Source organism: Aquarana catesbeiana, linkage group LG02, assembly GCF_042186555.1.
Source record: "Aquarana catesbeiana isolate 2022-GZ linkage group LG02, ASM4218655v1, whole genome shotgun sequence".
Classification (NCBI taxonomy): Eukaryota; Metazoa; Chordata; class Amphibia; order Anura; family Ranidae; genus Aquarana; species Aquarana catesbeiana.
The window spans coordinates 695,529,262-695,673,440 of record NC_133325.1 but is presented as its reverse complement, the minus strand read 5'-3'; the positions used below and the strand labels follow the sequence as shown (position 1 = coordinate 695,673,440).

Sequence of the window (144,179 nt, the reverse complement as noted above, 5' to 3'; positions counted from 1 at the left end):
TCAGGAACGGGTGAGAGATCAAAGGGGAACATATCTGGGACTCTTTGTAAATATTTGCCAGCGGAAGAGTTGAGAGACTTGGAGATAGATTCTATGTCAAATCTCTCCGGTGATGATGATTTGTTTGAGACAATGTCACAGGAACTATTGTGGGCCCAGGATGAAGATGTTGCTTCTGCCCTAACTTTCTCAGAATGGACAGCCCTGGATTCTGGGAAGACATCGCCTTGTGTGGAGCTGCACAGTACTACTAAAGAGACATTGTCTAAAGTTGCTAGATTGCTTGAGTTTGAGCCGACACCCGTCGGACATATGGTGCGTAAATCACCGAATTCTTGTGTGCCTCCTGGTTTGGGGAAAAATAGAACTTTGCCTAGACTTGCCCGTTTACAGAGAGTGCTCACCAAACGAGTTGCCACAGAATATGGTCTGGAATTTCCTTACGTTACTCAGGAAATTATGCATGAAATTGAGGCCAACCGGGAACAGTGGTACCATGAAGCTGTTTGGGACTATTTGTCTGTACCAAAACCTTTCCGGAAAGCTGGATATTCTGCTGCTATGGATGAACGCTTCAATGGATGTTTGCTGCATTGGAACTATGGTCGGTACATCTATGATGACATGGTGATCATTTGCAGACCCGGTAAAGATGACATTGTCTATTTTATCACCATCGTGGATAAACAAGGGAGGAAACTGACATTGCCAGATCCCCGGTTTTATTGGTGATTAAAAAAAAAAAAGAAGAGACTGTTGTCTTCTGTTCTTCTAAAAAGGAAAAGAGAACTTTGGGGTGTATAGTCAGATAGTGTTAGTATTTAGAGATCTCCGTGGTCAAGTGATGTTATTCACCTCAGCACTTGTATATTCAAAGAATTCTGTGATAACCAAAGATTTCGTTACTGGAAAGTTATTTCAGTTCATTTTCATTAGAAGAAAATATGTGGGAAGAGAGTGTCATTCTTTTGTGGAATGAGGCTTTGCTCCTGAATTGTTAGTGATGCTACTGTACATATTTTGTGTGTGTTTAACTTTGTTTCTTTCAGGAATAACTGGATCTCCTATCAAGCTGTTAGGCTTTTCAGCTAGGTAGATAGTGGGGTTTTGTAACGTGACTAATGTGATTTCTTTTGCTGATATGAATATGTTATTGTACAGATGTTTGAAACTGTAACCTTTCTATACTGTCTTTTCTTCTTTCTCATCCAAGTTTTAAGTTCAAATACCTACTCTCAGGCTTGAGAGTCATATTTTGCCAGACGTTGAGGACAACGTCTATTGTAGTGGGGGGAGTATGTAGCGCTGGCAGATTTTCCAATCTACCGCTTCTAGGTAAATTTAGTGGATTATCTGTGCTGTACATAGTTCAGATCTAATTTACAGTTAGATTAGCCTCTGTTCCAGTTTGGCTGTGTTGTGTGCAGTTCCACATTCGGCCTGTGGGTGTCATTGTCACTCTGGGTTGGTGTTGGAAAGCAACAGGCTGAAACATATGATTGCTCTTCTGTCCCAGAGTTAACTCGGCAGAGGTGGTCCCCTGGGTTGCATTCTGGGAGAGGGTATTCATGGGGCAGACGCCATATTTCTGAGAGCTTTACCTCGTGGCCCTCCTGGCCTAGAGGCATGTGTTAGTGAGTTCTAGCTCACAGCCCTCTGGCCTGGAGGGTTGCGTTGCGGCAGCCGAGCGGGTAGACCCAGAAGTCTGTCTGGGGCCTGCTATTGCTGGGATGGTCCTGTGCTGTCTGTCCTGCGGGAAGAAGGCGGACAATCGGGAAGATCCAGGGGAGGACCCATCTTGGAAGGGACCATGCAAGGCTGGTCTAAAGAAGGGCCTGGTGACTGCATTGGAGGACGCATCCTAAACTACTCTACCACACAAGTACTGCTGGGTCGGCTTAAAGGTTCTGGTACTGTGTTTGCTGTTCATCGAAAACTACTACATCCTGTGGCAGAGGATCGTAGTTTTGTTTCATCCAAGTCTGTGGCAGAGACTTTTTGTTCGTGCTGCGTTCCGGCTGCTAGGTTGGTGAGCGAGACCTATCCGGGCGGGCAAAGATTTAATCCTGAGCTGAGGATATATTCATCCCAAAGATTCCAATTCCTTAGTGCTACGCCAAGAAAAGATATTTGAACTTCACTGCAACTTTTCTTCTACCTCTTTCCTGCTACTTCTTCCAGTTATCTCCCATTAAAGCATTGGAAAAGTACTCAAGTGACTGGTGTCTACATTGTCTGATAATAAGCTCAACGGGACCCTAGACCCGGTACTGGTGAAATTACAGGAAAAAAAGCCCGCTAAAAATCAGCAGCTCCACCGTGAGTTAGTGCTACATAATTATATATATAATACACACACACACACACTATCAAAAGTGAGTACACCCCTCACATTTTTGGAATATTTTATTATATCTTTTCATGTGACAACACTAAAGAAATTGCACCAAATTGGGCCTAACTAGCCATTTTCCTTTCCCGGTGTCATGTGACTTGTTAGTTTTACAAAATCTCAGGTGTCAATGAGTAGCAGGTGTGAAAGTTGGTGTTATCGCTCTCACTCTCTCATACCGGTCACTGGCACCTCATGGCAAAGAACTCCCTGAGGATCTGAAAAAAAGAATTGTTGCTTTACATAAAGATGGCCTAGGCTATAAAAAGATTGCCAAGACCCTGAAAATGAGCTGCAGCACGATGGCCAAGACCATACAGTGGTTTAACAGGACAGGTTCCACTCACTGGACCAAAGAAGTTGAATGTCATATCCAGAGGTTGTCTTTGGGAAATAAACTTATGACAGCATTATATAAAATGATATAATAAAATATTTACAAAAATGTGAGGGGTGTAGTCACTTTTGTGAGATACTGTGTAAATATCGTATTTATTGGCGTGTGTGTGTTATACGCCGATATACACAGGAGATTCGGCTCTGTCTATTTTGGCAAGGCTGCAGATGGACACTGATAAGCCTGCAGATGGACACTGATCAGGCTGCAGTGAGGAGCAAGGCTGCAGATGGGCACAGATTGGGCTGCAGATGGGCACTGATTAGACTGCAGTGAGGAGCAAGGCTGCAGATGGGCACTGATTAGACTGCAGTGAGGAGCAAGGCTGCAGATGGGCACTGATTAGACTGCATTGAGGAGCAAGGCTGCAGATGGGCACTGATTGGGCTGCAGATGGGCACTGATTAGACTGCAGTGAGGAGCAAGGCTGCAGATGGGCACTGATTAGGCTGCAGATGGGTACTGATCAGGCTGCAGTGGGGAGCAAGGCTGCAGATAGGCACAGATCAGGCTGCATTGAGGCTGCAGATGGGCACTAATCAGGCTGCATTGATGCTCACTGACCATTATTTTGCTTCAAAGTGGTTTATTTATAAAAAAAAAAAAAAAAAAAACGTTTTTTTTCCTGAAACTTCCCTCTTAAATTGGGGTGAGTGTTATACGCCGATAAATACGGTATATACACACATATACGTACCAAAATTATATTAATATACAGTGGAAGGTTTTTATATACCTGGAACATCTCATATTACTACTAGCATATGCACAAGAGGAGAGTCATGTGCAGTCACTGACTGCTATAAACCTTGGAATGTTCTGTACATTTAAACCAATAAAGTTAATGTTTACATTTTTTTTTAAAAGGCTGAATGTCCATGTCACATTTCTCACATGTTAATGTTACTAGTTCTAATAACAGAAAGTACACATAACTTAGACTTTGTTCTTTTTTAATGCAATTTTTAAGAACATTTTACAAGTGATAAAGTGCAAAGAACAGAAAGCTGATATTACATTATATGTATCATTGCCTTAATTCCTGTAATATGTCCAGTGCTTAATCACAGTGATATCAGCTGCAGTATTGATAGGAGGGAGTTCTGGAAGACAGAGGGCAGGGACTGTCCAGTACAGTAAGTGAAAAGGGGAAAAAAAATAAAAACCATTAGCATTTGTTGTTGCTCCATAGACCATGAGTTTCCATAGATCAGGGTCAGATTTTACATTTTTACAGTTTATGGATGGGAAAACAAAATGATAAAAAGTTGGAGTGGAAATGGGAATACAATTAAAGACTCAAGGTGAATATTATATATACTTTTTTACTTTACATGTTCTTTAAGTTCATGTTTCATATCTTTTTTTGTTTTTGTTTTGTTACTATACATATACAATCTTTATTTTTCAAACATTTAAAGGATGAGTCTCTGGTCTGACATATTGACTTGGGATTGCAAGCATGTAAAATTGAGCTTAGAGCTCCACCTACAGTACCTACCAGCAAAGAAAAAAAATATAATATAGGCTAAAAACATAAACCTGACAAATAACTTTTTAAATTGTATTCTTAATGCATTCTTTAGCTGTAGAAAAGGAAGAATAGGGAGCTGGATTATAATGAAAAGGGGTGGCATAAAACTTAAGGTAATTATAAAGGCAGTGTTACAGTGGGAGTAAACTCCCTTTGTTGATTTTTATCTATAGGTAAGCCTATATTAAGGCTTACCTGTAGGTACAGTAAATATTTCCTAAACTTGCACCGTTTAGGAGATATTGACTTTGGAAGCGGCTGGTGACTTCACTGGCGCATGCGCACTGGGCTCTGAATGGACTGTGCTGTCCATTCACAACTCTGTGCCATGCCCGTGGCTCTCGCGTGCATGCTTGGGAGTGAAGCCCGCGAACCCAGAAGGAAGACCGGGTGAAGATAGAAGCGCCTACAGTGGTAATAGCAGGCCGCTGGAGGGCTTCGTGTTCAGGTAAGCCTGTCATAATGTGCTAGTATGCGGTACATACTAGCATATTATTATTTAAATTGCCAGAGGCCCACATTGTTTTTATGCTGCAGTTTACTACTGCTTTAATAGAGAAAAAATGGGAGGCAGTGGGTAAAACCAAAGAGTAAAGTGAAATAAGGAAAATGATGTAAGGTAGAGAGAAGGGGTAAAGAGGCATAATTCACGATGGACTGATCAACTCAACTTAAGGTACTGGACTGACAGATATAACAATCTGACCCTCAAGCTGATCTTCTGGTTTACGTTGGGGAACATCAAAATGGTCCTACAGCTACCTCATTAAAAGGCAGATATAACAATCATACTACCATATTTTTATTCTACAGGCATGCTTGAGTGGATTTCAGTTGGGCAAGAGAGTTGGCTCTGTCAAAATACACAAGTGAATTATTCTTGTTCTTTTTTTTTTTTCACAAGAAAAAAATATTCTTGTTCTAAAACAGTTTTTGTTCTACTATCATACACAACTAAACAACAGATCATAGTTCAGGAAATAAAGCACATAAAAGCAAGCAACCTTTCTAAAATATTGTAGTACTAAATACTTTCAAATATTACTGTGTCATTTATTTTAATGCACTTTGATCCCAGTTGTCTCAAAAAAAGAGATTCCAGGAACAGCTGCAAGGACGGAGGCTTTGCCTTTGGCTATTAAATATCTTGTTAGCTGAGCGATTAAACACAGTCCTGCCAAGATCTACTGGTGAAATATTCCACTTACATACAGCAATCAGAGGGTGTTATTTTGATGAGACTTCTGTAATGAGAAGTAATTAGAGTTTACACACGAATTATTATTATATTATGGATGGAAAAGATAGGACATTGCACCATAATTTCACATGTGGGGCTTCTCTTTAAAGAAATCCTGTCACAACCTCTGACTTTCTGCAACCAATTGCAGCGGGGAAAAGTGCCATACCTGTACTTACAAATCATTCCTTTCCTTCACCAAGATGCTGTCTTGATGCAGTTTCATTGTGACTCAAATCAATACTTCTGAAAGTGTCGGGATGTCCAGGCTGCCTTTGCCCAAGTCCTCTACCCAATGTCTCCCAGCAAAGCATTGCATTATTTGTGTTGGCTGCCTTTGCCCAAGTCCTCTACCCAATGTCCCCCATCAAAGCATTGCATTATTTGTGTTGGCAGGTGCCATGAATATGCATTCTGTCAAATTATGCCATGCATGAACGTGGATCCCAGTGGAACTTCAGCTGATAGATAGTGGCTGCAGAGAACATTGATATAAAAGACAAGATGGCAGCACCCAGCAGTATACTGACAGTGATTTTACAGTAAGGGCAGGGCACATTTGAAGAATATAAAATGACAAGGGATATTTTAAAGGGTAATACTAAGTAAAGGATTAAATCCCAACTAAATTTAGGTTGAGATCAACTTAATGCATTCCAGGTGCTTTAAAACAAAAGGTGTACATGGTCTTACAATTTGTTTGCTTTGAAACATAGCCACAGCATCAGTAGAATAGCTTGTCCCCTGCCAGCATGCTGCTAAGAAAGACCTTTGCTCTCTGTGTGGAAGCAGTGGTCTTTCTGCAGAGGTCTGACATGCCCCTTGATGAGCCAGAACTGGCGTTCTTCAATTAATAGGAAGCATGAGCTTTACTGATTATAGAGCTTTAGGTCTGACTCAGCAGGAACATAATGGGATCTGCAGTAAAACAAGTTTTGGCGGTTTACTTTTATTGTATTTTTTTCATTTTACACATATTACACATATCATGTAAATAAAAGCTGCCAAAGGAGATGTTTGGTTTATGATAAATATATGCTATAAATGTTTCTCCATTAGGCTCTGATAGTGTAATCTAACACAGTGTTTGTACATGCTGCAATTTTCTTAGTCTTCTCTTTCATGACCTTTCCTTGCTTATGGCACACAGTAGCAGATGTGACCTCTGATAATCAAAAGTGTGAAAATATAGTAATATATTTTTTTTATAGGGCATAATACCAGGCTATACAGTTTTCTTCCATTGTTTTAATATATAACCAATTGGTTATTAAGTGGAATACAATAATTCTGCTACATGCACATTTTACATTTAGCTAACAGAGTGATCATTACCCCAGCATGAGAAAGTACATTCGATCATGTGCGCTCGATCTGCTGAATAAAGAGAGAGTGGGTAATTAGAACTCTCTTTCACATCGAGTTCATGTGGAGGGGTACATTTGTGGCACAAGGACAGTTGAAGTGTTCTTAGATAAGCTGACTGTGGATGGCTGCCAGCTCATGACAAGCTAGAAGTAACTCTGTGGAAGGCAAAGACAGAAGGATAGCAGCGCCATCTAAGTGCAGCATTAAGACATTTTATTCCATAAAAGACAATTGGTAACTCACAAGATGTATGAGATGTCAGCGCATGTGGGATTAATAATGTGGTTCATCTGCTCGTGGAGAAGACGATCTTCTCACTGGTGAAGAGGCAGCTGATGGGTCCAGGGATACCAGTGGTTCCCAGCGCTTCTGGACACTCAGGCCGGCTCACAGACAGAAGTGCGCGTTCGGAGCACGCGTGCTCCTTCATCAGGCAACCGGATGAAGGAGCACGCATGCTCCGAACGCACGCTTCTCCCCACACTCTCTCCAACCGGAAGTGACATACACCGCTGTCTGTGAGCCGTCCTGAGTGTCTGGAAGTGCTGGGAACCACCGGCGTCCCTGGACCCATCAGCTGCCTCTTCATCAGTGAGAAGATTGTCTTCCCCACGAGCGGATGAACCACATTATTAATCCCACATGCGCTGACATCTTTTTGCACATTCCACATCTAATTACATCATTTTCTCTTTTGCAGTGTATGAAAAACAAACATAACACAGCAATGTAGGTGATGTTACATTGACCTGAACAGATAGTCTTCCAGCATACTACCAGGTGATGGAAACTCGTCCAAAGCGCACAGCCAAATATTTTCACATGGGCTCTTTGTCTTTCTTTACTTATAGTCATTACTGTTAAACTCTTCAAATGTCTTCTAATGTTTATTAAACCTTCCAACAAAGACTGGCTGGATGAACCAAGGAGTGACTTCCTGTCTGATCTGTAGAAATTACTTTACAACATAATCTTGAATGCAGAGCACCCTGGGTATGGAACTTGTACCTGGTATATGGCCACTCAACCATCTCTGAAGATGACTTATCGAAATCATTCCAAAACCTTCCGTGTGGCCTTAATTATGATTGCTATTAACATGTGAGCTGCAAATAAACATATAATATCTTGGATAAGATCTAAGCAGCTTAATTTTCTTTTTTAAAAAAACAATTTCATATTGGGATGTAAAAGTTCGACAGGGATGTGTAAGTTCCACCAAGAGATCTCAAACTATATGGTTAAGCCAGTACTATACTTTGTACTGCACATAATAATATACGTGCAATTTAAAATATAAGTCAGAGTTGAGGGATTGGGAGCTGACATATTAGTTTCCAGCTAGAGAATACAGTCAATTGGCAGTGATCATATGACAACATAGCGTAGGAGTGAGCTAATTGGTTGCTAGGAGAGGAAAAGAAACAGTTCTTCAGTCAGATACCTCACGTATACCTTGAAATTATGCACTGTACACTTTTCTACCATTACTTTAGACTAAGTATCATATTTACAACTGATTCTTTTTTTAAGCAGTGCAATCCTTGTATTTATATGTATGCAACCTTTCCTTTTATTGCTATAATTTATTTTACCATTAATACCCTGGATGTACCAGTTGTGGACATTAAAGTATAGGAAGTGTAACTCAGAGATCAAAGTTAAGAATATTCTAAACAAATCGCTGTTTTCCTGGCATATTTTAATTGTCAAATTGTGTGTACTAAAGCATGAAAAGGAATCATTGAGTAGTAATTAGTCACAGTCAACAGGGCTTATCCTGTAATGTGGAAGACATTTCGTAGCTTATCCAAGCAACTTCAATACTAATGAGTGTCGGGTACATACCCCAGCAATTATTGTATATTCAGACAGGTAACATAGACACCTTCACCAGCCCACCATAGTATGCGTCAAGGCAGGTGTTAAATGTCTAAGGACAGGCTGGGATGTGTGAAAGTGGAACCACCATTTTCTAGATACATAATCCCATCTTTGGTACTATGAAGCCTGCATAGCTGTTAATCATCCAGTTTACTGTACATGGCTGAAGATGTGAATTGTCATATCACCGCGGTAGACTGGTTAACCGGTTCCTGCCTGCGCTATAGCTGAAAGATGGTTACAGCGCAGCTCTCCATTTCTGGGAGGACGTCCATGGATGTCCTCCCATGTACGTGCCTCCCACACACCCCCTGGGACACAGCTGATCACAGATCGTGGTAAAGGGCCAATCACAGCGACCCTTTACCATGTAATCAACTGTGTTCAATCACAGCTGGTCACATGTAAACAGACTTGCAAGTTATCGGCATTCCCTTCCTCACACGCTGTCTCTGTGTGAAGAAAGGAGAGATGATAACCAACAAGTCTCAGTGGGTACATTGTTTACACTGATATTTAGGCCACTGATCACCAGTACAGCTCCATCATTACCCATCAGTTCAGCCTCTTCAGTGCCCATCAGTGCCTCCTCATCAGTGCTGCTTATCAGTGCCCATCAGTGCAGCCTCAACAGTGAAGAAGAAAAATTACTTATTTGCAACATTTTATAACAGAAACTAAGAAGTTTTTTATTTACAATTTTCAGTCTTTTTTCGTTTGTTTAGCAAAAACTAAAGAAAAAAAAACCCAGTGATGATTAAACACCTCAATACAGGGCACTTTCACCCCCTTCCTGCCCAGGCTATTTTTCAGCTTTCAGCGCTGTTGCACTTTGAATGACAATTGCACGGTCATGTTACACTGCACGTTGATGACATTTTTATCATTTTGCTTTCTTTTGGTGGTATTTGATCACCTCTGCGGTTTTTATTTATTGCACTATAAACAAAAGAAGAGGGACAAGTTTAAAAAACCACAATATTTTTTACTTTTTGCTATAATAAATATCCAATTTAAAAAAAAATAAAAAAATAAATTTTCCTCAGTTTAGGCCGAAACGTATTCTTCTACATATTTTTGGTAAAAAAATATCGCAATAAGCGTATATTGATTGGTTTGCTCAAAAGTTATAGCGTCTCCAAATAGGGGATAGATTTATAGCATTTTTATTATTATTTTTTTTTTACTTGTAATGGCGGCGATCTGCGATTTTTATTGTGACTGCGATATTGCAGCGGACATATCAGACACTTTTGACACATTTTTGAGACCATTCACATTTATACATTGATTACTGTGTAAATGTGACTGGCAGGGAAGGGGTTAACACTAGGGGGTGATCGAGGGGTTAATGTGTGTCCTGGGGAGGTGATTCTAACTGTGGGGGGAGGGGACTGACTGGGGGAGGTGACCAATCGGTCTCCTCTCCTCTCTGACAGGATGTGGCTCTGTGTGTTTACATACACAGATCCACGGTCCTGCTCGGTTGCTGGGCAATCGCGGGTGCCCGGCGGACATCGCGGCCACCGGGCACGCGCATCGGGTCCCCAGTGACGCGGCCGGCGCGCGCACCCCCCAGTGGCTCGGGAAGGCGGTCATGTCATATGATGTCCGCCCAGAATGAGAGCTGCCTCGTCCCGCAGTCATATGACAGTGGGCGGGCAGCTAGTGGGTAAATACCACCAAAAAAATTTTCATTTGGGTACAGTGCTACATGACCGCACAACTGTCATTCAAAATGTGACAGCGCTCAAAGCTAAAAACTGGCCTGGACAGGGAGGGGGTGAAAGTGCCTGGTATTAAAGTGGTTAAAACAAAATTATACGTGGAAGACACCTGAGGGTTGATTTACTGAAGACAAATTTTCTCCAGAGCTTAGTCAATATGGTGAAATTACATGTTGCAAAGAATTTGCAAGTTTAACATAGATGGCGTCTTTCAAGTCTCTTGCGAACCAGTTGTCCTCTCTGTCCAAAATGTGCACCTCACTATCCTCGGAAGAATGGCCCAATAATAACAGCAGCTGATCACAGAGCCCTGTCAGCTTTGTGTGTGTAATTTGGTTTGACCCCTCCCTCTGCTGTATGACAATGCTCGTCTACAGCATGCTAGACATAACACAGTCAAACAGTCCTCATTATGTATTCATCTCCTTGCATGCAGCGTGGTCCCCTTGTGGGGATTAAAATCTAAATTTTTAAACTGCTTTTAAGTATAGGCTGCACTGAATGGACAGTTTGTATAAGCCTTTGCCTCAGGGAAGTTGTACAAAGGATTATAATGCAGTCAATGCTGTTGACTGAATCAGTTTAGTTAGTGTAACTTCCCCAAGGCACCTCAAGGAAACTGAGGACACTGCAGGGGAAGCATCGACTGTGGCAGAAGTTCACCAAGGCGCAGCCACACAACAGAAGATGGCGAATGTTTTTTAAGCAGTGGCTGATCATACAGCTCTGTCAGAGTTGACTGCGGCAGTATATCTGCATCTTTGGTTGCCTGGACACACCTCCATGAGGCTTTAAATAGACAATAGAAAAGAGGCACACCACATCGGCACAGGAGAGGGAGTGGTGGTGGCTACTGTGTTAGCTGTAGCTTCCTGTAGAAATATCCCCAAAATGGGCTTCAGTTTGGGGTAGAGCTATAGCCAGCATAGACAGAATAAAAATGAGCTTTTTAACCCACAACAAGGCCACTGATCTAAACATGACCAAGTGTTACATGCACTTTCTTCCTTGAGGGATTCACATCAGATTTTTAGAAGGCAGTAATTCTTCTTTAACCTCCCTGGTGGTATGATTATCTCCGATTTTTGATGCTCAAAGCGGTACATTGTTTCACATGGAAATTAGGCATTTTATATTGTAGGCCTGTAATTCTTAGGAATAACACACTTAAATCTGTTCAAACAAGAGTCTGGTAGACAACCCGGGTATGATAAAGCTTGAAATACTAAATCATAACTTACAATATAATGAATAACTATAAATAATTATAACAAATAATAATATAATATTAATAACATTTATTCAATAATTCAAAAATTCACCGAGCCACACTTGGGATTACCGCTAGGGAGGTTAAAGGGGTTATAAAGCTTTTTTTTTTTTTTTTTTTAAACTTACCTGCTCTGTGCAATGGTATTGCACAGAGTAACCATGAACCTGTTCTTCTCAAAACCCCTGCTGGTGTTCTTGGATCCTCTTCTCACCAGGTGCACCACGAAGCAGCTTCCTATGGTGATGCACCTGTGGGCTTGCTCCCGCGCTGGTCTGTGTGTGACTATTGACTCATAAAATGTGGCTCGGTCCCACCCCACTCTCCCTCTTCAGGACTTGATTGACAGCAGCAGAAACCAATGGCTGCCATTGCTGCCTCTGTGTCCTGTGAGGAGAGGAAGAGAGCAGCACAGCGATAGATTGAGATAGGACTCAGGTAAGCATTTAGGGAGACGAGGGAGTGACTGAACCAATGGGACATTTTTTAACTTATTGCACCGAATGCTTTAAGGTATGAAATGTCCTGCCTTTAGAACCACTTTAAAACATGTAGGAAAACGAGTCTTGACCTGTAGAATTTGCCCTCCTATGTTGGGCCATTTGGTTGTTTTGTACAGGTTACTTCACAGTCATTCATGAACAAGGGTGGGGGCTTCAGCACTATCTGTCTTCTACATATAATGCCGTTTTAACATTTCTGCACCAGCAATTTGACAATTCACCATCTAGCCATGTAAATGTAGCAATTTGGACTACAATTGCAACGAACAGTTATTCCCGGCCCTATCTGTATATTATATTATCCCTCTAGTGCCCAGTGTTACCAAACTGACATCATATTTGTGAGCCCAACCAAAGGGATTGTGGGATTAGTAGTTCCACCAGATGTCTATTCCCCTGCATGGCTATCCGCCCGGACCACATATCCCAGGGATCTTTGCTACCATTGGGGAGACTGCTGGGAAGGTCTATTAAAAAAAAAAAAAAAAAACAGAGACCTGCCACATGGTCTCTTCTTCCCGGGCCTCATGTGTGATAGATCTCTCCATGCAGGGAGAGTGAGATCCCGGCCTACCACGCGGATGTACAACAATCCTGCCTGAGCGAGAAGGGGTTCAGCACTGCCTGCTGTTCATCGGACATCTGACCAGCACCAACTTGACCATACAGCAACCCACGCTTTGTGTTCCAGATTCAGGTGATCATCACAAGCGGGTCCGAAGTCAGGACGTCTATTCGGGAGTCATTGTCTGGAAGGCGCTCAAATTGGCCTGGTCGTTGGTGAGAGAGCAGTTGCCCACCTTTGCAAGTCTTTCTTTGGTTGTTTTACTGGGACACTGTGTACAGACAGCTTTACTTTGGGAACACTTCAATGCACTTCTATTTGAACACTGTACATAGGCATCTTTAGCTGCAGTAAGCAAAAGATATACTACCCTTCTGTTACTACACCTTATTGGATACAGTTAATGAGCTCCGACTGCCGGTGAAGACCATCAGATCTGTGACGGGGACATTCTGTCATTGCTACTTAAAGTTTCTGTACTATCTCTGTGGATTAAAATGATAGTGTTTTCCGGACACCAGGAATTATCACCATTATAATCTGTATTGCGCAAAATTATCACTCTGCCATTTACTGGGGTGCTTCATGTTAGATGACACCCATATAACCTCCACCACTAAATTTTACAGTACAAACAAAAACTTTATGCATAATTTTACATACATATATCCATTACGTTTTTTAACTTTGTTTTTTTTAAGATTTACCATCAATCACCACAACTGAAGGGCCCTTTTATCACTTTTTAAATCATATATATTTTCTTTGGATCCACATTGACAAAGTTTTTGTCATATTTTTATGTATTTCATACAGTGTACTGTACACCCTTTCCTGTAAAATACCAACCTTCGTAAAAGAATCCACTTGGAAGCACTTTTTTTAATTAAAGTGGAGTTCCAACCCCCCCCAAAAAAAATTAGTAATGTGTTTAAAAAAAAAAAAAACATTTGGAGAAAATTTTTTTTTTTACTCACCTCTAAATGCCTGTTGCTAGGGGGTCCCTCATAGTCTGCCTCTTTCGGTGCCTGGGCTGGTGACATCACTTCCCTTGGCGCAGGAAGGGAGATCGCCTCTCTCCCCTCCCTCTTGTCAATCATATGGGACACGTGACCGGTCCCAGATGATTGCGGGGCCAGTGAAAGCGCGCGGCGCGGCTCGCGCATTGGGCGCCCACAGTTAGAATGCTGGCGCCGCTGAGCGGAGGGGGGGACGAGCGGGGCTTCGATCCCCCGCATCGCTGGACCCTGGGACAGGTAAGTGGCCAATTAAAAGTCAGCAGCTGCAGTATTTGTAGCTGCTGACTTTTAATTTTTTTATTTTTTTTTTAAATGGGAACCCCGCTTTAAATCAACGCCTCTGTTGACTACACACTAGTTCCATTTTGGGGCTTTATTCTATGTAGCATTAAAACGGTTTCTTGTTAGAGCTACAAAAGTCTTCAACAATACAGAACAAGTCCAGTTGAATGTGATTAAACTAACTTTTTAATGTGATTTTCATGCTCTGAAGACGAGATACTTAAAGGAGAAGTATAGCCAAAGCTCTGACAGGAACCATCTCTCTGCTCAGGGAGCTCTGAGAACTGAGCGATCAGTGGTGTTTGATCGCTCGGTTCTCAGTCTTAGAGCAGGCGGGGAACCAATGCTGCATCAAGCTAGGTAAGTGTGATTAACCGTTTCCCAACCGACCGCCACAGTTATACTGCGGCAGGTTGGCTCCCCTGCGCGAGCCATCATAGCTATACGTCAGCTCAAGGGGTCGGGATAGCAGGCCCTCGCCCGCTGCACAGCGGGGGTGCCGGTGCTCCTGAGCAGAAGAGACAGAACAGGGACGATGTCGTGTAAACACACACTTCCCTGTTCTGACAGTAGTGACAGATGGTGTGTTCCTATTAGCTGAGAACCACGATCCGTCACTTCCTCTAGTCAGTCCCCTCCCCCTTCGGTTAGAATCACCTCCCAGGGAACACAGTTAACCCCTCGAGCGCCCCTTCACTGCCAGTGACATTTTTACAGTAAATAATGCAATTTTATAGCATTGATCGCTGTATTAATGCAGATGGTCCCAAAAATGTGTCAAAATTGTCCGATGTGTCCGCCATAATGTCGCAGTCAGGATAAAAATCGCAGATCACTGCCATTACTAGTAAAAAAAATAATATAATAATAAAAATGCTATAAATCTATCCCTTATTTTGTAGACGCTATAACTTTTGCGTAAACCAATCAATATACGCTTATTGCAATTTTTTTTACCAAAAATATGTAGAAGAATACACATCTAAACTGAGGGAAAAATTGTTTTTTTTATATATTTTTGGGGGATATTTATTATAGCAAAAAATAATGCGTTTTTTTCAAAATTGTTGCTCTTTTTTGTTTATAGCGCAAAAAATAAAAAACGCATAAAAATACCACCAAAAGAAAGCTCTATTTGTGGGAAAAAAAAGGACGTCAATTTTGTTTGGGTACAACGTCGCACGACTGCACAATTGTCAGTTAAAGCGACGCAGTGCCGTTTCGCAAACCGTTCTCTGGTCAGGAAGGGGGTAAATTCTTCCGGGGCTGAAGTGGTTAAAAAAAAAAAAAAAAAAAAAAACACATTCACATACTTTTCTTTTAACAACATGAAGATGTGGAGCTGTACCTAGTACAATAAATTCACATTACAGAAGTTTGCCTATACATGAAAATGTCCTTACTTTCAGAAACTACGTGCTTGCTGTCATTTTTTTTTATCTGCTATAGAAAAACTATAGATCCAGGTTTTTGTAGGAAACAACTGTGCTCTCATCTAGACTTATGCTGGCCATACACTATACGAAAAATCGGCCGAAAAATCGTTCGTATAGACACTTTGTTCGTTTTTCGGCAAGTTAATGGGCACAAATCGATAATCGTTTGTGACGTTTTTGTGGGAAAAAAACAAACGGGAAGTTTGGAAAATTTCTGCCGAACGTACGATAAATTGCAAGGTTAATGTGTTTCCCGTCCGAACTGTCTGCACTAGGTATATGTAAAAAAACGAACAAAAAATTATTTATTCATGTCCACTGAACAATTTATCGGTCATTATATGATGGCACGATCGTTTGCGGTCACGGTCGAACGTTCGTTTTTCGAAAATGGGTTCGGCCGATTTTCTGTATAGTGTATGGCCAGCATTACACACAGTAAAAACTTTTCTGACCTCAATAAAAAAAAAAAAAAAAAAAAAATTAATAATAATAGTAAGTCTTATAAAAATGCTGAACCCAGGCTTCGTCCAGAGCTAGCCAAGTAATTGAAAGCCTAACATTTGGTCACGTTTCTCTGCTAAAGGGAAATTTTGCAAATCTGAACAAGCTCTTGCTGTGTGATCAGCTGTAGATGAAACTCAGAACAGCCTTTTTTTGGATAGGTGAGCCCTTTCTCTTTCATTTTTTAATCTCAGGAACCTTCTTAACATATTTGTTTAGGGGCCTGTATTAAGTTGGTCATAGACATTCACATTTTCTTCAGATTTATTCCCTCAAATCTATGAGCAGCTATTTAATTATGAGGGCATACCAATACAAATCTATTAAAGTAATTGTAAATGATCATCTTGTAAAACAATCCATTAGTTTAACCACTTCAGCCCCGGAAGATTTGGCTGCTCAATGACCAGGCCATTTTTTGCAATACGGCACTGCGTCACTTTAACTGGCAATTGCACGGTTGTGCGACGTTGCACCCAAACAAAATTGATGTCCTTTTTTTTCCCCCACAAATACAGCTTTCTTTTGGTGGTATTTGATCACCTCTGCGGTTTTTATTTTTTGCGCTATAAACAAAAGAAGAGCGACAATTTTGAAAAAAAAACACAATAACTTTGTATGTTTGCTATAATGAATATCCCACATTTAGAAAAAACAAACAAAAAAAAACTGATTTTTTCCCCACTTTAGGCCTATACAGTATGTATTCTTCTACATATTTTTGGTAAAAAAAAACAAAACGCAATAAGCGTATATTGGTTTGCGCAAAAGTTATAGCGTCTACAAAATAGGGATAGATGTATGGCATTTTTTTTATTTTATTTTTTTTTTTTTTACTAGTAATGGTGGCGATCTGTGATTTTTATCAGGGCTGCGATTTTGCGGTGGACAAATTGGACACATTTTTGGGACCATTGACAATTATACAGCGATCAGTGCTATAAAAATGCACTGATTACTGTGTAAATGTCACTGTCGGGGAAGGGGTTAACACTAGGGGGTGATCAAGGGGTTAACTGTGTTCCCTAGGTGTGTTCTAACTGTGGGGGGAGGGGACTGACTAGGGAAAGAGATAGATCGGTGTTCATACTTAGTATGAACACACGATCTGTTTCCTCTCCCCTGAAAGAACCGCAATTTCTGTGTTTACACACACAGATCCCGGTTCTCGCTCTGTCACGATCGATCGCAGGTGCCCGGCGGTCACCGCAGCCGCCGGGCACTCGCATCGGCTGCGGGCACGTGCGCCCCTAATGGCCAAAAGACGAAGCGATGTAAGGTAACATCGTTTCGCCCAGCCGAGCCATTCATAAAACTGCGACGACTGGTCAGCAAGCAGTTAAAACGGATATGAAAGGCAAAACATTTGTGTATAGGTATAAAAAAAAAACTTTTTAAATACCATTTTTTTTAATAAAGTGATCACATTCCCTCTCTTCTCAGCTGCATAGGAGCTGGGGGAGGAGAAGTAACAGGACACTGAGCTTCCCAGTGAATGGTTGTGCAGAGGGGGCGTGTCAGGACAAGTCTGATCATTGGAGGACAGCAGGTTGAGTTCCCAGCATAGCTAGAGAACTGACCATGGTGTGTTCTCCTGCATAGTGCGGTCAGTTTTTAATAAGAAAAGCAGAGAGGAAGGAACACCAGGGATTTCACTCAAAGGAAGCAATACAAAGAGAACAGGATACTTTCTCATACAAGTAAATGGTACAGCAGGCACATACCAGGAATATGAAATGCTGGGGTAACAAACACTAACATTTTACCCAATGAGGTATACCATAACCCTACACAACAGCTGGAACACCTAGCCATAGATATACACAGGTAGATTGGACTGTCCAGCATTTGGCCATTTCGGATACCAACATGTCACTCATTTTTTTTTATCCCTGGTCCAGTTGATCTGAGAAGACATCTGTTGGCCTGAAATGTCAAGCAAAATTATTAAATCAACCTTAATTTATAATCACTCCATGTCTGAGCATTGTATGCTTTCCTCCAACACTTTTACTTCTCTACAAAATCTTAGCGTTTTTTTTTTTTTCATAAAGATAAGATTGATGTTGAAAAACAGCAGAATGGTTGTATGTTTATCACGTCCTTTTATGCCTACCCATTGTAAAAGTTCATCTTGTGTTAATAAAGTGCAAATTATTTTCAATGTCTCCATGTATACAGTGCAATTAATCACAATGACAGATTTGCTGTCTGGAAAAACAGCTGTTCTGTGTTGAAGTTAATTGAAACTACTGGTGTGAATAGATTTCTAGAAAATGAAAGCAGATTATCTTTTCCAGAAGGACATCTTCCTCATGTTGACCAAACGCTTATTTCAGTAGTTTTCTACGTTTGTCATTTAATATAATGCACATCACTTCAGACACTAGGACAAATACATACACTATGGGGGTTATTTACTAAAGGCAAATCCACTTTGCACTACAAAGTGCAAAGTGGATTTGCTAAGTGCACTTGGAAGTGCAGTCGCTGTAGATCCGAGGGGGACATGCAAGGAAGATAAAAAACAGCATTTTAGCTTGCACATGATTGGATGATGAAATCAGCAGAGCTTCCCCTCATTTCAGATCTACCCCTCAGATTTACAGCGACTGCACTTCAAAGTGCACTTTCAGTGCAATTTCAAGTGCACTTTCCACTTTTAGTTTGCACTTGTAGTGCAAAGTGGATTTGCCTTTCATAAATAACCCCCACAATTACCAAAAGTATTGGGTCGCCTAACTTTACATGCACATGAACTTTAATGGCATCCCAGTCTTGGTCCGAAGGGTTCAATATTGAGCTGGCCCACCCTTTGCAGCTATAACAGCTTAAACTCTTCTGGGAAGGCTGTCTACAAGGTTTAGGAGTGTGTCTATGGGAATGGTTGACCATTCTTCCAGAAGTGCATTTGTGAGGTCAGGCACTGATGTTTGACGAGAAGGCCTGGCTCACAGTCTCCGCTCTAATTCATTCCCAAGGTGTTCTGTTGGGTTGAGGTCAGGACAGTCAAGTTCCTTCAGCCCAAACTCACTCTTTCATGTCTTTATGGACCTTGTTTGTGCACTGGTGCGCAGTCATATTGGAACAGGAAGGGGCCATCCCTAAACTGTTCCCACAAAGTTGGAAGCATGAAATTGTCCAAAATGTCTTGCTATGCTGACACCTTAATAGTTCCCTTCACTGGAATTTAGGGGCCAAGCCCAATCCCTGAAAAACAACCCCACACCATAATCCACATCCACCAAATGATTTGGACCAGTACACAAGGTCCATAAAGACATGGATGAGTGGTCGTGGAGTGGAGGAACTTGACTGGCCTGCACAGAGCCAACCCGATAGAACACCTTTGGGATGAATTAGAGCAGTGACTGCGAGCCAGGCCTTCTCATCCAACATCAGCGTCTGATCTCACAAATGCACTTCTGGAAGAATGGTCAAACCCATAGACACACTCCTAAACCTTGTGGACAGCCTTCCCAGAAGAGTTGAAGCTGTTATAGCTGCAAAGGTGTCAGGGCTGGGCTCAGCCCTTCCTTCTCAGAGCTGGCTGCTCAGTTATCGGCTAATTGCCAGCTCCCATCTCTCTCCACGGTTACTCAACTGTTGATGATCCTGCTCGTCAGTCCTGCCTACTTAAGCCGTCCAGTCCAGAGGAGCTCTGCCTTTGCCTTGGTCACATCACAAGAAACTATCTCCTGCGTTCCTGTTTAAAGACTGGCTTTGCTGACATCCCTTCTGGCTCCAGATCCTGCTTGCTGTTCCACTACATTGACCCCTGACTTCTGGCTTGGCTGACTATCCGTTCCGGTTACTGAACTTTGGCTATGTTTTGACTACGTTTGTTCTTTTTACTTTTATTATTAAACGAGTGTGATTTAACTATACTTCTGTCTCAGCCTGATTTCATGGTTTCTGACAAAAGGGTAGGACAACTCAATAATGAGTCCTACAGACTAAGACTGGAATGCCATTAAAGATCAATTGTGCACAATTGGTGGCTTGAAAGTAAGCCATCCATTATTTACAACTGTCATGTGACCTGCTGTGATTGATTACAGTGGTCACATGGTACCGTCAGCGGGGCTGGTACAGTGATCAGTCATCTGCTGTGTCCGGGGGACACAGTCGTAGATAGATCGCAATAGATCGCGATAGATTGCAACACAGCCACGATCCGTAAGGACGTCATATGAAGTCCACCTGGAGGGACGAGAGGCCGGCCCAAACGTCATCCTGCCATAGGCTGGGCAGCAACCGGTTAATCTGCAAAAGTAATCCATACACATCCACTACTTAATGGCTCTTATTTAATTTAATTATTTCTTACTATGTTGTTCTGCTCCCTTGTAAAATCCTCTGTGAGCTCCCAAACCGCTTTCCTTGCCCCCAGCACATTCATTTGTTTGGAACAAACAGTGAAAATTTGTTATTAGTTGTGATGATTTGTACTGCTCTGTGCACATTATATGTTCCATATTATATGTTCCATATTCCATGTCAGGAGCAAGCAAGAGAGGGAGGCTTTGTTTACAAAAAGGAGTAGTACCATAGAGAACAGCAGAAAAAAAAAGAAAATAAGATAGATAGATAGATAGATAGATAGATAGATAGATAGATAGATAGATAGATAGATAGATAGATAGATAGATAGATAGATAGCATAAATGCGTAAACCCCTTTTGAAAAGTAAGATTTTAATCAATATCTCAATGAACACAAGAGATTTGTTTAGCTCATTACATGAAAGTCTTCAGTTTTACTCAAATCAGTTGATGCAAAAATGAACACACCCCACAGTAAAAACTACTACATCGAGTATTTTTTATAACCTCCATGATATGCAAGGACAGCACCAAGTCTTCTAGGCATGGAATGAACAAGTTGGCGACATATTGCAACATCTTTTTCCATTCTTCAAGAATGACCACTTTTAGAGCCTGGATGCTGGATGGAGAGTGATGCTTAACTTGTCTCTCCAGAATTCCCCATAGGTGTTCAATTGGGTTCAGATCAGGAGACATACTTGGCCACTGAATCACTACTGTTCAGAAATGCAACAGTGGCCTTAAATGTGTTTTGGATCATTGTCATGTTGGAAAAATGCACGACGACCAAGGGCACGGAGTGATGGTAGCATCCTCTCTTTCAATATAGAGCAGTACATCTGTGAGTTCATGATAGTATCAATGAAATGCAGCTCCCTGACACCATCCGCCACCATGTTTCACTGTAGGCACCATGCATTTTTAATTTGTACAACCCACCTTTGCGATGCCATACAGTTTTGAAGCCATCAGTTCCAAAAACATCTTGGTCTCATCACTCCAGAGTACAGAGTCCCAGTAGTCTTCTTTTTCAGCATGGGCCCTGGCAAATTCTAGGCAGGCTTTTTTTGTGCATGGGCTTTAGGAGAGGCTTCCTTCATGGAGGACACCCATGCATGCCATTCCTCTGCAGTGTATGCCAGATTATGTCATGGGAAACAATCACTCCAGTTTGGCTTTCTACTTTAGCTAACCGAAGTGAACTTGCATGGTGATTAGAATTCGGAGGAGTCTGAGAGCAATAGGAGATTCATAAATATTACATAATTATATAAATATAATTTTTTTTTTAAACCAGAGTTTAATGTCGCTTTAAGGGAAAGTCCTGGGAGACTTGTATCAGACCGATTGCCAAGATGTGGAAGTTGTAAAATCACATATATAATACCATGTTTATAAATTCACAGTCTGTGATGGTTGGAACAGGGAACATGTTCCAAAGGTGAACTTATCTTTTAAGATCAGATTCTGGTGAGGTCCCGATTGTAGAAAGGCCAGACTGCAAGTCTGCCAGTGCTAGAGGATCCTTGGTCCTGACCACAAAGGTAAGTTCCTGTTGAACCTAAAGACCATGATATCCATGTCTGGAGTCCTTTATGACTTCCCCATTGCCTAGGCTAGACTGGAAATCCACCAAGCTAATTCATTGCTTGTTTGGATAGAAGCATAGGGTGGTTAAGAGGGAGTCTCATGGAGAATCTCACAGAGGGATGTCTCTGACCATAAGGCCCAATCATGAATTCAGTTTGTGTTCTGGAAGCAAGATTTAACTAAATATTGTACCCCTTTAAAACCACAGATTAAACCCACGGGTCCGAAATGCCTGTGAAGGCAAACATACACCCCCCCACTTTTAGCATGACAGAGTCCCTAAATTGGGAAGAGGGCTTTCGGGTAGACTTAGTGGATTTTGTGTTTCAAGTCTTGAGCCGGAAGGAAGGGTTAAAATTTGGAATAGACGTTGAGGTTCTCTTTGTTTTAAAGAGGTAGAAGCACCAGAGGATGGGGAATCTGGAACCTTCCTCTGTGGGAGAAAAATCATTGCCCCCCATGACATGACATCTTTGAAGAATTTATCAGGCACCCCAATGTTAAGTCTTTCCTGTAAGGGCATATATGTGAAGAATCTTTTACTGGAAACGTTAGCTGTCCAGGTTATTTCTGCACATATGGACAGAAATCAGAGCCATTCTGGAGATGTGTCATAACTTGTTCTATGGCATTAACATGAAAGAGCAAGTCTCTTCATACTCAAAGGGGCATGGCGAAGTGGAGGCTAACCAAGTGCAACAATGCCAAGGCTTCTGTGCACAGCAGAAGTGAGCATATCAGCATTGGCAAGCATATTGTGTAACGCTATAGCAGGTGTGTTGGAAAGTCTGAGTGCGCAAAATCTTTGGGGCCTCTAACTACTCCTGGGTCTTCTTCATTCCCCTCAATGTTTTCATCCATTAGAGGAGGCTTTTCATTTCAGACTCTGGTAGAGACATGGGCGTGGAGCATGTGCCTAGCACTTTTGAGCCCTGGACAATGATGGCTGTATTAAAGTCGTTCATGGTCTGAGAAATCATGACATGGTTGAAGAAAAGTCTGCCTAGGTAGGCCACTTTTTGCACACCTAACAGAGTTAGCGTTGGATCCAGAGTCCAGTGTTAAGAGGATCCTGGCTCCATGCAAAACATTGCTCATAAATTTAGCCCCAGATTCACCCTTTTTTATTCTATAGCATAATAAAATCCCTATTAAAAAAAAAAAAAAAAAAAAAATCATATGTCATCTACTCCATGTCACCCATTCCTATATTATAGCAAAGTGGATAACTCTCGTCCAACCATACAATGGTCCCAGAGTTGAGAGCATTAGGCATATGGAGACACAAACATGCTCAAAGGGCAGAGAAGAGCAAGGTGCAACGATTGGTTTTATTGGAAAGAATATTCTTTCACAAAAGAATACAAATGACTCCTAGCAGATTCACCTGGACTCAGTCTAATCCTACTTTTTGAGCCATCCTAATTCTTAGGGTGGGCGATGATGCAGCCCTTCTACCTGGTACATTTTCCATTCACCAAATCGTTCCCTTCCTGTTCTCTGGTCCTTTCTAAACTTCCCTTGCCTTAGAGCCAGTTCACACCAGCAGTTCCGTGTGCTTTTTTTCTGCACTAAAAATGCATGCACAGTGTTTTCCATGTATTCCAATGGTTCTATTTCACACCAATGCAGTTTCTTCACATGGAACTGACTTGCCTGGTGTGAACTAGAGCAATTGAAATACATGGAAAACGCTGTGCATGCATTTTTAGGGCCAGTTTACGCCACAAAAATGCACTCTGGATAAGCTCTGGATCAATTTTTGCTTACAGTTCACACCACATGCAGTTCCAGTGCATTTTTAATACAACTTGCTAGGATCCAGTACAGTTCTGCACCGGAAACGGACTGCACTGGTGTGAACTAGAGCCATTGGAATACATGGAAAACACTGCATGCATTTTTAGTGCAGAAAAATGCGCACAGAACTGCATCTGGCGTGAACTAGTGTGAGAACTTCAATTCACACCCAATTTAAACCCCTAATTGCCACACGACTGTGTCAAAATTGTGTGCATTGCACGGCAACCATGGGTTTAAATCAGATGGTAAGGAGGCAACATACCGCCTCCTCACCAACTGTCGAACACTCAGATTGCTTTTCAACGGCAGTCGTGCCTACTGCACTTGTGAATGAACCCTTAGTTGCATTCCACAGCGGCACCCTTAAGGCTCGTTCACACGTAAAGTTGGGGGGTGGTAAAAACCCTGCAGTTCAGTTTACTGCCCCCAATCCCTGCCCCCTTGGTCTTGCCACAATAGGAGATAAACCCTGTTGCTATTGGTGGGTACTACCGCCTGCCAATTGTGACCCATTCAAGTAAATGGGGCCACTCTGCAACTGCATGCTTCAGTGGGATCCAAGGGGTTAAAGCAGGTGGTAAGAAAGCAACACAAGGCTGCCTGCTTTAACCCTTTGTTTGCTGTACTGCACAAGGTTGCAGGGCACTTGCAGAGTGGCCTCATTCACTTGAATGGGTCATGCTTGGCAGGTGCTACACCCACCAATCATGACAGGGCATACAACTCCTGCTGTGGCTGCAACATGTGTACACACCTGGCCACTGCAGGTAAAAGGGGTGCAGTTGGGGCGGGGTGGTAAAACACATCTTAACTATGGAGTTTTACCAACCTCCAAACTGCAAATGTAAACAACTACGGTTTTGAACCCCCTATAAGGTTGCTTTTACACTGAAGTGCTGCGCTTTACCTGCATCATGGGTACAGCATAGTGCATCTGCACCTTTCCTGGGTAAGCTGCGCTTTGCGATAGACTACAATATTCTGCAGGTGTGGTGCACCTTCTGAAAGCATTCAGGAGTTTTGGTGCGCTTTCAGAAGGTGCACCAAACCCACAGGATATAATAAAAGTCTATGGCTAAGTGCAGCAAACCGACAGTGTGGGTTGACCCGCAGCACATTAGTGTGAAAACAGCCCTATACTATTATTCCCAGTGTATTGCTTCACACTGAGTTGGAAATCTCTTCTTTCCTGCTGCTGGCACCATTCTGGAGACGGCTAGCCAGGATAATAGGTGGAGTGCAGTTGGTATCATTCTGCATGGAACAGGAGCCAGTACTACGGAGGAGGCATCAACTTATGTGGCTCTTGCTCCCTACTACAACTCCAACTTTACAAGTAGTGTCTTTGCATTGCACTCTGATGCTCTGGGATGGCGGGTCAGCAAGCCCAGACATTGATCTACCAGTCACCTGCCCACGATCTACAGGTTGCCGACCCCCAGTTTATACTGTAGTATTTGCTTGACTCTGGAATGTTACATGTTTGCAGGGTGCATTCTTGACATTCATATAAATTTTATTCCACCGTGGATACCACATTTGGTATTCAATTCTTCTTTAATGCTATCTGTTGTTGGCGAATTTGAGTACTCTACCAGAATAACCGTTTACCCTTATTTCCAGAAAGGTTTTATTGTACCCATGTACTCTTTGTTATATCTAAAAAAATCAGTGTGGTAAAAAAAAAAAAAAAAAAAGCCACAAGAAAAGAAAAGCAAGGGAAGCATCACCGAGTGGCTTGAGTGCTTTGCAGGCCTTTGGCAGAGTAAATGTTTGGCTGTGGTTACCTTGGGCCTGGCTTTGCTATCAGGGAGGGTATTCCCCTGTGGAAACTGACAGAGTAGGGTGTGAAAATGGGGTAAGTGTCTCCGTGATGGAATACACAGCTCCTTGTGTGTCAACCATTCTGAAGCAAAGTCCTCGTGGAAAGAGGGCAGGAGGAAGCTCCTGAGAACCCGCATAAAAGGTTCTAGGCAGCAATAGCTTTTAAAGTGTGCAACCTGTGGTGTGATGTAAAACCCTAGTCATCCACCTGAGACTACACTCTAAATGGTGGAATTTTTATGTACAATTAAGATATAAAGGTCTAATACTCTGCCAGACAGGGCGGCACTGTGTAAAGCCCAGGACTAGATAGACAGAAATTAAAATTCTTTGGAAAGTAAAAGAGCTCTCTGCATTTCCTCTGTATTTAGATGTTTGTGTGAACAGCAACACATTCTTAATCGCGTCCCAATGTAAACATACAGTTCATGCCAATTCACCTACTCTACAGCACACTAAATCACACACACTGTGTGATCGATCAATCAGCTTGGGAACATTCAGCCTGCTCATACATCCCTGCTGAACTGGTTAAGATTCAAACAGTCAATGGTCGGCTTAAATGTGATCTCCAAGTTCCATGACCTGTAGAAAAGTAATATGCCATCTGTGAACAATCTGACAGTGGCTGACAATTTCCAAGAACAATTGTTTTATAACGGCACACAATGCCTTCTCTAGAGATTAATGGGTAATTGTGCCAGCAGGTGTAGTTTTAGTTTGTAGTTTTTGGATAACTGCGATTCCAAGTGATTTTTGGTTTTGCAGTTGCAATTCACCAGAATTCCCCCTTGCAGTTTGGGCCAATGACCTGTACTATGCCTTACAGTACACATATTTTATGTCCAGTATGTCAGCTACATAGCTTAAAACTTCTTCAAAATACTAACTACAGATTTAGGCAAAAGTAAAAAAAATTGGTTTACGTTATCTTCGAGAATATGGCAAATGTGGTATTGGGAACACTAAAAGACCCACAACCAAGGATGCACCGATACCAGTTTAAGACTGAGTACCGATACTTTTCCTTAGGTACTTGCCGATACCAATTACAGATACCTATTTTTACTGTCATGTGATACATTAAATGAGCGAATATATAAAACTAATACTAACATTTTCTGAGGTTCTGTTTATTTTATTATTAAATTATTATATTATATATTGCCTTTTGAACTGCATCCGATTCACATGACATGTGAACCAAACCAGCTTTCTATGAAGCTGGTTCACCTACGTGCAGGCCGGCCGCAGTGCCTGCCAGGTAGGATTTTCAGTCTGGGTCAGGTGAGCTTTCCAGCGTTATACACTTTAAAAATTTGCGAGGCTACAAGTGAAATCTGGCTGAAGTTCAAAGAAAATCTGACAGCTGTTAAAGGGAGCCTTTTTGCCAAATTAAAAACAATTAATGAGAATTCCCCTTCTCCTAAAAAGCCCCTTTAGACATTTTGAACATTAATTTAACGTACACATAAACCAGACAATTAGTATTTTTGTTTATTCAGGTTTAATATTCACAATGTAAACAATAAAATTTCCTCAACCACAGTATTTTTTGTAAAAGACCAAAGAACAGCGTTTTGTACAAAAATGCCCTTAAAAAAAACATTGTTTTACATTTTACAAAATAAAACTTGTCGAAGAGTGAGCTGCTGTTAAGAGTCTCTGTATGGGCGCTCCCCTCTCTGCAGAGGCCATAACGGGTTACACTTACAAGTTGCTCAACTGGAGATCTGGTCACAGATGAGGCAGCCAATGAGATCATACATAAGCCTGTGCGTCAACACTGTCTCCATTAATTTGCATTTATTCAAGTCTGCTGCTTATGAGGATGTTCTCTCTACCCATTTGGAAAGGTTAACCACAGCTTCAACAAACACATTAATAAGAACATGTAAATAAGTACAACTGATTTGACAATCCTGATGGAACTTCACACAACTTGGCAGGCACATTTTGCAGCAACAAATGAATTATGTAAAGGGGAGACGATAGCTATGGATCTCTTGACTTTTACTTAACTACAACTCCCAGACTACTTTGCATGCTACTGAAGTATAACTGAATGATAGCTGAAGAGTCTGGTGTAAGTGCTGCGCACTATGCCTTGGCCTTCAGTCCACAGTGAGACTTGACTTCGTGGAGGAGCAGGGACGGAATATGAGTATGTCTCAGAGACCTGTTGACTGGTTCCAGAAGATGTTCTACAGGAACTAAACCTGAAATGCAAGAGGCTCTAAAATGAAGAAGCATGCAACATGTGCACTTTTAGCAACTGGTGTTTGTACTTATCCAGTATATATAAATCCTGAAAACAGCCCATGGCATGTAATGCACAAGTGTAGAAAACAGATTACAGGGATTCGAAAAGAAACAGCAAAATAGTGCCTCAAAATTATGAGCTAATTTTCCATTATAAATACAATAAATGGACCCTATAGACTTTGCCAATATTCTTAATTTCAAGTATTCACAGGCTTTTTTGCTTGTGGGTGCAAACTACATGGACACAGTTCTCTTTTATCTGTAACCTACCATGTGCACATAAGAAATTTAAATAAGCAACACACTAAGCTTGTTAGGACTGCCATAGATTAAGCAACTTTCTTTCCTGCAACCACAGGTTGCAGAAAAAAAAAAAAAAAAAAAAAAAAAAAAAAAAAAAAAAATCGCTCAGTTCCCCCAACACAATCAGTGTTGATGGAGCAATCTCTCCCGCTGAGCCACTGTTTTCTATAAAAGCCGCTAGCAATAGTCACATGTAAAATCCATCAGGCTGGTTTTACCCAAGTTGAGCCATCAACTTGGGTACATTCAGCCTGTCCATACATGGTTTGAATCTGATTCCAACTATCTATGTCCGGCTTTACTATACGTGTGTTGCCAAAGCAGTGCAAAGCAACAGGTCCACTTTGAAGAGACCCAGTCACTTTGTCCATTCCAAGCAATGAGACAGTATCTAGGAAAAGTCTCCAAATCCACCGACACTAGCAAATACAGCAGGATCAGTGAAAGCCCCCCACTTTTTCATGCGACAGTGCTCAGGCCCAGTAGCCAATCCCTAAACTTAAGCATTGTCACACTGGTATTTTTGAGAGGCTGAGTTGAGAAAAGAGAAGCAGGGGAGCACTATAAGAATATTTATCAGTGGGTTTAAAGTGACAATGTCTCCTTCACCAATTTTAGCTGCCAGAAGAGAAAGCAAAAGCCAAGTGCAAGCCCAGAGTCACACCTCACACAAGGCTATGGACTTGCGATGAGACCACTCTGAATGGGAAAAGCACAGGTTTGCTATGAACACACTACAACTTGGATGGGTAGAGTGTATCAAAAAGGCCAACAGCATTGTGTTCTAGGTTCTCCAACCAGTTTTGCTTACATAATCAAAACCATCAAATCAGTGTTACCAGACTTTCCTCTTCAACAAAGATAAGATGGTCAAAGACCTAGGCTTGGGATTTAACCAGCAGTGAACAGAGAAGAATTTTCTGTAAAGACGGTACAATTTTCAGCCCTTCAAAATTTATACTATGCCAGCAAGAAGGTCACAAGCGTCAAGTACAGGTCCACTTTAATGTTCAGAAGCACTATAGGCGCGAAAATATTTTTGCCTAATGACAAATATTTTATAGTTAACCGATTTTGGAAAACACAGGACTGAGGTTACAGAATAGCCCTAAAAAGTAGAATTTTCCTTTCATGCTTGTGAACAAACACAAAACCTATGCTAGACCTAACATTTTCAGATTTAAAATAAAAGCATCAACAGATTAAAGACACTTTCTTTGTATCTTTTGGAATCCTTGTATTCTGTTTTTAAAGGTTTGTGTGCGTTTTCGGGTTTTCATTTTAAGTTTAGTTGCCTTTCAGGAACCATGTTCTGCAAAGTAGAGCAGCAAATTAAAACAACTGCTAAAAACAGGAAATGATCATTAAAACATCACTAAGTTGAGTATTCCAGTTGCAGCAAAATATTGCCAAATAAAACCCCAGTCAGTAAAAGTTCAATATAGAACATAATAAACATTATATATATGTATGAGTGTGATAAAGTATAAACTCGTACACAGATACACACTCAAACATATATACTGTACTTCAATACAAGCAAACATTGACATAACAGTTCTAGGAAGGCCAAATATTTGATAGCTTTGCACTGAATATCAAACACACTCACTACATAACATTTACAGGTCATTATCATACACACAGATAGGCAGCACTAAGAATCACTAGATTTATGGTAAGTGAAGGTGGAAATCGAGGGAAAGTGGGATAATAGAGGGGTGTATCAAATTAAAAACAAAGGTGAAAAGGCAAAACAAATATGGCCATAAATGCTGAAGATCCACGGCACTATTTCAAGTAATGAAGGGTTAATTCCCGTATTGTAGACCAACAAATAAGAGCACATTCCAATTCAGATCAGATGTTTGCCTGGTCACATGGTATCCTTTTAACAAGTCAAAGCCTTCAGTGCTTAAAAGGCCATTCTGTCAAGACAGATGCTGCAACCTCTGGACAGACGTCAGTGAGGAATCCATGGGTGAGATCTCCATACCAAAGTTCCCAGCTCCACCTCCCTCAGGGAGCCAATAAAAAGGGTCTTGTTCCCCCGAAGGATTTAATTATATGCTCCATTTTGAATAACCATGAGGGATTGTTACTTAGGAACTAAAGTATGAAGATATCAACACCGGCACCCTTAAGAGGGTTAGGTGATTATTCAATCCATCAGTTTTTTGGGTGGGCTAACCCTTTAAATATAATGAACCACCCTGAAAAGTATGGTGTTTTATATAGACTTGCTAGTAAAAATGTAGGCTGTGTTCAGTCAGTCTGTGGCATCATCCAACCTCACTAATAGAATAAAATTCTGCACATAACGATGTACTGCCAGGGGTTGTAGAAGTGTAGATACCGTGGCTGTTTAGCTGTCCGCACAGCAGTAAAACATCTGAAATGTCATGATCTAGACCTGCCATAAAAATAGGCTTCGTCTTGTTCAGTAAGGTTTATATTAAGAGTGGAAAGTCAACAGCCAAGTGGCACTATGAACCCTAGACCTGCCATGGCATCTTCTGACACATGGCAAAACTGTTGACCCCAAAAAGGCATTTGGTATAGAATGCAGGGAAAGACAGTGACAAAAAAAAAAAAAAAAAAAAAAAGGGAAGGAAATTCTACAATAACTTAAGATTTGGGAAAAGCATAAAAAGCAACTGAAGACGGCAATTTCAGAACACTGCAAAACCAGTAGACTAATAAACTCTGCTCTTCAAACCTTTTTCACATTTGCTGAGGACATAGAGAAGTCACCAATCCTCAGACAAGAACACTGATTTGAAGTGCTGAAAAAAGCCGAAACATGTTGCATCTGAAAGTGCGCCTTGTTCCTACAGCATTGGTAGACACTGTCCATCAGGCAACACAGCCTGAAGACTTAACTTGGAACAGTTACCTGCTATTAAGCTCCTAAAACAAACATCTGAGGTTCTCAAGAGTTAAAAAAGAAAAAAAAAAAAAAATTATATATATTTATATATGTACACTGACTAACATGTGCAGTCAGGAATTACTTACAAAATGGGAGGAGAAGGGGAAGCCCATACCATACATGCATCAGGAACAGTAAAACAAAACAATATGCCAAAATATATAAAATTAACCAATAAAGTGCACGTTCCTCACATATTACACCTGCCCCTTTAAAAGATCAAAAAACAAACACTAAAAAGTTCCAGGATTACATTGTGTTGTATAATGGATTAGTTGTCCTCTTCTTCTCGTTGGTCTTTTTTAGCCTTCTCAAAGGATGAGTTCTACCATGCTCATGCCTGGGTGTTATAGTTACCAGTGGGACTGTGGGTTCTAGCTCCATCGATTGGTGAAGGTGCTCCTGGGAAACTGTTAATTCAGACTCTGAACTTAGAAGTAAACCCTGTTGAGTTGTACCAAACTCTTTGGCATACTGCACAAGAGGCTTTTCCACTGGTTTGCTTTTCACAACACATTCTGCAGTCTTTATCTGCTCAACAAAATGTTGGGTGGGTTCCAATCCTGTAGAAGGTTGTACAGAAAGGATGCAAAGCTTTCCTGGTGGGTCTTCAGATTTTGAATCCAAATCTGATTCACAATTTCCTGGCACAATCCGGAGGGAACTCTGAAGCAGATCAGAGTAAGTTTGGTTGTTGTCAGATGAGACAGATTCCCTCTCAGACAAGTCATCTTTAGAAAGCTCTAAGCAGCCCAGTTTGGCCAGAGATGCAGAACGTTTCATTTGGGACGGAGTGGTGAGACCAGCTTGCCGAATCCGTGCCTCAATTTCTTTTGCTCTTTGTTTGACCACACCAGAATTGCTACCAAAGTCTTTGATGCTGTCACTACTGGCGCTATGAGGAAGGCCAAAAGATAAAGCGGAGATGTCCAATACTTCATGTAGTTCCCGTATATTCTCAGTAAGTTTATTGATTAAGTAAAGATCTTCATGGCTCAATTGTGACAAGGCACTGTCTGCTTCCCTTTGCATCAACTCGCTCACACCCATGCAGACATCACTGCTGTATTTTTCTGTGCAATTTGAAAGGTTCCCATAATCCTCTTCTGTACTGGTGCACTCTTCAGTGGCACCTTCTAAAACAATGGAGAATGGGTGACACAAATAACCAGGGGAACTAGGGGAACTGGGGAAATCTGAATGTACTCCAGGACTAGTTGCAGAAGGATCTTTCAAGTCTATTACACTGAACTCTTCCTTTGGGCTACCTATAGTAAAGGAGATGTTTGGAGGCCCCGATTTTGGTGCACTGAGCACAGGCAGGTTTTCTGTATGTGCCGAAGAACTGTCTGACGTGCTTGACCAGACGTTCAAGGGTGATTCTAAGGGCAGATGAGGACACCTTTTTGAGTCCACAGCTACATCCCCAGTATATATTATAGAATCTTGGAGAGAAATGTTGTTGTCATTACTATCATAGGACTTGCTGCTATGATCTAATTCTATCCTGTTTGGAAGATGTACTAACTCATCATTTGTTCTCTCCAAGATTTCAGTTGTAGTAGCTGACTGGTGCTCTTTCCCTGTGACGTTATGTTTAACTGCAAGCTCTGAATGGTTAGTGTCCTGCTTTACTTGCTCAGAAGGAAGCTCAAACAGCAGAGATGATTGTGAATCTGTAGATGGCTCAGATCTGGGGGATTCTGCAGCCTCAAACCCTGTAATTTTTGTTTTGACCCTTCTATCCTTTTCATGATCTGCGATATCAAGTGAAGAATCTTCAAACCTACACTTGGTGGAAGTATCAGAAACAGCGGCATCATTCTTAGAATTCTTTCGTACTGGCACCGCAGTGGTGTGTTGTTGTTCTTGCTCTTGCCTTAGACGTTCCTCAAACTCCATTGTGGCTCTTCGGACAGAGCCTGCACACCACTTAGGAGCCTGGCCAGAAAGATCAAGTTGGTCACTTGTCTCATTTGAGTTTTCACTATCCTCCTCAGAACTTTGCTTGCCCTCCTGACACTTCTGATCTTTAGGCTTATCATTTAGCAGTGATGTTCCACTCTCACACGCTGGATGCTTGTTGCTATTTTCTGGCTCCCAAACAGCTTCAAGTGACAAATCATGGATTGTGTTTCTCTTTGGTGCTTGTACTTGGCTAGACAGATTGTCTGATTTTTGTTGGCACGGGCCTGCTCCCTGGTTGAAGGACTCTATCTCTGTAATAATCTCTTTTACAGATATTCCATTTTCTGAGTGAGATTTGGAGAGATGGTCTTTTTGCTCAGAGATCTCCTGAGAGAAAAAATATAGCGAAACGAAAAGACAAAAGGTTAGTACATCTGTGTTGCCACACTTATTTCTTTGCAAATAGAAGTCTAGCATATAGTGTAGATACTCAATAAATTTAGGTTTGCTTTACGTTTGAATATTTTGTTTCATCTAAAATAGATGACAATTTTGCTAAAGCAAACTTGGTCAGTAAAGCTAGTCAACCTTTCTTCAACAAAAGGTCATCAGAACTAGAAGCCACTCCAAGCTTCTTGTACATTAGTTTTTGTTTGAGTAAACTGCATTCCAATTGATCGCTGGTGTTTCTAAATCACAAACGTTTTATAAAAAAAAACAAAAACCTTCTGACCAGTAAGTTGGAGCTCTAAATAATTTGCGGGGACTGTGAGCTAAACTATACTGTCCACCACTTATGAATACATGGAGGCCTTTAAAGGAGAAGAAGTATAACCAAAGCTTTTTTTTTTTTTGGCTGTACTTCTATGGGATCAAATGAGTGCAGTTTGTTTGGCCATCAGCTGAGGTCATAGACCCGGTCCAGGCTTTGAAAAGGTCCTGACCAGAAGCCTGAAACAGCGGCTGGCTCAGTCTCTCAGCGAGCCCTCCTGCCTCCTCCACAGCCTAGCGCTTCAATAAGTGCTGAAGTGGCAGAGCAGAGAGCTGGAGTCACCTGAGTGATCAGCAGTATTTGATTGCTCAGTTCTCCCTTTTAGTGATGGCGGCGGACAGCTGCAGCTGGGATTAGTGCTGCAGCCATCTAGGGGCGTATGATTTATTTTATTAAAAAAGAAGCCAACTTTAAGCATAAGGGATGCACATGCAGAGGCCGTGTGGGGGGTGAGGTGATAAACAGTTTCTGGATGGGCAAACTATTGTGATAATGCCATTGTAACGGTAGGGCGTACATAAGATCTTAAAAATTTAGGAATCTGAAATCAAGCAAGTGCCCTACCCAAAACCTGTTATACTAGACAGCAATGCCCATATCTCAATCAATAATGGTATATGGGAGAGGTGGGACAACAAATGACATCTAAGAAGAGTCAAGAAAACACCCATAATTTGTACTTACCTTTGGCTGCTCCTCATCTGTAGACGAGTCTTCAGAAACATGTGGTGTGCCAATATCAGGGCTCACTCGTAGCTTATCCACTGGGCTTTCAGAGATGACATTTTCAGGCCAAGATCCTTTTATGACCCCGTTCCTAACATTGCCGACCTGCTCCTCTGCCCGGGTGGTGGAGCATGTGCGTGGACGATTCTCCTGAGATAATTCAACAAACTTTTCCAGTGCACTTAAGAAGTCAATCCTATCAGCACTCATGTCTTCTGACTGAGATGTAAAAGAAGGTTGGTCAGGGGATTCTGGGGGTTCATCTGGTTGTGATCCAAGCTCCCTCAGAGGCAGGAGGTGGCAGTTCAAATCATTCTTCAGTGCATCTTTCTCCATATCTTCTAGCATAAAGTCCTGCAGCTCAGTACTTCTATCAGTAAAAGATTCAGAATGCGGAGATACATCTCCAGACAGTCTATCTGGTCTACAATTGTCCAGGAAGACAGAAGACTCATCCAAGCAGCATCGTGCCGGACAACCATTCATGGTGTTGAGGTTCAAAATGTCCTCAATTTGTCCAGTGTGAAGGTCACAAGATGTAAACTCAAAATGTGATTGCGTTGCGTTGCACAAGGAGTTGCTGTTGGAGCAATTTGGGTTACAGTTCTCCGTCTGAGGTCCCAGTGTAAAGGAATGATGTATGTCTGAGAGCTGCTCGGCTGACGATGTAATGTCCTTTTTACTCATTTCCATTCCTGTTTTGCCAATAGGCTCATGATGATCTGAGAGGTCACTCTCAGAGTGAGAGCGCCATAGCTTGTTGTGCCTCTGCTTGCTGCAAGGTAGAAATAAATATTATAAATAAGAAGACACAATACCTATAACCTTTTTTTGGTCATACAACAGAATTTTTAACAGAAGCTGTAAGATCTGTGGATAACATTGGGCACGGATGATCGGTACTCAGCCCTAAATACAGGCAATATCTGGACACACAGGGGTTTATTCATAAAAGCTGGAAAATAAAAAAATCAGGCTCACTTCTGCATAGAAACCAATCAGCTTCTAAGCTCAACTTGTTCAATTAACCACTTACAGACAGCCCGCCGTCGTTATACGTCGGCTGTTTGAAGAGGGATATCGTTGTTATGGCAGCAGCTAGCTACCATTAACCCCCAATATCCTCTTCTTCAGCGGGCGGTCCGCTTTCACATAAAAGTGATCTCTGTGGTGGATTTGCCGCAAGATCACTTTTAATCGAAAGCGGGAGAGGGCGCCCCCCCGCCACTCTCCGCTGCTTACCGGAGCCGCCGGCAGCGGCGATCGTGTCCCGTCTCCTGTTAGGTATGGAAATGAGTGGGGGGAAGATGGCCCCACCCCAGATCTCATACTTAAGAGGTCCTGTCATGCTTTTTTTCTATTATAAGGGATCTTTACATTCCATGTAATAATAATACAAAAAAAAAAAGTCACTTTTATTTCTAAGAAAAGTGTAAAAATAAAAAGGTAAAATAAATAAGAAATTTTTTTTTTCAATACGCCCGTCCCGCCGAGCTCGGCATATGAAAACGGTGTTCAAACCACACATGTAAGGTATCGCTGTGATCATTAGAGCGAGATCAACAATTCTAGCCCTAGGCCTCCTTTGTAGCTCAAAACATGCAACATGTAGAATTTTTTAATCATCGCATATGGAGATTTTTAAGGGAAAAAGTTTGTCGCCATTCCACGAGCAGGCACAACTTTGAAGTGTGACAAGTTGGGTATCAATTTACTTGGTGTAACATCTTTCACGATATACAAAAAAAATTGAGCTAACTTTACGGTCTTATTTTTTAATTCAAAAAAGTGATTTTTTTTCCAAAAAAAAGTGCGCTTGTAAGACCGTTGCGCAAATTCGGTGTGACAAAAAGTATTACAACGGCTTCCATTTTATTCTCTAAAGGTGTTAGAAAAAAATATATATAATGTTTGGGGGTTCTACATAATTTTCTAGCAAAACAATTTTTTTTTTTAACTTGTAAACAAGTTTGGAAAATAAGCCCGGTCTTAAAGTGGTTAAAGCTTTGGCAATAAAATCTGCAAGCGGTTTGGTTTCGATGCAGAAGTGAGCCTGACTTTGCATGCTCCAGCTTTAGTAAATAAATCACAAATTGTAATGAAATTTCATTAAGAGGCTTCAATGAAATCAGTTTTGGCTTGACTGATCCTTTCATCTCCATGCATTTTAGAGGTACGCTGATTTTGCGTTTTTTACTAATTTTTTTTTAACTTATTCATTGTTAATTAATCAGGCTGACATCGACAACCAAACAAAATTATATTACATGAGGGTGTTGTGCTACAAATATTACTATTTTTAAATGACTAAAACACATTGGAGTGTCTGTAACAAGATTTGGTACACACAGCTGCCTAGTGCACATGACAAGACGATATGAAATGTGGACACATCATATGAATATATCCCCACTGCCCAGAGACACCTGTTTTATTTGTCACATTAAGGATGACCTTTTCTGAGAAAGCACGGGTACACAGTGAACCTTATCCACACAATATCACAAAGCTCACACACTTATTCCACTGACAAAAACCACATGCCTATTAGGAATATACAATATGACAGTGCAAAGGTTCAATGCAAACTGCTGCAATACATAGCAAGCAGTCTATTGAAGGTGTACTTTTTACTTTCCAACATGCACTGGGCATTTACAGCTGAATGGTTTATTAGCCGCTATAAGTAACATTATCACTTTGTTTCCATGTTGTCCTTAAGGCAGGCCATACATTATGCAATTTTTTTTCCTTCAACCACGGTTGAAGGAAAGAAAATTGCTTGATTCACCCATCAACTATGTGTTGAATCCCACCAGCAGGGCTATTGTTTTCTGCCGGCGGGGAGCCTTCCTGTTGGCGGCTATAACCACTGGCAATCAGTGATCGGGTGGAAAAAAAAACCCTGACAGACTGGTTGTACTGAAATCAATCGATGGATCGACTTCAGTACAACCAGCTTGCCCATAGACTGATTGAAAATTGGCCCGATTTACGTTTGGTCTCTGGCCGCCTCTAGTAAACAGATGTAAACCTCCACTGGAAGACTTCAATTGAACAATTAGACTATCCACAGATGTGCAGATATCTACAATGACCAGAGAAATTTTTGCTTATATCTTCTATCCACCACCTCCACTAATAAGAGGGAGGAATTTGGCCTGTGAATTACAGATTTTCGAATGAGCTAATAATAACGAATGCTTCTGATATTAAGGGCATTTTCACACTGGGACGCGGGGTGGGGGGCTGGGAGAATCGTCAGTAAAGCGCTGCTATTTTTAGCTTAACCGTCATTTTAGCAGCCCTTTTCGGCCGCTAGCGGGGTGCTTTTAACCCCAGCTAGTGGCCGATGAAGGGGTTAATAGTGCCCACAAAGTGCTGCTGCTGAAGCGCTTGGCAGGTGCTTTGGCTGCACTGATTATTGATTTGAATGGGCAGGGGCGCTTTAGGAGTGATGTATACACCGCTCCTAAAGCGCCCCAAAGATGCTGCTTGCAGGACTTTAACATCCCACAGGCGCACCACTCCAGTGTGAAAGCACTCAGGCTTTCACACTGGAGTGACAGGAGAGGTGCTTAACATGCGCTATTTTTAGTACTAAAACGCCTGTAAAGCGCCTCAGTGTGAAAGTAGCCTACCCTGTTTCCCCGAAAATAAGACCTAGTGTGATTGTCGGTGATGGCTGCAATATAAGCCCTACCCCCCAAATAAGCCCTAGTTAAAGTCCTTGTAGGTCTTATTTTCAGGGTAGGGCTTATTTTCGGAGAAACAGGGTAGGGCTTATTTGGGGGGTGGGGCTTATATTGCAGCCATCACAATCACACTAGGTCTTATTTTCGGGGAAAAAGGGTAGGAGCTCGCTATAGCCCTCTAGTTAAGCCCTAAACAGTCCCCATCGAAAGGCTGAATTGGGCTAGTGCTTCAGGGATAGGGTTGTGTTATTTATATCCACACTAAAGGTTTTAAAAAACATTATCAAATTATTCAATTGTTTTGACTTAAGTTTACAAATCTACTGAAAAAAATGCAAAAAAAAAAAAGTAGTAATTGCAGAAAAGTCATATGGGTCATCGGTAAACACATAAATCACTCACAACCAAGCAGCTGCAGGACTACCCTGAGCAACAGAACTGTATCTCAGCCACAGAAATAAAGAGAAGCAGGTGGCCACTGGATTATGGGTTGCACAATGCTGGTGAACCCAATGAAGGGGGAAGAGGAAAGGACTAGCTTTACTCATGAAAGCTAAGACATGTTCTTTTGATACTCATGTTAGCCTTAATCACGTAACAAGATCGAACCCTCATGCTTCTTAAACCACCTAGACTTAAAACAAGGTCACGTGATGAGGTATCATTTGAGTACAGAGCTGCTGGAGAGCACAAGTAAACAAGCACAGCTATATTATGTGATACAGAGAGCAGATTTCATTCAGGCTGTAGATAATTAGTATCTTACGTTCTGCACAACAATTTTCTTTTCTTTTTATATTTCTGGGAATGAATAATGGATGTTTCTTAACTGGCTGGTTATTATATTACATCATTTGTTACAACAACGCGTTTCATTGGGGGAAGCGAGGCATGTTTTCAGGATAGGTTTATTACCACTCTGAGCAAACCAAAACATATATGCATTCAATTCACTGGCACTATGGTTCTTCAGGGTATTACATTTTTATGGGCATCGCTGCATCATACTGTCATTGCCAATGTCACATCAGCACTAAATACCCTTGAAGATAAAGGTCCTTTCCTTAACAGGAAACAGTGTAACAAAAAAAATGCAAAGGTCTGTGTGGAGACATAAGGGTTGATTTAATAAAGGTAAAGGTCTGGTTTTTCCCCAGAGCTTAGTGAATGACGTTAAGCCCTGTTTACATCCATCATTCAATCATGTGCAAGCAAAAAAGCATTTTTTTTAAAAATCTTCCTTGCACGCGATTGGGTATTCTTTGCAAAGTGAAGCTTCACCATATTCACTTGGCTCTAGGGAAAATTCCATTGCAGAGTACAACTACACTTGCATAGTGAACAGTGTTATTTGCCTTTAGTAAATAAACCCCTATTTCTCCACAAGCTATCACTTTGAGGTTGAAGGAGACTGAAAAGTGTCTGCCACCTAAAGATGTAAATTAAAATCGTTACTTCTCCTCTTTCAGCAAATTCTTTCATATGATCTGAACTACTACACCATGGGTGTTCAATCTGTGGCTCTCCAGCTGTTGCAGAACTACAAGACCATCATGCCTTTGCCTTTGGAAGTCATGCTTTTAACTGTCAGCCTTGCAATGCCTCATGGGAGGGACTTCTGCAATAGCTGGAGGGCCACAGGTTGATCAGCCATGTACTAAACCATAAGGGACTCTCATTGTATCTGTTCATTTTTCATGTTCATTTATTTTTTCCCCAGGAGAAATCACATATGAAGACCAACAGCAAGTGCCCTTTAACCAAATCCTGCTCTTCTCGGGTCCCTGTTTGGTGCTCCTGGCCTCCCTCCTGTTGAGTACTCCCACAGCATGCAGCTTGCTATGGGAGCACCTGAGGCAAGCCACAACTTCCTGTGTCCATTCAGACATGGAGTTGCGGCCCGGCCCCACCCCCTCATTGGCTGACTGACAGCAGCGAGATCCAATGGTGCCGCCTTGCTGTCTCAACCAATGAGGAGGGGAGTACCGGGCAGCCGAGACACTCCTATAATATCACTGGATCTAGGATGGACCTCAGGTAAGTATAAGGGGGCTGCTGCATACAGAATGCTTTTTATCTTAATGCATAGAATGCATTAAGATAAAAAAAAACCCTTCTGCCTTTACAACCACTTTAGGTCTGGAGAAATGAATGGCATCAGTTTGCCTAAATATAGGTTGAACACCTGTATGAACATGTCCGAGAAGTAGAAAAAAAGGCCCACCTTGCTAACAGAATGCCTTGATATTCCTCAAGCTGCTTCATGAAACTAGGGTTAGGTTTGGTTACGGTGCGTCTCTCCTTCACATAATCAAAGGCTCTGTCCAAATTCCAGCCATATTCCTTCATCGCATAAGCAATCACAGTTGAAGCGGAGCGGCTCACTCCCATTTTACAGTGCACTAGACATTTAGCTCCATGTTTCCTACAGGAGAAGCAGAAAACTCAATTACTAATAACATCTGTCAAAAAAATGTGAATGCAAACAAAACGATAACCGATTTGGGAAAATATGTGCAAACCTCTCTAAGGGAAGACCTGTGTCAGTCAACTAACAGCAAACCATTCTTGAAGCGGTATAATCCAGAACAAGGATGAATGTGGCTGCCATCAGTTCTCTGAAACAGTTTTAGAAACCAAGACCACTTTTATACTCAGCCAACACTAGAGGGAGCTCTACCTCCACATACCGCAGCATCTCAGGGCACAAATCCAGCCAACCTGCTGGTGATGCATAAAAGCAAAACACACACAAAGACACGTGTTGTGGCGTTTTGAAATTGTGATAATACACCTGTCACTGTTGTGTCAACACTGGGATGAGAGCAGTTCCTCCCGTTTCATGACAGCAGGACACAGAAACTCACTCTGAGAGAACATCCAAAGGTCGGATGTAAAAAAAAACCAAAAACAAAAGAGATATATATATATATATATATATACACACACACACACACACATACATACATACACACACACACACACACACACACACATATATACATATACACACACACACACACACACATATATCTATATCTATACACACATACATTCGTTTGGTGCTATTTGATCACCACTGGGTTTTTCACTGTTTATTAAATGAAAAAACAAAAAAAATATTTTCTACTGTTAGAAAACAAATCCAATAAAAAAATAAAAGGTCTTCATAAGTTTAGGCCAAAATATATTCTGCTACATTTTTGGTAAAAAAACAAAAAACAAAACCCAATAAGCGTATATTTACTGGTTTATTTGAAAGTTATAGGGTCTACAAACTAAGGTACATATACTGGAATGTACGCAGCTATGATGTTCTACTGGTAATGGGGGTGATCAGCGTCTTATAGTGTGACTGTGATAGGGTGGCGAGCAATCTGGCACTAACATATATTATCTGGGAGGGCCACTGACACCGACGTCCCTAGTGACACTAAAGCTTCATACATACTAATAGTTTGACTGACAGTTTCGGTTGGGGCCGCAGTACTAACAATCTGAAGTTGGTACAGCAATCTCCCTCGCTGAGCTGTTGTCGACAGTGGGATAGCCCCCCTATTCCATAAACACTCTGATCAGAGATAATACTGTACACGGACACTGTACTAATGACACTGGTTGGTAAGGGGTTAAGATCTAGGGGAAATCAAGAGGGTTAAAGCAGTGTTCCGCCCCCCCAAAAAAACCCCAAAGAATTAAATTCCATCAGCTGTCAGGTGCTGCCACTGCAGGTAAGGGTGCCCGGCAGTGTAGCTTTATGGCTTTATGGCGGGAACCCTATTGCGCATGCGTGAGGCCCTGCTCCTCTCTCCTACTGGCCTAGGGAGAGGAGGAGGGACCCCCACGGTGATTTAATGGGCCGCGGTCCAGACTCCTGGAAGTGGGAAGAAGATACCTGTCAAAGACAGGTATCCTGTCACCCCTCCCCCCGAAAGGTGCCAATTGTGGCACCGGAGGGGGCGAGGAGACAATTGAGCAGAAGTTCCATTTTTGGGTGGAACTCCTCCAACTATGAAACAATGTGTGCTTTTACTTTACTATCTGCCCGTTTTTTTGCTCTGCTTTTCAGGGAGAAGAAACATCCATAATCACTGTTCACAGTACACATAGCTCTGTGTTTTGTAAACACTGGAACTGTGTGTGTGATTGGACACAGCCGATATCATTTGATGAAATCAGATTCCAAAGTGTGGCCAGCACAAGTTTGGCAGGGGGAGCGTGCATGCGTGCCCCAAACTGGGGAGTAGGCCAATCACATACATGTACGTATGTGATTGACCGCCCGCTTGCAGTAATTTTGCTACGAGTGGTCGGCAGCTACGTGATCTTGCCATACATGGCTAGATTTTCTCTGGCTCAGCCCACAAGCAAACTCCTCCGCTCACTATTGTATTTGGGCATCCACAGCACCTGTAGCTGCCTGAATTCCCAAACAGTGACTGAACCCGATAGGATGCAATCACTGGCCGATAATTATTCACGTGGGCAAGTCAATTTCTATATCGACTTTTGTCGAGACGGGTGGTGCTGGAAGAAATTCAAGCAGCATTAGCTTCATACATGGAAAAAAGTAAACTGCTCAAAAACTGAGCCATGAATTGCTCGAAACTTTCATGGACTACAATTCTATTTTGTGGCCCTGTAAAATGGGCCTAACAGACTGCACACCATAGTCTCCCATGTTAATACATAAAGCATTGGTACACACATATAACACTAAAGAGCAGATGTGATCAACAGATGTACTAACTTTGCTTTAGAGATGAATTTGTAGGTATCGTTCCAATAAGCCAGTAGATCAGTGCCTTCCTCGTCATATACTCTGATATTATGATATTCAAAATTTCCGGGGAAAAAATTATCAATTTCTCGTGTAACATTCAAGATGTATCTGACCCTGTTTAAGAAAAAAAAAATTGATAAATTAATTTGACACATTAGAGTGACCATTTGCATACCTACATCAGCCATGTTTTTACTGCATCCGAACAGCCACCCCCTAAAGCTGCAAAGGCAGCCATATGGGGTGATAAATACATGCCAAGCTGTTCAAGTGAATGGGGCCGTGCTGCAACTGTATGCAATGCACACGGTTACAGTGCGGGCTTCTAGGGGTTAAAACAGGCCGCATCACCACTTGTCACTGAAAAGTGATCCACCACAGGTCGTTTTCAGAGGGCAACCCATGTATAACCAAGGACTAAGAGTACTGGAACAGGCCTTACAAATCATGCTATGACAGCAGCAAGAGGTAAAGGTGAAAGGTTAGTGACCCCAACTAAGACATCTGTTGAACAGGCAGTGTGCTCTGCCATACCATATGTATAAAAAGAAAGCAAATCTGATCTACCATATGGGAATGTGATAATAAAATCCCTAAAAGAAGGGGCTAGAATTCAGGAAACTGAGGTATTGAGTGGTTTTCTCCCGCTGCATGTGGCACAAAGCCGAGGTAAACACAACAGACTATGTAGCCAAACTAGTCTGCGGCTTGACAAAACAGCAGATTCCATCATTATGCAGAGAGAGAGAGTAATAATGAAAACAAACTATGTTCTGGAGAATTTATATGAAAGCAAGGAAAACATACTAAAACTCAACACCAGCAGTGACATGAGAGTTCCAGGGAGATGCAAAAACACCATTTAGTCATGGAAAAGAACAGTACAATTACCTGAATCTGTCATGTTACAAACCGACTCTACTTAGCACAGGGAGGACAAAAATCAGGGGCGCTACAGTTTATATGATAACAATAGGGGAGAGCAGAGAGATGACTTCATCAGTGTGCTGCTGCTCCTACACAGTCCAGCCACAAGCTGCAGCAGGTCATGGACCAGGCAACATTACATAGCTAATCTCAAGGCAGATAGGACAGACAAATGATATGTATTCATTAAAACCCATTATATATAATCTATCTATACACACACACACACACACACACACACACACACACACACACACACACACACACACACACACACACACACACACACTAAATTACCAAAAGTATTGGGACGCCTTCCTTTACACAGACATGAACTTTAAAGGCATCCCAGTCTTAGACCCCCATGCACACTATTCGATTTTCTGCAAATTTTTGTCTTCAGATTTACCAAAACCATATGATATATGGTCAGACCTTATGAGTTTCAATTTGTATGCAATCAGGCAGGCCCTTGCACTACATGGTTTTGGTAAATCTGAAGACAAAAATCTGTAGAAAATCTAATAGTGTATATAGGGCTTTAGTACGAAGGGTTCAATATTGAGTTGGCCCACCCTTTGCGGCTATAATAGCTCCAACTTTTCCTTGTGGACAGCCTTCCCAGAAGAGTTGAAGCTGGTATAGCTGCAAAGGTTGGATTAAGTCAACATCGAACCCTAATGACTAAGACTGGGATGCCATTAAAGTTCATTTGCAGGCAGGTGTCCTAATACTTTTGGTAAAATACTGTATAATATGGCTCTATCCGTCCGCGTGTATATTCATCCAGCAAAAGTACATTAGACTTCAAAAAAACTTCCTGATGGAAGAAGAAAAAAATTCTGTATAGTAAAACTCAGATTGAATAGGGACGGGGGGGGGGGGGACTCGGATGTGCTGTAGCTCACGTGTGGAGAAGAAGCATGCAGACAGGAATGAGCGGAGATAAGCTCATCATTCTGTTGCTGCTCCTCCACTATCAAACTACACAAGACCTATCTGTATTGTGAAGAAAGTGAGGTCACCAACCTGGCCGTGCAGTCTGGCAGGGCTGTGTGACTTTCAGGATGGGATGAACAAAAGATACAAACGCTTACATATGTGTTTCAATTGTTGATTTAACAGTTTGCCTGGATTTCAGTGAAGTCCTTATAGAGGTCAAGGAGCTGGCCTCGATATCTGAAAGGCAGCCTGATAACAAGACTGACAACAGCCATATAAAGAGCCTAGAGCTTTGATAAAATAAATGTAACTAAATCTAAAGGCTCTTTCACACTAGTGAGACGTACTAAATGCACAGCCCTTGGTGTGCGTTAGGAGGACATAGGGCCAAAGCGCGCCGGTGGTGTGGCCTAGACAGAGTCTAGGCTGAGGCTGCTCTTACCATCCATAGGGGATTCTGAGATAAATGTGGCATTTGGGACAATCCCTTCTTCTGCTGACATTTTAATACAGTTATATCCACTGCAGCGACGTGGCTACACAGTGATTTTGCATTGCAAGAAAACGCACTTTAAGTACCACATGCACTGGCTTCATAGTAATCCATGCATTTTTTTTTTTAAGAAAACAAAAAATAATATAGCTGGGCATTTTCAGAAGTCTTCCATTGTAACTCTCATAGGATGAGGCACTTTTAAATTGGTCTTCGGTTTGCTTACCCTCTGGTCTGTAAATCTTCCAAATTAGAAGCATTCCATTCTGAGCCCTGCAAAAATAAATACACATTTTGTAAAACTCTCAAAGTCTTTTACTAAAGAAAAACTCTAAAATTGCTTATGATCTCACTTCAATTATCTAATCAGCGGGGAGGTTCACTTCCAAGAAGGGACATAGAAGTCTGGAAAGCTGCGCTTTTTAAGAAATCTACCCATGTCACGGCACTTCAGAACTGGGCAGTCAACACCTCTGTTTACATACATTACAGATGACTAGTGACCAATTTCACAAAACGCAGCTGACTTCATTTGTCAAAGCGTCTGTAACATGAACAGTCAATGACCCACAGCAATTATTTTCTGCCTTCAGTATACTAAAGTTGGCCGTACACCATTTTTTAATTTTTTTTTTTTTTGCATTTAGCGTGTGTGTGTGTGTGTGTGTGTGTGTGTGTGTGTGTGTGTGTGTGTGTGTGTGTGTGTGTGTGTGTGTGTGTGTGTGTGTGTGGTTACATTGGTCCAGCTTGGACCAACGTAAGTATCAATGTGGAATCCTGTGGAACCTGGAAATCACTGTAGTAGGAACAACTACTACAGTATCTGCTGCTTGTTTCTAGGTCTTGTCCCAGGTGACTTCCCTACTGGAATCCAGAAAAATGTGAACTTATGCAGCAACATGTCCCAAAAACGTATATGACAGCATATATGAGTGTAAAAATACCTATATCTGTATTCCAGACTGAAAGGGTTACAAGCTCTGTAGATGTAATCTGTTTGACAAAAGACCTGGTAAAGCTGAAGCAACACACAGAACTTTAGCATAAGAGCAAACAGATGACTTCATTCCCCATGCTGTAATTGGACCCCACTGAATGGCCCTTCCCAGGGCGGGGGAGGGGAACAACCTGTCAAACCAGGTACAACCCCCCCCATTGGAGAGTTCACATCTTCACAGATCTCATAGGAGAGGTGAGAAAGGTCAGTTTGCAAAGCATGAACACAAAGGACTGGGTGCAAGCACCAGGATGTGTATTTAGGGATGTAGGTGGCTCACAGCTGCATCCTGAAGTGTACCAAACGCAAAGTCCTACGCTTCTCCTATCCAAAAGGCAAAACTTGTGACAGGCTCACCGATTACACCCCATTTCTATGACGTAGGGTTCACAGATCCTAAAAAGGGACTGTTCTCCTCCAAGAACTGTATTGTATCATCCTGATATGTTTTGGAGTAAAGAGGACAAGCTAGAGTGTTGGGGGTGAAGGTCTGATAGCATAATCCACAACACATGCTGAACTCACACTGACTCTTATGGCTATACATGATTTTTGGGTACAGGCATCAGGGGGAGAATGCTTAATAAACCAACACATTACACAACAACTGATGTAAACTCTTCACGATGATTAAGATCCTCTGGGTTGTTAAGTACAGATTTGCAACAAAAGTGAACATACTTTTCTAAATATATGAAAGAAAAAAAAAAAAACAGTTATGCCATTTGCATGATTACCATCTTCATGTAGTGTGCAAGTGCACTGGATAAAGTCATAAGGGCCCTAAATGCACCGATCCCCTTTAGCCACCAAAACAGCCCTGACCCGTTGAGGGTTGGAAGACACTAGACCTCTGAAGGTTTTTTTTTTTTTTTTTGCAGTGTGGTATCCTGCTGAAAGAGGCCAATGCCTTCAGGGAATACCATTTGCATGAAGGGGTGTACTTGGTCAGCAATAATGTTTAGGTAGGTAGTACCGGTCAGGAAACATGAATGGCAGGGCCAAGATTTCTCAACAGAACATTGCCCAAAGCATCACACTGCCTCTACCGGCTAGCCTTCTTACAATACCGCATACTGGTTCCATCTCTCTCCCAATTAAGCGATGCACACACACCCGGCCATCCACATGAGATATATATAAAAAACAAAAAAAAAAAAAAACAAAAAACAAAAAACAAAAAAAAAAAAAACACTACTCATCAGACCAGGCCACCTTTTCCCATCAACTTCAGGGAACACATGTTTAAGCCAGCTATACATGGATTAAAACTCAGCTGTTTCAGCAGGGACCAGCTGAGACTTAATCCATCTATGGGCAGGCTGATTGTATCCACGTCGAACCATAGATCGACTTGGGTACAACCAGCTTGTCAGATTTTTCATATGCGATTGCTGCCAGCAGCTATAGCCACCAGCAGTAACCATTGTATTCTGTTGGCCAGGAATGCTTCCTGTGCCCCCTCCCCCACCAGCAGAACACTGTAGCGCTGCAGGAGGCTGAATGTGTTAAATGGGGAAATCTTTCCTTCCACCCGTGTTTTTTTTTTAAACAAACAGGTTTATACTTACCTGTGCAAAGGAATTGCACAGAGTGGCTCCGATTCTTCTCTTCTGAGCCCCCCACTGGTGCTCCTCTCAGTGGGCAACCATAGAAAGCTGCTTCCTATTGTGGCACATCTGTATGCTTGATCCCAAACTGCACTGCCTGTGTCCATTGATGCTGAAAGCAGGGCTCAGCCCCTCCCCCTTGTCACAGGATCTGACTGGAGGATAGAGATGCTGCAGGTGGACACAGCGATGGAGGTAAGCATTAGGGGGTGAGGGGCGAATAAACATTTACCCTAAAGTGATATTAAAGTCTTGTTTTTTTGTTATACTTACCTGCTCTGTGCAGTGGTTTTGCACAGAGCAGCCCAAATCCTCCTCTTCTCAGGTACCTCACCTGCCTCTCCCTCCTGCAGAGTACCCCCCACAGCAAGCAGCTTGCTATGGGGGCACCCAAGCTTAAATGCTGCTCTATGTGTCTATTCAGACATGGAGCTGTGGCTTTGCTCCACCCCCCCCTCCTCATTGGCTTGCTGACTTTGACTGACAGTTGCAGAAGCCAATTGCACTGTGCTTCTGTCTCAGCCAATGAGGAGAGAGAGTCCCAGACAGACTAGGCTCTCATGCAACATTTCTGGATTGAGATGGGGCTTCAGCTAAGTATTAGGGGGGCTGCTGCACACAGGAGGTGTTTTTTTTTATCTTAATGCATTAGAATCACTGACTTTAGAACCACTTTAATGCAAAGAAATGTTTAGGCTTTAGTGTTTAGGTAAAAGATACACTAAGTAACAATTACTTCTGAAAACCTATGGATAACCTAGAAATTACCTTGTCCTTGTACTAAAAAATGTCCCCCAATGTCACTACTGAGACTTGTGACAGCTCCGAGGCACTTGCTGTTTCAACTGCAGCTTCCTCATCTGCTAAACCAGAAAATGGCCCAGAGGCAGATAAATCCCAGACTGGGAAAAGTGTGCCAGAAAAGCTCCCTGTAGTTTTGCCAAGCTGTGCTGTAAAGCTGGAGGGAAGCTCACGTGTTCTGGTAATATTCAGTCACTGCATATTTGCTGATATCAGGGCTTCCTCTAATTTTGTTTCGCAAACCCCCCCCCCCCCCCCCCACACAAAAGGTACCATTTGGATTTTGGCAACGAGATTTGGAACAAACTTCACTGGGCAGAGGGCTGCTTCTCCCCACAGGGAGTGCTAGCGCCTGCCAGAAATCATTCCCCCTCCCGAGGGGTCCAGCTTTGAAGAAATCTTTCCTTCTACAACAAAGCCTGCTGATTCCTGTGCAGTTGGTTATCCTCCTGTTACTGGACTTGTGGATCAGTGTCCTTGCAGAGTAAACACTTTTAACATCCCCAGAGACCACAGACGGTCATCAGCCGTTAACCTCTCTCTCTGCTTCCAAATGCTGCCCCTGTTTCCTGCTCTCTGAAGTGATAAAACAAGCCACGGGGTTCCTCGATTTCAAAGAGAAAAAAAAAAAAAAAAAAAAGACGAGCTGCCTACAATCATGTCCTCTGTCCCCAGCCATGGAAACAAAGCTGAGCTCAACAATTCAACAAAAAAAAACAATGTTATGCAGTCTTTACTGTATGTCAAAATCCATCAGTATGGATGTACGGAAAAGGATATTCCCTTGGTGCCTTTAATGGGACCTCTCTATGGGTTGAAGGCCAACACAGAGTAAACTAAATGGTAAACATGCACATGTGATCATATCCTAAGCTAGTGTACAGTGGTATTAAACCCTCTGTGTTTTTAGCTTAACACGTGGAGCGCAATAAAACAGACATTCCCCAGTAAACCGTTTGTTAACATTCTTACCCCAGCGCTCGCAGTTTACAACTTTCAATGCTGCAGGTTCCTACTTTATTAGTGCTGCTTCCCTGAACTTCTGGTCTTCACAGTAAAGAATTACCAGAGCACAGTGCAGTCTCCAGTCAATCTCTTAACTTGGAGAAGGGAGGAGCAGGGGAGTGCATGATAAACCTAGGCTACATGGCTGTGTGTTTCTATTTATACACACAGTGTAGGGAGCTAGAATTCTAGTACCTGCATGCAAAGGTGGCTTCATAGGATGCTGCAAGAGAAAGGAGCCACCCTGAAACAGAAAACCTGTGGCCAGCAGTCATGGCACCAGTATAAACTGTAAGGCTTCATGTAGACTTGGCTATTTCATGCTGCAATTTTTACCCCTACTGGCGGTCAAAACTTTCCTATCCTAAATGCAATTCTTCAGTGTGCGGGAGAGGGAGGTTGAACCTTAACTAACCGTAGCAGCTCCTAAACTCTGCTAAAGGTGGGTTTTGGATAGGAAATTCTGCAACTAGGTCCAAATCACCAGCAACAGAGTGCCTTCCATTTACTTCTATGGAATCGCTCCCTAGCTGGTGGCCACACCTTGATAGCAAGCAATGGTAATGACATCTTGCTGGCTCGTATAACAAGGGAGCAATTCCATAGGGACAGACATTAGTCTAAATTTAGATCAGTTTTTAATAGTAATGCTTGCAAAAAAAAAAATCAAGTTTTCTATAATCTGTAAATAAGACGGTCACTCTGTGAACAGTACATCTTAAGGAAGAGTACAAGTGCAGAAGCACCCTTTAGCACCTGAAGAAAAAAAAAAAAAAACATGAAAACTTTTACTTCCATACTGAGGACATAAAATCTCTGCAACAATGAAAGTAATTATAAAGTCTCTTTTTTTCTCAATAAAAATAACAAACATGTTATACTTGCCTCCTCAGTACAGTGGATTTGCACAGAGCAGCCCAAATCCTCCTCGTCTCGGGTCCCTCTTTGCTGTTCCTGGCCCCTCCCTCCTGTCGAGTGCCCCCACAGCAAGCAGCTTGCTATGGGGGCACCTAAGGAGCTGCGGTCTGGCCATACTTCCTTTCTCTCCCGATTGGCTGACTGATTGACAGCAGCAGGAGCCAATGGTCCCGCTGCCGTATCTCAGCCAATCAGGAGGGAGTGTCAGACGGCCGAGATGCTCGTGGACATTGCTGGGGCTCAGGTAAGTATTAGGGGGTGATGGGGAGGCTGTTGAACACAGAAGGCTTTTTATCTTGATGCATAGAATGCAAGACTATCTTGTTGTCCTCTATACAAGCTGCATTGTCAGTCATCCAGGGCCAGTTAAATGATCAGCAACAACAGTTTAGAACAGTGTAATGTACTGCATAAAGTGTATTAGTGGCTAATTCACTTTAAAAGGGAAATGCTAATGGGTATTTTGGGATTGTAAAAGCTCCTTTATGTTTTTTGGGACAAACATCAAACACCTGTTTCAATCCATAACATTTAAGAAAGGAGTAAGGGCAGGTACAGCAGTGTGTGTTGTGCTATTTACAGAGACTACACTACAATAACTTCAGACACCATATCGCTTTGTGTGGTCAGAAATCCAAATGGAATTGCCTAACTTTCTATTACAGCAGCAGTCCTAATTCGCACAAAATGAAACCACTTCCCCAAATCTACTAGACGTCACATCATGAAGAAACACCATCAATGGCTTCATAAGGTTCCGAATAAAGGAAGTTGCTTTTACTTGGTCTCATTTCACAAAGAAAAATGTCATTTCTGTTGTAACAAAACAATATTCTGGGAAAAGCTGGCGGATGATACCGCATAAATATCTGACGTGACATACATTGCTGTGTTTGTTAGAACACACAGTAAGGAGTCAATATCAGACAGTGTGAGATAAATGACACAATTCAACACAGATCTAACAGGAAACTTACCAGGTACACATGGTCGAAGATCTCAGTTGGGCTATCCATCTGTCCCAAGATGACAATCATCTCGTTGTCGATAAACTCTTTGAACTCTCTCAGGTTACACACCATTTGCATTTCAAGCTCTGTCCGGATCTAATAAAAGGAAAAGCATCTTACTAGAACATTTTTTTTTTTTTTTTTTTAGAAAAAGAAAAGCTTCACCCAGAAATTAAAGTGTCCTGTATGCTCCTCTTTTTTTTTTTTTTAACAGGGAGTATCATTTCCAATGGCACCCTCTCTCGCTTCCTCATTTCATTCCTAGCCAAGGATGTGCTGCCTTGTAGCTGCGGACTTAATTTTTAAAGACTTTGGTGAAGTTCTTCTTTAAGTACGTTAGGATCATGAAGAGGTAATTAACACATACAGAAGGTCAGGGTTGCTTTTCAGACTTCTAGTAAACTGATATACCCATATACTCCATGGTTGAAATACCGGTCCAGCTCGGACCAAACTATGTATATGCCCTGGAAGCTGCCCCAGGGGCATATATAGTTACTATGTATATGCCCCTAGACACTGCTACTCCACTGATCTCCGCTCACTGCCGGGTCCCATGCTGAGTAGGCAGCCCAATACTTTGTGAACACAAGAGGTCAGCTGCTCAACATGGGTGCCATTCAGACAACACTTTGCATTTTCTGAATTCATGCAAAACTTTTTTATTAGACAAGGTGGAGGGATGAAAATCACACCCTTCACCTCATCCAGAGACCACTTTTTATTCATTCAGAAAATGCAAAGTATTCTCTATAAGGTGCCCGTGTTGAGCGGCCAACCTTCTTTGTTCACAATGCATCAGGCCAGCCACTCAGCACAGGACTCAAGCAAGTGGAGATCACTCGAGGAGCGTGTCTACTAGCGTGATTTTCAAATTCCAGTGGCATCAGCCAACTATGGTATACACATAGATACATTGTAAAATATATCATTACGGGAATTATTCTTAAAGTGGTTCTAAAGGCTGAAAGGTCTTTTTACCTTACTTTTGCATTAGGGTGAAAAAAAAAAAAAAAACCTTTCAAAATCCACTCTGTCCAGCAACCCCCCCCCCCCCCCCCCCTAAACACTTACCCGAGTCTTCTCCTGATCCAGCACTGATGTGTTGTCAATCAAATCCTGTGAGGTGGGAATGGAGCCACACTGTGTGTCAACGGACACCCAGCCCAGCACAGGAGTGCGCCTGCATTAGTGCCCCCACTGCTTGCTATCGGCTTGCTATGGAGGCACTAGGAGAATAAGAGGAGCCGAGAGCTACTGTGGGGGGACCCCAGAAGAGGAGGTAAGGGAACACTCTTTATAAAAATGCATCTGTACAGAATCGCATGGTACCTTGGCACCATGCAGTTTGCACCCTGAAAACCACACCGCCTTTTCAGATGCGTGGGGTGCCAGTAACAATGTAATTCCTGCGCATCTGATAACAAGCAGCGCGGTTTTTCTGTAGGTCGGGGAATATGTGCGATCTACACGCGTTGCTAGACCCACAACAGTGTGAACCTAGCCTTAAATCCTGATCTATAAATTTTAATTATGTGCAATGTTTGTAACTTTTAAAACTATATTAGTTAATACTTCCAACAAATCTTGTATGGATTGCAGCTATACAGGTTCACTTGCTCAAGGTGCAGTATCCTATTTGCAAGAGATAAGCAATAGGGGACTATACACATACCACTGGGCTTGTTAGCAGTATCCCACATGAAGGTTCTTTTCCAGTACCCCACCACTCCTCAAGAGCAGCAGTAAGGCCTGGGCAAAGTGCCCAGTTAAAACTGGCACTTGACATTTGTAGGAATGGAAAGAATTAGAAATATGTAATAGAATGGTCTTCATTCCATGGTGTCAATGTTTCAGACAGATAGATATATATAAAAAAAACAAAAAAAAAAAAAACAAACACTCGTCTTGCTCACCTCTTTAGATGTAATATTTTCCAGATCTTTTTGCATCATAATTTCTCTTAACTTAATTTTAATTAGACGCTCTGTGCGTTCTCTCTCTGTCGGTCTGTAAAGACAAAATGACAACATTTAACTCCCTGCATGTTTTGAGACATGTTATCGCAGAGACAGGTGGTAGGAGGTGTGCATTCCCCATGTTATGTGAACACTGCATGATTCAGACAGCAGCCCTCAAGGTTTTCATGGCTGCTTCAGAATGGGACATGTGTCCCTACTACCTTTCCCGGGTCACCATCATCCAAATCCATTTATGGCCTTGAAAAGAAGCTAATCGTCCTTGCATTCCTCTAACCTCGATTCCTGAGGCCTTATCAGCCACTGCAAAAATAGCTCAACTACTCAGCAGGGGAAGAGGAACATCAATGCTGGGACATTGCATTTCTGATCAGGAAATTTAATGAGCCCAATACATAAGCCGCATGTTCAACCTAGGAGTGCTAATTATTATATTACATTAAACACTTTTTCTTTTTTTACCTCCACAGGTTTGATTGAGTATGAACCACTAAAATCATTAATGTACATTTAAATTCGATGTGAAAAGCAAGATCACATTCACACTCATGACAAGTTTTTCACCTTGACTTGGAAAATGCTTACATTGAAAGTTCTGACAGCGAGATCGGCTCCTACAGTCAGAGCTCAAAAACGATAACATTCAATATGATGAGCACCAGAAACAGACTTTCGGAATAGTGACGTTTTTTTCTCATCTAGCGAAAAGCTCACATGGGCTGGGATGCTGTTGCTAGATTATGTGGGTCTCAAACAACAGAATATGCATGTTGGATAGCCAAGCAATTGAAGCATGCTTTCAGGTGCCAAAAAAGGGAAAGTTCTGCTTTTCCTCCTACACTACATTTGGCATATTACTTTCTTTTTTTATTGAGTGGTGACTAGCGGGTACCCGATTTGGACAGATACCCACTTCTCACTTGCGGTCAGATCGCTGGGGTGACCTGAGCAGAAGTTCACCTCCCCCTCCTTCCGGGACACATCTCAGGTCCCGCTACAGAAGACTGCAGGACTAATCACAAAGCGCAGCGCATCTTGCGCATACGCAGCTGGAAGCCAGCTGTAAAGTCACAATGCTTCACTGCCAGTTTCCCTTAAGCGTTAGAACACTAGCCTTTTCGCTCAACCCAGTGTGCTGAATAAAAAAAAAAAACCCTGAAGAGCTTGACAGGAGCCGCTGTACTAACAATCCGATGTTAGCACAGCGATCTCTCCGCTGAGCTAGTGTGTTCTGACAGGGGGGCGGCCCCCCGCCAGAACACACTGGTCGGCGCTCTCAGCCATTGGCAGACCTTTTTCAGTCACGCCCCTTCCACAGAAGCTGGACAATCGACTGGCTCCAGTTATACTGGCTGCTGCCCACATGGGCCAAATGTTGGTCGGTTTCTATTGAGCCGGCCGATACCACCTAAAATTTGGCCCGTGTGTACGGCCCCCTACAGAAAAGACGCCAACACCTGCACCCAAAACCAACTGAAAAATCAGGATGGGCAAGGACAGCGCTGGATCCAGGGACAGGTAAATGTCCTTATATTAAAAGTCAGCAGCTACAGTATTTGTAGCTGCCGAGCTGACCTTTTAATTTTTTTGAGAATCCACATTTTTTCAATTCCAGAAAATAATGGCAGGTAACTTACACATCAGTGAAAAGCACAGGAGAATCAGAGCGATGGGACTGCACATCCTGCATAGCATTCCATTCGTTGACTGAAGTCTGGTCAGAGTTGATGTGACTCTCGTAATAACTAACCCATGTTAGGAAAAGGCTGCCTGGATAGTAGTTGTTGGCACGGGCTACCTCGCAGGCTTTGTGCAAGCTTTGCAGCGCAGACCTGAGGAATAACAGGTTTACGTGAGTGGCACGTCCAATAGGAACTTTGAATAGTATAACCTTTGGTGCCCACAGCTTACTTACCACATGGCTTGGACAGACACTGGCTTGAAAATATGAATCCTGTTATCTGTTGACACACTGAACCCCCTAGGAGAAGCAAAGACAAACCATTTACTTCCAAGGAAGATTAAAAGTTATCACAAAATGCAGATTCAACACAACACCTTGAATGAACATTATGGGTATATTAAAGTGGTTGTAAAGGCAGAAGTTTTTTTATCTTCATGCATTCTATTTATGACGATAAAAAGCCTTTTGTGTGCAACAGCCCCCCCATACTTACCTGAGCCCACCATAGATCCAGCGATGTTACAGGAGTGTCTCGACTGCCCGGGACTCCCCTCCGTATTGACTGAAAAAGCAGAGCGATACCGTTGGCACCTGCTGCTATCAAAGTCAGCCAGCCAATGAGGAGATAAAGGGGGCGGGGCCAGGCTGCGGCTCCGTGCCTGAATGGACTCACGGAGCTGTGACTCGGCTCGGGTGCCCCCATAGCAAGCTACTTGCTGTGGGAGCACTCAATAGGAGAGATGGGCCAGGAGCACAGAAGAGGGACCCGAGAAGAGGAGGATCCAGGCTGCTCTGTGCAAAACAGACTGCACAGAGCAAGTAAGTATATCATGTTTTTTTTTTTTAGTTAAAAATAACAGAGACTTTACAAATCACTACTTTTTTTTTTATAGTCTGACAAGACAAACACATGCCTCAGAAAGGAAGAAAAAGGTGAGCAAAAGGAGAACTTTGTTTCACTGAAACAATGATACCAATAACCATAAATGAATCCTTATCTCACAGAAACTTGATAGTTTGTCTGTGATCAGGGGTTGTCTGGTAGGAAATGATAATGACTATATAACAAAGTCATCCATACACAACCAATGCTTGCAGCAAGATTGACAGCAGTGACAGCTAAAGTAAGGCTAGCCATACAGGAGTCATTTTGACTTGATTCTCCCATCCACACACACTCAATGTTTATGGGGGAATTCCTCTGTAAGAATACACTGATCAGCTCGGACGACTATAGCAAGCTATAGCTGGCAGTGTTGATTGAGGATTTTTCAACAGGCTGGCTGTACATGATCGATTTAAGTGTACAACCAGCCTGCCCATATATGGATTGAAATTTGGCCGGTTCCTGTTAGACTGATCAAATTTCAAACCGTGTATGGCCAGCTTAAGAACCAACAAGCAGGGCAGCATTCCTCCTATAAAGGCGATTTTTTTTCTTATGCTTTTTAAGAACAGTGATCTAATGAAGGAGCGCAACGTTATTTAAGGGTACATTTTTACTAGCCACAGTGGCTGGTGTGCGTTGCAGGGAAGGCAGTGATGATGCACCGATCTCGGCGCATTGCACTGTTCACTTTTTTTTTAAATGAACTTTATTGAAATGTTACAGTAACTGCACTGAGCTCAAAGAGTACTGCATGCAGTACTTTTTTTTCAGTGCACACCACTGGAACGCTGGGGAGTGAACCAGCCACACTGAAGACTAGGCATTTCGGCTGGTCTTGCCATTGTGGTGCAGTGGGCACTGGAATAGCAACCCAATACAGTCCTACCACACCGGATTTGAAAAAACCCTAAATTTGATAAGCCACTAAACAATTTTTTTTTTTTTTTTTAAGCATGTGTAACCTATGTTTCTTCATCTGCTGACTGGCATAAACAGCAAAACAGGAGAAGACACCATTGCACCATGGGTGTACAGCCTGTGTTACCTGCCTTAGACCTGTCCAGCTATGACATGCTGACAAGCAGTGGTCACAGAACAGCTCATTATGGGGATCCAGATTCAAAGCATGGAGCCTACAAAACATTCAGTATGTAAAAAAGGGGCAATCCTATATAGTATCTTTCATGCTTAAAGTTATTTAGCTATAAAAGGAAGTATTTATGCATGGACAGCTGAATAAACAGGACTGGCTTCAAAGACGCCACAGCACAATGCTATAAAAATGTATTTTCAACAACTAAAAATCAAAATCAAGTGCTAGGGGCAATAAAAGGGCTCTGGCTTAGGAAGCATATGCAATGAATTAACGGTGTTGCTTATTCAGCTATGTTCCAGCGTTCTGAGAGACACGGGTACAGTTAAGTGTCATCTGGAACTGTGTATGTGGGACAGACTAGGATAAAGTAAAAGGTCACTTGAGGAATTGGCGAATGAGGAGTGACATTATTAGTAGTGAAGAACATGTCGATCATACTGCTTAACCAATGTAATAACTATAATAAGAAAGTAGCGTTGTTTAATGCGTTTACAAAGAAAAACGTATCATAAAATCATTATTTCTTACCCATCGCCATCCAAATGAATAAGAGTGTCACTCCAGAGAGGAAGAACGAGCCCCATCGTACAGGAACTACTAAAATACAAGAATAAAAAAAAAAAGGTTATATACCAAGTACTGAGAGAACTAGAACACTGTACACACTGCTTTCTATAGCTCAGCTGAGCAAAAGTTGTAGAAATACATGTAATGCGTGGTTATTATATGCCTGGGGAAATGGAATTGTGACCCCGACATAAAACATTCAAAGTAAAAAATATCACTGGCTCCAAATAAGACAATATTGTATACCTGAACTGAATTGTGAAAGTAACAGAACAATAACCTCCAGTAAGTATTGGTAGTTGTACACAACACAGACTAAAAGTCAAATAACATTCTTATTTATGGATGGATTCATGTACATGAGCGTTTGGGACCAGTTTAAGTCAACAGCATTTCAAAAAGTCCAATTTAAATTAAAATGCTTCATTTCAATATCTATCAAAATGGCTTCATAAACTGCTGATTGGAAGTCAGCCATCAATTCATTGCAGTCCTTTCTTACTGCTTGGCTGCATCCTCTCCACATCTTCCATTTATCTGCTATACATAAAAGCTCAGCAGATTTCGTAGTACTGCCCACAGTGGAAGTCTTCCATGTGAACTGGTTACAGAAGTTTTTAGCTGCACTTTTTTTTGGTGGACTTGCACTCCTGAGGTCTGGAAAGTACTATATCCTTTCCATTAATATGTGCAAGCAGGGACGTAGAAATTGGGACCAGGCAGATAGCTAAAAATATTCCTTTTAACCCAGTTATGTGTTGTATATTTTTACAAGGAACTAGCATAAGTAAATCTGACTTGATAACAAACACCTGCATTCTTCTGCATAGCGGTGGTCAGACGGAGCTCGTTCGCTACAGAGTTTGAATTTTGAGCAATAGGTGGCCCTGCAAGTACCAACTGGCTTGATAATAATCAATGAGACCCCTTTCACACCGAGGCGTTTTTTAGGCGCTTTTGGGCTAAAAATAGCGCCTCTAAAAGCGCCTCCCCTGTAGTCCTGGTATGAGAGCATGAGTGCTTTCACACTGGGTGGCGCTGCGCTGGCAGGACCTTAAGTGTGCTTTCACACTGAGGCGTTAGGGACGTCAGCAGTAAAGGGCCGCTATTTTTAGCGGCACTTTACTGTCGTTTTAGCTGCGCTATTTGGCCGCTAGAGGGGTGCTTTTAACCCCCACTGTCAAAAGGGTTAAAGCTGCCCGCAAAGCGCCACTGCAGCGGCGGTTTGGCGGCGCTGCCCATTGACTTCAATGGGCAGGGGCGCTTTAGGAGCGGTGTATACACCGCTCCTACAGCGCTGCAAAGATGCTGCTTGCAGGACTTTTTTTACTGTCCTGTAAGCACACCGCTCCAGTGTGAAAGCACTGGGGCTTTCACACTGGAGTGAGAGGAGAGGCTCTTTATAGGCGCTATGCAAGCGCAATTTTTAGCGCTATAGTGCCTCAGTGTGAAAGCAGCCTAAAAAAAGTCCTGCAAGCAGCATCTTTGGGGCGGTGGAGGAGCGCTGCCCATTGAAATGAATGGTCAGCGCTTTGGCAGCAGCGCTACACGGGCGCATTTAACCCTTTATTCAGCTGTTAGCAGGGGTTAAAGCTCCCCGCTATCGGACGAATAGCGCCGTTAACACTAGTAGTGCTTTACCGTCAACGCCCGCCCACCCCAGTGTGAAAGCCGCCTTAAAAATCGACTGAACCAGGTAAAAAAAAAAAAAAAAAATGGTTGGTCAAACACTGACTGTTCTATCAGATGCAGTCACTGTTTAGATATAAAAGCAAGTCACAGCTGTCTCAGATGACTGAATACAATCGTCAGCAGGTGAAGATTTCGCCATCCACTGTTATGGAAGGAGAATGAGCTGATTTCACTCATTCAGCCCATTTGGTTGAATCGAGAAATGGAGCGGCTAGCCATAGCGGTCAGCATTTTCCCAATTGTGGTCTATTGCTTACAGCAAAAAAAAAAAAAAAATGCTTGTAGGGAGGGATGTAGAGGGATGACCCTCATCAAAATTCTTCACAGTACAATCAAAAGCTGTGCGGGTTCCAGTCAGGGTGTATTGCTCAACCGCAGCGAGATCCAAAAAAACCCAGCTTCATCTGAGTGCACCTTGATAACCAGTTTCTTCAGAAAATGCCAGCTGCCTGGCCATTACATTGTTCAGAAACAAGTATGCAGGTAATCAAAGGGGTTGTGGCAGCCAATTAGCTTTATCAGATGAGGTCCGTAATTGCAACCTCAGAGTTATTATGCTGGCTTTACACTATACGAAAAATCAGCCAAAAATTCGGTCATTTAGACAGTTCGTTCGTTTTTCGGCCAGTTAATGGGCACAAAATCGATAATTGGGACAATTTTGAGCCGAAAGAGCGAAAGGACAAGTTTGGAAATTTTCTGCCGAAGGTTAATGAGTTTCCCATCCAAACTGTCTGCACTAGGTATATGTAAAAAAACGAACAAAAAATGAATTCATTTATGTCCACTGAGCGATTTATCAGTCATTACATGATGGCACTATCGTTTGCACTCACGGCAGAATGTTCGTTTTTCGAAAATGGGTTAGGCTGATTTTTCGTGGATGGTGGATAGTGCATGGCCAGCATTAGGCAGGCCATACGCCGTTGCAATCTCAGCTAGTTCAGCAGGAACTGGCTGAGGTTCAAATCATGTACCAATGTACCAAGAGAGTCGAATCATGTACCAACGTACCAAGTTGATCGATCAATCATTTTGGGTACAACCAGCATGCCGGGTTTTAGCTGCAATTTTTGCTAGCAGCTGCTATAGCCGCTAGCAATAAATCACTGTCTTTTGTCCCTGCCGGGAGAAGACAATGTCCCAGCAGGAGGGATTCCCGCATCAACACTATTTGTGTTAATGGAGGAATCAAGCAAATTTCTTTCCTGCAACCTGTGGATGCAGGAAAGAAATTGGCTCCATGTATGGCCGATCTTACTCTATTGACAGGTTTACTTTAAATACATGCAATCTAAACATGTAGCATTACAAATGTTACAGCTACCTGATTGCTGTGGGTTAAGCCTGGTTCAAACTCAATTTTTTTTCTTCAACCCAGAGGGTTGAATGAAAAAAAAAAACCTGACAGATCGCTGTACTAACACAAGCGATGTTACAGCAGCAATCTCCCGTATTGCTATTGTGTTCTGACAGTGGGGCTGCCTGCGCCCCCCACCCCAGATGCCAGTCAGATGCTGGGCTTTCCAGCATGCTTGATCGACAGATGCTGGTAGTGAGATCGGCTTCTGTCATACAGGCAGCTCTGTAAACAAGCATCGAAAGTCACCCAGTTTCTACTGTACCAGCTGATTTCGGCCGATATTAAGCCAGTGTGTGCCCGGCATTGCTGTACCCAGTCCATTGCTTACCAAGTCTTCTGTGATAACTGCAAATGGATCCTACATTTTTTTAAAGCTCTTCTATATCCAAATCTCTTATCTACAAAGGTAAAACAGGCTTCAACGATATGACCGCTGAAGTCTGCAAAGTTCTACGTGAAAACCATTAGCCATTATGACCCAGCCACTGCTTCCACTGTAATCTGCACTTCTCTGACCTGAAGAAGTCATTGACAAGTTGTGTGCCCTGTGAATGTGATGAGTCCATGGAAAAAGAACAAGGCATCTCATGGTGTGAGGGATATTTTTAGTGAGAACTGATTAAGGAAGCCTAGCAACCCACCTAGAAACTTGTCATAAATATTGAGGTCCGTAAGCCTGCGAAACTTGACCTGTAGATCTAAAAACAGCCTGGCCACTCTGCTCAAGGAATCTATCATCACAAATAATGGACATCACCTATGCTTAGTATCCACTATTAAAGAAGTACAAGCCGTACTGAACGTACGCCGACACTAGCAGATCAAACTTTTTTTTTAAAACCAAGTCTGCAAAGCCAGAAAATGCACGAAGGACCCCAAAACAACATCCTTCAATTTAGCACACAGTTCAGCTGTACAGCGCATGTCATGAATGGCAAACAGATTCACGGCTATTATTTTGCTGCCCCACAGCAAAATAAAGGATGTAGGCTTGGACCAACTGACTACTATAAGCAATGGCTCCAATTTTCCTGGACCCAGGGGAAACCCCCAACACCCAAAAAAAACCCCAAAACACTGCAATAAAAGCTTGGTCTTAACCAGTTTTTATAATTACTAATAAAATGTATATTATTGAGTGGAGAAGGACAAGAGCCTCTGTCACATTTTTATTGGTCTGTGTACACAAAGAGAGAGAGGAGAAAGGAGATTTAGGCTGGATCCATGTCTGGGGAGGTTTCCCCTTATTTTATGTCCTGGTGACACACCAAAAAGAATGAGATATATTCAAAATGGGGACCACAGGCCCCAATACAACCCTAAAAAAAAACACTCCAACAACCCCTAATTTTTTGTTGGTAGATTTGGGTTTAACAATCAAATACAAAAATAAGGATTATAAAAAAAAAAATATATATACTTGATGGCGTTAAAGCGCACAACCTATAGTATAATGCAATATTTTTACATTGAAACTGTCAAATTCTGTCCTACAGGATTCATTCGAACAAACAGGTCTTTTTTTTTTTTAATGAAAATCTCAAAGCTGGACTCAAGGCACAAAAAAGTATTTAAATATTTTCCTCAATAGCTACAAAGCATGCAAGTCTAGTTTGTGTGCACCAAATGCCTTTACAAACCCAGTTGTTACTTTGTAAAAGCAGTGGTGACTTCACTGTGCTGTACACTGTGTAGCCTGTGCAGAGATCAGAGCTGTGGGAGGGACCCAGCAGGTCCACCCACTACAGGCTGTCTGTAGAAAACTACAGGGGGGGGTGGAGACAAGACCAGTCACCCTGCATAAGAAGAGGGGGCAGCAGTGACCGTTCTTTATTACAGGAAGCTCTTGCACAGAGGCAAAGTTGCACACTGGTTTACTGCAAAGATCTGAAAGAAAAATCGACAAAGCACGCCATAATGCAAGAAAAATACAATTCAGCATTAAAAAAAAAAAAATTACAGTACAAAGATAAGGCCTCATGTACACTGCGCTGCTTGTAAACAGACGTCTAGGAGCAGTTGGGCATTTTTTTTTAGCTGCCCCTGAACTCTCCTCTATGTTATCTTATCAGTACATGTACACAGGGTCCTTTATAGTTGTTTCTAGGCAGTTGAGTTTATAAGAATTTTTTGGAACACAAAAAAAGGCGCTCAGGACGAATGTTCAGAGGCATTTGAAATGCCAAATGTCTGTAACAGCTTGTAAATGCCGTAACCCGCGCTTAGCCGCGTTTAGCTTACAGGCTTTTTTTTTTAATGGCCAAAAAAAACGCTTCTAAAAACGCAGCAAAACAGATGTTTTAAACGTCGGTTACTATCTGTCAAGTTAAATCGTTCAGGAGAGGTTGTAAAAATGTCCCGTGTACGTGAAGCCTAAGAGAGAAGTCCATTTCTAAACTGATATTCGTTACAAGAAGATGATAAAGAATGCTGCATCAGTATGACCTGGGGAAAAGGTATAGCAGTACTCCCAAGTTCCTACTCTGATTCCTGGGAGATTATTCCCAGAACCACGTGCCTGAAGTGGAACTGGATAAAAGTTTAGAACTGCTAACCTGTCAGAAAGCACATCTCCCCCTTTTATGGGAACGTGTCTACGTAACATGCCTGGCCAAGTTTCAGAAGGGCATTAAGCTAGCAGATATAGAATATGACGGACAAGCCAACGAGTCTATAATTACTTTGATCCAGAAAAAGCACTTGCTTGTTTGTAGATAAGCAAAACTGATCATATCCACACCAGAGAAAAAAAAGCACAAGAACAAGCGCCCTATACTCTGCTAAAACATGAGTGTAAGGATCTAATGAGCCATTTTAACAAGACCCGTTTAGGACCCCGATATTCAACTTCTTCATTCTGGTAGGTAGGTTTCACCTATCAGGTCTGGTGTAGTTCAAGGATAACTCCACCTTAATTACCATGATGGACCAATATGTAGGGTGCAACAAGGTGCCAAGCCATGTTACGGTCAAGGTACAGACCAGAGACTACACAAAGTTTGCAGTAGCCTGTGCATTGTACCCATGATCTGCACAACCTATGCAAAAATATAATAAAATGTAAAGGTTTTTCCTGCACATATGGGTGCATTCATTTATTATTGTAAAAGGTGAGCTTGGTCTTTAAAATGAGACTGCATTAACACCTTTGTTTAAAAAAGCAGTACATTAACAATCCATGCATTTAGCAGATTTGCCCAAAAAACCTTGCATTAGTGGATTGCTAATTTGTGCACAACCAAGACTTGCATTTTCCAATATGCAATGCACACGGTTAGCCATCTTATGTAAAAAAAAAAAAAAAAAAAAAAAAAAAAAATTATATATATATATATATGCACACCTATATATATATAAAGTGTATGGAGAGAAAAATATAGAGTGGAGGAAGGGAAAAGAGAAAAGCAGAGCAGGGGCATTGGGGAAGAGGAGGAGAGCAATGGGAGGAGGAAGAGGGAGGGAGGAAGAGGGAGGGAGGAAGAGGGAGGGAGGAAGAGGGAGGGAGGAAGGAAGGGAGGGAGGAAGGAAGGGAGGGAGGAAGGGAGGGAGGAAGGAAGGAAGGGAGGGAGGAAGGGAGGAAGGAAGGGAGGGAGGAAGGAAGGGAGGGAGGAAGGGAGGGAGGAAGGGAGGGAGGGAGGGAGGGAGGGAGGGAGGGAGGGAGGGAGGGAGGAAGGAAGGGAGGGAGGGAGGAAGGGAGGAAGGGAGGGAGGGAGGGAGGGAGGGAGGGAGGGAGGGAGGGAGGGAGGAAGGGAGGGAGGAAGGGAGGGAGGGAGGAAGGAAGGGAGGGAGGGAGGAGGAGAGTTGCATGACTCCAATAACACGCTAGACAGAGAAAGGAGATGCTGGGAACTGTAGTACCTCAACTGGAGGAAGGCTACAAGATGTAGTGAGCGCCATTGCATGTGTTATACAATTCTGTTAAAAAAGGTGAGAGCCAACTCTTTGTAAAAATTTTTTTTTTTTTTTTTTTTAAAAAGCCAATTGTCGGAGGTAACCAGAAGACACAACTACTACCAACTACTCTCCTTTTATTTTTAGTGCACTTGCATACACAGTTTGCATGCCATCCAGAGCTTACCCAAAAATATTCCAATTTTATAATTTTTAAGAAATGTATGACAGCTGGAAAATGAGTTTACATTGCTGCCCATTGTGAACATATCCTTGCACAGCTCCCAGCTATGTGTCTCCACCCCCCCCCCCCCCCCCCCCCCCCCTCACAAAAGAACCTATTTTTTTTTTTTTTTTCAACTAAATCAAGTACTTGAAGGCAGAGCAGTAAATAACTATTTTGGAGACTTCGGGTAAAATAGAAATAAGAGGCCTCCGCTCAAAGCCCACTGGTGGCTAGAATATCACGTGCCAATCTTGTGTCAAAAAAAATAGGAGGGTAACCGCTATTACACCATGTGCAGGTGGGGTTTCAAAACAAGTAGGGAAATATTTTCCATAGCAACCAGACTGTGCGGCTATGAATAACATTTCACTGGAGATTCTTGGCATAGCAGTTGCCTGCTTTTCCCACTGGCTGCTGGCTGGAGCGGAGGAAGAGATGTGAGGAGGCTCCAGCTGCCAGGGAAAATGGAAACAAAAAACTTCAGGACATTAAAGTGCTTCAAGAAATATTGAAAGTAAACAAGAGCTTCAGGCGTGAAATTTGTGCAGGATGGCAAGCAGCAAAAACGTTTTACCATCACGCCACTGGAGCTGGTGTCACATGATTAAAGAGTGGAATGATCCAACTGGCACCAAGACACAAGGAAGCCTATTATAAGTCAAGGAGGGAATGGCCTACACTGTACATGAGGAAGTCACAAGACTGCTTAAAGTCATGCACATGAACTCCTATTAAATCTGCCAAAAATATACATCAAAGTAGAAGTTCAACTTAACTACCCTAAGCAGAAATCCTTTAATTTCAGTTCAGTAATTCTACACCGAAAATAGATTACTACAAGAAAACAATCCATTCATAACAGCAGGGAGGACCATGGAACCCAATGGTGCCTACTAAGAATTATAGTAGTTTAACATGCCATTCTAGAGCATATTGAAAAATATTCTTCATGCCAAAACAGTTCCCTGTAAAATCGACCTTTTGTCTTTAATTCCTCCTGAAACATAGTAAAAAAAAAAAAAATAAATAGTGTTCCTTTGACCACTAGTCTCAACAGATTTCTCCTGGTAGAAAGGAAGCTGTACCTGAAGATCTTGCAGTCCAAAGAACTTCATTGCTACTACTTAGTTCCTTTTGTAGATGTGCGCTTTATTCCCCTTTCCTGATGCTGCTTTATTATTAATTCTTCCACCTGAACTCAAGGGATAAAACAAAAATCCTCATTCGCAGTGGGGTTGCTCCCACCGCGCTATTAGACCAGTTTCGGGTGCCTGTTCTTTTCTATCCTCCAGCGGTCGCAAGTCCTCTGACATCAGATACAACACAGCTTCCATAGCCCTGCTTTGGACACGAGGGCGCTGAAAAACAGTCCACAACCAGAATGTAGGGGAGCGCCGGTGCTGGGGGAAAAGTACAGCCTGAGCTTGTTTGGCTGTACTTCTGTGGATCACAGGAGTGTAATTTGTTTTGCACTCCTGTGACCCGTTTTCAGCAGAGAGCGAGCTGAAGTCCATTTTCTGCTGACATCACAGAAGTCGGTCCAGGGTCTGCGCCATCACGATAATGGAATTTGGGATCCGCCAGGTCCCTGGATCTACACCCGTCTAGAGGCGCCGATGCTGCATTCACCCAAGTATGATACTGGAAAAATCCCCAACCCCATACTTCTCTTAAGTTAAAATGCTTTTTAACATGTATTTAACCCTTGCAATGCAGGGAAGCCACTCTTACACCATGTGCAGGCGTTTTGTTTTCCCTGGTGCTAGGTTTTCAGCGCACCATTAGTCATTGGGGGGGGGGGGGCTCTCGGGGCTCAACAGAAACAGTGGCAGGGTAGTTCTATAATAGAAATATGCCCAGTTCACACCAGTACGACTCGTCATGCGATGTCACAGTTTCAAATGGCATGACAAGTCACATCCTATTGTCTGCATTGGAAGCGGTCAAATCGGTGCGACCAATTTTGAAAGTAGTTCCTGAAGTACTTTGCAAGTTCAGGTGCGACTTGCATAGACATCTGTGTAAAGTCACAGATTTTTTTGGGCACAGCTGCTACAATTCAGGTCCGCTTAAAAGGTGTACAGGCCCTGTGTAAAGCTAGCACCAGACTATGCAGCTTTCTGCTTCAGAGCAAGTTTACATATGTGCGGGGGCCAGTTTCAGTGCAATTTTTCAAAGGAGTCTGGTGCGGTTTCGTTCATGGTTCAGGCGCAAATTTGTTAAGTGCATGATACTTGAAATCGCACCTGAACCGGACTGAAAATCGTAAAAGGACTCTTTTGAAAAATGCCCTTGTGACTGGCCCCGCAGATGATATGTGAATCTACTCCATAGAAAGTTGGTTTTGTTCACGTCATGCAAATTGGATGCTGGTCAAAATGCATCCAATTCTCATATGTGAACCAAGCCTAAGTTGAGATAGAAGGCACCAAAATTTACCATTATTAGACATGGCAAACTGTGCTTTCCTGAATGTTGGATTAACTGCAAGAGAGTCGCAAAGAGAAAAACAATGTTCAGGTCTGCTGTAGAACCCACAATCGCTTCCATATCAAAGACCTCAACTTTTTCCAAGTGTCACATGATGTCAACATGACGTCACATTTCCTTACCCTGGTGATGATTACAGTGAATAATCAGTGTACTTATATTTACCTGTCATTACATGCAAAATCCATCCCCAGCACTATGCTTTCTTCTGTGTCCTGCCTTCCATTTGTGGATACAACAACCATATAACGTGTTCGGTTCAGATAGGTGCTTTCCAACTTTACGGCCTAAAAAAAATGAACAAAGACCATAAATAAATAGGTACAATTCTACAAAAAGATGATCAACAGCAGCTACAACATAGCAGATGTTCAACGGAATAGAAATTAAAATTATATATGCAAAAGGTTCAGGTGTGAGGAAAAAAAAAAATTATTAGGAACGCCTCTAAAAAAGAATGAATATGGTTTATAAAGGTCAGCAGGTCTCTAACAGGCGCAAGTACAAAAAATATTAGATCATGTGTATGGCTGAGCCACATAATCCAGAAACAAAAATTGCACTAAAAATCGTTCTATTCTACTATTTGCAAGTTCACACCTAGTTGGCAAGGAAGTCCGTTACTGATCAAGGATTACAAATTACATAGGTAAAATGTTGCATGGGTAAAATGGCCTGACTTTCATTTGGTTTAACTGACCATCCGAATCAATCTAAGATAACATTTAGTTTACAAAATCGTGCACAGTGGTAGATAGATGTGGATCAAGAAATCACATAGAAGTCACAGTCAAACGGATCAGATACAGATGAAGTTACTCATTGGCCTAACTGCAAAAATAACATAGCACTTTCAGGATAACTAAGTGCATAATACTAATAAATAATGTAAAGCTGAAAACATCTTTAAATAGGGAAAAGCAAATAGAGCTATTAAAAACTGGTCTCAGTTCCCAGACCTTTACAGAGTGTTAAAAGAAGAGGGGATGCTACACCATGGTAAACAAGGCCCCGTCTTAACTGTTTTGAGGCATGTTGCTGCAATCAATTTCAAAATTATCTTTTTTTCTTAAAATGTAACAATTTCTCAATTTAAAATTTTATGTTTTCTATTTTCTATTGTGAATAAAATATGGGTTCATGAGATTGGCAAATCATTCAGTTTTTCTGCAGATTTAACATAGCCTCCCAACCTTTTTGGAACTAGAGTTACACAAAGCCTACTCTATGGGACTTGTCACACCATGAAGAAAAAGGCCAGCAAGACTCCCATCCATGATCATGATTATCTGGGCAAACAAAGCCAGCCATGGTTTACGAAACATACTGCACAAACTGCACTATGCAGGAAGGGAGAACTTCCTGAACAGTGCACCATTTCAAAGAGAACATCTGCAGCGCCGCTAGACACACCATAGGGATTACGTCCTATTGTGTCCACACACTTAATGCAAGGCATCAGCGGCTCTAGCTCTGCTTCATCTAAAGTGTGCCCAGTCAGGACTGACGCTGCAGGAACATCCGCGTGAGCAGTGCCAAGTCTCCAGGAAACTGCACGCTGCTGGATTGTAGATTCCAAGAAGCTGACTTGCATCAGTAGTAGAGAGAAAAGGAACAGCAAGACCATGTCAAATAAGAAGCTACAAGAGTTGGAAGTGGGGGAGATAAAACACATGCTATTCTTCCTTGTTGTTAGAAGACGCCAGTCTCAATTATTTACACAAATAAAGGCAGAGAGGCAGCTAATTTTTTTTTTAATGGTGGACATGGGGAAGAAGCAAGCATGTGAGTGAAGAATGGACCAGATAACTAGGCTGAGCTTCAGGAGAAATAAATCAAAGCCTAGGAGAGGCAAGCGCTATAGATAAAATAAAAGCAGCGAAGTAGGATAGCATTGCTCACTTATGCACATTAAAATAAACTGGCCTAAAACATCCTGAAATACAGACACCTTAATAAGGCCTGCAACTAAATGTCAGTCTTTAGATCAATCTGGGCCTCAGCTCTTGGTGGTCCAAGCTGTATCTGGGACCTCAGCCCTTGGGGGCCAAAGCTGCATTCATGGCCTCAGCTTCTACTCAAGTTAAGACCAAAGGCCTGTCCATACACAGCGGTGCGGGCTGAAAGGAGAACAAGTATAGCCAAAGCTATAGAGGAGTGCAGTTCGTTCTGCACTTCCATGACCTGTTTCCAGCAGGCTAAAGCCTGCTATCAGCTGATGTCACTGAGCTGGTTCAGATTTGGGAAAGACCCAGGCATTGAAAGTCAGGAACCACCCAGAAGCCCGGATCAGCAAAAGGAGCAGCAAAGCCACTGAGAGCCTGAGCCAACTGCTCCCACCCCCTCCACAGACCAATGCTCCAGTGAACGCTGGAGGAGCAGAGAGCTGTTGACTGACAGTCACCGCTCTCCGCTCAGAGCGAAGGGGTAGAATTGAGCGACCAGTGGTGTTTGCTAGCCCAGTTCTTAGTTTAGAGCCAGTGGGGGACAGATGCAGCATCAGATCGATGTCCACCTAGGGGGAGTATAAATCTAATTTTTTCCCCAAAAGCAGTACCTCTCTTTCAATGATCAAATTCAACCAATACCGCCATCTAGGCCTACAACATAGATAGAAGAAGCTACACTGCTGGCTATTGTTTTTTTTAATAAATTTTTATAAAAGAAAAATAAAGACAAGATATACTTATATCACAAACTATGTACAAGCATGGTGAGAAAGCAAAGTCAATTTCAACGCTCGGAGATTTACAATGAGTGTCGAGAAGCCAGGAATACATTAACCACCTCTGTATATTCAAGAAGGGAGATGAAAATTAATGTAGTAATTGAGTAGAAAAAGGCTTCTTTCTATGCAAACATAGGAATCAAAATATAAAAACAAGATGAAAAACCTTGCTTCAGTTAAAAAAAAAAAAGAGATAAAATAGAGCGAATAGAAAGAATGAAATGCATAGAACTAGATAATGGGAGAGAAAATAAAGGGAGAGAAAGGGGAAAGTAGATAAGATAGAGGGTGAAATGGGAAGGGAGGGGGGGAGGGGGATGCTGGCATGCAGGTGCAAAATATTGGAGTTATCGAAATTTAGCTGGCGATGTATAAATGGTAGATCTATGGGATTTGCACTATAATATCCTTATATGAGGGGGTGGACTGAAATTTTACCCAGGGAGCCCAAGTAATTGAATGTTTTTCTGAAGTCCCTACTGCTGGCTATTGTATTCAGACACTTGTGGCAGCCAAACAGCGACTTAAGCCCTAATTTCTACAGATTCCTAAAATGAAGGCTGACTTCATTTTACCTTTCCTGTTCCACTAAGTTGTTCCAGGTCAGTTGTTTTCTAAGTATTGAAGCTAAAAGCTGACAGACGTGTAGTTTTGGATTGTAAAAAATGTCATCCATCCACTGCAAGCGGTTTTAGGTTTTTTAAGAAAAAAAAAAAAAAAAGCACGGTTTGAAAGATTGTTGCCGTGTCATGCTAGCATTCTAAATCAAGTCATATCCTTGGGGGGTGCTTTTAATTAAAAAAAAAAAAAAAGTTTATGTAAAATACCATAAAGGAATGCAGGAACTGTATAATCCTGTAAAATTCAAATAAACAATACATTTCAGCATACAAAATTTTGACTACACTGAGTAGATAACCGAGAAGAATGTGGAATTTTCCCTGCACAGTACTTCCCCCTTTAAGGTAGTTGAAGCACCCTCCAATACAGAACAGAGGTGAGCGAGACGTGCTTAACATTACTATCCGGTACAATGCACATAGAAGTGGGCAGCATTACAGGTGTGTGCCTAAGACACTGGGTACATGAATGCTGTGTGTGTGTGTGTGTGTATGGGGACCTTTGTGTAATGTGTATTTTAACAGAAATAAGCAGCCTGTACTTTATTATTGCAGTAATCACATATGAAAAAGGAAAAAAATAACCTATATATGCTGTGAACACCAGACCAGACCCCTTGTGCTCTCCTGCTTTCAGTGAACAGAGATTGCAAAGTGGACTAGGCCACAATATGCCTGTCCGCCATGCACACTTTTAAGCCTCGTAGACACGATCGGATTTTCCGCAAAGCGTCAGACTTTTGTCCGAAGAGTGTGTGTCTGGATTTTGTCTTGCATACAAACGGCACACAATTGTCGGCCAACAAACACGAACGTAGTGACGTACTATGTGGAATTTCAGCTCTTGAGCTCCACCCTTTGGGCACCTTCTGCTGTCGTGTTTGGTGAGCATTGATTCCGAACATGCGTGTTTGTACTTTGTACTTTTGTGTGACGGACTTGTGCACACACGATAGGAAAATCTGACAACAGACCGTTGTCCGCAGAAAATGTACTAGCCATCCAACATTTGTTGGCGGAAAGTTGGCCAACAATTGTCTGATGGAGCATACTAAAGGTCGGATTTCAGGCAAATAGTCTGTCATCACACAATTCCCGGCCAAAAATCAGATCGTGTGTACGAGGCTTAAGGGGTCGTTCACACCACTGGCTATTATACCGCAGCTGCTGGTGTGCACTGAAAAGGGAGCGGTGCCGTTGCATTATAAATGACGCATCACACAACTTACTTTTTTCCAACTTTATCAAACTGTCAAAGTGAATTGTTATTCATCTTTATTCACTGCGAGTTGCGATGTGGTGTACTGAGTTGCAAAAAAAAAAAAAAAATAGTGCATGTCCTATATATTTTGCAGTGCACAAATTGCCTTGTCTATGAGCTGGGAGTGCGTTGGGCAAGGCTGCATATGGTGTGAACAGGCCCCAACACCATCAATATTGTGTACTGCTGCTTCACATCATTCCAGAAAAAGTACAGTATCTATCAGAAAAAAAAAGCAAGATAAGCATCACGACAGCTATTCCAGAAAGACGGTGAGAGCCAACATGTATGCTGCGCACATAAAACAGACATTAAAGCATAATAAAACTGGTTCCGAACATTGTCTTGTAAAGATAGGAGACGGCAGGAAAATCCCGATGGGTGCGGTGCACAATGAAGGCAGGTCTGCAGTCTTCTGCAGCTTTTAAATAACCCTGGGCATCTCTCAGTGACAGCAACAATACAAGTTCCCACGTGAGGCCGAAACTTCAAAGCCTATTATTTAATATGAGTATCTTCTGGATGTGTACACCCCTTGGGCAGAGATTCCTAAATATTAAAGCTATGCTAAACTTAAAGCTTCACATGCAGCTGAATCAGTAATCTATTTAAGAGACACATCATCTGTATAAGGTAATACTTTAATGTGTATGTTACGAACACTGCCTGTAATTGAAAAAAAAAAAAAAATAAATTACATAAAACGTTAACCCGACATTTCACAATCCTGATATGAGGTTGCTATACCATGTACTTGTGTTAAAAGGCATCCTGTTCCCTTTGTATTAAATCCCTGGTTACCCTGCCAGTCTCTCTGCTTTCCCATTTCAAACTGATCACACCAGGCATGTGAGCAGGTCCATCCCAGCATGGTCAGTTTTCTAGCTTTACTGGGAGCACAGTCTGCCTGTCCGCCTGGAGAGACACCATCTACAGATACAGATACAAATGACCCTGTTTTTAATCTCAATCCTGTGAGTGTTATTGCTTATCTTGCCAAAAAAAATGGTACTTAAATACTACACTCAGGTGGCGCTTCCTGTGTTCCCCCTTTCTCTCATCTTGTTTACAGAGCTGGCTTTCTCTGAGGACAGCTGCCACCATCAATCATAGTGTTTGTACCTTGATGAACTTATGGAATAATGCGATTATCTGTTTTTTGTAGGTTTTATTGCCTAGATATATGTACACAGTCACACTGTCTTTGCACTTACAGTTATCTTTTCCACTGCTGCCTGTCCTCCAATGGTCAGACATGCCGTGCCCCCCCCCCGCACAGCCATTCACTGGAAAGATCAATGTATTGTCAGCTAACTACCCCATCCTCTTCAAGCCCTTTATGGAGCTGAGAACAGAGGCTATGTGAAAATAAATAAGTACATACATACACACATTATTTATTTATATATATATATATATATATATATATATATATATATATATATATATATATATATATATATATATATATATATATATACACATATACATATACACATACACACACACACACACACACACACACACTGTATATATATTTTAGAGCTGTACAATTAATTGTTAAAGAAAAGAGATTGCAATTCTACCCCAAAAAAAAAACTAAACAAATAAAAACACAGGCAGCCCGCCAACATCTTAGGCAGAGATAAATAGAAATACTGCAACAGTTCTTTTAAATCAAAGGGAAGAACGTCTGTCTGTAGATGAGAGCAGTTTAAACACTTAAAGACTAAACCTTTTTCTGATACTTGTTGCTTACAAGCTGGTTGTTGAATATTTTATGGTCACACTATATTTGCGCAGTGGTCTTTCAAACGCAATTTTGTTTTTGGGCAAAAACACACTTTAATGAATTTAAAAAAAACAAAACAAACTTAACAGTAAAGTTAGCCCAATATTTTTGTATAATGTGAAAAATATTACGCCGTGAGAATCGTGATCTTTATTCTAAGCAAAAACAAATCCTGATTCTCATTTTAGCCAGAATCATGCAGCTCTAAAGTATAATTATATTATTAATCATATAAAGTACCAATACTTTTTCTCACCACTATCAATTAACGATACCTATTTTTAGTGTCATGTGACATTTTTTTTTTTTTTTTTTTTTTTTAGACTAAAGAAAAATTATTAGTTTCTTTATAATTATGAAGAACTGTAAGCTGTAAGACCTGGTTCACACTAATGCAACAATACCGGTACAATGCTAATAAATATATATATTTTTTTTTTTTTCCCCCCACACACACACCCTCAACATTTTTGCCTTTATTCTTTTAAACTGAATAGGTTGTTTTACAAGGTGAGAGTTCACATATATGTTAAAAGGCCGAGCTCACACCGGCGTATACCTGGTGAGGGTCGTGTATACTGGCACCGAGATTTACAGGCTACTGTGCATCCAGTTTTGAATCAATAGACACATAAATGAGGACTATTGGTCGTGATGAGTTTTGTACTAGATCAATCATCGCTATCACAATTGTGTCCTGCATCTCTTGGAAAAAAGCGAACAGCATTAGGGAGAACAATGGTGACAGGTAAACTTAACTCATACCAACTAGTCCAGATATTTAATTTCTTTATTCTAACATTTCCCTTTGTTGGTACTAAAACATCTGTTAAGCTGATACATTCTGCCGTATACAAAATACCAGTTATATAACAGGACACCGCTTGCACAGTGATTGCATGGGATTCCTTCTGGTATGCCAGTCTCCCCCCACACTCCATGTAGGTTAACTGTCTCATCTCTAGATTGGTCCTAATATTCATGTGCATGTATGCGAAGATGGGACCTTAGATTGTAAAAGCTCCTTGAGGGGAGGGTCTTATGTGAAAGTAATGCATGTAAAGCTCTGCATAAATCGTGAGCACTATATAAATACTGGTAATATATACCAGTTATTGCAAGGATTATTTATTAATATATATTAGGGTTGTCACAATACCACTTTAAGACCAAGTACAGGTACCGATACTTTCCCCAACCAAAGAGGAGATGCACCTGAATGTACATAAGACACTCACCAAGCGGATGTTGTCCTCTGGGCGGAGCACTGTAAACATGGCCTGAAGGTGTTGTTGGAGGTCCCCTGAAACACGGGAAGCAAAGCCATGTCATTATTAGTTCATTACTCATTATCATTACATAGAAATCCACATGACAAGATCTAACTAAACATTGCATCATGAAAACATAAGACTGAGCACTCCTACTGCATGTGAGCCTGCAAACGACACAAACGCCTTTGGATTACAGTAAATGTCTAACTACCTGTGTGGTTTAACGCTATAAAAAAAAAAAAAAAAATAATAAAATACAAAAATACGTCTGGAAAGGGAAGTGGTCCTTATTCTGAACAGGAAGTGTGCGGATAATGGCATGGATCCACAGCCTACTTTTCCTCTATACTCCGTTCCATGTCACAATGGTGAAAGTGACAACTCCAAGGAATGACTTCCATTGGGTCAAGCAGCCGCCCCACATCAGTGACAGTCACCTATGGCAGGATCACTGGTATGATATGGGCATTAGGATATGGGGATTCTCATTTACCTGTGGAGAATAGCATCCACAACACAAAAATCTTGTAACCAAGGTTTTCATAAGGACATAACACACTCAGCATCCCTCAGTGCCCATTATATGAATGCAGATTTACCCAATATAGCACACAGCTGAAACCTGAACTCCAAGCAAACGGCTACATTTACAATAGAAATACATATTTGAAATGCCTGCACTGCCAAATGATCTGTGATTCTGTCTAGCCACTGTTGTGATTAGTGCACCTCTGCCAGAAAGCACAGCCAGGAGGGTGACTCCACTTTCTCTGTTAAACCCGTCTGAGTTATGCTGTGCAGGGGATGACAGAAGGCCGAAATAAAGACTGGTGTTTATTTGCCTGGAGTCCAGCTTCATGGTAAAATTTTCTTTGTTTATATATTATGTGAAAAGATGCATAACTGAACCTAACAAAACAAATGTGAGGAATGTATTGTTACTTTACCTACACTGTACATAATGTTAGTTTAAAAAAGTCACAAGATGACTTATTCAAATTATGTACATAGTGAAGAATTGCACTGTAGTAAAAGCATGAACAGGAAGCTAAATTGGCAAATCTATAAAATCAGAACAGAAATCAAGCTTTACTAAGTAACCTTTTTATAACACTACGGCTCATTTATATGAGATTAGATAAAGCTGAAGTAATGACAACAGATTCCTTGGAGTAGGTTAGAAAATGAAGGATGACTGCAACTGAAAAGAGAAGTTTTTTTTTTAGAATAAACACATTTGATTTTCACTAAGATCTGAACACTAGATGGCGCTGTGTCAAGATAACTCTTCATGTACCAAAGGCAGATAATGTGCAGCTCACTCCCTTGTGGAAAATGCATTATATCCATTATAGACAGCTATTTATAGCAGAATCTAAAATGAGAATAAAAACTATACTTCTCAGAGGAGGACATTTTTTCAATTAAGCAAACACAGGTGAGCACATGAATAGCATTATATCCATGATCTTGTCAATACAAAGAATATACAGAGAACAATGACGGGAAAGCATTTATTGGTTGCCTCTAGCACAGGTTCCATCGTATTTTTCCACCAGGTCTGGCGCTGATGCAGGATGTATGTCACAAACACACAACATAATTCATGGTAGGCTGAAAACATGCGAAATCAACAAAGCAAAATCATCTTGCAGAACGAGTTCTTGCACCATGGACATGGTCACGAAACGTTCCGATATTATGGTGCTAACCCTTTTCTAGACACAGCACATCCCTGGCTTACTTGAAAAAAAATTGGATTTTTGACTTACCGTAAAATCAATTTCTCTGAGTTCATTGACAGACATAGCGCTCCATTATTCAGAACCATAGGGTTATATTGCCCCCTACAGGAGTAGGACACGAGGTAGAAAAAAGACTTGGCTACGCCTATGGGCAGTCCTTAGTGATATGCACTCCCCTCTCTGCTATAAGCCTTCAGTTTAGTAACAAGCAGTGTCAGAAGCATCAAAACTCCTTAGAGGGGTGGGTGCTGTGTCTGTCAATTAACTCAGAGAAATGGATTTTACGGTAAATCAAAAATCCCATTTTCTCTTTCGTTCATTGACAGACACAGCACTCCATTATTCAGAACCATAGGGACGTCCCAAACCTGAGGGGTGGGAGAACGAAAAATCCCAAGGCTAACACAAGAGCCAACCAGGTAACAGGAGCTCAACACAGAAACAGACAAAAAAAGCCGCGCTTAGAAAATATGTTAATAATCAATCAATTATTAATAAAAAAAGTAAAGTCCTTATAATAAATGTCCAACACCAATATATTGATTAGATAAATGGTGAAAAGAAATGATGGTTGATGGTCAATGACTATTGTCCAGGTATCACACTTCCTGTAGAATGGAATGCTTACCAAATAGCAAGCAAAATATGACAGGTGGCTATAAACCCAGCCTGGGCCTTTAGGAAACCTTCCTGGATCCGGACAGAAAAGCGCTCACAGAACAGATCGAATCCACGGAGGTTAAACCCAGAAAAATTTTTAAAATAACATAGCGTAATACTGACATGGATGGGTATTAATAAAAAAATTTTGAAAATAAAATTAAAAATGACACCAGTGATAAATCATAAACTCATACAATATATAGTGCCATCAGCCCAAAAAGGGACAATGGAGTGAGTGACATCAAAATAAATATAAAAAATCAGTGTTAAAGGGCTAGTGCAAAAAAAACATCCAAAAAAGCCGCTTACCAGAAATAGCAACCAAAAGGGCATGTGAGAAAACACCAGATGATAGATGAAAAAGGGATATGAAGCCGCTTACCAAATTAAATTAAAGATGAAACATATAACTAATGAGCAGAAGAAAGGATGCCAAGGTACAGATCTGAGGCCGCTTACCAGATGCAACAAAGGTTGGAGCATATAATTCAAGTGAAGGGAAAAAACCCAAGTGCTGTAAACCATATATAAAACCTGCTTACCAGACAGCAGGCTCTTTATTAGCAGATAGATTCAATCACAGGACTTTTTTATTAATAATTGATTATTAACATATTTTCTAAGCGCCGCTTTTTTTGTCTATTTACTTTATATGTGTGGTTCACGTATAGCTGCAGCTTTACGTTTAGATTTCTAGCGCAGTTTTTTTCTTTTCCATCAACACAGAAACAAACTGGAGACCAACCTGAGCAATACCCCTTCAAGAGGGAATAGACCCTCTAAACAGCAGCCTGCAACACCTTGCGGACAAAAGAAGCATCCTCAGATGCCAGCACATCCACGTTGTAGAATTTTGTGAAAGTGTACACTGACGACCAAGTGGCCGCCTTGCAAACCAGCACAGCTGATGCCTGATGATGGAAGGCCCAAGAAGCAACAAGCAGCCAAGTAGAATGCGCCGTAACAGGGAACAGAGCGACTCAACCCCTGATAGAATAGAGTCATCGTCTGTCTGATCAGTCTAGAAAGGTTGCAGAAGAAGCAGACAGCCCCTTTTTTGACCCATCCGTGATCACAAACAGTGAGTCTGATCTCCAAAAAGGCCCTGTGACTGCCAAATACACCTGAATCGCCCGAACACATTCAGGGAAAGTAAGGGAGATCCCTTAGGACATTTTATCCTGGGGCACAGGGAAGGCAATACAACGTCCTTAGTCAAAAGGAATCAGAGGAGGGAACCACGGACACTTCATCTTTGTGGATCACCAGGTAAGAAGTATGACATGGCAAGGCCTACAGTTTTGACACTCTGCGAGCAGAGATGATAGCAACCAAAAAAGCCACCTTCTGGGACAGAGCAAGCAGAGAAACCGCCCAAATATTTAGAACGGGAGGCTCCTGTAGAACCGAATGCACCAAGAGTAGATACTACAGCGGTAGAAGCGACCGCACTGGTGGAGTATGCACCAGGGAGTGCGAGACCAGGGGACTCCGAAGAAAACCGCCAAGGCCGGCGCCTGGCCCTTGATGGTACTCAAGGCCAAGTTCTGCTTTACATGCTTTACATCTGATTACATAATCGATTAGTTGGCCGATTGTTTTGATTAATAACCTTAAAAAAAGTGTGGTGTATAATTTAGTTAATATGTAAAGTTTAAAAAAAGGCAATTTATTCTTAAATATCTCTATGCAGTGCTAACTTTAACTATATGGTTAGAGAGCAAAATCTCTAATCCACTCTGAGAATAACAGACAGAAGGGATATACTGTATATACTATTAGAGGTTGAAGCTAGTAAATATCAGACTCAGAGATCAAATTTTTTTATTTAAAGAAAAAAAAAAAAAAAAAAATAAAATGTAAAAGACTTTTCAAATAGAACTGTAATAAATTATATGCTGGCCATACAAAAACAATGTCTTCCTTCAAAAAAAAAAAAAATTTAATTTTACGAACGTCCGTTCGATTTTCTAATCATTAGTGGGGTCAAATCGACGTTTGCTTTCAATCACAGTGATGGGAACATTTAGAAATTATAGAAAACTTCTTGGTCAAAGGAATTTTTAGACAGTGTATGTGGTTTTGCATTCAGAAATTACATTCATTTTAAAAACAGAATGTTAAAAGCAAGTGAAATTTTCAAACATTCATTCAGCGAATGTACAAAGATTTTTTGTATGAATATTCTTGTCTGAAAATTGATCCATGTGGCTAGCATAAGGCATGGTGCACACCTATGCCGTTTGCTTTTGATCTGTTTCTGCACAGTGCGTTTTGATTTTTGCAAACGTGATTTTGCTGCGATTTGCATTTTTTTTAATGCTTTTTTTGGCCAATTTGTTGCTGGGCAAGTAAAAAAAAAAACCAAAAAAAAAAAAAACCACACAAATTGCTGCAAAAACACACTACATGCTTTTCGGTAGCTTCTCCATTAAAGTATATTGAACCAAAAAAGCACAGTTTTGCATTGACTAAAGTCCTTGACACTTTCCAAATACGCAGCGGCTGAAAAAAAAAAAAAAAAAAACATAGATGCGAACGTGTCCCATAGGAAACCATGTTGGATTAACTGTAGTGTGTTTCTGCAAAAAGCACAAAAAACACATGGTGTGAACCAGGCCTAAGACGTTTAGTAAAATAATGGTGTTAAAAAACTAAAAGTAACCCTTTATAGTACAAAAAGAGCAAATCGCTACTGTAAGGGGTTAATTTTTTTTACTGTGAAACAGTGAAAGTAATATTTACAGTAGCGATTTGCTCTTTTTGTACTATAGCTAATTTTAGTTTTTTTAACCCCATTATGTTACTGGCCGATTAATCGATGAAAAGAGTAATCGATTAATTTCATAATCGATTAGTTGTCAATCGATTAGCTGTTTCGGCCCTAGACCACACGCACCAGGTCGGCGTACCAAGACCGACCACCCCAGGGAGTACCCGCTCCCCACATTACTCCAAAGGAAGAAGAGGAGAGGGCCCCTTACTTACCGCTCCAGCGAGTGTGCAGGTAACGCTCCCAGACAGATCCTCCTCACCACCGAAGTGAGGGGGGGGAGTTGGGGAGTTCCGCTGTCGGCCAATGAGGAACTCTGCGACTCAGGACGAGACCCGGTTGTATGCAACCTCGCGAGACGTTTATCTTGCAAGGTCAGCCCCTGTCCAGTGGGGCTAAGTCGCAGCCGACCTAGCGCGTAGCTGCTGTCTGCACACGCTCGCTGGCCAGACTGGGTAGACCACTGGATCTTAGTGTCCAGCCTGGCAGTTGATTGTAGATCTCACAGGAAAAAAAATCCAAGAGAAAAAAAATGTAGTTTAAAAAGCAAAAACAAAAAATTGCCAGGACCAGAGATCCCAGCAGGGAACTAGCAGAGAGGGGGGTGTATATCACCTAGGACTGCCCATAGGTGTAGCCAAGTCTTTTTTCTGCCTAGTGTCCTACTCCTGTAGGGGGCGATATAACCCTATGGTTCTGAATAATTGAGAGTTGTGTATGTCAATCAATGAATGAAAGAGTAAAATTCCATCTTGTAGCCAACGGCAGTAAAGTTCTGACAATGACCGTACATCACGCGGAAAGCCGTGCATCTTACCTGCATGTTTGTTGCGTCTATGGCTGATTCTTGGAGTAGACGAGCCATTGCCACGTGGAAGAAATAAGGCAGCACCCTTCACCGTCAGGAAACTTTCACTGATGCTGTGAAGAGATGAAAAAAAAAAAAACTAAAGTTTATTAAAGCTGCAACAGATTTCTATATTCATGTCAAAATATTACTGATCACTCTTAGGGCTCACTCACACATATGGCAAAACCATGTTTTTATGCGCCATTCAGCATTTTTAAAGCCTCATAATCGCTCTTCAATACCTGCCATGAATATTCCAATGGGCACCACACAGTGCTGTTCACACAGAAGCCGTAGTGCTGTGTTAAATATTAGGCAGCATGCATCATGGGTATTGGGGATAATGCAGAGGCCCTTTTTAATTCACCCCCATCAAATTCGCAATAGCAGGAGATTTTGACTGGCTCTCTATGGATCTGGTTCACATATCTCCGCAGCGGATGTGGTGCAATGTGCACAGGGGTCCTGTGCGTCTTTTGGTCCGTTTCATGTCCAAATTCAGCCAAAAATTTGTCTGAAATCAGACCTAAAACGGTGAACGGGGATGCCCCGGACCCCTGCTGTAAGCCACATGCGACGATAGTGTGAACCCTGCCTTAAAAAAAAAAATTATTGATTTTTATCCACCATGGTCAGTAGCAAAGATTTTTGTCTCGGCAAAGTTGAACTCAACCAAGCAAAAGTGTCAAACTCCAAGTATATAAATCCATCTTGAAGAGAAATCACAAAAAAATGTCTGCTATCACATCACAATCTAACCACGCCGCAAAGCAGATCACTTCCCCTTTAAGCACTTCCCACTAAAAAAACAAAAAAAAAAACAAAAAAAAAAAAACAAACAAACAAAAAAAAAAAAAAAACACACTTTCATGGCTGTTTATCAAGCATTTCTGAAGCTTTTTCAATGCTTCAAAAGTACAACAAAAACACATCATAAATGCTATACGTGTGTTAATGAGCACCGCTTCATTCTTTATAATAAATATGTGTGAATGATCCCTAAAAAAAAACACAACATACTGGTAAAATATTTAGGTCCCCTTTGGATCAAAGCCTTACGGCAATGCATGGCACTCTGTGTGCTGCACTGCAAGACAATTTGTTTAGAATTGCACCCCGACACAAATACAATAAGCCCTCATGCACACAGGCTGTTAAAAAAACGTTATGAAAACGCCAGTATCTTTGCAGTGAATTTTTTAAACTTTCTTCAGCTTTTTTCAGCGTTTTTGCAATAGCGTTTTTTAGCGTTTTTGAGCGTTTTTCCGCGTTAGCGTTTTGAGCGTTTTTAAGCGTTTTTCAGTGTTAGAACGTTTTTACAGCTGAAAAACGTCTTTCAGAACGCACTGGTCCTGGGTTTTTTTTACAGCTTAAAAACGCTTATGCCACTTGCAGCTCAAAAACGCCTAGGTGGGCATGAAGCCATAGACTAACATAGACAGGCCTTTTTAAGCTGCAAAAAAAGCTCAAAAAAGCAGCTGTAAAAACGTCCATGTGCATGAGGACTAAGTGCTAAAGGAGTCTCGCTGCAGCTCGGCATTAAAGGAGGAGAAGTTCAACTTTTATAACATAAATAAAAGAAAATCTTTCTGCAGGTTAAAAAAGTGCACTTCTTTGTTTACACGAAGGCCTGTAAGGCATTGCACCCGTGATCAGCAGATGGCAAGTGCAATGGCAGGCTCCTGCAGACGACTCAAGTCAATTGTCTGCCCGTACCTCCCATATGGGCAGGCATTTAATGAGTTTCAGGTCTGTAACATGTTACAAAGGTGAACTTGTGCCTTAACATGCATGTGTTGTGGTTTGCTGCACCAAAAAAAAAAAAAAAAAAAAAAAAAAAAACTGCTCTTGCATCAAGTCAAAATCTTGTTTTTCCCCCTCACCATCAGTCCTGGTGATGATCTACAGAAAATGACGAGCTGCTGCTTCAGTAGGGACAGCAATAAAAACCTGGCAGGTATTCCAACCTTTTACATATGTATACTGAAAACATTGGTTTATGTTTTGAGGGCTGGTTCTCACCAGACGCAGCCCAGTGGGTCTTTATTCGGCATAAAAAAAGCATGGACAGGGTTTTAAATTAATTCTGATGGACCTAGTCACACCAGTGCAGTGTGTTTCAGTGCAGTCAACAAAAGTAGAACAGGTTACATTTTTTTTCTTTATGGAACGCAGCAAAAAACGCACTGGAAAACGCACGTCCTCAATTGGGATAACAGGGAAAAAATAAAATTAAAAAGGGAGGGGGGAAAAAAACTGCACCGAAATGAGCGTGCAGAAACGCATTCGGAATGCTGAAATTGTGATGTAAACCAGCCCAAATAAATTAAAAAAAAAAAAAATCACTGCTAACCTATGTGTAAGCATGTCAGTATATCCTTAAAGTTAGTCTGAACATTTCCATTAAAAAAAAAAAAAAAAAAAAATTGAAAGATGTCAAACAGACCTTGATGGCAATACGAGACTTGAACAAAAGTAATGAAGTGTTCCAGAGGCGGCTTATGTGTGACTCAACAATTAATCAGACATATTCATGACACTTCTCAAGAGTGTTTGGCCCCACAGATGGCCGTGTTATCGCACTGCAGGCAGAGCTGTGCTGCAGCATGTTCGATATTTGAGGGGTGCCCTGGAATTGAACTGCTGTGCTGGAGGAGTCACAGCTGCCTGGGATTTCAGAGTAACAAGAGCCTGTCACAGGCCTTTCTTTACTAATCACTCTAAATCAGCCTCAGATATGCTCCTTATTCACTGAAACGGCTGTTACATAATTTGCTGCAGGTGTCACAAGCAGAAAGAACACTTCTTAGCCATGCAGATTAATAGGAGGAGGGCGGCGGTCACTCCCATAGATTCTCCAACAAATTAGAAGAAACGGCCCTGTATATGAGATACGTCAAAAGAATAAAAAAAAAAATGAAAGAAAAAAAAAAAAAAAGAAAAAAAAAAAAGGAAGATTGCCAAGCCGGTTAGAGTTTTTGCCAGTTTCGGGATCTGCTCTGCATAGCTTGCATTTTGATGTACTAAGTGAAGCACGTTAATGCCATGGTGCGGTCTTAATTTGGATGGGTATAAAGTTTTGTTTGGTTAACAACTTCCCCATTTTACAAAGTGGAAAATACAGGGCCTCACAAACACCTGGTCTGTGTAAAACATCCGCTTATGCCAACTCCGTTCTCGTAACCTTGGGTTCAAGCCACAGCAGAGCAAGCACAGATCCAGAAATGATGCTTTTCCGTCAAACATTTCGAAAGAAAGAGGAAATCATTTTAATATTGCTAAACAACATGAGAAGCTTCCTGGCTGTAAAGCTCAGTTGCATTACGAGAGGGGTCCAGCTGGTGAGGAAGTCCTATGACGCCATGCTGAGGTGGCCTCACTGGGGAGCCTTCCTTCCACCACAATACACATGAAGCATGGAATTATTTGTTTGTTGCAGAGTGCATCCAAACTAGATGTTGGGGGGAGCCCCCTGAATGAACCAATTTATAGAGGTGTCTTTTTTTTACAAGTTCTAATAAGCCACAATACAGTCCATTTCCACCATGTCCCTGATATGAGGGCAGAGCTAAGCAGATGCTGAAGCTTTTAGTGTCCTCAAATGACAAGTTCTGAATGGTGGGTGTGAAAGCGAAGGAGCAGGAGCATCTGTGCACATATTTATGCAAGTACCAGCATATATCTATCTGTGTACAGCCATTGATTTCTATTGGCTGCCTGTGGATCTTGGCCAGGGAAATATACCTGAATTTTACATTTACCGCCCCAGGTGCTGAAGACCTAAACACAGGAGTACCTTAGAAATCAGTGGCTGTTGGTATGTATCTAGATATGCCAACACTCAATTTTGGAGAAAATAAAGATTATGGGTTTATTTTAGAAAGCTGGAACACCCAGTAATGTGTTTTTTGCACTTGGTTTGTTCTGAAATATTGGCCACATTTTTAATCTGCTTTTACGGATACAAAGGAAGCAGTGGCTACCAGTGGTAGACTTCTGCCAAGGGTAACAACCTAATCAATCCACATACATGAAAACGGTTACCCTATGCCAGCCTTTCAACCAGGGTGCTTTTAGGTTTCTTCTGGAGTGCCTTGGCAAAACGCCTAAAAATTGACCAAAAATGGCATACAAGCCAGCGGATGGATGAAGCCTGCCTTTTAGTTACACAAAGCCACAGATTTTTGTTGTGAACCATTACAACCTTCTAGCCACTAACAACCAATGATGTCATTGGTCTATAATAAGGAAATTGGGCACCTGCACAGCATCTTTGTTTGCCCCTCTCCTACACCTCTTGGTCACCAGTGGGGTCACATTAGCGGAGTAAGGGAGAAAAATGGAGGGAGAAGAGAAACACTGGAATACCAGTGTGCAAAATTTGCTTTGGAAGAGTAAATCGCCTCTAATTTTGGGTGTCCTACGTGTGTGCATGTTACTGAATAGTGTAAAAGTTAGTTTAGTTTCTTTACATTTTAGAATGAGGTGACTCGAGATTGTGCAGAATTTTAAAGGGTGCCTTGACTGAAAAAAAGTTGGGAAACATTGCCCTATCCAGTAACAATCTAATGTCTAAAAAAGGGCTCTGCAACACCCTTTTTATTTGCGGTTAGGGAGAACATTTAACCTAAAAAAAAAAAAAAAAAAAAAAAAAAAAAAAAAAGCTATAGTTTCTAATGGTAAAGTTGTTACGATCTCTAAATCCCCAAAGCCAATCTCCTAAACAGCTAGAATAATATTCCACCTATGTAATCTATTGTCACAGGTAGTCAATGGGAGCTGTGCAACGCCTGTGCCCACCGCCAACTTATTCAGGCCTCCTCTACTATGACATGCCAAGTTGGACAAGTGGCTACTCAACGCTTTGGATTTACTTTGTTCCTTCCAGGTTATGTAGGCTAGGCCCATGAATATTCTTTAAATCGTGCTTATCCTCAAACACTTTTTTTCTGTAATGTTTTTGTACAAACTAGCTTACTGGAAGCGGAACTTCTCTCTCAAACATTGACCATTTCGTAATCTTAATGCTGCTAGCATTAGGAAAATAGGTAGGAAAGTTTTTTTTTTTTTTTTACGTTACTTCCTGGTTGCCAGGCCTAGGCAAATGATGTCATACATCCCAGGAGTCTTCAGCAGGGAAGGAGTGGCTGTCTCAGCTAAGCACACTGTCCTGCCTACATGCTACATAAATCATTTGCCCTTGCACAAGATGGCCACGGCCATAAATACTAGGGGGTGTTTTCAAAGTGATTTCTTAGCAAAATAAAGCAAGCAGACCTGGATGGATTGGTGAATTTACTTTGAATATAAATAATTAAACAGCGTTTTTGGTGATCAGATACAGTGCAGCTACACTTTAACTTCATGTTCCATAACTCCATCGAAAAATTTTGCAAACATATGTTATGGTCACTTAGTTCTACCACCCTACTGTTGTGTCATTACTAGTTATGCAACTAAAAGCAAATCCTCTATTGAGGTTACATCATGAGAAATTTCTGCAGAAAAGATAAGCAGTGAAAGGAGTCCCTTCCTCCAAAAAAAAAAAAAAAAAAAAAAGAACTTATAGTAAACTCCTTTCACCACCTTCCTCTGACTTCAAGATCTGGGCTCTTCTGTGTCAGTGAAGGATTCTGGTCAATGTCACGGGGGCCCCAGATGGAATCTGGATGATGATTTCATCAGTAAACACTGTAGTCACAAATTCAGCACAGAACACAGATTACGTATAATCTTCATAGATCACTGCAGGGTTTACCGAGACTAGAGATGAAGTAAGCACATGCAGTCTCTAATTTCATTTAATTTGTGCTCTGCATTAGGATTTCCACTAGCTATCTGTACAATGCTCTTTGACAAACCCCACTACAAATCAAAGTTGGATACTCAGGGGTTTCATTTACTAAAGAAACTATGGGATGCCAGGTAATTCAGTGAATGAGGTGAAGCTCTGCTGGCTTCAACCATTCAATCATGCACAAGTAAAACATCCTGTTAATATTTTCTTGCACGAGATTGAGTAATCTTTTCAGACTGTACTCACACTATGTGGGGTGACCTCCTTTGCTCTGGTCACTGCAAGGACACACAGAAAGCAATCGTTTTCTGTGAGTCCCATTCACACTGCAACACAGCATAGAGCTGTGCCGAAGACTACTTCTATACACTTCAAATAAAGTTGACTGAGAAAAGAAAAAAAAAAGCCATGTGATGTGCTGAATTGTGCGTCACACTGACCGCTGTCAGGAGCAAACAGCTAAAGTGCTCTGGCAGCTGTCCGCTCCTATGTGAAATGTCACCGCATTCACCAAGACAAGTGGAAACCAAAGTTTTTATTATAAGATAAAATAAAAATATTGTCACAGTACAAGTCTAATAGGTATTTAGTCTGAGAAGTACCAGAAAAGTTGCTTTCAAAAACACGTTTTGCATTCTGTAGCAGCACTAATATCTGGACTCAGCTACCACAATGGAAACGCGTGGAAGAAGTCAATTCTTGTTTTACAGGTTTTCTCCAAGTGTTCCATTTCCACCAAAAACCACCCCTGTACTTCATTGCACAACACATGTAAATACATTTTGCCAAGCATTACTGCAACGCTCACCGATTTACGCCTATAAAGGGTGGCCAATAATGCACTCAAACATGGTGGGTGTCGAGAGCTGGTGCTGCATAAGCATACAGTATGCGCTCAACACTGGATCCTTTATGAAGGAAACAATGAAGCTACCTATGTTTGAATATTAAGTGTTTTGAAACCATCTTGCAGTCAGTGCTTTCTACCAACAGGTGAGCCTACAGCTCCACAAAGTGGTCACCCCTTATCTTCTATGAAGACATACCCACCTGCCACACAGAAAGCCATACATCTCATTTCCATCAGCAAGTTTGACGTTGAAATATAGTTAAAATATTTTCTGGGATTTATGTTCAGCCTTAATTAAGTGTATTCAACCTCCTGCCGATTGCTCCTTAGTGAAGATATGTTACCCACAGGGATGACAGGTCCTCTTCACATTACTGAGCTTCCAGCACTGCAGGGTAAATGTCCTCCAATATTGAAGAGGTCCTGAGTGCATTGCAAGTCCTTGCATTATTTTCACGGAATGCAACAAATTCTGTGAATGAAGGGGATCCTGTCATTCACCCACCTCTTCCCCATAAATTACATCTGGTCATCTTGCGCTATCTTCCTGTTGCCCTACACCTCCTTTTTCTTTCCTTTGCTTACGAGAGAAAACATTTACACTTCGTTCCATCATCCCTTTTCTTTACTTCCCATAGGCGCCAATAACGTTTTACATCTAGTCATGGCCTAAATTCCAGACTTTTACCCACCAGGTAAAAGACCGATAGTTGAATGATTTTACAATAGCATAATATGAGACCATTTCTCTGTCAATATTGAGTGACTGTATACTACTGAAATACCACTATTACCTCCTCAATTACCTGCCGCCATGTTCAACATCCCGTTATAAATGGATATCCTCAGATTGGTGCAGTTCTCTCAGTCTACCGTGTATTTGGTCATCTCGTGTGTCAAGGCTAAACTTTGGGTGTTTCAATATATTTTACGCTTCCATTTTTTTTCAACGTATAAATACATTTAAAACGGTATTAAACCCAAAAGCAAACAATATATTGCAGCTTAACAAGTCTTAGATAGGATGACTGCATTTGTTTCCTTTTTAGGCTTTCTTCTATCTGGTGATTTAGCCAGCAAGAATATATACCAGTAATCTAAAACACAAGCCCCACTTTTGACAATTCCAAGCATTAAACGTACAAAGGGGTATGTTGTAAACCAAAAAGGACTGAAATGATCCCTGGTGATAACTGGAAAGTGGTAACGGACAGCAATATGACGCCATACACTGAAGCGTGGGAACACGTTCTGTAAAAATGTATATTTGCTTGAAACATCTGTGAAGCAAAGACCTCAGCATGTGCTCGGGCCTGAAAGGGCAGCTCTAAACATTAACTCTTTCCTCAGGAAAACCGCTCCGCACTGTACTGAGAGGATTCAGGGATAGAAAGGAGCAATCAAACCCTGAGCAGATATAGGACAAGTCATCCTCTGAGAGGATTTAATAAAGAGAGGGAAAAAAATATATATATATATAAACCGAGGTCTGCACTTTCACCTCCCCACAGGGACAGTCATTGGAGCAGCAGTGATATCGTCCCTGAACGTGAACTCAAGACAAAGCAGCTGGCTTCTAAATTGTGATACTAATAAACACCATTTTAAACACTTTACATCACTTTTGGCACATTATGTATCCTTAGAACTTGCATCAGAACAAAATCCACTTCCACCATACAGGAAATACACGACCCCAGAGCCTGACATCAACCATACAGATGTAGTTCCTTCAGATTTACACTGACAAATACAAGAACCAGTGATCTGGAAGGAATGGACAAGCACTAAAAAGGTAACCATTGTTGGTATGTACAATGGTAAAGTCTTGTGTGCCATAAAATCGCTCTACTTTTGTACTGTATTTCTGAAAATCTTCACAAAGAAAAAGCATGTATATCAGTGATCTCCAAACTGCGGCCTGGGGGCCGGATGTGGCCGTTTGCTTGGCTTTATCTGACCCTTGGGGCACTATTCCTCCCACTGATGGGCCACCATTCCCTCCCACTGACACCAAGGATGGGACACCATTCCCTCCCACTGACACCAAGGATGGGACACCATTCCCTCCCACTGACACCAAGGATGGGACACCATTCCCTACTAGGAATTGACCGATTATCGGTAAGGCTGAATTTTGCAGGCCGATATCAGCATTTTCAGAAAAATCAGTATCGGTCGCAAACTAGACCGATATTGCTTCAAAGGGATTTTACCAGGGCAGCTGCAGGCATCACCCTGGTGCCAATCTTTAGAGCGGACGGTCAGCTTTCTTGTGAATCACAACTGCTGTTATTACAAGCAGCGGGAGGGGACACCCCCTCACTCTCGCCCGGGCTCTCCTGTCCCACCGGGAGGCCCAAGTAACCAGCCGGCACGTCCACTGGATGGCCGAAGACCCAAACAAAGCTGATGCTTCGTTCGGGTCTCGGATCTAGTAACCCGGAAGCGATGTCATGACATCACTTCCCAGATTACTGGCATCTTAAAGGCGCCAGCTTAAAAAAAAAAAAAGTATTAAAAAACGCCGATCTTGACATTTTGAATGCTTTCAAGTGCAGAGTAACTGTCACTGTCTATTACTGCCACAAGGGATGTTTACAGTTCTTGTGACAGCAATAACCGTGATAAAAAAAGTGTAAAAATACAAAATTTTAAATGTACAGAATATCGGCACATATTGGCCATCGGCCTGAGAGGTGGCTGAAATATCGGCACTGAAAAAAACTGTATCGGTCGATCCCTACTTCCTACCATTGACACCAATGATGGGGCATCATGCCTCACACTGACACTAATGATGAGGACTATTCTTCCCACTGACACCAGCGATGTTGGACTATTTATTTCAAGGAAACCAATGGGGCATTGTTACTAACACCAGAACATTTTCCACTCTCACTGCTACAGTCCGGCCCCGCCAAAACCAAAAGGATAGTAAACTGGCCCTTTGTTTAGAAAATTTGGAGCCCCCTGCTGTATATTTTCCAGCATGCTGGGACATCCTCCATCAACAATTGAGGTGGATGGAAGACTCTCCCGTGCTGGCATATTTTACTGTGACAGCGTTGTCACAATACATTGATGCAGCCAATGGTCAGCATAAGTTTTTCATCAGCATCGACTTCTGTCAAACAGGGATGGCTACACACTGATTGGATATATGATTCATTTATAGCCAGCTTTACTCTATCAAAAATGAAAAAATGGTTTTGCCGTTCTACTTTAGGGTGGTTGTAAACCTCAGACATGAACAATGAACAAAGCATATCCTTCTATAGAGTGTACCGGTCTCAATTAAGAGCACTGTCATTGCCTAAATCACTTTTGACAATTTTCCCACCGACACCAGCAGAAAAATGGTGACAGAGGGGGGATCCCCAGCTGATTGGCAGCCTCAGCTCTGTTCCTGTGTGCTGGGGGGGGGTGTTCCTTCCCTCCAATCAGCATTCGGAGCCTCTCCACACCGAGCTCTGCAGAGCGAAACTTCAGCTCTATGTCCCCTTTTTCTGAACTCTCAGAAAAGCTTTAGAAAGGGCTGCAGATAAACAGGTATAACTTATGTTGGAGGATGTGTTGCACCTCTGTATCACCTGAGGCCAGTCACTCCACTTGGGAGATATAGAGCTCTCTCTCTCTCATATAGATATATCTATATATAGATAGATATACACACACACAGTAAAAACTTGGTTTGAGAGCATTTCGCAAGACATGCAAAAGGTTTTAAGCAATTTTGATTTGATATACAAGTGATGTCTTGATATACAAGTAGCGTTATATCACAACTGAGTATAAAAGAGAAGAGAGACGCCTCTAAGTGTAGCTATATAGTTACATTTAATAAAGGTACAACATTTAGAAACTCACATGGTGGATAATTAAAACAGGCACATCTAAGTATGCAGGCATCCGGGGTAAAGCTGTCCACATAGACCGTCCTCAGCACCACCACTGACATTGTCCCTTCCACGCTGCGCTCCACAAGCGGTTCAAGCCTCACTTTCAGATCGCTCTACTGCAGGGTAGTCTTCCCGGTCACGATGGCAGATTGACAGCGGTGACAGCAGGGGGTGCGGGGGATGGTCTATGTGGACCACTTTACCCTGGATGCCTTCATACTTAGATGTGCCTCTTTTAATCATCAACCATGTGATTTGCTACATATTGTACCTTCATGAAATGTTACCCTATTGCTACACTTAGAGGCACCTCTCTTCTCTTCCATTTGTGGATGGACATTTTATGGTTACACAACCTATTACATTGTTATTATCTTTTTATATGGACAATAAACTGAAGGACTAATGAATAAATGGTTATGGAACAAATTATTTGCGTTTCCATTATTTCTTATGGGGAAACTCGCTTTGATATACTAAGTGCTTTGGATTACAAGCATACTTCCGAAACGAATTATGCTCGCAATCCAAGGTTTTACTGTATATACACAAGGTTTTACTGTATATACACAAGGTTCTACTGTATATCAAAGCGAGTTTCCCCATAAGAAATAATGGAAAACGCAAATAATTTGTTCCATAACCATTTATTCATAAGTCCTTCAGTTATATATATATATACATACATACATACATACACACACACTAAAGATGGGATACATTTTCATAAAAATGGGTTCAAGCGTTCACCACCAATAAATGGCTGCCACGGTAGAATTTTTTGCATCTATTTATAAAGCTGACATTAGAATATTAAGCATTTTTTTTTTTTTGTAATGAAAACAGCTGTAGGGTCATTAGTTGAGAAATTCTTCTGGAATAAAACCGAGGTCACATGCTTCAATGCAAGACAGTCATACAAGGCTGGGTGAATTATACACAGTCCGATTAGTAAATGGACTCTTCTGACATTTAGAGGAATTGTAAGACAACAAGCATGCTGGGAGACAATAGACAGGGGGTTATGCTTTTGAGTGTTTGAATTTCCCATCCACACAAACAAGGTGGATGGAGGAATCCTTCCCGCTGGGGTATGGGAACCCCGATGTCAGAAAAACACCAATCAACACTGCAGCATCTGATCAAATGAATTTTTTCCAAGAGTCCCACTCCAAAGAAATCTGATCGACTGAATAACTTGATCAGGCAGGGCCACACACAGATCGAAATTCAGCAGGTCCCTACTGAACCAGCTACACTTTGATCCATATCCCCCCAGCTTAAGCCCACAACTGGGGTCTGTAAATGACAATGGCAACAGGCAGGGTTATCTGCTCCCTTATATACAATTTATCTGTTTGATAAGGGCAAAAAATATATATATATATCGTGAGAGCCGATAACTTCAAGTGCTCTATTCTTCCATGGCCAGTAATCAGTTAGTATAGTATAGTTAGTTAGTTAGTATTGTTCTCAGCTCTCTCCACTGACTACAAAACACCTCCTTCCTATGTTATGAGGAGGTGGCGTTATATAGTTCTAAAAAAACATCCTTCTTAGGCCAGCCATAGACGGCTCGAACTGGTCGAGATTTGAAGCATGTATGGGCAAGGCTGACTGTACCAAGTCGATTGATCAACGTGGTTACAACCAGCCTGACGGATTTTTACATGCAATTTTTTGCTAGCGGCTGGTATAGATCTTAGCAATAATCACTGTCTTCTCCTGGCGAGAGAATGCAATGGCTCGGCAGGAGGTATTCTTTTGTCAGCACTGTGTGTTGATGGGGGGGGAAAAAAAAAAAATCAAAATCGAGCAAATTTCTTTTCTGTAATCCCGGTTTGCAGGAAAGGAATTTGCTCAGTGTTTGGCCTGCATTAGAACGACAATGCTGCTCCTCCTAAACGCAGTACAGTAGTCACCCTAGGACAAGATGTATGTCCTGGCAGAATCACCGAGTGAAAAGTGTGAAAACATAAAAATAATTCCGCCACCTCATCCAAAGAAAGGGTAAACTGCAATACATTAAGTTTTTCTTCTTAAGTTTAGATCCATTTTAAAACCTAGTACACGCGGCCCAAATGTCAGACGTCATCGGCTGATACAACAGAAACCGGACGATGTTCAGCCCGCGTGTATTGGAGTCGGTCCGACTTCTGTCAAAGGGGCATGACCGACAAAAGGTCTGCCGACCACCTCCCGATTAGCGCTCTCAGCCAATAGCTGAATGTGCTGACCAGTGTGTTCTGGCAAGGGGCCGTCTCCCTGTCAGAACACAATAGAACAGCAGGAGAGATTGCTGTACTAACATCAGATTGTTAGTACAGTGGCTCATCCTGAGCGGTCAGTTTTTTTTTCATTCAGCCCTTCTGGGTTGAACCAGAAAAAAAAAAAAAAAAAAAAAAACACACTAGTGTTTCTGGGTTTAACTGCAACCAATTATCTCATAAGGAGATTATAAAACTTTCCATATCACAGCAGTGTAGTTATGGTATTTCTCGCAGTGAATGTATACACAATAGCAGCTATTTTGTTGGGACAATTGATATTCAATAACCTCAGACCTCAAGTTGCAGTGATGTCCTTGTTCCTAGGTAATACAAAATAAAAGGCAACAAGTATGTAGAGGACATGAACAAGTACAATGTTAATGCAACTAAAGAATGTCTCAGAGGTCTGTCATATTCTTCAGTTTTTGGCAAAGCAGCTCAAAAGACTGGATCTTATACAGAGTAAAAAAATTAAAAATAAACAAAACGACAATTTCTTTTTTTTTTCAGCAACAATACATACAACTGATCAAATATTGCAATTAGGGGCAGCTGGAGCATTACACAGTCACTTATGAATTGGTTTAGTGCTAAAGACCGGACAGCTACTGTAAATTCTGTTGGCAAGATAGGCTATGGTCAATATACTGTCCCTTTCCATATTAGTCAAACATAGAGCACTCTATATTTAGCCCTGGTATGCCTAAAACATCCCAGCTGAAAAAAGAACCAAGCCCCCATTGACTGTCTGAATTGAGCACGGGCCTGTGACTACTGAACACCATGAATACCAAATAAGTACTGAAAACTAAGTGGGTCCTGTGCAACACTGCATCACAAGCAGGATCTATCATTGTCCTGTACCAAGACACACACTGTCCACCAATCTATAGGAAAACCAGCAGGCCATCAAACTAAGCAAATTTGCCCAATAATATCTTTATTATGAAACAAATACTACAAAATTAAAGTATATCTAAACCCAACAACAAAAATGTAATATATTGCAGCTTACTAGTCCTTATCCAGCAAAGTTTGTCAAGCCAACTGATGTTGACAAGGCCAGCAGGAATCAGCTGAGATTTGTATTGGTAAGTTCAGTTCACATCTGGGGATTTGGGATCTTGGGCAGAAACACGGTGATTGGGCGTGTTTGGGTGTCATTAATTTTTAATGACACATAAATAGAAGGGCGGTTTTGCTGCGATAAATTGCACAGAAAGCTGCACCACGCGAAGCTTGTCGCCCAAAGAAAGCTCCTGCTCCTTTTTGGGTGACAAGCCTCACGCATTGCTGTCCGTCACACTTTTAGGTGCCATAACAAATAATTGGCACCCCAACAAGTTGGTGCATTTTGATCCGGCCACTTGCTGTGAGCTGTATCAAAAACTCTTTCATCCTGGCTATGATCTGTAAACTACCCATTGCCATAATCCCATGTAATAGAGATGAAGAGATACAGTGAGTGACAGTGGAGACTGTGAGCCAGACCTTCTTGTCCCCATCAGTGTCTGACCTCACAAACGCTCTTCTGGAAGAATGGTCAAACATTCCCATAGACACACTCCTAAACCTCGTGGCCATAGACACACTCCTAAACCTCGTGGCCAGCCTTCCCAGAAAACTGGAAGCTGTTATAGCTGCAAAGGGTGAGCCAACTCCATACTGAAACCTACAGACTAAATCTGAGATGCTATTAAAAATTATGATCATGTAAAGGCAGGTGTCCCAATACTTATGGTAATATAGTGCATGTATGAGAGGGTAGTCCACACTATTTTTAGCAGAATGACTTATGACTTGTAACTTTCTAACTTCAGTAAAGGTTGCTGAGAGATAATGACTGACTGAATGTCTTCTACTTTAAAGGATGTGTGACTAGATCCAAACATTTCTCTTCGTCTTGAAAGGCAGGTTAAGTGTGGAGTATTCACAGTGATCAAGGAACCATGAAGACAAAAGTCGGGCCGGCACAACCACTTCCAATTAGCTACTTAAATGGAGCTTTGTTTTCCTTTTAACGACCCTCATACACTTATTAGACAGTGGGCACATTCAACGGGAGCAGTACATGAAAAGCTTCTTGTAATGGGCACTAAAGACCACTTAGAATTTTACTGTGTCCTAGAACCCCAGGCAATTCTTAAACATAAAGGCTGGGAAATTCCACACCGACGATCAGGTTGAAGCACTGCTAACAGCACCATAAACAGCCCAATATGTAATGTGACAGATTCAAACATCAATAAGAGGAGATAATTCCGACATATAAGAGGGTGCACGTTTAAATGAATAGATAAAAGGTTCGGAGTACTGAAAGAGCCAACAGATATCACAATCCCCCTCTGCCCAGATTGTGGAGAAGATCACAACCCATTCCCAACAATCCTTCAACCTGAAGACTGGCCGACCACCTACCATATGACAGTCTTGGTGAGACCTCCTGCACCCTGGGCTTTCATATACTTTCCCTACAAACATAACACTTCTATAGTTAACCTAGTGGGTGTAAACTGAATGCAATTTAGTTGGATAAAGCACTGTGTTTACCTTTTTTCATCCTTCTTTGCATTACAGCACTTCATATGTCCTGCAGTCTTTTTCGACTTCTTCTGGATACATTCATACCAGTAAAGACTGTCTGGATTTTCTGGGAAATTGGGCGGGATGGGAGATGTCTCCTGGTGACAACAGTGGATCATGGTTGTGTAATGTGTGTTGAAATGGCCTCTTTTAGTCTCCAGTGATTGAGGCATGGCATTTCTCATGGTGATGTAAGTGGACCATGCTTGGGTAATACTATAACGGCCACTTGTAGTCCTCATCAGAAGCCTATTTAATAGAGTGACAACGTAAGAAAACATCCGTTTTGGTCCTGTCTTCCAGAAGTTCCTTAACCTTCATGGCAGGCTCACCAGCTATTTTAAATCAAGAAGACTAAACAAACTTGTACTTCCAGCAGTGGAAATTTTTTTCTATGTCTATGCCCTGCTCATCAGATCGAACTAATAAATGCTACAAAGTTCAGAATGAAAAGTATATGCTTATAGTAGAACAGGTTATTTTGGCTGATTAAAAATACAGATGATGTTGTTTCGATGCTCATCCCTAAGCTCTCCAGTGGAGGAGAGGGAAAAGCTAAAAACAATGGTCCATGTGGCTTGCCTTTTAAATAAATCTAAAACCAGTCCACAGCCTGCCAGCCTGCTGGGCTTCCATTATCACTCCATTTAGATCAGTGAACAGTGACTGGCAGTCAGCTGGAAAGGTTCCACAGAATCGGATGACAATAAGGCTTGCATGGGGGTCAACAGGCTCTCCAACCAACCATCAGCAGAAAGCATAGTACCTTTACTGCAATGTTGTATAGCATATCATAATAAATAGGGTTGCGCTGATACTGAACATTTGCATGAGTACTCATGCAAATACTCAGATTCCTAATCAGTCAGGGGATGCGGTGCGGCGGTGGGGGCCATTACAAGCAGCAGATCTACCTGTATAGATTTCAATAAAGCAGCTGACAGCCGCTTTATTGAAATCTATATAGAGAGATCGGTGCTTGTAAGGCGCCCCCCCCCCCCACCAATCATCCCCTGACTGTCCCTCTGTGTCATCCTCCATTTCCTCCTCTGTGCTCCTAAGGTCCCCCGCCATGTCCTCCTCCACTCCTTCGCCACTCTCCTCTGCCCCAGATCTGTCACGATGGAGAGCGGAGGAAGGAGCCGGTAAATGTAATTTACCGACTCCTTCCTCTTCTGAATGCACAGAGTCAGTGATCACTGTGCATTCATAACTGAGCAGAGTAAATTGTGTTTACAATAATTCAGTTTATGAATGGAGAGGAACCTCTATCTCCTGTCCATTCATCTTCAGTGCAGCTGAGGCTACAGAGAAAGGGACTGGGGAATCTGTGTCCTCAGTCCCTTTCCCTGTTGTGGGGAGATGTCAGGATCACTCACCAAAGCCCCCTTTACAGGGCTGATAAAAAAAAAAAAAAAAAAAAAAAAAAAAAGGAAAACATAGTAATAAATTTAAAAGTAAAAGTGTAAAAATAAAAAATAAAATAAAAAAATCCACTGACACCCCCCCAAAAAAAAAAGCATTGTAAAAACTAAAAAAAAAATACATTGAATAAAAACTACTGACAGTCCACACCTCATCAGTGGCACCTATCAGTGCCCAGCAGTGCAACCGTCACATGACCAAAAAAAAGAATGTATCGGTAATCGGCGAGTACTTGAAAAAAAGTATTGGTACTTAAAAAAAAAAAAAAAAGTGGTATCGGTGCAACCCCAATAACAAACCACTTCACTTCATATGGCAATAGTTCTACAACTGATGCAAAAGTTTACAGCCATCCATCGCACAGAAAAAAAAAAAAAAAAAAAAAAAGTGCACGCTAGAAAACAGACCATGGATTGCAATTTCAAGACTTGTGTGGATAGCCAAGCACTTGAAGCAGCTGCAACTTTCATTCAAGCTGGGATTAGAATCTATTCATCTCACATATGGAAAACAGGTTTAGATTATAAAAAAAAAAAAAAAAAAAAAAAAAAGCAGGTATCGGAGAGAATCCCACATCCATCTTCGTATAAAAATTCTCAGTACATTCGATGGACTTGACAAAGGGTATTCAAAAGTACTTTAAAAATGTGATTCAATTTTGCAATGACTGTATTTTCCTGAACAAAAGCCACAATCACAATTTGAGAAAAATCTTGCATCATGCTCATTCAAATTTTCTAAGTATTAAGGTAAAAAATGAATGTCAATTTGACTGCACTACCAATTACAAAATCAAACCTATGTTCTCACAATACAAATTTTGATCAAAATTCTATTAGCTTAAGGTTACTGTACCTAGATAAACCATCTACATAAAATTAGAAAAACAAGGTATGTAAGGTTATTCGATTTTAAAACCGTTTGTGTTCCATAATTAGATGGATTTACAATGTGGATTGAAATACAGAAATGCACCATTGTGTATTTCTCTGCCTTCCCTTACCTAGAATTCCTGTGCTGAAGTATCTCTTCACTTACCGCGTGAACGAAAAAGATGATGGAGAACATTTTAAGCTGCTGCAGCGAGAGAATGACTTTATAATGTAATGGCACACGTAGGCGCAGGGATGTGAATATTTACTGTTTAGCAGACAATGAATAGGAGCCTACCACTATTGTCCTTTGTCTCCTAACAGTTGACCTGCTTAGACTGCACAATTTCTGGGCAGATCAACGCCATCCTTGTTCCCAGCCCTGGAAAATTTGTTTAGAACTTAGGATTTGAACCTCTAACAGGCTGTGCAGCAAAGACTTCGCTGTTCTTGTTTTATGTCTCATAAAATGAGTAACAACGTTTGTAGAGTTGCAGCAGTCTGACAAACAAAAATAAAACAAATGCTTCTGTTACTGATTAATCTGCAGCTTTATATACTCTGGCTGCACACTGATAACGTAACCGCACTGTCACACCTGCTTGTAACGTCTTTAATAACAAAACACACTATTGTTTGGTGGATACATACAACAGAACATGAAGCCAGGTCAAACTATTTTTCTATATGTACAATTCCAGGTAACACGTAAAATCAACCACTTGCTACCCAAAGGCTGCCCGCAAATGCTGCAATTGTGCTCAAGTTAGAATGCCCACACAACTTGCCTTCATCCAAGTTCACAACAATCCCCCTGCAATTCTCAGCATTTTTTTCATGGTGCTGAACCTGGCAACTTCTAGATCCAGCTTCTAGAGGCCCAAACATTACAGGAAACCAATGGCTGATTCAACCAATCATCTAAATCTCCTGCCCATCAACACTGGAGAAAACCCAGCTGCGAGCCCTGGATCACACTGATGTGGTGCGGGAAACGCAGCAATTCCTGTGCGGGTCCCACAACGAATAGCTTTTGTACTATGTTCATGCCATCTGCTGCGGGTGTCAATTAAAAGTCACTGACAACCCAAAAGCAGGTCACAAAATGCAGTTTGCTTAAACTAGATTGCAAGGGTGTAGTTTCAGTTCGAAGAAAAAAAAAATAGCTCCCCGCACTTTTTTTCATGCGAATGCGGTGTGATTTGAGCCATTTAAAATGAATAGGATCAAACAGCACTGCACAGAATCGCATTTGATTTGCATAGGAATGCAGAGTGCAGTACAGTACTGTGCTGAACAAAAGAAATCAATCGATTCCTCCACACATGCTTAACGTCATATATAAAGAAATCTCCACTGTTGGCACCCTCAGCTGTCTGAATCTAATGCATGAGATTATAGGGGAAATCTTAAAAATGGGGGACCTGGTTTTTGGGACCTTGGTGGTAACCAGTTATTTCCCATATTTAAACAAAAGAAAAAAAATGAATTTGGCTACTTTTGTGGCAATTGGACAATAAGACTGGGTTCACACTAAATGCGATGCCAGACATCGCATTTGATCAATCACATGCGATGTCTATGTGATGTGAATTCAGCCAAACAATTTGTATGGCATCCAGTGCAGACCCTTTTTTCACCCATGTGATCCGATTCCACAGTTCGCACTGCGTTCTGCAAAACAATTTGGGGGGTGTCATTAACTTTCTATTTGCAGAGAGCAGTGTGAACTGCCTGCAAGTTAGATGTGACAACTGGTAAAAGGAATCGCGCTGGTTCCCACATCGCACCAGTGTGAACCGAGACTTAGTGAAGGGAAATCTCCCTGACAGAACAGCCCCCCCCCCCAAAAGAATAAAACAAAACAAAAAAACACACACACAAGGCTATAACCATCCAAAATTCTACCCAAAATTAGAAAAACAAACAAAAAAAAAAAAGTTGCCCTTAGTTGCTGCTATGTGGGCAGCAGATGCTCACTTTAACGGTAGAAAAGTACAAATGCTCATTCACTCCAATGACTCCACTACACTTGGTGTGCACTGTGAAGGAATCGATGCCAATGCCCATAAATGATGCACGCTGTTTACCTTTTTTTTAAAAACTTTATTGAAATGCCACAAAGTGACATTTCATTCACTGCAGGGGGTTGTGATGTGGTGTATTGTGTTGCAACATGCTATGCTGAAAAAAGTACTGCATGCTTTACTCTTTTTCAACACAGTGCTGGGAACCGCACAGAACATAAAAGCAAACTGCATTGTCTATGCATTGGGCAAAGGCAACCCAGCGCAGCCCAATGCATATGACTGAAAGAGCTCTAATGGAACCCAGAGGAGCAACTGTGTGTGTACTAATCACTGACGTGTCCAGCGTGACAGCTTGGTAGGTAAACACAGGAGAGAAACCCAGGACATGAGTAAGAGGTCTGCTAGACTTTGCTCTGGAGATAATGCTTTCCACACATACAGTGACTTCTTGGTTTCGGTTCACATGTGGTAATAGAAATATTACTGGAGCAGGAGAGGTAAACACATACTAAACTGATGTATGTAGTCACACTGTGCACCTAATTACCGTGACACATCCGCGTTCAGCTCCCGCCACATACAACCCTCTTTGAAGTGGCTCAGCAGCCCTCCACTAAGTGCCACTGTGCTGTCTACCTGCTTATTTTGGGCTTTCACCAGATGTGTAATGTGTACTGTCAAACAAACAAAACTGCCCTGACACGGGGTGTTGTGTGTCAATTTTCCTGGCAGGATAATTACAAATTAGCCAACGGTTTGCTTTTTTTTTTTTTAAAGCAGGTGTTTCAGCTTCTGTACCAATATGAGAAGATTACAGAGCGGGAACGTACACACGTCTATTCCAACTGTTGGGCTCTTCTGTATCCAGCACAGGAAAACAAAAGGATTCTGACCACTTGTAAAGGCCTATAGTTTAATAAACTGGTTCCGATGTATCTGATAAATAAGCCTTCGAAACTTGTGAGGAACTGCATTACGGGCACCTCTTCCAAAACCATTTTACTAAACAATTTTCCAAGGTGGATTAGAATTTGAAATACTTTTTCACTGCAATACATGGCCTTAGGCCCCTTTCACACATGCGGACCATATGTCCGTATTTCATCCATCCGTTTTCGGATGAAATACGGACATACATGCATCCCTATGGGATAGCGGGTGTCAGCGGATGTACATCCGCTAACACCCGATGTTGTTCGGCTCCGCTCTCGTCCGATTCTGCGGACGGAAGAAAATCCTATTTTTCTATCCGTCTGCAGAGCGGATCGGAGGAACACGGACAGACGGTCCGTGTTCCTCCGATCCCCCATAGGGGAGAGCGGAGATCTGACAGGGCGGTCCCTGCACAGTGTGCGGGTCCCACCCTGTTATCTGCCTGCTCAGCTGGGGAAAGCGGAGCGATCCCTGCTGAGCAGCGGATAAACACGGGGCGGATCAACACGGATCCGTCCCGTGTGAAAGGGGCCTTAAAGTATAACTAAAAGGTAACATTTTTTTCTTTTTATGTTTTGGACAGAGTGGGGAGGGATTAGAACACCTGTCAGTTTTTGTTGCTGTCTGTGCCCCCATTAGGGAGCTTCACCCTCTCCATTTATCCTGTTCACCACTTCCCGCCCATAGGCCATCATATGAAGTCCTGGACTTTGAGTGGGGATATTTAAAGGATGCCTGCAGCTACAGGCATCATCCATATATCAACCTATTCAGCCAGCGATTCTGTGCACTGCAAGAACAATCATAGCGGCAGTTCAGCCGCTTCATCATTCTTACAGACGGCGGGGAGGGGATGTCCCCCTCCACTCCCGGATGCTACTCCCGGCTCGCCCGTGCGATCTGGGAGCCGGAGAACGAATCAGTCGCCGCCGGAAGTTGAGCATAGAGATTTCCAGTAACCAGATGGTCCCCAGTCATCTCTATGACCCTCGGAGGCCCAGGCGCAATGTTATGACACAACGTTCGGGCCAGCGGATGTAAACAAAGCAGAGGATGTGGCAGGAAAGGCAGAGATAGAGTTTATTTTTTGATCTCCGCCTTTCCAGCCTGGAGGAGAGATGTGGGCTCTCATCTCACTGAACCCCTTATTGGGGGTTCTGAATAATTTTCTAGAAAAAAAAAAAAGATTTTTTTTTTACATGTAGGAGCAAAGTGTCAGAATCGGCTCGGATGGGAAGTGGTTAATACTCAAAGTGAAAGTAAAAGAAAATCACAAAATTTTGGGTTGTCCCCAGAAAAGTAATAGAGGGCAAATCTTCTAATGGGGACACTAGTTCTGGTGGTCCTCAATGGATTCCCCTAATGTGCCCGGATATCCTCTCACTTCCTGTTTTGGCTAGGAAGTCAAGGGAAATCTCCCCAATGGGCCAGAGATGGTAAAACATGGGTTATAACCCCCCCCCCTTACTTTATCCAAAATTAAAAAGGTTTTGCCTATAGTTCTGCTTTAAGGGCTCACTCACACCAGCTCACAAACTGAAGAAGCGCAGACTGGTGTCCTTTGTGCAGGGTTGGTGCTTTGCATTGTTACAACCCAAGGCACTGTTTACCTATTTTTAAAATTTATCGAACATTAAAAACATTTATTTCAACTCTATGCAACCACTGAACATGTATGTTGTGAACAAGGCGCATCACCTTCAAGGATACATCATCCTTGCCTAGGTGAGGAATGACAAAAAAAAAAAAAGGGGGATGATGCGATTGTTTAACTGGGTGCGTGGCTCGTTAGGTGCAGACTGTCTTTCTCTAAAGGTCTGCCTTAACATTATGTGTATGAAAAAAGTATCTGTATATCAACACTGCATCTCATTGGGGTGTTTCATAATTTGAGTGCAAAAGATACATGCTGTGCGCCAAAAGAGACAACTTTTTGGATAGTTCCCACCAAAATGGCAAACGTTTTACCATAACAAGAAAAGCTTTAAGGGGTCGAAATTTGCGATCCTTGCAGAAATCACGTTACAGACCGCAAACCTCCATATTTTAGCGCAGCTATCCTGAGCTAGATTGCATCTTTGTTCAAACACCCATTTAACAACATCTGCATGTTTCAAGGATGGGAGTGTGAGTGCTATACACAGTAATTAAGTAATTAAAATGTTCATCAGAAAATGTTCTTCGCTTGGCGTTTCCTTCCTGCCCCAAGGTTTCCTAAAATCTGTACTTCTAAAGTGTTTTGGAATTCCAAGAACTGTAATTCTGAAGAAAAGATTAGAATTTATAAAACGGAAGGTTTAAACAAATTATAATATATATATATATATATATATATATATATATATATATATATATATCCAAGGTAAGAGACAGATTATTGAATAGGGAAAAAATCTTATCTTTATTTAGAGCCAACTTATAAAGACAAAAAAACCCCCACCTTTTAGCAGCTTTTTCGAACAGAATATATTAGCGTTGCACTGATACTAAGCATTTGCATGAGTACGTGTACGTGTGCAAATGGTCCGATACTAAAACCGATACATTCAAGCCAGCCATAGAGCGCTTTTAAAAAGTCAGGTATGATTTTGGGCACGGTGCAGGTGCAATTTCCATGGTCATACAATTTGACATATCGCACCTGCATAACAAAGTTACACTGGAGGGGGATGAAATCCTGCAGTCAAAGCCTGCATGGCAAATAAGTGTACTGAAGTAAAATAAAACTGTAAATAAAAATAATTGGGAATTGTTGAGAACTTGAGAAAAAGTAATAGGTACCCATACTCCGTCTTTAAAAACGGTTATCGGTGCTTCCCTAGAATATATTCGTAACCCATTAATATGTGGACAACATTTAAGCTGGGTACACACTAAGGGTCGGTTCACACTGGGGCGACTTGGGATCCGACTTGTACGCCCTCAAGTCGCCTTGCATTTAGGTTAACATGGTAGGCAATGGGAGCGTCTTAATTGACACTACTGAAGTCGCTCCGACTTCAGAAAAGACTCCTGTACTACTTCTATCCGACTTGTAGGCGACTTGTACCCATTCAACTCAATGTAAGTCGCCTGCAAGTCGGATCTCTCTGTAAAGTCAAGCGACTTTGCAGAGAAAACCCCTCCCTCCCCCCCTCCCTCCCAGAGAGGTGATTGGCCACAGGCGAAGTCGCCTGTCATGGAGGCGACTTCAAGTCGCCTCGTAATTTGCCGAAGTCGCGCTGAAGTCGCGCTAAAGTCGCGCTGAAGCCGCGTTGAAGTCGCGTTGAAGTCGCGGTACAAAGTCGCGCTAAAGTCGTGTTGCCCATGTGTGAACCGACCCTAAGAAAAGTCGGAAGAAAAGATTAGATTTTCATTTAGTGTGTACACAACTTTCAACATCCAATACAAACTTTCCAAATGAAAATTTCCAAAGAGACAAACTCCAAAATTTTTCTTGTACTTGAACGATTTTCATTTAAGGTGTACTGTTTTCGTACAAGAAAAATCAGATATGAAAGACTGCATGATCAGAAACAATCCACACTACAACATTTTTACGTCAAATGAAAAATCAAGATTTTTCAAGAAAAATCAAGAATCTCCTGATTTTCTTAGGCCCCTTTCACACTGGGCAGATTCCGTAATGCATATCCACCCACTCAACAGTGGATCTCTCCTCTGAGCGGATGGATAAAAAGGTCTGTGTCCCCCATCCGCCTCTTTTTGGTGGATGGGATTGGATACCAGTGAGTGTCAGCAGACACATGCTGACATCCTCCGCTCCATAGAGAACAATGGCTGGTCCGCGCCTGAAAAACTGACAGGCGGACCTGATCGGAACGCCTCGTGAAACCAACCTTATAGTGTGTATTCAGCCATAGACATCCAGTTGGGCAATTCAACTCAATGACAATGCAGTTTGCCTTCCCCCTATACAGAAACGGTCAATTAGAAAAAGAAAGGTATAATTTATGTACACAACAAATTCAGAATTTATTTTTAAATTCTAAAAATTATGTAAACCATTTTTTAATATAAATCATAAATGTTTATGGAGGTCAATATTAGGGAAGACAACTTGTGTGACGGGTTTGATGACCCAGAGTCTCTATCCAGCAAGCATTAAAAACACATTATATACAGATGGGGATATAGTTGAGTTTTTGGATCCATTCTTTGTAATAAGGACTTCATACTGTCAGGATTTTTGCAATGATTGCATCATATCTTGAGCAGCTCAGTCCATACACATGGCTTTTTCACTGAGATTATAAGTATGCATGAAATATAAGTACACGCTTTTAATAACCCGTACAAATGTGCGCTGCTGCCAAGAGGGTAGCCAATTAGTTCAGCCTTAGTTCAGGCATGGAGGCCCAATGTCACGTGATCCTAAAGGCTGGTACAAGTTCCTAGAACCTCGGAACGTTCTTTTGTTATTGTTCTGGCTGATAGGTTGCCACCTAAAAGCCAAACCCATACAAATCGAAGGCAAAACAAAGATTAGAAGCAGGTGTTACTTGGATACTAAATGCAGGAAACTGAAATGTGGGCCATGTGAAAAGAGTAAATAGCACTAGTCTGTATTGTCTCGGCTTTTCAAGGAGGACAAAGGCCTGTGGTTGGACATATCCTATAAGCAGCACAGGCTGAACTCAAACTTATTCCAACTAAAAGCTGAAAGGAAAGCTTGTTCAACTACAGTTTATTTCTCCGAGCTACTAACAAGAAAGAAGATTAGTAAAAGTGACTGAAGAGTTGATTTACTATAACTGAAGAATGCAGAATCTGGTGCAGCTCTGCATAGAAACCAATCAGCTTCCTTTTTTTTTTTTTGTCTAAGCCTAACTGAACAAGCTGAAGTTAGAAGCCGATTGGCTATCTACCAAACACAGCTGCACCAAATATTGCACCCTCAAGTTTGAGGCTGCATTCACACCTGAGCGTTTCAAAGTTACCGCGATTTTGTTCAGGTCACCTATATAAAAAGCAGAAAAACACCTGTAATCTGCCCTAAAGAAGCTCATTTTCTTTTTTGAACTTAGTGCGTTTTTCAGGAGTTTTGTTTCAGGTGACAAAAAGCTCAGATGTGAACAGGTGCCATTGAAATGAATGGGATTTTGCTTGTTGGGCGTTTTGTGAGCTGAAAACACTCAGGTGTGAATGCAGCCTTAGTGAATCAACCAGTCTCCTCTTCCAGTGCACTTTAGACAATGGAAGGATGTAAAAGGCTGCTACAGGCAACTATCAGGTTCTTGTTCAGACATCTTGTTATAATTAGACTATATATACAAAAGCAAGTGGTATTACACATAAAACCAACAGAAAACAGCTGGGAGAAAGCTTGGCAGGTTGTACCAATTATAAATCAGTTCCTATGTTCTAGTACACATAAATTAAACTGGTTGCTATAGGAGAGAGATAGAGATAGAGATATATACACACACATATATATACACACACACACACACACTGCTATTGGTACTATGCTGGTTCACTCCTGCTTTCCTAACAGGTACCCCTCCACCTGCATACATGGGTCTTAAAGAGAACTAGTCATGTCTTATGAAAGGATAAATTATTTTAACTGGAAAGAGCTACTAATAAAAATATTTTAACCACTTTAGATTACTCTAAATGGACCAGCTTGTGTCAAAGGTAACCGTAAGACCCCTTTCACACTGGGGCGTTTTTCAGGCACTTTAGAGTTAAAAAAAGCACCTGTAAAGCGCCTGAAAGAAGCCTCATCTGCAATCTCAATGTGAAATCCCGAGTTCTTTCACACTGAGGCGCTGCGCTGGCAGGGCGTCAAAAAAAGTCCTGCAAGCAGCTTCTTTGCATCACTTTCGTGCTTTTGCCCCGGGGCTGGGTGCGCAGATGGCCTGAGCCCTTTTACACTGCCAGCGCCTGAAAAACGCCTGAAAAACGCCTGAAAAACACCCCAGTGTGAAAGAGGTCTTAAGCGGCGCTTTACCAGCGTTTTTCGGGTGCTAGCAGTGTGAAAGGGCTCGGGTTTTTACATTGGGATTGCAGATGAGGCTTCTTTCAGGCGCTCTTTTTAACGCTAAAGCGCCTGAAAAATGCCCCAGTGTGAAAGGGGTCTAAGGCCCCTTTCACACTGGGGCAGTTTGCAGGCGTTATTGCGCTAAAAATACAGCCTGCAAACCGCCCCTAAACAGCCTCCGCTGTTTGTTCAGTGTGAAAGCCCGAGGGCTTTCACACTGAAGCGGTGCGCTGGCAGGACGGTAAAAAAAGTCCTGCGAGCCGCATCTTTGGAGCGGTGAAGGAGCGGTGTGTTCACCGCTCCTGCCCATTGAAATCAATGGGACAGCGTGGCTTTACCGCGGCAATACTGCGGCTATAGCCGCGCTGTACGAGCGGTTTTAACCCTTTTTCGGCCGCCAGCGGGGGTCAAAACCGCACCGCTAGCGGCCGAATACAGCCGCAAAAAACACAGTAAAAGAGCACTAAAAATAGCGCTGTTTTACCGCCGACGCCCCCACCACCCCAGTGTGAAAGGGGGCTTAATGCGACAGTTTCTGCCATATCAACTCCCTGATCTCGCTGTCTACATAGAAGCTGAATAGCATGTGAGGTCATGCAAATGTCATAGGCTCAAAAGGGTGGGGGAGAATTAGAATGGGGTAGGCATAAATCCTGTGCCACTCTTCTAAAATGAGAACAAAGGGGATGCAAACTTCTTTGTTTTTAGGAGCTATCTGCTATATTTTCTATGCGGTGTCAAAGCCAAACACAGCATAGAGCACTGGAGATGATTGCTCTAGCTACCTCTGCTCACCCCTCCCCCTTCAGTTGAGGGGAAAATAGAGAAGGAAGGCTGTAACCCCCCTGCATATGCCCAGGTTAATAGCCAGGCATGGAAAGGAGTTCTCCGTATATTTATGTGAGGTGAGCGGTGTGCCAGGTTACTGGCAGACATTTTACATTCTATAGGCCAGGTTAAATCTGGTGGAGTTCTGTAACATTTTTCTCAAATGAAACTGCCATGATTCCTTTGGTAAATAGGAATAAAATTGCACCAGTTTCTATTTCACGCTGAAACTGGCACACATAGCCCTGAAGGCAGTTTATCTGCTTTAACGTGGTGCAAAACCCTCGCTTCCAGTTCTCGTGCCATTATAAATGGCCCAGGTAATAAACTGCAGTTGTTAGAGAAAAAAAAAAAAAAAATTCCCTGCAAGGCAAAGTCATAATGTGCTAGTATGCATTGCAAACTAGCACATTATGAGAGACTTGCCTTAGAACGAATGTCACCGCTGAGAGGGCTTCCATCTTCACCCGGTCTTCCTTCCGGGTACGTGTCCTCCGAGTACATGAGTGATAAGGGGCATGATGACATCGCACGGGAGTCACGGTTTACGGCACAAGCTCTGAAGGTCTGGCGCTGTATACCGGACCTTCAGAATGCATGGGCTGCTGGCTGGGGGGCACTCAAAGGAGGGAGGGGTCAGGAGCAGCAAAGAGGGACCCGAGAAGAGGAGGATCTATCTGGGCTGCTCTGTGCAAAATCAAGGAAGCAAGTATAACATGTTTGTTTTGTTTTTTCTTAAACGAGCCTTTACAATCACTTTAAACACAGGATATGCATGCTTTATGTTAACACACTGAAAATCCACCTAGTTTTCCCTAGGACATGTGTCCAATGTCTCACCACAGAGGAAGTCTGCTGCTACAATATTATCTAATAAGACAATGAAATATTCCACACAAGAATTCAATGCGTCTATGTGTATAAACAGGAAACTGAATGCAGATAAGTGCCGGCACTATTTGGAGAGAACACGGCTTGCAAGTGTCAGAGGAACGTTGCAAAGTCACTACTTCTACTGTCCTGACAAAAGGTCAAGTCCTTGGGACTGCTCTGTTTACCTTGAGGTGAGATCAGGGTTCTCACCATAAAGCTGAATGGCTCCAGGAGACAGCTCACTATATATAGCAAACCTACTGAACTGAAGGAGATCAGCTTTAATAAAGTCCTTTAAACCAGACAACACAGAATGTGGACCGACGTTCTCTTTAGGTCCAGTTCACCGTACTTTTGGAGCTGTTAAATGAATAAGAACTACATAACGTGCATGTTGAAACGTACTCCATTGTTATACGCCTCATTCTCATGGCTGTATAAATTTACACAGAATCTTGATGCCAACAAGAAATGTTCTCTGTGCACCAATAATGTTTTCATGCACCATACATTGACCCTACTGGCCGCCGTTGTTGCTACGGCCTGACATGCAATCAACAATGTGTAACCGGCCGTGCCGCTGATTACACATTATTGACGTTTACAAGTTGGCCCTGAATACGTGGCGGTGTCTGTGCAGAATGAAGCAGCCAATTCTTATATACTGAAGGCAGAGATCATTCCGTCTTCTCCGGACAATGACTTCATCTGCTTTGCTCATCAGCTGGACAGAGGACTCTTTGTTCAGGCATTATCTGGGGTCACCATCTACTTCCTGGACTGAGATGGTTGCTCAGACAAGACACAGTCCTATGAATCCTGGTGCATGTGCAACTTTTGTCTAATTTCACAAAAGTCTTCCACAGATCAGTCTTCTGCAGCCATCTCTCACCTTGTGCCTTTCTACAAATGATAGGGCCTGCATTGATGGGCTTCTTTTACAGGAGTTTTGCACTCTCATACAAGTCTGAGATAACAAAACCCACTTGAAAAGCAGGTTAGAAAGACCAAATGCACCTGTCATTGATCTCAAAAAGGTGTCAAACTGATGCCATTGACACAAGTCCAAAGCCCATCAACATAGGCCCTTAAAATATCCAGTCTGAACACTTGGGGAGAGGAGACTTGGAAAATGCTTCCTCCTGCTTGCAGTAGACATCATCTGAGCCAAGGCAATACCACTTGCTTGGAGTCAAGCCAAGGGCAGCTTTTTTAATGATAAATGGTGGACTTTTTTGAAAAAGTACACTGCTCCTGTTTACCATGACATGCCTGGTATTAAATTCTGCAGACTTTATAGTTACTGAATGGCCCGCTTTAAAAAAGTGCACCAAGTCAATGACACGCTGCATGGATGCACTGCCTTTTTTGTGATATTATTTATGGGAGGGTAGGCTTCTAAACACTGACTGGTGATTCAGTTGTTGAACTTTTATAATGAACATCTGGTCACCAGCAATATCAAACCAAGTACACCGACTTAAAACATTTGTAAGTAGTTTTTGGACAAGTTCTAGAGACAGAGGGGGTTATTTACTAAAGGCAAATCCACTTTGCACTGCAAGTGCATTTGGAAGTGCAGTCGCTTTACATCTGAGGGGGACATGCAAGGAAAATAAAAAACAGCATTTTAGCTTGCACATGATTGGATGGTAAAAACACCCTTATTTCATATCTTCCCTTAGATCTACAGCGACTGCACTTTCAAGTGCACTTGCAGTGCAAAGTGGATTTGCTTTTAGTAAATCAACCCCAGAGTATTGCATCCACATCCCTGATGTATAGTAAAACAAGAAGAGGTAGAGGGGGAACAAATCTGTCCCTCAAGGAATAATGGGATTTTCACAAATGCATATTTCTGTCACAAGGTAAGCACAACCACTAAGGGATAATTCAAAAAATATATGACTTATTACAATATGTACATAATTTAACACAGCACCACATATGCATGGTGAACAGCCCCGAAGAAGCAGCAATCTAGTCTGCGAAACGCATCGGCTATCCGTTATAAACAAGCATCTGTTCAAGTTTTTTGAAAGTATCAATCTTGGTCATTGTTGATATGACTGAATACTGTTACTATTTTAAATTATATACATTTTGTAATAAATCATATATTTTTTGAATCATCCCTTTGTGGGTGTGCTTACCTTGTAAAAGAAATATGCATCTGTGAAAATCTCATTATTCCTCGAGGGACAGATTAGTTCCCCCTCTACCTCTTCTTGTTTTACCAACTTAAAACATTATCCAGCAATGGCCTATTTGCAAAGATCATCCACCTGCACTGAACATGGCTACAGGTATACAGGCATACAGACCAAACATAGTACAAGGATAGTGAAATAAATATATCCTGGGAACTATCACATCTGGAAAAGGTTCCAGGTGGTCAATATCATTGCTGAGAATTCCCAGTGTTATCCATGCAGTGTCACATCACACAAGAGTGCAGTGTGTTTGTCCTGCAGACACCATTTGTTCTACTCACTCTTATCTCCAACAGACTACTGACCAAAAATTCAAATACAAACAACTTCCCTCATCATCAGACTTCTGTTAGGGTTCATGCACACTGGGCTTAAAAGGCATTTTAAATGCCTATTAAAAAAACTTTCCTGGCGATTTCCTGTGAGCCACGCGTTCATAAAATATACTGGACATGCATGTGCGGGTAAACGCTGATGTAAAGAAGCATTGCCGTACATTCACTTGTATGGCAGGCTAAATGCAGCACGTGCAACTCCCAGGGCATAGAAAATGCCTTAAAGGGCTTGTTCAGAGCATACACCTTGTCATGCGTTTTGCTGCACTTTTAGATCGCAAGCTCTTACGAACAGGGCCCTCCTAACCTGCTTGTCTTGAATTGGATTGTAACTATATGGTTTCCCTTTATTTTGTAAAAAGCTGCCCAAACTGTTGGTGCTATATAAATCCTGTATAAGGGGCCATTCACTCCAGAAACTACGTGTTCACTGCACGTTTTTGCATGCGCAGTGACGTGTGTTTTTATGCGCATTTGAGGTGTGTTTTTCCTAAGCTTGCATTTGCTTTGAGGTCACCTTCATTTGGCTTTTATGTGCAGTGCATTTACATACATTTGTACACATTTCTGTGCATTTGTGGTGCGGAAAAATGCACTGCACTGGTGTGAAATATGCCACTGGAACCCAAATAACCTACTTTCCATGCATTTGTGATGCAGAAAAACAAAAACAAAAAAACACTGCACTGCATGCGGTGTGAATGGGCTCTTAAAGGGAAATAATCAGAGCTCAAAAGTAAAGAGACAAGAGATTAGGGGGGGGAAATCTGACTTTTTATATTTGCCAAAGTATCTTCTAAAGACGAGTAATACAGCGATACTTCCTTTGTACTTCTAATGTAAAGTCTCTGCTTCCCATTTGCATCAACACCTTCCCTTCTCAATATCCGGTACCCACAATAACATGTTAAAGAGTACAGCAGAATATGACTCATGTGAGAAACTGTTTATGTAGCGAAATATCTCCGTATCTCTGCAACATTCAGCTACACCTCTACACTTTACCCTCATGAATTGTGCTGTCAAAGCAAACCCTTAGGGCACTTTACCGCCGACGCCCGGGCGCTGCCAGTGTGAAAGCGCTGCTTTTCTGCCACTAGCGGGGCGCTTTTAACCCCCACTAACAGCCGAAAAAGGGTTAAAAGCACTGCTGCAGCTGGGCTTTGCTGGCTCTGCCCATTGATTTCAATGGGCAGGGGTGCTTTAGGCCTCATGCACACTAGACGTTAAAATAATGTTATAAAAACGCCAATAGCTTTGCAGTGAGTTATTCAACATTTTTGCAATAGTGTTTTTTTGCGTTTATTAGCGTTTTTTTCTTCAATGGATCAAAAACCGTCAAAAAACGCTGGTAAGCAACATTTTTTAGCATTTATCAGCGTTTGATGTTTTTACAGCTGAAAAACTCCTCTCAGAACCCTCTAGTTTTGTTTTTTTTTTAAAGCCAGAAATTGCTGATAACAGCCTATGTGTGCATGGACACATAGGATAACACGATGGGGAGTTTATTGACTGAAGAAAATAACGACTGAAGTCAAAATCAGCTGCTTTAAAAAGGTTGCGTGTGTATGAGGCCTTAGGAGCGCTGTGTACATTGTTCCTACAGCGCCTCAAAGATGCTGCTTGCAGGACTTTTTTTAGCGTTCCGCCAGCGCACCGCTCTGGTGTGAAAGCACTCGGGCTTTCACATTGGAGTGAGAAGAGAGGCGCTTTACAGGCGCTATTTTTAGCACTATAGCGCCTCAGTGTGAAAGCAGCTTTCGGCCTCGTTCACACGGAGTATGCCAATGTGTACCCTGTGCCAGGGCTGTGTTTACCTGCATGGGGATGCACAAGTCTTCATGCATCCCATTCATGTCTATTGGGATGCAGTGGCTGCACAGACACAGCCGCTGCTCCCACATCTGAGTGGGTGCATGGGCGCGAATGTGTGTTTGGGGTCACACAGCACAAACTTTTACCAGTCAATGCAACACAATGTAAGGATCCCTCTCTAAAACACATAGGTACATGCTGTAAAACAGAGAACAAAGCGATCGTGTTTACCGGGCTGCTTGCCTTTGATGTTCAGACGCAAGATGTTCTTTGTTTACATCATGATTATAAATCGGAGTTCAAGGCAAACATCCAAAGTCAATTAACACAGCAAAAAGTGTAATTGTAATAAGTACACGTTGTAACCATCTCCAAGAAACACACTTTCCTATCATCATTACCTATCAATGCAGAGTAGAACTAAAAAGGCAAAAACTTATTTTCCCCATTTTGGATGGAGTAATTGGGGGGTGGGGGGTTAGAAGCCGTTTTTGTAATCTGTGTGCCATTTGGGGAAATTTCCCTTCAGTTCCTGTCCCGTAACCAAAACAGGAGGTGAGAGGAAACCCCTCCAAAGTGAGAGAATCCCTGCCTGTCCCCAGATCTAGTGCCCCTGACGGGAAGTTATCCCCTTTATTCCTGTTTTGGTTACAACCCAAAATGTGGGATTTTCTTTCAATTTCACTCTCAGCAATTACAGTAAGGCTCCATGTTGCAGCAGATAGCGAGCCACACAGGACCCCTTTCTCAACCATGTCCCATGCCTGATGAAGGGGTCCCAGCCATGTCCCATGCCTGATGAAGGGGTCCTGTGTGGCTCTGAAACTGTGCTATCTGCTGTAATGATGTGAATGCTGTTCTCACTGCCTGCAACTTTGAAGTGGACCTCAGAGTGACTTCTGCATAACTTGCATGCAACTTCTTTCACAGAAGTCAATGCAAGATGTACCAAAGTCAGACCAGGAGTAGTAGAAGAACTTTTTTCCAAGTCGCACTGATTAGAACGGTTCCATTGCACAGAATGGGTCCCGGCTTCTGATGTGACAAGTGCCCCAAAGTCGGAGTGATAGTCGCATCAGTGTGAACCAGGGCTTAAAGCGGGATTTCGGCCAGCTAAAAAATAATTTTAAAGTCAGCAGCTACAAACACTGTAGCTGCTGACTTTAAATAAGTAGACTTACCTGTCCTGGGTGCCAGCGATGCCGGCCGACCCATCCCTCGGCTCCCGGCACCGCCATCCTAGGTAAGGGAAACAGGCAGTGGAGCATTACGGCTTCACTGTCAGTTTCCTACTGCGCACGCGCGAGTGGCGCAGCGATCTGTGAATGGCCCCGTGGTGTTCTGGGAACACACACAGTTCCCAGAAGACAAACGGGCCGCTCACCGAGGAGAACACGCCGCGGAATAAAAAAAGGCAGATTAGGAAGACTGCCTAGCAACAAGGGTTTAGGTAAGTATAATTTTTTTTTTTTTTCCCCAAATGTTTTTTTTTATAATTTTTTTTTAGGAATTTTGGTGGCATTTTTTTTTCCAGGGTGGCCCTCCGCTTTAGGCTTTGGACCCACTTTGGAGATCTTTGTGTACTGGTGACATCACTCTCTCTGACTATTCATGGTTCCAGCCAGTGGTTGCTTCAGCACCCACTTACACATACAACCATCTCTACAGGAACGTGTGCATAGGAAATATTGTGTTATCATGCAACTTTGAACACACTATTCCCAACGCACATTCCTGTAGAGATGGCTGTATTTGTAAGTGAGTGCTGAAGTGACTACCACCTGAAACTGTGTTTAGTCAGAGAGAGTGAGAGTGATGTCATCAGAACACCAAGATCACCAAAAAGGAGTCCAAAGCTTTAATCGGTGATCACATTATTACAGCAGAAAGCAATGTTTGGGAGCCACGCAGGATCCCTTCATCAGGCATGTGATGAGGGGTTCCGTGTGGCTCCCAAATGTTGCTTTCTGCTGTAATAATGTGATCGCCGATTAAAGCTTTGGACTCATTTTTGGAGATCTCGGCGTGCTGGTGACATCACTCTCTGTGTCATGCAACTTTGGTCATCAAAGTCGCAGCCCATTCTTTTCAATGGCACCTGTTCAAATTGTAGCAACTTAAAGCCGCATCGGCTTTGAAAAGGAGCCAGCACTCCGATCCTGAAGCTCTTTTCCTTGTAGATTGTAGTCTCCTTCAGACATTTCTGACATAGCTCAAGTTGTGGGCACAGGTACCATTTGAGAATCTACTTACTCTTTAATAGCTCCTACTTAGGTATTCTACACCTTATCCAGGTTATACCCAATTACCCCAATTTATATGTTATGTAATAATCTATTATTAACTAATAATTTTAGCATCTTATCTTTACCACAATATGTTTACTCATGTATTCGTTATCTACTTATTTATATACTCAATAAAATCTTTTGACAAGGAAAAAGGAGCCAGCACTACTTTGGTCCAGGGAATGTAGTCGCACCAAAATTGTGCAAATGTGAATGGAGCTTTAACAAGACAATGGTGAATCTGCCAAACACAGGGGGGGACAGTAATAAAAACCTGACAGGTGTTGTAACCCCTCTTCCACTCCATCCCAAAACGTAAAATGTTTTGCCTTCAGTTATACTTGCAGTCTCAGTAATTAGACACATTTATTCCACGTATAATATAGACAGCATGTAGGAGATCTGACCTCCTTGTACAGTAGATAGAGATTTACTTGTGAGCACATGCAGGCCATTCATTATTGTAAAGAGACTTCTGTTGTATGGACGGACGGAACAAGTAAGCCCATTCAGTCCATTTTTGCATCAATAGGCGCCTATGGCAAGATTCCCTGAAGTGGGCATGAAGACCTCTAGAGGATCCATTGTCCTAAGTATGAAGCTATGTGCCCCCGGGGGACAGGCTCCCTGGGATGTCACATTAAAAAGGGAAGGGAACTAGAAAAAAAAAAAAAAAAAGACTAAAAATTGTAGATAATGTACGAACGAAGCCGTCATCTGGGACAGACATGATTATCCCTCGCAGCACTGCCCTCGGTAATTACAGTATATTACTACAGACTGCAGCCAGCAGATCAGTACCTAACAAGCTGCTATTCCATGCCTGACCACTAGTCTGCCATGAATAATCTGCAACAAAGTCCTGCAGAAAGGACACAGAAGTTATAGAAGCTGAAAACTCATCAAAGGGGATTTTCATTAAAACAGACGGAGAATATTCTAATAGAACAACCGTCAAGGACTTCTAAGGACCGACACCTGCCATGATATTTACTATCTATATTTCAGATCTTTGCAGACACAAGTACTAATGCTTGATCCATGTTAGGTGACTTGGTACCACCGCCGTACAGCAAAAGATGGCAAAGTCACCAAAACTGACCACACGCCGCAATCTGCTCACTGGGAGGCCCAGATACAGTCCACAAAGAGTGATCATTCCATGAAATGCCTGCTGGAGACATTTCTGCCCAACAGCAGCTACATCCAATGGCTAAAACAAAAGCATTCAAGCCCAAAAACATCTAAAAACAAACAAAAAAACAACAAGTCACACCCATGCATGCTCAGGTGAGAATCCAGGCTTCACCTCCGTTCACACTAGTGCAGCTGCAGCATGATGCGCTTTTCAGTGTGTCTTTGTAGTGTCTTTGCACGTTCTGGACATGTTTTTTGTGCATCTTTTGAAGGGGAATGGATTTTATACACAAAACTCTGCCAAAAAGGCACTAAAAATTCAGGTACATTTTAAGTGTTTTTGGTGCATTTCCATTGATGTCTATGGGGCCAAAGTAGCACCGGAACCTTTCCAAAAACATGATAGAAGAGAGAATAATGGAATCTCAATTGGTGTGCCGTGCAGTAGTAAACACAGGAGAAAACGCACCGGGGAGAACAAGGGCTACATGTTCTCATACGTTTGCTGTTGCACGGCATTACAATGGAATGGACATTAGACCTGCTGTACACACTAGGAGGACTTCCCACAGAATCACATTATTCTCAATGGTGTCTGCAGCACATTCCTTGTCCTATAGACTCAGTATGAATGCTGGGAAAACACATGTAAGTGCATTTCTGGCAGAGTTTTGTGGATAAAATCCAGTCATCTTCTCCTACAAAAAAGCATCAGCATGAAAAATGCGTAAAGTTGTTCTACAAAAATGCATTTTAGAACGCAGCTTTATGCAGCAGCACTAGTCTGTGGACAGAGGCCACCGGGCAATTCAAATCCAAGGTCAGCGGGAGATCCCGCCTCTGTGTGATCCGGGCACTGATAGGCTGCATTGATGGGCACTGATAATCTGCACCAATGGACACATATAAGGCGGCACTGATGGATTTTTGATGAAAACCACGGCCAGTAATCAGGATGCATCGCAGAATCATGAGAACAATGAAGATACACACCTCTAATGTATAGTGGTGGTGGGGGAGGTGATTTGTAGTGTACAGAGGAGGGAGATGATGTGTAGTACTCACATCTGGTTGATGGTGTTCTGGGAGATGACGGGTGGTGGGGGGAGGTGATTTGTAGTATACGGGGGCAGGAGAGAGGTTTTCTGTAGTATATAGTGCGGGAGGTGATCTGTAGTACTCCCTAGAAAATGTGTGAATGTGTGGGAGGATGATCTATAGTATACAATGAGGGAGCTGATTTGTAGTAGCCAATGGGGGGGGGGGGGGTATTGTGTAGTACTCACATTTGGTTGATGGTGTCCTGGGAGATGATTGTTTTTTTTTTTGGGGGGGGGGGGTGATCTGTAGTACACAGTGGAGTGGGGATGTGTAGTACACGGGGGGGAATCTGTAGTACAGGGGGGGGGGATCTGTAGTACACAGTGGAGTGAAGGTAATCTGTAGTACACAGTGTGTGTGTGTGATCTGTGTTACACAGTGGGGGGGGGGGGGGTGATCTGTAGTACACAGTGGGAGGGGGGTGATCTGTGGTACACAGTGGGGGGGGGTGATCTGTAGTACACAGTGGGGGGGGGGTGATCTGTAGTACACAGTGGGGGGGGGGTGATCTGTAGTACACAGTGGGGGGGGGGTGATCTGTAGTACACAGTGGGAGGGGGGTGCTCTGTGGTACACAGTGGGGGGGGGAGGTGATGTGTGGTACACAGTGGGGGGGGAGGTGATGTGTGGTACACAGTGGGGGGGAGGTGATCTGTGGTACACAGTGGGGGGGAGGTGATCTGTGGTACACAGTGGGGGGAGGTGATCTGTAGTACACAGTGGGGGGGAGGTGATCTGTAGTACACAGTGGGGGGGAGGTGATGTGTAGTACATAGTGGGGGGGGAGGTGATCTGTAGTACACAGTGGGGGGGGGAGGTGATCTGTAGTACACAGTGGGGGGGGAGGTGATGTGTAGTACATAGTGGGGGGAGGGAGGTGATGTGTAGTACTCACATCTGGTTGATGGTGTTCTGGGAGATGACGGCATTCTCGGAGAAGTGGGGGATCATCTTGGCCCCGCAGCACACACACTGGTGTCCAGCCCTCCGGTCCCGGGATAAGGTGCTTAGAGTCATCGTTTCCCGGCAGCACCGGCACATAAGCTCAGCGGCGCCCTGGAGCTCCCGGCTCCCCGCACATCCACCTCCTGTTTGGGACGATGAAACTTTCCGCGGCTCCCGGTGTCTGATCTCCGGCACAGCGCGATGTTGCTTTACAAGGGCCGGACGGAGCCCCAGCAAAGCCCCCGGAGAAGTCACATGTCAGCCGGAGCCCCGATCCTCTTCATGCTCACTGAGCCTCTTGCTTCCTGCTGGCCCGGCTAACAGCTGGCGGCTCACGCACATGCGCAGTTCGTGTCCTCTATCCCCGCCTCCAGTGTGTCTGATTAGCGCCTAGTGGAGGATCGTCCCGACCTCGTGCAACATGAGGCACGCCCCCTTATTATCTGACTCCACCCCAACCAATCAGCGTCCAGTGCGGCAACAGACTTCACAGCAGGTGTCATGCACTGTGTCCTCATCCCACCGAGATTTATACAAGCGGACCCGTCCAGTCCATGAACATCAAATCATCTACAGCCCTCCAAAATTCAGGAATTTATGTAAAACTGAAGTCACACTTATTTTGGAGGAAGGAGGAGTTATAAATCATCAGGTTGTTTGTTTTTTTTTGCAATGTCGGGGAGATTTCCCTTCACTTCCTGTTCCATATGCAAAACAGGAAGCAAGAGGAAATCCCAGGGTGTCACCAAAACCAGTGTCCCCCAATGGAATATTCTCCCTCTGGGCTCCTTGCAGTAAAAAACACATTTCAGCCAACTTGTTATTACCACTCCCCCTTGGGCTGCAAAGGGAATGACTTGGGGAGTACATACAGGTGCTGCAATGTTTTGTCTTTAGGGGACACAACCGCATGCTGAATGAGACCTGTGATTAGGGCTCCACAGCAACTGCATGCAATCACACCGATTCTGACGCTGCCATTGCCGGCAATTTGGCATGTCAAATGGCATCAATGTGAACCTCATGGACAATAGGCAATGGTTTTGGTATGAGTGGAAGGCACAGGTGCACCATTCATCCTCACTGCCTGGAAGGCCTCATTCACATGGGATGATTACATGCGTGTCCTGTGTTTTACCAGCACTGAGATGCACAGGTGTTCCATGTTCCAGCAGGACCATTGTTTTGTCCATGCAGCCACTGTGTCCCAACAGACAACAATGGGACCACCAGGTCAAGGACACATGCAACACCTGTGCGGGTAAAGCACAGCCCAACACAGGACACGCATGTAATCACCCCACATGAATGAGGCCCAAAAGGATGAAAGTTGATGGGACTGGAGGATGCATTGGGTGCCACTAGCATTTAGGGCAGTATGTACCCAGAGACAAACACTTGGAATAAAGTCTGCATTCCGAGTATTCACCCATGGGGTACACACTGCACTAATATTTGTAGCACTCAAGGCCCCATCCAATCACGGCAGCTTTCAGCCTCTCAGACCCCATTTACACCTAGCGATCGGCATGATTCTGCCTTCAATTCCAAATCGCACAAATCATGGCAAAACACATGTTTGGGTGCCACACATTCCCAAGGACAGTACGATTTTGCCAAAGGCCATTAAAAGGCTGCCCCATGCGGGACACATGGAAATGCAGGTAAACTGCCCCCCAAATAATCACAAGTGGGGACGCGCGTTCCTGCTACACAAAGTGTAAATGGGGCCTCAGAGCTTTACAGGCTGCCTGGCAGTGGGGCTGAGTGATCCTCCTGTGCCCTCCACTCATACCTGAACACCATAGAGCATGTATCAGGACTAAACACTTACACTAGTGGCTGCACCTCTGAAAAGCGATTCGCTTTTATAGGCGTTTGACAGGCAGCGTTGAGGTGATATGTAGCCTCCTCACTACCTGTTTGAACCCTGTAAATGCCACATCACCACGCCACACCTGCCGGCAATGTATGCATGTTAGAGACTTTGCAGAGTGCCCTCATTCACTTGAATAGGTTATGTTTAGCAGGAGTACTGCCCACTGAACGTTAGAGAGGGGATCGTTTTTCCGTGGCATGTGTACTCTCTTGACCAATGCCTTTGCAGTTTAAAGGGGACAGTAAAAACATGGCTCAACCACATGTCTAAATGAGCCCTTAAGCTGGCCATACACTTTGAATTCTGGCAAGTTTCTGATGAACCAACTGTAATGTGCTCTGTGGGTGACCCTGTCACCACCATACTATGACTGAAAAACTGAAGGAGGTGGGTGGAAGACTGTTGGCCAAACAGCAGCTGCATCCAATCAGATGCAGCCACTGTTCAGGTATTCTGACAGCCACTGGTGCCTGTAAGAATACAATAGCCCACCTGTGCTGTATACTATGGATGGAGGAACTTGTTTTTTTTTTTAGTCCATCCATCTCGAGTCTTGAAGTGTAAAATATCCAGCACTTTCCTGCATCTTGGGAGCCATAGCACTGCGTATAGCTGCCAATACAAGTGAATGGCTATATGTAGCGGGCTGCCTGTATATGCGATTACCTGCGCATGCTTGTTCAAGGGTTTTCCCCGAACATGAAAGTGGCTCACTATTTTTATTGTCTGGACATGTTAGTGCATTGCAACCAATGCATAGAAATGTGCAAATGGGCCCTAAATCAAGAATAGTGTCCACTCCCAGACAGGCATGTGCTAATGCACCATCGCACTGCAGTACAGAACATGTTGGGACATGTAGGTAGGTTGCAGGGGGTGCAGTCTGCTCAGGGGCTCCAGAGATCTAGCCTTTCATAAATAACTTTTGTGTGTTGGGGGGGGAGAACAAAAGAGGACAAGCTGACAATCCATGTGATGATGGGGTAATATTAGGCACTTTCCTATAGAAAATGGGGGCACATTGGACAACATTCACAAGAGACCTTGTGCAATTCAGCGCTGAACCGAGAAAACCGCCAATCTCTGCACTGCATGTGAACAGCCCTTGTACATGGCAAAGAATGTGTCCATGGTCTTGCAGCACTAGAAGACTAATCTTGCTGATAAGAGTATATAAACAAACACCTTCAAATAAACACTTTAAGGTCTTAATGAGATTTTTCCACCATTTACTGGTGGGAAGGAAGTGAGGATTTCTAAATATAACGCTAAAAATGTAAACTAGTAGTAACAGCCTGAGCTAACCTCTACCTGCTGATAAGATCATCATGGCTGCTTTGAGTTCCTCATCGGCAATAATAGATAATATTGTAACATTTCTTAGCTGTAACAAGCTACATAATCAAAGCATTAACACGGTATCTTTGAAGGGACTGCCTGGATTAGGTAAACCAACAGGTTTTTTTTTACAGCAGAATCCACAAGACTATATTTAAAGGATAAATGCATCTTTACCTGCCTCCCTCCCTCCCCAACCTAACCCACTCATCCACAGATGCATACTTGGAGCTGGCCATATATTATACAATTTTCTTATTTAATTTCCTTTAGATTTACGTTCAAGTATGTGGTGCAAGGGCCGGCCTGATTGGACACGAAGCCAAAGTGTTTAGGTGTGACCTCATATTATATGGTTTTGGTTAGGCCCCTTTCACACGGGCACCTCTGTGCAATAGATTCCAGCTTGCTTGGATTGCTTTGCTGATCCCCGTTGAGCAAGCAGATTAGAGGTCCTGTCTGCTCGGTTGTGCAGAGAGGACACGAACACAGTCCAGCTCTCCTCTATGGGGAAATCGGGTGGAAACGGCTCGCCTGCCTGTAAGGATGAGCTCCGGCGTGTTCGCGCACACCCCATGTGCAGAGCCCGCCAGGAAGTCAGCACTGCGCTGCGCTAATCACAGGCAGTGAGACATTGCTCGATCTCTGCAGCCGCGCATCGGGAAATGTCTCACTGCCTGTGATTAGCGCAGCGCCGACTTCCTGGCGGGCTCTGCACATGGGGTGTGCGAACACGCCGGAGCTCATCCTTACCTGCCTGTCTTCATCTGATCCGCCAGGCGGATGGAAAAAAGGACTACCATCCCTCTGGATTTTGTGGACAGGATCGAAACAGATAGCAGCGGGTGTCAGCGGACATCCGCCGCTCCATAGGGGAGACTGCAAGGTCCAATCAGGCCCCCCTGAAAAACTGACAGGTGGAGCTGATCGGATAGTCCATTTGAAAAGGCCCTAAAATTGTACAATAAGATTGTATAACGTATGACCAGCCTTACCACCATCTACTACTGGTTCCGCTACTATTTACATCCAATGCTTCAAGTCTTCACGGTCCTGGCCATGTCTGCGCATTATAGCCCGATGGACTGTATTATAGCCTCAAGACATGGAGGAAATCTATGGGGTGCTTATACATAGGTGCAGTTAGGATAGTGAAGACTCGCACTACTGGAACTGAAACATTTGGCAGAACCGCAGTTATCAGATAAAGGTAAGTATACATTTGTAAAGAGGGAGGGTGGGTTAAAGGGCAAAAAGATAGATTCACTGTTTTAAAAGGTTAACTATCCTTTAGGCCGGCCATAGACAGTTCAAATCTTGATTGATTCAGCAGGAACTGGTTGAGATTCGAACCATGTGTGGGCAGGCTGAATGTACCAAGTTGATAAATCGATGATCAAATTAGGTACAATCCACCTGCCGTATCTTACAGGCGATCGTTGCTAGCGGCTGGTATAGCCACTAGCAATAATCACCGTCTTCTCCAGGCAGGAGCGACTTCACCACTGGAAACGTATTCAGGACTATGCACACTCCCCCCACATGACAATGGTCAGGTTCGGCAACTGACCACACTGGAATAAGCAGGGCGAAATGGTGCAAGTTTCCTCTTTAGGCCTCCTGCACACTGGGCGTTTAGCCTCCATGCATGAGATCCCAGCGTTTTGGTGTGGGCAGAAGGCATAGGCAAAGCCTGGCTGGCGGTATCCTGGATGGTGCACCACACAGTCTGCATTTCAGACATTCATCCCTGGGTACATACTGTCGTAAACGTTAGTCCACCTAGGTGCCCTGTCCAGCCACAGCAACATTCAGCCTCCCTAAAGTTTAAAGGCTGTGGGAAGCCCGAAGCCTGTGCATTTTTCCTGCACCAAAACACCGGGATCTCATGCACCGGTGTTAAATGCCCAGTGTGCATGTGGCCCTAATTGGAAGCACTGTATTTTTATTTACTCCAAAAGCAGATCATCTAGACATGCTTGCTACTTTGCCTGGTTTATATTAACAAGCTGTTGAGCATCCAAGGCTTTGCAATACATTAATAAAGCCAAACTCCAGCCAAAACTTTTTTAGAATGGATAGACCTTCCATCAGAGGCCAATATGCTTTAAGGGGATTTCCAGGTATGAATATTTTATACATAGTTACGCTGGTCCAGCTTGGTAATGATGTCTACTTCCATGATTTCCAGCATTCAGGGGCATCGCCAGGTATGGTGTATGTATATATATATATATATATATATATATATATATATATATATATATATATATTTACATTGGTTTTCCTGGAAATTTTTTGGTTGACTCCTTTGATAAATGTTGACTTTGAACCAGGTGGTGGCACAACTGAGCTACCTATGGAACAAATTGTCCAATTCAGCAGGAGTTGGCCAAATTTGATCTATGTATGCCCAGATTGAAGGATAGGTTCACCTTTCAGAGCATGTTACACCCATAATTCAGGTGCAACATGCTCTGGACCTGCTCCCCACATCCCCAATCCTCCCCTTCCTGCCGTCAAATTTTGAAAATAGCGTGGCCATGCAGGGCTCTGCCCACATGGCTGCGTCAATCATTTACAGTGATCTGTGAATGAGAGAACTACAAGTACCACCATCCATTGTGGCTGACTGCTTGTAGTTCTGAATGGAATGGACTGTGAGGACGCTGATGAGTGCTCTTGTAGTTCATTCACAATCTTGCAGCTTGTAAACATTGGAGTATTGGAGGTACGGGCTGAAAGCTGCAGGGCTTGTGCACAATCCTGGCATTGCACCCCTGATCCACTGATCACGGGTGCAATATTCTGCAGACTCCTGTGGGAAAAATATTAAATGCACATTTTTTTACTACAAAAATATGTGCATTTTTATATTTTTTGTGGAAAAGGTGACCTTGGCTTTTAATTCTATTCCACTCGAATATTTTGTCTGGAGTTGGCCTTGTAGGGGGGAGGGGGTTGGCACACATTCCTGATACCGGTTAAGCAACACCAGACCCTGGTCAGAAATCGCTATACGGCTCCAAATATGAGCATTTGCTGTGTCACCTTGCGGGCAGCGGCACTCCATGTCTAATCCTCCAGCTTGAGTCATTCATTGCTGCTGCTTGCAGGACATGCCCCGGAGTACCAAAGACATCTTGTGCACAAGCCCCATACAGAGAATGTTATTAATACATTTATAATCAGAAACTTACGGCTATATATAATAATAAAGAAACAAAAGCTATTTTTTCCAATGTTCTAAATTAATTTGCAAATATACAAAAAAATAACATTCAGAAGGATATATTTATAGCATCCTTTATGCAGTGACTCAAAACAGCCTTATAATCATTAGGCATAGGCAGCATTAAACAGAATTATTTAAAAACCCCTAAGTCTACTTAGAGGCTTTCATCCCCATTCTATTCAGTAATACAGAACGTGCACACTGTGCAGTGTTTTCAATCAACAGACACAGTAGGTTTTTAAATTACGTCATGTAGTAGCTGGTATGCTCTGATTTTAATATCACCATCTGGAATCTGCACTGGATTTCTAAAGCCTTGGATCATACTGTTTAGTTTTACAATATATCCTGGTTAGCTATGAAACAAATAAGAATTCTTTATAAAAAAAATGACTAGCATAAAACAAAGTAATTCACGCTGTGCAGCCAAAGGTGGCTTTATAGCATGCCTTGACTAAACAAACTTATAAAGGGTTATATAATGGTTGTTGCAGGATATTTTAAATTAAAATTAAGTGTTATTGTAAGAGCAATATTTAAAGATCCAAACCTAAGATACTTTCATTTTGGGTCAAAGGTGGATACAAGAGGTAAAAAAAAAAAGAAAAGTTACAATTTTGGCAAATATTTGATGGTCCAGCACTATAAAGTTGCAGTGATGATTCTCTACCCATTGCCTGTGCTGCTTCATATCAGTTAAAGTAGAATCACCATTGACTTCACCAGGAAATTCCATGGAATGCAAAGCAACACCCTTGGTTTAATGCCTTTCCTGGAAGCACAGATCACCATTCTTCTCTCCCACACCTTTGAGGAGAGGAGCTTTAATATCCTTTGAGCTCATCTCTATCGGAAAATCGGCTCTGTACTCTCCATGTCATTCCCCACCCGCAGCACATGTTGTCAAAGCCAAATGTCATTGGCTACATATAGGGGCATTGACTTCACCAGCACCCTGACCTTTGTTTAGGTGTGCTCCAGGGTAGGGAATGACTTCAGTTCAGTAGGCACAGGTTTGAGATTTCAACCATGTGTGGGCAGGCCGACTGTACCACATTTGATCAATTAACTAGAGTTCAACCAGCCTGCCGGATTTTTGATGCGATTATTGCCAACTATAGCCATTAGCAATAATCACCGTGTGATCTCCCAGCCAGGATGACCCCCCCTGCCAGAGAACACAATAGCTCAGTGGGGGGGATTCCCCGATCATCATGGACTGTGTTGATGGGGGAATCAAGTGATTTTCTTTTTTTTGTCTATCTTTGGCCAGCTTTAGCCTGCAGCTGATTAGACTTAAAGAGAAAGTAAAGGCTTCCTCTTTAATTGTATCTATAATAAGGCTGACCTGTAGGTACTGTAAACATCTCCTAAACCTGCACTGTTTAGGAGATATTTACTATATACGCCAGCGTCATGTTTGTGCTGTTTGTTCAGGGTCCATGCCCTAACTGGCGGAAACCATGCGCATGTGCGGGAGTGATGTCATCGCAGCTCCGGCCAATCACAGGGCAGGAGCTCATGAACATGGAAGTGACTCCGGGAAAGATGTCGGCCATGTCAGCGGTGGGCCGGCATTGTTCTAAGGTAAGTATTCCATAATGAGCTAGTATGCAATGCATACGCCCTTTTGTCAAAAATCAGGCGCTCGGTTGGCCAAAAATCGTACCGTGTCTACGAGGCTTTAGTCTATGTGTTCTTGCACGCAAAGGTGTTTACAGGTGTTTAGAGACTGGAGAAAAAAATGGAGTGCATTCGGGAGAGGGCAGTTTTTCTGCAAAAAAAAAACAGATGCACCTAAACGCTCTTAAGGGCTAGGCCTGTTTAGCAATTGAGCATTTATTCATTGCAATGGCCAAAATAGATTCATATTCTGGCCAATAGAATGAATGCCCAGACATGTGGCGCGTCTAAGGCTGGGTTCATACTATTGGGAACTGGAATGCGGGTTTCACCGCTTCCAACTCACATGTCAGGAGATTGTGATCGGCTCTCTATGGAGCTGGTTCACACATCTCCGGAGCAGCTCCGGTACAAATTGCACAGGATTCCTCTTTGTCTTCTGGTCCGTTTCAGGTCCGAATTCAGCCAAGAATTCGGGCTGAAATCGGACCTGAAACGGTGAACAGGGACACACCAGACCCCTGCTGTGAGCCGCTCCGTGCTGCGGTGTGAACCCAGCCTAAAGGCATTTGCAAAATGCAGGTTTACGCATGTTATTAATGCTGTTTTTTTTCTGCCTTGAATCCTTAAAAGAGAAGTATGGGTTTGGGTTTTTTCCTCCATTATACTTACCTAGGTGAATGCAGCATCGGTCCGATCCTCTACACTGAGAACCGAACAATTGAACATCGCAGATGGCTCGGTTCTTACAGCTCTCCTCTCTGCTCCTCCTCGCTCACTGGAGTGCTGAACTGTGAAGGGTGGGGAGCGGCTGTCTCAGGCTCTTAGCGTCTCGCTGAGAGCCTGAAATGGGTGTCAGTCCAGGCACCTGGTGGATCCAGATTTCTATTGTTGGGATGACACGGTGCCTGGACCGATTTCTGTGACGTCAGCAGAGGGAAAACTTCAGTCCGCTCTCTTCTGAAATCAAGTCACAGGAGTGCAAAACGTTTTGCACTTCTGTGACCAATAGGAGAAGCCCAACCAAACGAGCTTAGGCTGGACTTCTCCTTTAAGCCTAGTATACACGGCCGAATGTCGGGTGGGGTTTCTATTGAACTGGCCGCCATTCGGCCTGTGTGTACAGCAGCCGATCCGACTGAAGCATTGGATTGTTAGTACAGCGGCTCCAACCTGGGCTGTCAGTTTTTTTTTCTGTTAAACCCAGAAAAAAAACTAGTAGTTTGTACGAGGTTTTAAACCAAAGCAGCCCATAGATAAGTCCATTTTCTTTCCTTCCACCATGGGTGGAATGTCTCTCGAAGTGCTATTTTGTTCTGCCCACAAGGGGGGCGCAGGTATCCTCCCCGACGGGCAGAATGCTGCGATTAATGTTAGCAGCTCTAGCCACCGGCAGAAATCGCATGTAAAAAATCTGACAGGCTGGTTGTTCCCAAGTCAATGGATGGATTGACTTCATAACAACCAGCCTGCTCATTGATGGATAGAATCTGGAAAGTCAGCCGATTCAGCAAGGACCCATTTCGATCTATGTATAGCCAGGCTTATTGCATGCCACAAAGAAGAAAGGGGATGGACACACGTGGCCCAAAAATATCAGTTATGACTGGCATGACCAATGTTTAAGATTCATTACTGGTAAATGCATATACATGTCTTAAATAAGCATACTTCCCAACATGATTAAAATAACTTTTTTTAATTAGACATGGCTGGTCCTTTCTGCAAAATAAGTGCTTTTTATCTTAAGCCTAACTTCCCCATTTCCCCAAGCTCTTGTAGGCAGTCTTGTTTGTTACATTACCATTAAAAGAGAAGTATGGTTTGTTTGTTTTTTCCCCTTTTATACTTACCTAGGTGGATGCAGTACGGGTCCGATGCTGCATCTGTCCCCCGGCGTCTCTACACTGAGAACCGAACGATTGAACATCACCATCAGTTCTCACAGATCCCCGAGAGGAGAGCCGCTGCTTGTCAATCAGCAGCTCTCCTATCTGCTCCTCCACAATCACTGGAACACTGAGCTGTGGAGGGGCGGGGAGCGGCCTGAGAGGCTGAGACAGGCATCAGTCCAGGCACCTGGCGGATCCAGACTTTATTGTCGGGATGACGCGGTGCCTGGACTGATTCCAGTGACGCCAGCAGAGAGCGAACTTCAGACCGCTCTCTGCTGAAAATGGGTCACAGGAGTGCTAAACTAATTGCACTCCTGTGATCCATAGGAGAAGCACCACCCAAACAAGCTCAGGCTGGACTTCTCCTTTAAATGTCCTCACTGTAAAACTAGCCATCTAACTACAGAAAGGCGACACCTTCATTATGGGCTGGAGATAGAAAAGAACTATTGATGGAGCCTTCAAGAGAAATAAACTGCCAAAAGTTGATCCTACCCAAAAGTGAACCATTATAGGCCTACTGATGTATAGCAGGGGCAGATTATCTATGGTATGTACTATGCCACATAATGATTTAAATGGTCACATGAGTTGAACATAGAGCCCATTCCAGGAAAAGACTGATGTGTTGGAAGTGCTGAAGGAAGACGATTGCCCGCACATCAACAGTATTAGCTGGCTTGGGTAACTTTCCATCACATGATCAACAGCTGATACAACATCCAAGAAGAGCAGTTATTCAGAACTCTTAGGAAATATGGGCCAGTAGCACTTTGTGCAGTACACAGTGTCTACTTTTTATGACTATGAATGATATGAGAAGTTTGGGGAAAAAAAATGCGCTCCCAAATATATTTGTAAAAGCTTCCAAGAACTCACAGTGGGTTGGAAAGGACTTCCCGTCAGTAAGAACAGCAATAAAACAGTACATAGCAGCTGGTGTGGTGGTATGCTCCTCACATCCTCCATTGATATTGATGTATGATGTACAATCACCATATTCACAATAGTACCCATTAATGCACACATGGGGGAAAAGATTTATTCACACCGCTGTACGGAAAGCCAGGGCAGGAACCATGACACATTTTATATTGAAGGTTTAGTATATGATATAGTAAAGAAGTTCCATGATCACAGCATACACTTTCAATTTCTAACATCAGCATTTTAATAATACAAACAATCCAATATAAGCTTACAAGAAATATCTTTCATGTTGTGAATGCTGCCTGCCTGTTGGTCATCTCTTTCCACAGCTCCCTGGATTCTCTGCTTGATTTGCAGCTTCTCCTCTGCGGTCTACTTTCAGCCTAGGTTCACGCTGCTGCAGTGCGGAGAAACCACATGTGATTCGGACAGGAATCGCACCACCTTCCTGTTCAAATTAGATGCAATTCTTTGCAGTGCGATTTGAGCCCAATCATTTTGTATAACTCAAATCGCACCACACCCGCACAAGAAAGGTGCATGGAACTTTTTTTCCTGCATGGCTGTTGATACCCATGCAATCCGATTCAGACAAACGAACTGCATTTTGGGAACTGTTTTTGGGGTGACGTTATCATAACATTGAGACCCGCAGCGGTTCGCGTGAACACAGTGCGACTGTGATGCGGTGTGGGATATGCACAGAAATCGCTGAGAATCCTGCACTGCATCAGTGTGAAACAACCAGGGCTCAATTTCTAAGGACTACATATCCCATGGTACTTTGCTGCCTGCAAACAGTGATTCCTGTACTGACTTCACCTCCTGAAACTCCTCCACTCAGCACCTCTGTAGTTCAGAAGGCAGGCTCTGTAAAATGTGTGACACCGCAATGCTTACTCACAGGGCATAGTGAACATGTGCTAAGGAAGTTTATAAACTTACTGAGAAATACAGGCAGATACCCATCCATCATGCCATACCATCAGGAAGGCGTGTGATTGGCCCCAATTTTATTCTGCAACAGGACAACGACCCCAAACATACAGCTAATGATCTTCAGTGTAAAGGAGAACAAGGAGTCTGTCTGGGATTACCTAAAGATGTTTGAACAACCTACCTGTCAAGTTCTTTCAAAACTGTGTGCAAGTGTACCTGGAAGAATGAATGCTGGTTTGAAGGCAAAGGGTGGTCACACCAAATATTGATTTGGATTTCTCTTCTGTTCATTTAGTTTCCATTTTCTTAAAGGGGTTGTAAAGGTTCAGATTTTTTTTAATAAAAATAACAAACATGTTATAATTACCTGCTCTGTGCAAGGGTTTTGCACAGAGCAGCCCCAAACCTCCTCTTCCGAGGTGCCCCGCTGGCGCTCCTGGCTCCTCCCCTTCATCGGGTGCCCCCAAGGAGAGCCGCTTTCTATGGAGGCACCTGTGCAGGTGCATCCTAAGTCCACTGCTGCGTCCATTGACACAGACAGCAGGACTTGGCACCCCCCCCCCAGTCACTGGATTTGATTGACAGCAGCGGGAGCCAATGGCTCCTGCTGCTATCCATCTATCCAATGAGGACAGCAGCTGGGGCCGCTGGGCACGTGCACGTCGCTGGAACAGATCGGGCTCAGGTAAGAAAAAGGGGGGCTCTGGGGGCAGCTGCAGCAAAGAAGGTTTTTCACCGCAGTAGTTTAGAAAGGATGACATTGGGTTTACATCCACTTTAATGCATAGAATGCATTAAGGTGAAAAACCTTGAGACTTTACAATCCCTTTAATTGATACAATTAAAGGGATTGTAAAGTATTCACAGCATTTTTTCACATCCGCCTAAAAACATGTGTACTTTACGTGCACACCTATAGTGTCAGGGGCATGTCTTACTTTGGCGCAATGCTATTCTGAGCTGAGAAATGCAAGAATTCTTTTACAGCATTTCTTCACACCTGCCTAAAACTTTTGCACAGTACTGTATATTGGGAAAAGTGCAATGACAAATCTGATGTAGAGGTTCATCAACTGTCACTGATGGCAGTCCACGAATGCTGATACAGGAGTCTCAAATGTACCGGAAATCGCAACAAACTTAAAGTTAAAGATGAATTAGAGCCTGATTTGCACTTGACAGGAAATTGATTCTCTTTGCAACCTGCAAAGAACAATATAGGAAAGATGGAGCAAAAGTGGAGCTACTGCCTGCAGAAACCAGACTAACTAGTTTCATTTTTTTTTTTTTTTTAAGCATAGCACAACTTTACTTTTGCTCCATTTTTTTTTATAACGTAAACGACAACCAAGATAAATGACACCCAAAAGGGAATACAACTCGGTGGTGATGTTTATTTACTAGACAGCCCTAGCAGAGCATCAGTGTAATATCCCAGCAGAACTCTTCACAATTGGGTGTAAATAGGTCCTTTACAGTGAATTAAAGCAAAAGGTTCCACCTCGGCGACATTTCACTTTGTTTTATTGTACTTAATTCTGACACTGTAGAATTTATAGATCCTTCATCCTGGAAGTGTATTTGACTGCCTTTCCAAGAATAACCACTCAAGATCAAAAAGTAGAAGTGGAATGCAATGCAGAGGGTCTCAATAAACAACATAACAGATTAGAAATATTATGGCTCATGCAACCAGGGTGTAATAAATGCAATTTTAGATCTGGGTGGCATTTCTCTTTTAACTCTGTCCCAGCTATTGGATCTATGTGCACAGCTCTGTAATCTAGAGCAGCATTCTTAAAAAAAAAAGCAGAATACGTACAACAAAACCCTTGGAAATAAAAAAATAAAAAAAAATAAAAAAAAAAAAAGCTGATGTCGCACTTTTCAGGCATTTTCATTGAAGACTATGGGGACAAAAACGCTCAATTCTGCCTGGAAAAAGTAGCTCATGTACTTTTTTGAGCTACAGGCGTTTTGCTACAAGTGACAGATGTGAACAAGGGCTACTGAAAATGATAGATTTTTGCTTCTTGAACGCCTTTTGAACTTCGAGATACAAAACACTCACGTGTGAACGGGGCCTATAGGTTGTATAAAAAAAAAAAAGTTTCAATTCTGCCTTTTTAAACTTTTTTTGGAGCAGAATTGCAAGTTTTTGCAGCTTTTGTCGGGCATTTTTCAACTGAAAGGTGTGGAGTGCTGATGAAAAAGGGGCAGAGATCTGCTGCTTGAGCAGAAAACACGCAACAATACGCTTGAAATCGCTGCAATTCTGCCTTGCGATTTGAAAACACGCTGTGAAAATGTCAAATTGCACATCAGCCTGTTCAGGCGGCATTCATTTCAATGGCACCTAAAAACACGATACGATTCTGCTGCAATTGTCATGCGACCAATCGTGCAAACCAAATTGCGCTACGCATGTCGCCCAAAAAAAAAGTTCCGGAACTTCTTTTGGGAGACACGCGTCACGCAATTTGGTTTGAAATGAATGCCACCTGAACACACTCATGTGTCTTGACAATTTAGGAGCGCGTTTTGAAATTGTGGGCAGAATTGCGGTGATTACGCCCACAATTCAAAATGCCTATGTGTGAATGGAGCCACAGGCATTTCCATGAAGGTCTAAAAATGCTCAATTCAGCCTGAAAAATTGCTCATGTACTTTTTTGAGTAACAGGAGGCTCAGATGTGAACTAGGGCTATTGAAAACAATAGGTTTTTGCTTGTTAAGGGTTTTCGAGCTTCAAGGTACAAAATGCTCAAGTGTGAACGGATGAGTATTTTGGTGTAATTTATTCCTATACATTTGTAAATGTAAATAAACATGTGTACATACATACGCAAATATTTGTATTCCAGTGAAGCTGGAGGAGTGGATTTGGAGTTATATGCCTCTAAATGCAGTACAGATGTATGCCGTATAAACACACATAAAACGCAAGTAGTTTATGTGCCATTACATGGATTTTTGATGCTGGATGTTTTTGCAAGTATCTGCCAGCAAGATCCAGCGAAGGTGCGAGTATTGTTATTATGCCCATGTGCACGAGCCCTTAAAGTATATTTTAAGGTGAAATTTTTGTTTTGCATAGACTCAGCAAAGTTGGCAAGCTTTACTGCTGTCTGTGTCCCTGCAGGGGAGATTTACTCCTCTATTTGTCCTGGTGACCATAAAGTGGAAGGAAAGCGGCAAGGCAAAATCTTCCAACTGGGATAGTTGTTTCTTGGACAACTCTCTAAGAAGCAGATTTCCTTCACTTTGGAGAGATTTTCTCCCATTTCCTTTTGCATCTCCAGGGCAGGAAGTAAAGGGAAATCTCTCATTGGGACACTGGCAGCAAAAAAAAAACTTATAGGGGTATTACCTCTGCCCTACTCCATCTAAAAATATTTAGCTTTATACACAATTTAATAAGAAAATAAGAAAGCAAGAATTGTTTGTACTCCTAATTGGATTCACCAAGGAGGAGATTTACTGACAGCTTCAGTTGGGAGCCACTGTACTAACAATGCAAGGTTAGTCCAGCGATCTCCCCCAGTGATCTGTTGTGTTTGGACACCCCCGGCCAGAACACTCTGATCAGCACTCTCTGCGATCGACTGAGAGCACTAATCGGAAATCTGTCGGATGCTGGTATTTAAGCATGCACGGCTGGCTTCTGTGGGACAGACTGACATACACACGGGCAGAATGTTGGCTGGTATTTTTTGTACTGGCAAAAGTCTCCCAACATTCTGCCCGTGTTTATGGGGCTTACGACCCTTTTCACATAGACGCCTCCGTGTAGTGGATTCCGCTTGCTCAGTGGGGATCACTCTGCTGATGACAGGTCAATGTCTGCTCCGCTGTGCAGAACGATTCGGATGGAATCCATCGGATTATCCATTTCCATCCAATCCGATGGACGGATGGAAAATAGGACCACCATCCATCTGTTTTTTTGTGGCAGGATTGGATGGCGGCACTCCATTAGGGAGACTGGAGGGTCTGATCGGGTCCGCTTAAACTTACAGGTGGACCCGATCGGACAGCCCGTGTGAAAGGGCCCTAAGACTGGTGCACAGAATCTGGTACAGTTGTGCATAGTAACCAATCAGCTTCTAATTTCAGTTTGTTCAATTAAGTTTTGCCAATAAAACCTTAAAGCTGATTGGTTGTGCACAGCTGCACTGTGTGCGCCCCTTTTAGTACATCTCCCCCTAAGTGCCAGTGACCTTAGGGTACCTAAAAAAAAAAAATAAAAAATAAGGAAAGTGGTCATGCAATCCTGAATCCAACTGTGATTATTTTTGTACAGGTCAATTCTAATAAGTCATCAACAGACCTTTGCCCTATAATACATGGTATACAAAGAGGCTAAATAAAAATGGATAAAAAAAAACAGGGTGTTAGGAATTGTTTTCCAAAGCTTGTCAAATGCTCAACAACTACCAGGTAGTAAGGGGTGAATCAAGTTAAACAGCCCAATAGACACTTTGGCAATTTGGAGCATCACACTGCGCCAGTCTGAACATGGCACACAACATTCAAGTTGCGCTAGGCATTCGCTTCAATGGCTTCCTCGAAGCAGAAGCAACAGCACCACCTCCCAAATGCTGTCTGTATTACCACACATGCTAGATTTTCTATTATTTACTGCAAATGGGGTCATTAGCCTAAATGAAGCCTTCCACAAGATTGGGAAAATGGTACACCCTCTGGCTTTAATACATTATGAATCACCAAAATAAAACCAATATGCAGATTAGGACTCGCACTTCATTGAAGTATGCTTATTCTGGGTCAATGGCAGCATAGTGGCTAAGTGGCTAGCACTTCCACCTAACAGCACCAGGGTCATCAGTTCTATTTCCAACCACGGCACCACCTGCCCTGAGTTTACATTTTCTCCCAGGGCCTGTGTAGATTTCCTCCGGGTATTCTGGTTTCCTCCCACACTCCAAAGACATGCCGGTAAGGTTAATTGGCTCCTGTCTAAATAGGCCCTAGTATGTGTATGTATGAATGTGAGTCTAGGGACCTTAGATTGTAAGCTCCTTGAGGGCAGGGACTGATGTGAATGTACTATATGTACTGTATGTAAAGCGCTGTGTAAATTGATGGTGCTATATAAGTACCTGTAATAATAAATAATAATGACTCAAAGCCAGAGACAGCCAAGCAACAAGCATTTATCAGCAGTGGCAGCCGGGCTGCTCCCTCTCTTATCACCAATGTTTAGCAGATGTAAATCAGGGGGTATTATTATAGGACACCTGCCACGGATAGGAGCCCTAGGATTTGGCAATGGGGCACTAGATTTTCTAGTTTGGTCTCTGCGTGGATGAAAACAGAAATAAGAGGATAATATGATACGATTTATTGGCCAACTCAATGCTCAGATACTTAAAGCTTTGGCAACACATTAGAATTTTTGAGACATGATACTCCTCTTCAGGGATACAGATTACAGTATGCTTCGGGTGAATGAGGAATCAAGTGTGTAAGTGACAACTGCTAATCCACAACATGATATACAATAACAATGCTATACATTTTTACTTGTTTGCTCATCATCCACCAGTGGAAATTTCCAGCTCTGACCCTAGGCCTCACTTGAACTACAAACTGTCAAAACTTCTGTGACGGAGAGACGTTCTCATGATCTTTGTTCAACACCCACTGAGCCATATGTTGGTGTATAAATGACACTGTAGCCCTCGGGCAGTTCAGCAACCAGCTAGACCTATTCAAGTAACACAAGACGATACAACTTTCTAGGTGATCATAATACATGTAAATGACGGGTTCCTGAAAAATAAGACTCACAAGACATAGGGTAGTTAATCAGTCCTGTTCAAAGGATTCTGTAATTCCGATTGCATATTAGGAATGGTTCACAGGTCTCTGTAAATATCTCCCTGTTTCTGTAAATACGGGGTGAAGATCCACAGAGCAGACACACAACTGCCCTACAGTATAGGATTTTTTTTTTTTTTTTTACGTGACTGCTACATTTAAACATCTGGCAATATAGATCAATTTTAGCAATTTAATTCTATAATAATGCAGAGACTTATGTCATAAGTCCCTGGTGATCTGAATACTGCTTTAACCTACAAAATCAAAAGATATAAAATTAAAATATATATGAAATACAAGTTAAAAACGCATTTCAGGGGTGTAAGCATTCCATCTTTATCAGATGAATGGGGAGTGCCCAAGTTAAAGCAAACCTACATTGTTCCTGGGTTACCTCCCCCCACCGCTCTTTGGTGCCATTTTTTAAAAAATCCATGCTTGCGCAGATGTGTTGCTAATATTTTCCAGGCATATCAGAGCTGGAGACCAGGGGGCGGATTTCTACGTATGTGCACAAATGCTGCCAGCTTCTGGTGGATGGGCAATATAGTGCCCAGCTGCATTTGTGCGAATGGGTGGAAATCCACAAAGTTGCAGCTTAGTCACTCACTGCCTCCTGTAATATAACAATCCAAGCAGGCAGTGGGGTCCAGCCTAAGCCAGACACCACAAACAGCCACTTAATAAATATTAGAATAAACTTCATTAACATTTGTGTAAGGGGGAAAAGGGTAGGGACAAAATAAAAATAGTTGTTGGGAGTGAGTTTAGTTCCACTTTACTGTTAACCTGGGCAGAACAAACTGAGCCAGAGTAAAAATCTTAAAGGGTAACTCCACTTTCGTGGGGGAAAAAAAAATAGCAAAGAAAGAAAAAATAATATAGCGCATATAATTGCGACACTAATCAAATTGTAAATTAATGTTTAATTTAAAATTACTTTTCCTTTTCAGTCTGCAGCTCTGTAATTTTCTGAGAATGCATTGCAATATGGCTACCTGGGGTTGTTCTGTACACAGAATGTGTACTGACCACTCCCCAGAAAAATCATTTCCTGCTTGTGTGATCGGCTCACCAAATTTCCTAGAAATTTGCACTAAGAGACAAGTCAGATTTCAGGCATCCCCTGCAACAAAAATTTCATTTTTGGAGAGATACTTTCAATAGGAGCACGTCTAAAGGCATGCAGGCCCAGCAGATTTGCCTATTAGTGCCCTGCTGCTGCCACACCTAATTATGAAACTACTCCCATTAGACCCACTCAGTACAGAGGCACAGACAAACATACATGGGTTTCTTCAGAATAACAAAAGGTAGGGAATCTGCAACAAAGTTTATTATACTCCTTGCAATGTACATAGATCACCCAGAGGGGAATGCTTTTTTCTTAACAAAAGTTCTGCTTTTCTTTCTTCCCCCCCCCCCTCCTTTCCCATAATTGGAATGCATTTTTTTTGGGTGGGGGGTGGCAGGTGGGTACCTGATTTTGATAGGTACCTGCTCCCACTTTCGGTCATATCGCCACAGTGATCTGAGCGGAAGTTCAGACCCCCCCCCCTCCTTTCCCCACACTCTCTTGAGATATGTCACAGGTCCCAGGAGACAGAGCAACCATTCACAAGGTGTAGTAGGCAGCCAGCTGTAAAGCCGCAAGGAGTCACACAGTTAAAGTGGAGTTCCACACAAAAGTGGAACTTTTGCTTATTTGGTCCCCCCCCCCTCCCATGCCACATTTGTCAACTTTCAGGGGGGAACGGGGACCTGTTTTTGACAGGTCTCTGTCCCCACTTCTAGGAGACGCACCCGCCGCGGCGTCCCTAGGAAGTTCGGCCCCCCTCCTCCTTCCTCTGCCACGGGCCAATCAGAAAGCACAGCGTGTTATGCGCAGTAGGGAACTGGTCGTAAAGCCTTTTGGTTTACCCTAGTGGAGATGGTGGCGGCAGCACATGACAGTCGATCCGAAGATCAGCTGGGGTGCCGACATCGCAGGCTCCCTGGACAGGTAAGTGTCCATATAGTAAAAGTCAGCAGCTACAGTATTTGTAACTGCTGACTTAATTTTTTTTCCCCCTAGGCTGGACCTCCTTCTTTAAGGTGCTGAAGCCTGTACCTGGACACCGGCAAAGAGTCGGGTCAGGTGAAGACATTGTGGATCCTGGGACAAGTAAGTGTGTGTGTTTTTAAAAGTCAGCAGCTACAATATTTGTAGCTGCTGACTTTTCCATTTTTGTTTAGAGCGTGAAGCTCCTCTTTAAGTATTGGACACCTTCAGCAATAAAAACAAAAAAAAAAAAATATCAGTAGATTCAGATATAAGCAGGTTTTAAGCACCTTTTTTCATTCCTCCTAAGTTAGGCTAGGTTCACACTTGTGCATCTGCATTTTCAAGGGCTACCATCGAAGTCTAAAAGTGCACTATATTGCACCAAAAGAAGTGGCTGCACCTTTTTCCAAGTCACATAAAAGCGCATTACATAGGTGTGCACAGGCCCCATAGACAATGAGATTAGTCTTGCTGTGCACTGTTGCGCGTTTCTCAAAGCTCAATTGTACTTGTGTGAACAGGAACCCAAGCCTGGTCCTGCCTTTTCTACCTCCCTACCGGCAAATCATTTTTTGGTGGTTTCCTTAAGGCACCCATAGATCATTTGCATTTCACCTGATAGCTGCTAAATTAACAGGCAGCCTTTAGTGCCGTTAGAAGACGACGGTCTTCTTCAAGCCTCAAAACGGGTTCTATATTGGATTGATTGCATGATTTTATGAACAGTGACTACTCAAACCCTGAAGAAGGGGGGAGACTTTTACCCCCCGAAATGCACTGGCGTTGGCCAAATGCATGGACTGGATTTGATATCCTTGACCATTAAATGTTTCAAAAAGTCCTTAAGTGAGATGAAAATTTGTACCAGGTGCTCTTTCGTATACATAAAAGATGCTAAGTCGAGCCATGGGTGGCCCTGTTGGCAGAACTTTTGGCAAAAGAGCTGGGTGGAAAATTTTAAGCCGAACATTTTGAAGTACTTTCAAACATTTGTCAAACCATCATATGTACTGAGAATTTTCCTACAAATGTTCATTAAAAAAATGCTATTGTATGGCTAGCATAAGTCTCCCACAGATTGGATTCTTGTGGGCAGTCACTGGAGAGGCTAAAAACCTTGTATGATTTTTTTTTTCCCAATATGCCTGCCTCCCCAACCCAGAGGCTAAAAATGACCGGTCCCCTGATGGGACTGTTTGTTTAGGGACTAGGTAGAAATTAACCATCTCGACATATTAACTAGGCATGCCCATGAAATGCAAAAAGTCACTGTGGTCAACCGTCGTCTTGTGATCGCTAAATATCCTTCCTATCCTTCTATATGCTTTTCTGAGTCTATCCAAACAAGTGAACATGTGAAAAGGAAGGATCAATTAGACCACAGGTAGCTTATAAAGGAAAGCAAATAAAGGATCAAGGACAGTACTGTACTCAACTATGCCATTTCAAGTGCACCAATATAGCTATGGTCAAACTATTTGAAATGCAATAAAATTATATTAGAGGTCAATTAGAAAAGAACAATTTAAATATTATGGTTTGTTTTACAATATCAATAATTCTGCTCCAAAATATTGATAATTATTATTGTATTAGAAATTGTGTATGTATCTGCAATTTACATGAAGTTCATGTAAAATATAAAACACTTTATAAAATTCATACTGCATTCATTCTGACAATACAAAAATGTTCATGTATTATAAATTCAATAAAATTACTGTGGCTTTTGATTTCGTCATTCAGTCACTAATCACCCATCCCTGCAAAGATCATATCATGCAGGAGGACGGTTCTGCTTAATCCAACAGGCAGCAGAGTCATCAGTTTCAGTTGACCTAATAGCACAGGAAATCCTTTCATGTCTTCTAAGAGCATTTCTTAAGATACAGGGTGATCTGCTGACCTGAAGCATGTTCCAAACACATGGATGTAAAAATGGAAACTGAATGCCTGGTTCTACTGCCTACCAAATACTCCCCGGGACCCAGGGCCAAGAGTTAGGCTGGCCATAGAGGGTTTGAATCTTGGCAGGTTCAACAGAAACTGTCAGAGATTCGAACCGTGTTTGGGCAGGCTGAATGTACAAAGTTGATTGGTCAACTTGGGTACAACCAGCCTGTCTGATTTACTTGCGATTATCGCTAGTGGCTGCAATAGCGGCTAGCAATAATTACTGTCTTTTCCTGACAAGGGGACGGCTTCCCCCGCTGGGAGCAGACAATTGGTGGTTGCAGGAAAGAAATTTGCACCATCTATGACCGGCCTAAACCACTCAAAAAGAGGACAAAAAGATTGCTAGCAAATTTGTCTGCTTCAGAAGAGACAGTTTCTGAGAACAACTTATGGGTTGACCCCCCAACTGTAAGGTCAAACTATTTGAAATGCAATAAAATTATATTAGAGGTCAATTAGAAAAGAACAATTTAAATATTATGGTTTGTTTTACAATATCAATAAGGGGGGACTCTGATGGGGACTCCCAACTGGTACCTGCCTTCTTAGACCAGTGCTATATGTTGGCCACACTCATCACAAGGATACCCGGGCAGTGCCGAGTATGAAAGGGGATGTTGTCTGACTAGGCATTGCGACCCCAAAGGGGACTCCCAAATGAGAGGTGACCCCAAATGGGGACCCCCAACTGAAAGGGTTGACCCCTGATGGGGACCCCCAACTGAAAGGGGCAACCCCTGATGGGGACCTCCAACTGAAAGGGGCAACCTCAGATAGGGGCCCCCAACTTTAAGGGGCAACCCTAGATAGGGGCCCCCAACTGTAAGGGGTGACCCCAGATGAGGACCCCCAACTGGTTCCAGCCTTCTTAGCCCAGTACTATATGTTGGCCACACTCATCACAAGGATCCTCTGGCAGTGCCGAGTATGAGAGGGGATGTTGTCTGACCAGGTCTGCTAGATTACAGGGTGACTGGGCAAACTCTGGTGCACACTGGACTTCGCAGTCATATACAGACAAACTACACAACGCCCTTCTAACAGGAAAGTTGGGTTAAGACTAGAAAAATGGAGGCTGTTATTACGTCTATATGACTGAATATCTCTTCTGGGACTTCAAAGGGCCTTTAACACAGACAAGAGTGCTGACGGTTTCTTTTAACACACTAACAGCCATTCAATAGTCTTCAGCACTACTGGAAACTTGTTGAAAGACTGCTGAAGCCTGCCAGCATCTTGTTTAATGTGACAGTCAGCAAATCTATAATGATCAGTGTAACATCTCAAAACTACAGCTGAAGGTTTCCCTAAAGGCTTTAAATACAGCTGCTAAAAGCATACCAAAAAACAAATGTACAATGCTTTGTAAAAGCTTTCTGTACATACTAATCTTATACAGCATGAAGCTCATGCATAAAAGGTAGTAACGGCAAATTAAAAGCTGAACTCTAAACTGAAAAATAAAAATTTCTTCCCTTGCAGTGCTGTGTCCATTGACACACAGTGTGGCTTGGCCCCCGTCCTCTCCTTATTGGATCTGATTACAGCAGGAGTCATTGGCTCCCGCTGCTCTCACCGAGTCCAGTGAGGAGGAAGATAAAGAGCAGCTGATCTGGGGCACACCGCTGGATTGAGATCGGGCTCAGATACAGTTGTGCTCAAAACTTGCATACCCCTGGAGAACTGGTAAAATTGTACCATTGTTAAAGAAAACATGAGTGAGTAGGCAAAGCACATTTATTTTATTTCTTATGGGATTCATACTCAACTGTAGATCATAACAGATTGGCACAAAAAAAAACAAAAAAAAAAAATCATAAAAAACAAAACATGGCAACAAGTAAACAAATTAAATTACCCCTTTTCAAAAGTATAAAGAACTAAGGGTATGCGGCCTTAGTTCTTAATACTGTGTACTGGCCCATTTAGCATCAATGACAGTGTGCAGTCTTTTGTAATGGTTGTCTATGAGGCCCCAAATTCTTGCAGGTGGTATAGCTGCCCATTTGAATTGGCAAAATGTCTCCAGGTCATGCAAAGTCTTTGGTCAACTTGCATAAACTGCACGTCTGAGATCTTCCCAGAGTGGCTCGATGACATTAAGGTCAGGAAACTGGCGGCCACTCAGTCGGAACCATCAACTTTTTCTGCTGTAACCATTGGAGGGTCAACTTGGTCTTGTGGTTGGGGTCATTGTTGTGCTGGAAAGTCCAAGAGCGTCGAATGTGCAGCTTTCGTGCAGAAGAATAAAAATTGTCTGCCAGTATTTTCTAAGAACATGCTGCATTTCTCTTGCCATCAATTTTCATAAGATTCCCTGTGCTCACACCCCCCCAAAACATCAGCAAGCCACCACCATGCTTCACAGTGGAGATGGTATTCTGGTTGCTATAGGCCTTATTGACCCCCCTCATGTGACCATAAAGCTCCATTTTTGCCTCCTTACTCCAGATAACAGTGTGCCAGAAGCTATGAGACATGTCAGGGTGTTGTCGGACGTATTATAACCGGGCTATTTTGTGGCATTGACGCAGTAACGTCTTCTTTCTGGCAACTTGACCATGCAAGTATTGTTGTTTTGTGGTCCTTGAAACAATCACAGGCTTTTTTTTCCAGAGCAGCCTGTAAGACTTAGAGGTTACCTGTGGATTTTTCTTTGTATTCTAAATTATTTTGGCAGTTGTGGCTGCAATCTTTTTTGGTCTAGCTGACCTTTGCTTGGTATCAAGAAATCACAGAATTTTCCACTGCTTAATAAGTGATTGAGCAGTATTGACTGGCATATTCAAGGCTTTGGATATCTTTTTACATCCTTTTCCATTTTTATAAAGCTCTATTGCCTTGTTATGCAGGTCTTTTGACAGTTCTTTTCTGCTCTGCTTGGCTCAGTAGCTAGCCTGCTCAGTGCAGCCACGTGAGAGCTTACAGGGTCAATGGAAGGGAATGGAGGGGAAAGGGAGGGAATGGAAGGGA

General features: G+C 42.4%; 2 protein-coding genes across 3 annotated transcripts in view; one reads left to right on the top strand and one right to left on the bottom strand.

Annotated features, from left to right (window-relative positions):
* The window catches only part of TMIGD1 (transmembrane and immunoglobulin domain containing 1), a 118,089-nt gene extending 110,032 nt beyond the window's left edge, over positions 1–8,057 (top strand). For both annotated transcript variants that reach the window (XM_073616854.1, XM_073616855.1), the window contains exon 6: positions 7,632–8,057. In XM_073616854.1, coding sequence (XP_073472955.1) covers positions 7,632–7,664 — 33 coding nt within the window. In that variant the 3' untranslated portion in view covers positions 7,665–8,057. The remainder of the gene's footprint in view (positions 1–7,631) is intronic.
* A 19,088-nt stretch (positions 8,058–27,145) lies between these two features.
* LOC141129080 (protein phosphatase Slingshot homolog 2-like) lies at positions 27,146–119,878 on the bottom strand. Its single transcript, XM_073616851.1, has 14 exons — positions 119,470–119,878; positions 81,304–81,407; positions 75,270–75,334; positions 67,796–67,917; positions 57,930–57,998; positions 55,648–55,713; positions 55,370–55,564; positions 53,670–53,763; positions 51,721–51,849; positions 45,639–45,685; positions 43,018–43,164; positions 40,492–40,692; positions 34,531–35,347; positions 27,146–33,461 (listed from the first exon to the last, which is right to left on the bottom strand). The coding sequence occupies exons 1-14, from the start codon at positions 119,613–119,615 to the stop codon at positions 31,416–31,418; spliced, it is 4,248 nt and encodes a 1,415-aa protein (XP_073472952.1). The 5' UTR covers positions 119,616–119,878; the 3' UTR covers positions 27,146–31,415.
* Positions 119,879–144,179: the final 24,301 nt, after the last annotated feature.

Excerpts from the sequence above, each read along its gene's own strand:
- LOC141129080 (XM_073616851.1), bottom strand. The coding sequence starts at position 119,615 with ATGTGCCGGTGCTGCCGGGAAACGATGACTCTAAGCACCTTATCCCGG. Across the intron at positions 67,918-75,269 it reads CAGAGGACAACATCCGCTTG|GCCGTAAAGTTGGAAAGCAC; the intron begins GTGAGTGTCTTA and ends CATTTTTTTTAG. Across the intron at positions 33,462-34,530 it reads CAGATGAGGAGCAGCCAAAG|GAGATCTCTGAGCAAAAAGA; the intron begins GTAAGTACAAAT and ends TTTTTCTCTCAG.